At 35.5% G+C, this 133,821-nt stretch overlaps 1 protein-coding gene and 1 pseudogene across 1 annotated transcript; one reads left to right on the top strand and one right to left on the bottom strand.

The window, feature by feature from the left end:
* Positions 1–15,481: 15,481 nt before the first annotated feature.
* On the bottom strand, positions 15,482–32,917 carry LOC100790850 (isoprenylcysteine alpha-carbonyl methylesterase ICME). Its single transcript, XM_003548690.5, has 11 exons — positions 32,052–32,917; positions 30,485–30,561; positions 30,292–30,361; positions 30,111–30,191; positions 21,953–22,027; positions 19,753–19,854; positions 19,492–19,632; positions 17,316–17,381; positions 17,084–17,227; positions 16,565–16,655; positions 15,482–15,890 (listed from the first exon to the last, which is right to left on the bottom strand). Exons 1-11 carry the CDS (start codon positions 32,474–32,476, stop codon positions 15,729–15,731), a joined length of 1,434 nt encoding a protein of 477 aa, XP_003548738.1. The 5' UTR covers positions 32,477–32,917; the 3' UTR covers positions 15,482–15,728.
* Positions 32,918–45,251: 12,334 nt separating this feature from the next.
* LOC100791904 (7-deoxyloganetin glucosyltransferase-like) lies at positions 45,252–59,485 on the top strand (annotated as a pseudogene).
* Positions 59,486–133,821: the final 74,336 nt, after the last annotated feature.

The following is a 133,821-nucleotide window of genomic DNA, read 5'->3' as shown; positions in this document are numbered from 1 at the left end:
ACTAAATTGCCTGAATATGAAAGTTTTGAAAGCTTAAAAACATATTTTTATCCTAATTAACTAAAAGTCATCAAATTTTATAACAATTGTATATAATAATTATATATAAATATGTTCAATAATAATTAGATTTATAGATAGATAAATGAGACTTATAATAATACACACAATTCAGTGGCAACAAATATTATTAAAAAGATTAGTATATAATCATTGATAGCATATATTATTGATTTAATAATAAGTATATTTTTATATTATAAGTAGTATATATTTTATTAATTATCATTCCTCTCAAAAAAATCTTATTAATTATCATATATTTATTAAAGCAAGGGGGGGGGGGGGGAGTGTTGAAGCCCCTGTTAGCCCCCTATATATCCTACGTGACAACTACTGAGTTGGATTATATTATATTGTTTTGTTATTTAATAATTTTAATAAAAAATTTAAACAATTGGAGAACCGTTTGAAATCAATAAAAAAAATGGCTTGTGAAGTTTGAGCACCGTTTCATCTCGTTCCCTCTCCCCTATATTTGCCTCCACTTCCTCTTCTCTATATTTGGTGTTGATTTCATTGTTTCACTTGTAGCATTATTAACAATTGGAGAATTCAATTTGCAAGTTTGATTTCTCTTACTTTTCTCTTTTTCTACTGTGTTGTTACTAAGTTTGTTGTTGGTTGGTTCCGCTCTCCTGGATTGAGATTGTTTCTTTTCATTGAGGGTAATTGTAATAGATAGACTATACTTTCCCCTATTTGAAATTCCAACCCTAAACCGTGAACCCTCACTTTCTTTTTTCTTTTCCCTTTAGTGTTCCTTCGACACAATATGTGAATCTGCAATGTTTAAGATGATCTATATATACTGACAAAAACAAAGTGAAGTAAAAACCCACTACTTCAAGTCTACCTTACAAACCGACCAACCATGATTTTAACATTAGCTTTGGCATAGTCAAGTGACCGCACATACATAGCAACAATGTACCAACACCAAACTGATTAAACAAGAGTTTTCATGTAGTTTTTGTAAAGACCTATCATACCTCTTCTACTTGTGGAGATTTTGACCTTTATCTTGAAGAAAGCTCCCAGCCCAGACTCAAAAGGAGAAGAAAGATCACTTTGGATAAAGTTTATTCCACTTATCTCAATTTTCTGAGGTTTTTCTTTTTTTTTCAATTATTTTTGCAGAAATCAACTAAATCTAAGAATAAATGGTTTGGGAAGCAAAAATTGCTGACTTCATTCTCATACTCTGAAGCTAATAAAAATTGCAAAAATAGAAGAAAAAATGCAATCAAAATGCTGTTGAGAGGTCCTTTTTGGTTTTTAATTTTATAAGTGAATTATTTTTATAATATTTGTGAGTCCACCTTTTTTGAACACTAAAACACCTTTATTTTTTATTTTTAAATAAGTGTAAGGATGTATTTTGTCGTTACGTCCCCATTATTGAATTAAATTAAGAGATATTCATTTTTTGAGTTGTGGCTAAATTTTGTAGTTGAATTAAGAGATATTCATTTGGAGCATCCGGGCAAGACTTTGCTTTGGTATTTGGGGATATGTGGTTGCAGTTTTAAAGAATATCTAACCTTGAGTGTGAGTAAAGATGGCAATGTAGCGGAAAATGTATAATGTTTGGTTAAAATGGGCATTGATGCAACTAATTTTTCAACCTTCGATTTGGATCCTATAGCTTTCTAAAATTTAAATAGTTGGCTTGGTATTTGAGTTGTTTGAAATTCTCCTAGTTTTGCATATTTATGGTACAACTGTGTTTAATGTCTTCATGCATAATCATTTAAACAAATAGTTCACTTCATAGAATGCAAACACAGGTTTGTTTTTGTTGGAGGATGATGACATAGTGTTAATTTGTGTTTTTTAAGTCTACATTTTGAAATTTGAAAAGCACTTTTGGTAGAATTTGATTTATTTCCCTAATTTAGATTACATTGGAGGCCAAGGCCACTCACCATGTGCCATTGCCAACCATGTTTTTGGAGACTGGTGAGTATTTTTTCTAGAGCTTATGATCGTTTATGTTCAAAAATTTAAAATCAAGGTATGTGTCTGCAAACCAATTTTTTTACTATAATGTAATTATGCTACGTCTGCATTGTTATCTTTGCAGAACTGACACCCTAATTACATAACAATGTTCATGGATAAGCTTCTATCTTGGGAAGAAATCAACTCAAGGCTTTTGAAAGCTAAAGCTCTAATTGAGGATAGGGAGAGGGAGAGGCCGAGAGGAAATGGAGGAAGAAGAGAAATTGACAAGCAATGAAGTTACTTGCGAGATTTTTCCTGATAGTGATATTGACTTGAATACGAAATGAGTAAAAAAAAAAACATAATGTAGATGAAATCTAAGATTATGTATGTTTTGTACTAGCTTGGTGTGGTATACAGGCTCAATCACTTCAAGCTAAAATTTTTGTTATATGATAAATTTTGTAATTTAGTGCTTCATAGTTAATGCATACATTGATCACATAAAGTCGGATTTTATGGATTGTTTAGCAAAAGCTAGTTAGACTGTGATGTTATCAGAGAAAAAGACCAGTAACTAGGTTGACCTTTTATTTGTGTTGCACTAACTAGTTAGTGTTATGAACCTTGAAAAATAAAATAAAAGTATTTTAACACTTTACTAACATCAATGAAGCCAATTTTCTTGTAATAGAATAATAATTATCTTTAACTGAATGACAAACTCGGTTATCCTTGTATTCATATGGTAGTAACCAGTTGTCACAACCTACCTTACAATGGGAGTGCGGGCAAAAAACCAAGGAGTGTCTTCCAAAAAGGAAAACGTGCGAGAGTCGCCACTAACATTTATTCGAGGAAAACGTTAGAAAAACCTAAAAAGAGGCCTGCGAATTTTGAAAATAAGGATTCTGGAGTTGTTTATGCATGGGGAAAGTATTAGCACCCCACACGTCTGTCACAAGGGACGACAGCCTTTGATCGAGTGTGCACAACATGACTTCAAAATTATTTATTTTCCCTTTTATATATTTTTTTTTACTTTTTGGGGTCGACAAGGGTATTGCCCTTGCTCCTACGTATCCTCAGGTGCAATGAAGAAATCAAACTTGCGTAGTTCTTTAAGTCTGAATGTTTGTGTGTTAAATTGATTTTTTATGTTTTTGAAATATTCATTTTAATTGCAAACAAAAAGTCGTTTAAGGCGCTGGACCTTGAAACGATGTTTTAAATTTTGATAAAAATAAGTTAGTTATGAGTTGGTTTTATCTTGGTTTTGTTTATTAACTTTCAATCTCTTTAAAGACAACTTTATAACACTAGTGATAGGTTAAGATTGAACTTTACAAAAAAAACGAGATCGTCGATGATAGATGGAGAAGATGAATGTGCACATAATAACAAGGGGGACCCCTAAGGGTACATAGATCACATTCAAATCCAAAAAAATAAAACTAACCCACGGTCGCACGAAGAACACCAAACAAGAAAACGACGTAGGGAATGATCACGATCGCGATTCGGTAGCATCTCGGCTTTGATTCCTCTTCTTTCTTATTCTTCTTTCTCTCTTCTCTCAATTCTCTCCACTTCTGACCCTAGGAACCCTATAAACCCCCTCCCCCTGTGACATCCTGGAAATTTCTACCCGGAATTTTTGTAAACGGTGCATTTTGGATGGTTATATATATATGAGTATTATTCAGTGTATGTATATATGTATATACTCCTGGTAGAAGTAAGTATATAGGGGGAAAGATACGCGGATTAGGCTAATTAACGAAGAGAAATCCATAACTGGATGGTAATAGGTTAATTCTCCATTAATTAGTCTAAAAATCATCGTTTTGCGTGCAACTTAAAATTTAACAAAACCAACCTCTGAACCACGCTCGGGGTTTCATTCTGAGCGTTTTGATATATATATTGCCTACTTTCGAAAACTGGCCCCGACGAGCGCAGAGAAACGCGAGGGACTGGAACCAGAGAAACGGCACACAAACCGAGGCAGGATTTTGGCATTTCAAAAGGTCAGATTTTTCTCTTCATGTGGCTGAGCATGAGTCACATCAAGAAAAAAAAGTGGGCCCTTTTGCTCCACTTAAATGGAGACATGTGGCATAGCTTAAAATAAAATAATAGAAAAGAGAAAAGCCTCCTTAAACCAAAAAGTTGTTTTCTCTCTCTCCTCACTCAATAGAAAATTTCATAAGCTTTCTCCCTCTCCCTCACGTTGCTTTTTCTTTCTTCTTCCTCTCCATTGAAGCCTCCATTAAAGCTCCAACCTTTGGTCACCATTTCTGCTCCAAATCGCGAAAGGAAGGCATTTTCGGAGTTGTGAAGCGCATCTCTACGCGTGGGACCTCGAAATCTCAGGTTTGGGTAGACTTCTTCTCACCTAAATTTTCGTCGGTATGGGGCTTTGGGAGATATGATGGGTAATTTTACTTGGTTTATGCTTTGTGATAGTTATTTGGGAAGAGATGTGTTGAAAGTGTGTTGAACTGGCCATGTTTGCTGTGAGTCAAGCTTACCCATTGAGTTTTAGGGTTTTTATGATGATGCTTGTGATGTTTATGTGCTGAAATTGTTGATGGAAAATTGCAAGGGATGAAGGGTAGAGTTAACCTAGGGTTAGAAAGTGAGAATATAGTGTTATGAGCGGAAAAAGAGTAAGGCTTTGAGAGTTGGAAGGCCAAATCTGGGTTTAGTGGTATTTGGAGGTTAAAGGGGGTTAATCCTAGTTTGAAATGTCATTTAGGACTTATGGGAAAGCTTGGGCTGTGCAAGAGAGAAAAACAAATGACCAAAGTGAAGGCAAGAGCCATTTCTAGGGTAAAATTGGGTGTTGAGGAGTCAAATTTTGATTCGGTAGAATTTTCGTCGTAAAAACCAGTTTGAGCAAGTTTAGATTGATGATATAGACTTGTGTGAGGTGAGAGTTTGCTCCAAATTTACCCCATTCTCATTTTCACTTCTCAAACCTTGAAAATCCACTAAATTGAGGGGTTTTAGATACCTAGATTTTGAATTGCTTTGGTCTGAAGCTTGTCCTTGGTTTAGACATGATTGATACATGATTTGGGGCTTGTAGGATTCAATTTGGGCAAAATTGGATGAGGGAAAGTGTGATTTCGAAAATCTGCACTTTATGCAGAATTTTGCTGTCAAATAGGTGCAGCAGAATTTTGGCTTTATGCAGAAAGTGTTGTGTATTTGCTGGTTGTGGAAAGAGTTGTGAAGATTTGGTTCTGGACGTTTTCTAGCAGATACCAACGGTCATAATGTATATTTATGTGCTAGAGACTTCCAGTAAAATTTTCGAGTCGATCCAACGGTTAACGATTTGGAACGAAGAGAATATTACTGTGGTATTTGAGTGTGAAAAGCTGTGATGTTGGTTTGTGTTTTGGGCAGAGTTTTCTGCCTCTGCCCTGTTTTCTTGACTGTGTTAGTTCATGATGCTTGGATGTTGAATTACTTGGATGTTGTGGAAGCTTGGGAGGATTGATGGGGAACCGGCGTTGAGAGGAACGAGGTTAAGGGCTACGTGGGAGTACGTGAGCTCAGTTGAGGTGGGCAACAGGGGATGGTGGGTTATACGTGATTTGTGGATGTGGAGAATTGTTTTGCACCATCGCCCGACCGCCACCTAGTACCACATGTGATGGATACCCCATAATTCTACAAGCTTGAAATAAGGAAGTGTGGAAGGGTGAGACTTCCTACTTTTATTCGTTGACCACATAGTGGTGCCTGGAGATATGTCGCGGGGGTCAGGAGACCTTGGGGACGTCAGGTGGGGTGCTATTGCCCAAAACCAAGCTTGACCAATCCCGACCCAACCCGGGCATAGTCAGTCAGTGAGAACATGTGATGTACCTAAACAGGCGAGCTCCTGGCAATCAACCGATAAAAGAACAAAGACCACAAAGCAGGGAGGCTTGTGTGGTGGCTGGCCAGCAATGAGTCTTGAGTGAGATTTGGGATATGGCCTCTGGTAATCGATTACCAAGGGTAGGTAATCGATTGCAAGGCTTAAAAGTGAAGACAGGAAGCTAAGATGGCCTCTGGTAATCGATTACCAAGGGAGTGTAATCGATTACCAGGCTTGAAAATGAGATCATGAAGCTAGGAGGGCTTCTGGTAATCGATTACCGAGGGGTGTAATCGATTATCAGGCTTAGAAATGGGACTGGAATGTTGAAGGGGCCTCTGGTAATCGATTACCAGTCATGTGTAATCGATTACACAGAGGAATAAGCCACTGGTAATCGATTACCAGTCATGTGTAATCGATTACACAGTGCATTTTTGCAGGTTTTCACGTCCTGAAGCTATGTAATTCGAGTTTGGCCTCTGGTAATCGATTACCAATGAGGTGTAATCGATTACCAGAGATGAAAAGCCTTGAGATATCCCTTTTACTTGCATGTAGTGGTTATGGGACGCATTGTGTTGCTACCGCAGTTAGATCTCTTGTGAAAGAGTCTACCGCTTTCCTTTTCTTCTTGTAGATCGCGATGGCGGCGCAACTAATCCATGATCGAGTGGAGATGGAGTGCCTAGAGGGAGCTTGGGAGACCCTCGAAAGCAATGCGAGGTGCCGATTTCGGGGCACGATTCGATTCACGGCTACTTCATTGGTGCATCCAGATGAACCCGTGTGCACGCTTCAGTGCACTGTGGAATGGATACTACCCACACCTACACCATACCGTCTAGTGGAGCCAGTCCAAGTGATCGAGGTGATGTCATCCGAGGAAGACCCTGAGGAGCTACCTCCTGAGCCTGTTGTGGATGCTCTTGACTTTTTAGAGGGTGATGAGGACCCACTCCCTGAGGTGGATTCTCCCGAGGACGTCATGTCGGCATCTGAGGCAGACTCTACGGAGGATAGTGGCCCTGGAGAAATGGCGATTAGTGGAGGCTCTTCATCATAGTAGACAGCTCATTGGACCAGTTTTATATACTTTTTGAGGGTGGGTGTATCTAGGACTGACTGTTAGGTTTACTCTTTTGTTTCTGTATGGGTAGACCTATTGTATAGGAATTTGATGATTGTATACATGTGGCTGAAGCCACCACAGTGGACACCTTTGCTCTGGATGACACTATGTATTTTGCAAAACTCCCATATTTTGGACAACTTTAAATGATGAATGCATTTATGTTTAATCTTGTTATTTGAAAAGAAAGCATTAGCAAACTTTATTTACAAAGGAGTTTACCGACCGTATTTTATTTTATTGTTTTCATGTGACGACCTAAAGTAATGGCATACCTTTCCTTTGAAAAAGCAAAATATTTTAGATGTTATGCGTGATCAGAAAGAAATGACTCTGAATAGAGTTGTGAACTGGCCATTCAGGATTTCATGGCGATGATTTTCCTTCTGAACTTAATTACTGTGAAATAGAGAAAGAAACGAAAAAAAAAATTTCCCATGGTTTTTTGTTATTTAGATCATTACTAATAAACCAGTCATTATTTTGGGGATGTCACACCCCCCCCCCCCCTCATGCCTATTTATAGAAAAAAAAAGGCATTTGGGACAAAGACAGCTCGCCCAGACGAACTAAGGCTTAGTCCTGAAGTAATTAGCTCGCCTAGGCGAGTTGGTTACTTCATCCTGAAGTCTTTTGGTGGCTCAGGCGAGCCAGAGGATAGCCTGGGCGAGGTAGGGTCTAGGAAACTCAATGAAAAGACCCTTTTGCCCCTCCTTTTTGGTATCTTTCGCATTCTTGATCAAAACATTGAACAATCATTCTTCTTGTGTGATAACTGGTGTTGACACAACGCAGTTCAGCTAGCGAGAATGAAAATATCAGTGAATGATAGTCCTTGAACGAAATTAGGGTCTAACACCATTTATTGTTAAATGTATGTTTGGGTCAATACCCAGTAGTAACTAATGGTTCACATGTGTTTAATCGCATACTTAAGACATTACTTTTCACTTTGACATGCATAGGACACACAGTAACAGTGGTGGTATGTCATTGTAAGAATAATGTCATATAGAACAAATTTTACCAAAAAGTTAAAAAAGGTAACCATATAATAATCCAGAGTAACCATCTATTTTGTATTTCCTGTTAAACTTAGAAACTTATAGCTAACTTAATTGTTTAACTCAATAACAATATAGAATTAACCGTCTATTTTGTATTTGCTATTAAACTAAGAAACGTATAGCTAACTTAATTGTTTAACTGAATAACAATTGTTTTCAACTTGGAAAATATGAAGCCATTTTTTACTCTTTTTTAATAGCAATGAAGCCAATTTTTCTTTTAATGCAATAATACTTGTCTTTAACTATATTGAATATGGAGTTAACCTTTTATCTCTCTGGCACAAACCAATTAATGTTAAGAACCTTGGAAAAAAAATCAAGCCATTTTGTAGTCCTTTTTAATATTCACGAAGTCTATTCCATGTAATACAATAAAATAATTGCCTATAACTAAATGGAAAACTCGGTTAACCTTGTATGCGTCCATCACTACTTATAGTTGAACAAATGTTTGGGTCAGGTTACACTGGTAACTATTGAATCACATGCCTTCAGTAACATAATTGAGACACTACTTATCACTTTTACAAGCCTATGACAAGTAATATTAGTGGTAGTATGTCCTTATAGGAATAATATCAAAAAATAAATTTAACAAAAAGGAATTAAGAGATAACCATATAACAATACATAGTTAATCATCTACTTTGTATCTAATATTGAACTAAGTAACTTATAACTAACTTAATTTTAACTAAATAACAAGTGTTATCAATCTTGGAAAACAATCAAGGCATTTTAAACTTCTTTTTAATAGCAATGAAACCGATTTTTCATGTAATACAATAATATTGTCTTTAACAAATTTGAAAACTATGTTAACCTTGTATCTTTTTGGCACTAAACAATTAATACTAAGAACCTTGGAAAAAAAAATCAAATCATTTTGTAGTCCTTTTAAATAGCCATGAAGTCTATTTTCCATGTAATACAATAAAATAATTGCCTATAACTAAATGGAAAACTCAATTAACCTTGTATGCATCCAACACTAACCACTTATAGTTGAAAAAAGGTTTGGGTCAAGCTACAGTAGTAACTATTGAATCACATGTCTTAAGTAACATAATTGAGACACTACTTATCACTTTTACAAGCCTATGACACGTAATATTAGTGGTAGTTTGTCATTGTAGGAATAATGTCAAAAAATAAATTTAACAAAAAAGAATTAAGAGATAACCATATAACAATACATTGTTAATCATCTACTTTGTATCTGATATTGAACTAAGTAACTTATAACTAACTTAATTTTAACTAAAAAACAAGTGTTATCAACCTGGGGAAAAAGTCAAGACATTTTTAACTTCTTTTTAATAGCAATATAATGAAGCCAATTTTTCATGTAATAGAATAATATTGTCTTTAACAAATTTGAAAACTAAGTTAACCTTGTATCTTTCTGGCACTAACCAGTTAATACTAAGAACCTTGAATAAAAATCAAATCATTTGTAGTCCTTTTGAATAGCCATGAAGTCTATTTTCCATGTAATACAATAAAATAATTGCCTATAACAAAATGAAAAACTCAGTTAACCTTGTATGCGTCCAACACTAACCACAAATAGTTGAAAGAAATGTCTGGGTCATGTTACAGTGGTAACTATTGAATCACATGTCTTCAGTAACATAATTGAGACATTACTTATCACTTTTACAAGCCTATGACACGTAATATTAGTGGTAGTTTGTCATTGTAGGAACAATGCCAATAAATTTAACAAAAAGAAATTAAGAGATAACCATATAACAATACATAGTTAATCATCTACTTTGTATCTGATATTGAACTAAGTAACTTATAACTAACTTAATTTTAACTAAATAACAAGTGTTTTCAACGTTGGAAAAAATGAAGACGTTTTTAACTTCTTTTTTATAACAACAAAGCCAATTTTTCATGTAATACAATAATATTATCTTTAACAAATTTGAAAATTAAGTTAACCTTGTATCTTTTTGGCATTAACCAGTTAATGCTAAGAACCTTGGAAAAAAAATCAAATCATTTTGTAATATTTTTTAATAGCCATGAAGTCTATTTTTCATGAAATAATAATAATAATAATTGTATTTAACTAAATGAAAAACTTAGTTAATGTTATATGTGTCTAATACTAACCCCTTATAGTTGAAGAAATATCTAAATCAGGTTATAGTAGTAACTATTGAATAACTTGTCTTCTGTAACATAATTTAGGCACCACTTACCAGTTTTATAGGCCTAGGACACGCAGTAGTAGTAGTGATAGTCTATCATTATAGGAATAATGTCAAAAAATAAACTTAACAAAAAGGGATTAAGAGATAATTATATAACAAAACATAGTTAATCATATATTTTGTATTTGATGTTGAATTGAGTAACTTATAACTAACTTAATTTTAAGTGAATAACAAGTGTTATCAACCTTAAAAAAATTAAGCCAGTTTTAACTTCCTTTTAATAGTCACAAAGCTATTTTTTCATGCAATACAATAATAATTCTCTTTAACAAAATTGAAAACTAAATTAACCTTGTATCTGTCAGATGCTACAATATTTAGAATATTTATTGTCGGATTACATGTGTTCGTTAAATTACTTGATAGACTTAAGACTAGTAACAATTCTAGTCTATCATTGTATAAAATCAAAAGAAAAAATATTACCAACAACGATTAAGAGTTAACCATATAATAACACAAAGTAAACCATGTATGTATTTTATATCTAAGATTAAAGTTGTAGAATTGTTACCTACCTTAATTTAAATTGAACAATAAGTATGATCAACCTTTTAAAAAGAAATGAAAATCTTTTTTAGTCCTTGTTAACAATAAAGAGGTAAATGCACTACACAAAAATAATTATGTTTAACTAAATGACCAACCGAATTAAGTTTTTATTTGCATGTTATTAACCAGTTAATGCCAATGACCTTTGTGTCAGGAGTCACCTAATAACTTTTGGATCACATATTTAGTAACATACTACACCCATTATTGCTCTGTTTTGCATGCTGAATACTATTGTTGGCTTGCCAATGACAGAATATAGTTTTGAAGAGGTTCACTTTCTATGCTTCAAAATGAACCACTAATTCAAAAACATATTTAAAAGCATAATTCTAATAAAATTAATCTTGTCTAAATCTATCGGCACAACAAAACACGTCCAAAAATGCTCATATTGTCCTGCATATTCAACGGCTCCACAAAACAGCCTTCAATTGACCACCACCACGGATTATAATGAGACTATAATATTGAGCACCCGAAAGATCCTCAGGTTTGCCTCACTGCTGTTGTTAGCTCACAACACCGTCTTAGTACAGAGGTAATTGCTTTACATACCCATGTCTTTCTCTATCTCCTACACCCAGTGCAATCTTCTATACTGACGATTGCTAGTGGTCTATGTAATTTAACATATATCAAAATACTGAATTTACAAAAGAGACAAAGTTAAACTCCATAAGGACATCAACCAAAATAAAATGTGAAAAATCATTTTTTATTTATCAAAATGGTATTTTTTTGTAATTTTTTTCATATTGGATTAAGGTTGAAAACCCATTTTCGATTTGTCCACGCCACGATAGCAGCCATTCAAGAAAAGATCATATATTTTAGTTAAATATTTTGTTTTAGTTTTATCGTTAGAATTCACAACCACCAAATTCCCTAAAATCAAGTATGGAAGTGTCTCACCGTGTACTTATAGAATAAAACAATAAAATGATGGATGTAAAATGAACCAAACTTTCACAAATTTAAAATTAACATAAGGCACCTAAACTAACAAAGTTTTCTCATTAAACTTCTCCATATACAACTATAATAAACTTAATAGATCTTGGCCTTAGTATTCATACCTTAGAAAAGTATGGGTGTTGCTAGGTAGACCCAGTATTATTGTTGGTGCACCCATCATTTTTTTAAAATACCAAAATTGCCCTTGCATCTTTTTCACATTTGTGATAGGTATGCGTGAAGGTGGTCTATAAATCATACGGATCAAGTTGATCCATAAGCCTTTTATGGATCAAGTTGATCCATGTTGTTCCGTAAAAGGCTTACGAATCAAGTTGATTCGTAAAATGCTTACGAAACAACACGAATCAACTTGATCCGTAGAAGTCTTACGGATCAAGTTGATCCGTAAGTCTTTTAAGGATCAACTCAAAAGGCTTACGGATTAAGGATATTTTTGTCATTTCATCTTAAGTGTTGGGTGCACCAGCAATAATGTCGGATGCACCTAGCAACACCCGAAAAGTATTGACAGTAGGGTCTTAAAATCCAAAGGGAGTTGCTAGGTGCACCCAGCAATATTGCTGGTGCACCCAGCAATTTATTGAAAGGTCAATTTTGCCCTTCATTTAAAAACATAAAAAACTTTATCCCTCTTTCGGAAGCATTATGTCTTCTCTCTTCCGCGAAAAAGCTTTTCTCCTCTCTTCTCTCTTCCGCGAAAAAGCATTCTGTCTTCTTCTCTTCTTCTCTGCGAGGCTTCTCCAGCTTCATCTTCTCCGCGAGGCTTGTCTTCCATTTGCATTCGAGGTAGGTGGCCTTCTTCTTAGCTTTCCTTTTGTTTTGCACTGTATGTGTAGCATTTACGGTAGGTTAGTTGAACCTTAGGGTAGATGAACCTTAGGGTAGAGGACGCCGGAAAAAATGGCGGAAGCTTGGTGACGGTGAGCCTTCCGGAAGACTCGTTATGGGTTCTTCCGGAACTTCCGGAAGAAGATCTTCCGGAAGATTTCCGGAAGAAGGGTCTTCCGGAAGTTACCCATTCCGGAAGAAGTGCTTCCGAAAGTGTTTTCCGGAAGAACTTCTTCCGGAATAGGCCTTAGTGCCTAAAATTTCTTCCGGATACACTTTTTTTTACTGTTTTTCTTCTCTAAAAACTAGCCAAAAAAGAAAAAAAATACCCATAAAAGCGTACCTCCGACAAAATAGGAAGAACAACCACTAACAAAACTTCAAATACCGAACACGGGACCACCAAATCTCTAAATACTTCACGGGACCACCAATGGAAACTGCAAAAGGGACCACCGAAAGAACACCAAGCAACCGGAAGAAACAAAGCAGAAGAAAGCGAAAGGCAGTAAAAAGAAGCGAAGAAAGCGAAAGCGCAGTAGAAAGAAGCGTGTACGCGTTAATTTAAAGAAAATTACACAAGGGCAAAATCGTCATTACATACGCATTAAATATTATTTTATTTTTACTTATTATTATAAAATGAAAATTCTTATTTCGTTACATACGTTCACTAATTATTTAATTATTTATGTATAATAATATTAATTATTTTATAATTTAGTTTATCCATTAAAAGTAAATTATATTATCAAATAATTTTTTTTAAAAAAAAGTTAACTTCCGGAAGAAGATTCTTCCGGAAACTTCTGGAAGAAGGTTCTTCCGGAAACTTCCGGATGATGTTCTTCCGGAAGTAGTTTGTGGGTACTTCCGGAATTCATAAATTCTTCTTCCGGAAGATGTTTTTTTCCGGAAACTTTCCGGAAAAGCTTTTTCCGAAAAGTTTCCGAAAATACTTCTTCCGGAAGAAGAATTAATGAAGGGCAATTTTGCCACTTCACTGTTTGCTGGGTGCCCCAACAATAATGCTGGGTGCACGTAACAACTCCCAAATCCAAAATGCTCTCACAGGCTAGAAACTAACCCAAATTAGGCCTAAATCAGTACAATGGGAGCATCATACAAACATATTGCAACTAAGTTTTACCAATTGCTTAGCTACCATAGCCTAGAGGATCGGTTTTTTTATACCCTGCAGCTCAAAAGTTCACCAAACACCATATTATTAATAAAGTGAAGGTTTAAGGTCTACAAATCTAACCTTGGGGTGGACCTTAGAATGGTTTTGGAAACTCAGCTTCTAGAATGGTAATTTTACACACAAACATATTAAAGGAAAACCATTGTCATTTACCTTATATATAAGTCAGCTGGTTTAAAATTAGTAAATTATCTTTTGATTAGCTTTACATTATTTTACAATTATTAACCAAATGGTTGGAACAAAAAACTCCCAACCAATGCTTTCCAATTTAGTTCTTTATTTAAAAACTACACAACCCTTGTTACAGTAACAAGATTTGGACTGAATTTCAAAACAAATCCATTGCATCCATCTTATATAAAAAAAAAAGAACAAAAATTACAACCCACTAATATGGTATTCCTTACATTCAACCAATAACAAGGAAATTTGATCCCAACCACAAAAGGAAATTCTGCTCAGATGGATTTAGGGTTCTATTGTTCAAATGGAGAAAATGTAGTCTATGACATGTTACAAAAATACCCTCAAACAGTACCTACACCTCTATTAAAGGGTTAAAAACAAAGGAAAGAAAAGGAGCAACTAGTAAGAAACTCAACAACAACAATGAAAGCAGGAAAAAAGAGGAAAATATAGTGTAAATAGAAAAGAAACAAAAGCCACACTTTCTATTGTGTATGTTCAATCGTTGGCAATAGTCAAAGTTGAAGGGAAATCAACATCAGAAGTTGCCAACGGAAGCAAAACTACGAAGACAAAACAACAGAGAGCAAATGGTGTTCTTAACCTAAAGGAACCAACTTTTCTATTTTGATTTCAAATTATTCTTTTATTTTTTTCTTTTTAGTAATTAAAAAAAATAATATAAAAAAATGCCACATAGGTGACTATCTAAAGGTTGTAGCTACTGAGTGATTGTCAAAATATCGAGACTCAAAGATAATCGATTAATTTGTTCTTGTTATCACTTGGTTTCCTAAAGAATACATAGTCGATCATAAGCACAACATAATTAATTAAATGTACAATATTCTTCTTCAGGACGAAATAATTGATTATGTACTTAAGATAATCAATTATTTGCAAGCCTTTGCCATTTCTAAGAAACAGGGGTTCAAGAACTAAAAACTTTTAACATTTTTAAAACATCTTTTGAACTGATTCATTCCTCAAATAAACTCAGCCATGGATCTTTACTATGATATCAATATGAGAACTGAAATGCATATACTAGCATAAGATGCATGATTCACAAACATTTTAGCATATAAAGCTATAACATACAACCTAATATAGACTAGTGTTCATACTAATAGGGAGCTTATTACACATTCCATAATAACTAATCATCAAATGATAAAACCATAACATGTAAGGTCTTCATGTTATACAAATTTGATGTTGGACCACCCTCAACTGCTCAAAATATTTACCTAATCCACAACTTTTCCAATGCAATCTGTAGAAAAAACAAATTAGTCCTATAATCTCCATGCTTCAGGTCTCCAATGCTGGACATGAAGCAGCAGGTATTGAAATCTTAGATTGACTATAGATATGACCAAATTATAGTTTATAAAGGTTTGAGTAATCTTCACCGTGAACTAGCTTTTACGGTTGAGTTATGTTTAATCCAAATTCAACAATTACAAATCGCAGACCCAAGTTTTAATGACAGCCAAAGATTTGATTCTACCTATGTAAAATGTTAAATCTAATAATGGAATGGGATCTGCCAAACCTATCATATTGAAAATTAATTTAGGAAGATATAATAATGGTTATGTACAGAGTGAAATAATAAAATCAACTATGCATGTTAGTTCATTCTGCTTGCAGGTTAGAATGGACTGACACTATGAGCCAATTTTAACATGAATTCAGGTACAAGGCGTCTCCTTGGGGGAGCCGTTGCATCTCTGGCACGGGCATCAGCATCACCAGAGTGGATATATGCTACTAAATCTTCAAACATATCATCTTTGCCACCTCTCATAGGATCCTGAAAGGAGTAAGCATTTGACATGAATGGCTACATAAAAAGGAGTGGGCATTTGACATGAATGGCTACTTAAAAAAGATTTCACATCCACAACAATTTTTTTCACAGAAGAATTAGGAAGCATCACACCTTGAGAGAAAATTTATCAAAAAGCTGAATTACCTAAGAAAATGGGGAAATAAGATAGAGAGAAATAAAATTAGTTTATTTAATGCACTTTGTCTTCATATTTTTTTTATTTTTTTTTTTATTGACTTAGCCAATTATGCCTTCGGCTTTAAGCTAATTAATAATAATATTAGGTTAACGGGTGGTTTGGTTGAGTTCAGATAGGAAGGAAAGGAGGGGAAATTTTAAAAAATTTGTGTGGGTCCCGCACCTCTACCACCTTAATTTAAATATTTCTTCTCATATTCCTTCATTTCCATTCCATTCCACTCAACCAAACCCACCCTAAGTGACTTCACCTGGGAAAGACGATGTCATAAACCCAAGATTGAAATAATTCCTTATATTTTATTTATATCATAGATTATTGATAAAAAAAAATGGTATTAAACTGATTGAAATTGAAAACAAAATTTAGCAGTTTAGGCAGAAAATGGTATACAGTTGTCTCGGCAGTTAAAAAGAACAGATTTATCAAAGTCAATGAGATGCAGAGTGGTCAATACCTGTAGAAACACATCTGTATGTGTCTTCCCTTCGTACAAAATTGATTCAGCTGTGACTCCAACTCTTTTAAGAGCTTCAGCAAATGTTTTACTGTATAAAATAATATGTTAATCAAAAGTCTGACAGCTGAAAAATTAGAAAATTTTCATGATGGTTGTGACTTAAACTAGAGCATTTAACTTTACTTATTTATCTTTCTATATTGATTGTTTGCTGAAATCTCATTTCAGGGGGACAAGGAATTGTCATAGCCTCATAGGTCGTTTATGTTGTTTCTTTGCATGATTATCAATAACTTGGAGTTAAATTAAGTTGTTATTGCTAACTAAAATTATTCAGCAGTTCAACCATTACACAAAACTTGGCAATTTAGTATTCCATAAAACAATTATCACTCGCTACGCTCCCAAAATATCTCGGCACAACTAAACCATAACAAATTAATGGGCCAATCAATATAAATTCCTGTTTTATATTGTTACCAAAAATTTTAAAATCCTTTTAAAATGGGCACAAACCTGGCATCTGATGGTATGGAATAATCCCCAGTTCCATGAAAAAGAACTACAGGAGGTAATAGAGAATTCGCATTTCCAATGTTTGGATCTTGAATCATTACTTCTGGAGAAAACCGTTGCAGGGATTCCTCCCCTTCCATTATGCTGTAAGATAAAAGTAGTCATTTAAAAGTCTAATACAATGAAAAGCAGAGTTAAAATTAACTACTTGAAGATTGAATGAAGTGACTACCTTAAAAAGATGGACCGATAAAGACCTCTACTATGAAAGTGATCTATTAGGGTAAACAAATTATACCTGCATTGATATAAGGAAAGACAGGACATAAATTGTGTTGATCATTGGTGGGAAATGCAGGAAATATAATAACCAATCTCAATCAAATAACATCCCATTTATCATAAGAAGCAAAATAAAACCACAATTGGAAGAATTAGGTCTTGCATATCTTCTGGGTACATTTGTTTATGTCATTAAAACAATCAACTTGAGCTATATTTTCTTCAGTAACATGTAAAGCAGTGTAACAATCCTAATATTTGTAAAACTAAAACAAAACGCTTTTGTAACATATCAAAATCCAAATTTGCATTTCTAATATTAGTAAAACAAAACACTTTTGCAACATAGCACAATCAAAATTTGCATTGCTAACATGAGATCTATCACGAACCAAACAAAAAACAATAGCTTAAATTGTTAGGTGAAAGCACCCGGATGACTTTTATTACATTTCAAAGTTCTAACACACTCCCTACTTTAAGAGTCCTTTGAGCTTAAAGCATGGATAATGCACTCACCTGCCTTATACTTAAATTCAACTTCTTTTTGATTTAGAAGAATTGAGTGACAAGGATCAAACTCTATATTGGCAATTTGTTCCTGTTTGTCAGGAACAAACAGAATCTTCCTATTTTGTTTTCATATGTGCAGATATTAGTTCCATGCTTTTAGGTATCTCTTGTATCTCATAACTGTAATTGTCTCTCCTATTACCTATGCCTATATTAGTGTACAGTTGTTACCCTAATTCCCTATTTATTCTACCATCTTGTAATCAATCAGATCAAGGGAAATACAATATTTTCTGCATGGTAGCAGAGCACAATATGAAGAGTCGTCTTTGATTTCAAAGTCCCCGCCATAACCAGCCTGATTGGAAGGACCTATTCTTCCTATCATTTGGCTACAAACTGAAGTGATAAAACTTCATCCAAAGTTTAAACCTTTTTTCCAAGGAAAAGGGGAATATATAATCAGGGATGCAAAACAAGTGGAGAAAGATGATCCAACACTAAAAATGGAAACTTTAAAACAGTCTGCCGATGTCGTTGTTGTTGAACACTACTTCTCCACATTAGCCATGTTGACCAAATTAATCTTTATAAGACAGACAATTCTCACCCCTTAATTTTGGGTTGAGTTAGGTCCAGTCACAGATGTCCAGTCCTGTGTGTGTTAAGACTGGTTGAGTTAGGCCTTATTCATTTCTGATAAACATAACCAATGAGATTGAAGAGAACATCGCGAACTACAGCACCCTGAAAGTGATATGGGACGCAGCAAAGAAGACTAATTCAAATTTGGATAAACATCATAGTTACCAATCTCGGATAAAGGCACAAATCAATAACAACAAAAACCAAATTAAATGAGTGTAGATGATGATACGGTTACTTCAAGGGTGACCAATTAAGTTTTTTTTTTTATTTAGAAAAAAGAAAAACCTATCAGAACAAAAAACAAAGATGGAACAAAGGGGTGGACTGTAAAACAGAATAAGGACTTAGGACACACAACGGCTAGCAGAGGAAGTCCACCACCTTCGTGAGAACAGAAAAGAATAGAGAATGTATTACCAATTGACAGAACAAAGTACTTGCAAAATAGAAAAGTGGGTATGCCCCGGCAAAAGATGGGCTTGGCCGGAAACAACGCCAGCAAGCACCTGGTGTTGGTGGTTTGAGTCAAAACAGGTCGTAGAGCATGGAGATCCCCATCAATGGACTTAACAAAGAAGTACACTTGTGGGCTTGAAATCACATTTTTAACCACAACCCTATGGTTTGAGTTTTTTCCACTTATGAGTTTTCTCAACCGGTCATTGCATCATTATCAAAACTCAAATATAAGAAAAGAAAACAAACTAATTTTACACTAATTAAAAAAATTAATTAACACCATTTAATTTTATTAATCTCAATTAAAAATAATATTATTTTTAAAATAACTATCATTAGAACTTAATATCGTAAATAAAAAAGAATCATTAAAAATAAAATTACAATTAAATAGAATAAAATTAGTTAGATTCATAAAACAACTTTTTTCTTATTTTTTAGTCTAGAGAAAGTACAGTATTTTTTTAACATACAAAGATTGAAAGGGACTTTCTGCAAGTACTTACCCTCCAGACAAACCAAAATAAGTCTTAATTTGGGAAAGACTCCAAGAAGTACTTTCTCCTTCACCTGCCTCTTTGATTGCCTGCTCCACAATTGCACATGCAGCAATATGTGCCCCAGCTGACTGCCCCATTAGGTAAATTCTATGAAAAAAAATGGAAAAGGCATCATTATTGATCACGAGAAGCCATTACCCTTAAAGCAAGTGAAAAAGTTGGATGTCGTAATGAGAAAACTTTGGAGTTAAGGGAATGATTATTTACCTGTTAGGGTCACCTCCATATTCTGCAATATTGTTGCACACAAATGAGATGCCTTGAGAAGCATCAACTATCATATCACTGATGGTTCCCTGGGGAAAATTTCTGCAAGAAAAGAGATGTTATATGACACAGCAATAGAAGACATGAGCAAGTAACACACTCAATTCAGAAGACTATTTATTATTAGGTGAATCTCATGCAGCCTGAGAGAGCCAATTTGAATTACATGTGCTTTTAGTGGTTTGTGATGAGGTACATAAAAGCCACTGATTTCCTCGGGTTGGTTTTCTTCATTACTGTTTTCGCTACCAGTTTTCATTTTGACTTGGATTTATATATTTCAACAATCCCCCTATTTACTATTTGCTCTAAATAGGATAGAATTTAGTGGATCTTTAGGACTCCGACCATGTTTTGCACCCTATACTGTAGAAAACAGTACATTCTCTGTTGGTTCTGTTGGTCTTGGCGGCCATCACTAACACTCAAAACTATGTTACAAAAAAGACAAAGGTATTACTAATTTTTTTAATTTATTGAGTTAAAATAAATGAATAAACAATTTGAAAGTGGAGGCATTAAGAGGGTTAGAACAGAAGAACGCAGAAGTGAAACGACAGTGTAGAAGTAGACTGGGCATAACTCACTCCTAAAAACTAGCTAAAGGAAGGAGGGTTGCTCAAGTCTTGTAAGGAGTAGTTTAAAGTGCGGCATCTTAAGAACACATTCCCCATGAAAATGACTGAACATTTGGAGCATGAAACTTGCAAAACTTGACATCTATGAGTGGCCTAAAGTCAAGACTAGATAAGCTGTCATAGAAACGAACTGAGAGCCTAACTCACTTTCCAAAATTAGCTCATGAGAAAAGTTATTGCTCGAGTCCTATAAGGAGTATTCGGGTCATATTCCTAGCCAATATTAGACATCTTAACATATAGAAATGAAGAAGTAGACAAAAATATGATTAAAATTATCTAAAACATTGTTTATATATTTAAATTAATTTATTTAGCAATTCTAACAATGGATATGGGAAAGTTTTCTTCCAATAAATGATGTTATTCAGGCATTGTTGGGGCAACAATTTAATCATAATGCTGATTTTTGAATCTCAAATTCTCAAAGGTTTTGCAACCAGAAAAATGAAATGAAATTCAGATAATAGTGATAGTGAACTTTGAATGATCAACTCTAACAACAGTATGAAAATTCGCTAATAAAGGAGTTCCACTATCCATATGCTAGGAACGATACAAGATGAAACCAATAGCTGACACACTGGTCATACGGGTGGTATGACTAATAATATGTTCAACTTTTAGGAGTAGATGACAAAGCAAGAATGACATAGAGAAGCAACCCAAAAAACTATGTTCACTAATTCAATTTGGATAATTGTGATACAAAATGATGACCTTATACTTCTCTTTATATCAATAAGACCAAAAGAAAATTATACACTCTACTTCAGGTATGCTAAAGATATAGATAGATAGATATTAATGACCCTTCATCTGACAAGCTTAAGCTTTTAAGATAATTGGTCATTGACATGATATCAGGCTTCTATGACCAAGTGCAAGCACTAGATTCTTGCCATATCCATTCTTCTATATGAAAGTTGAATTTCAGCACAAGATGGGCCAGAGCATTGTCTATGCTTTAAAACTCAAAGAAGTCTTGCATAAAGAGGCACATTAGAGATATTAGAGCCATTTATGAGTCTCCATAAAACTCTAGGGAAAGTTGGCTATTTGAAGGGTTCACTACAAATAATGGTTTGCTTAAACATAAGACTTTCCTAATTATATAACAATATTTTATATTTCTCAAAAGAATTTTCAAAACAAAAAGTGGAGATGGAAAGCCATCAATATTTTATATTTTGAACAGACTCTTATTCGTTGACATTTATTAGAAATCACACAAGTTAATGGTCCGACATTTTATTTAATGACTCATGATTCTGCAGTTTCAATAAAACTTAAGTTTTTAAATGATATAGAGAGTGTTAAAGAATGTGTTGCTAGCACTCCTCATCAAAGAGTTTTTATTTTATCAACTAAGAATTGATTATACAGTTGAAATAGAAACTAGGAATAAAGAGTTTTCTTCCCATATCAAATTTAATGCTGCCAGATAGCATATATTACCTAGAGCAAAATACTGATGTGAGAATTGGGGAAGAAAATATCACCTGTAATCTATGCATGCCACAATGATATCTCTGTCTGATAACTGTTGACCTAAAAGAGAACCCCATGCTTTGTAACTGCACAAATACAATACAAATACTTCAAAACTAGTAAGATCAGAATTTTTATGTAGTGAATGTGTGTTTGCGTATACTAGACACACACAAACACACCAATCACTTCAATAATGAAACTAATAGCATCCGATTGCATGGGGTATCATAAATATCAAAAAAGAAAAACATGGTATAAAATCCTCAGGTTGAAACTATCCACATTATAAGACATTATACAGCTCTATTAAATATTTATATAGCTCATGCAGCACGTGTAAATAGTTTTAGCACATTAATATCTGTATGGCTTTATTACAATTCGCATTAAGTCAACACTCAACAAGTTTTGTAATGTACTTCACTACTTATTTTGGTCAACAGGTATCATGTACATGAAAATAGTTTGATTGAATTTCTGTTACCATTCAGTGAAATCTGTGAAAGTATTATTATAAGGAAGATGAGAGAAAGAGAGAAACAGGGTGAGGGAGAGAGAAACAGGGTGAGGGAGAGACTCAGGGTGAGAGAGAAAAACAGGGTAAGAGATAGAGAGAAAAGGGTGAGTGATCGAGTGGGAGAAACAGAGGGCAACGGAAGGCGAGGCCGAGAGAGGGAGCCGGCGTCAGCGCACAGAAGGAGAGAAAGCCACCATCGGAGTCCTTCTCCATGGTGCTCTTCTGTTAGAAGATGGAGCAGTGAGGATGTAGGCTACAATCATCATAACGGAGTCGAAGTGAGATGGAGTATGGACACGCAAGAGGAACACGATCCTATCAACAATCATGGAGCTTGGCACGAGGTATCACACAGACGGAAAAGGAGATTGGCTGGAAACAGGGACAGGATGGAGAGGAACAGCCCAAAGCGGCAGGAGGAAAAGGTGACTTGGAGAAACAAGAGAGATATCACGACATTCTATTTCTCCAGATTTCCGGAAGGTGTCAAGGAGCGTGATCTATGGCAGATTTTTCAGAAATGGGGAAAGGTTTGGGAAGTCTTTATCCCTAAGACTAAGAACAAGGGAGGTCACAGATATGGGTTCGTAAGGTTTAAAGAGGTTCAGGACGAACGGAGTTTGGAGACACAACTAGACACCAGCATCTATATCCGTGGGATGAAGCTTTTTGTGAACAGGCCAAGATATGAGAGGGGGAGGGTGCTTCGGATAAAACAACATGGTATATCCACGCAGAGGGTGGCGCACACTCACAAAGTGCATATGGAGTATCAGGAGGAAGTGAAACTAAAAGGCCCTGAGGCCAGACCGCGTTCGTATGTGGAGGTGGTAAGACAGGACATGCAAGGAGACGTACAATCTTGTCGGAAGAAGGAACCCCCCCAACGCATTCCAATGCCCATGCAGAGACCAGTGGTCTTGAGCTCAAATATGGAGTCCAATGATTGGCTCTAGAATGCATGGGTTGGGAAACTGAAGAATAGAGGAATGTTTGAGAAGGTGGAGGAAGAGCTCAAGTGGGTAGTAGATGGGGATGTCATTCCATGTTACTGGATTGATGACTGGGTCTTCCTCCCTTATCTGGAAGAATCCAGGGCGGCACGATTGGTAGAAGAGGAGAAACAAACGGGGTCTACCCCTATCACGGAGCTTCAGAAGTGGTCCCCCACACTCCGTCCAGACCACAGACTAACATGGGTCCTGCTATGGGGCCTCCCACAGACTGTGTGGGCGCCGGAATGCATGGAGAAGCTGGTGGAGGGCCTTGGTGAGTTTATAGAAGTGGACGGGTACGTCGAGGACCGCAAGAGGATGGATGTAGCTCGGGTCCTTATTCGGACAAACAAGAGACCGACGATACAGGTGAAGCTGACGACCATTATCGACGAGGTGGAGCACGACATAGACGTCGTCGAAGACTCGCCTGGAACGCGTGTGCCGGCGGGTTACCACCGGCCTGATACTTGGTTTCCTCCGTCCCCTTTTTCGACCCAGCCAAACACACCGTTTTCTGCCGGTGTCGGCTCCCCCGCGACCCAAGTTGGTAGCGACGCCTTAGACGGCGGCTCCGACAACCATGGCGACGACCGCTCCAACCATAGGGGTAGCTACAGTTTGAATCCATCTAGCTATGTCCACTGGGTACAACCCAATGGATGCTTCGGTGTTGATTGGTCCGCCATGGCCCCTGCCGACGTGGACCAATCAAAAATGCTTGACCATCAGCACACCTTGGACGCTGGCCCTATAGGGATCGCTGTACCCAGCAACGGCCATATTCCCCAAAATGGCAACGTTGTAATTGATGCTGATAAAGGACGACTGAAGGCTTGCATGCAAAAGGAGAAGGGCTCTGCGAAAGTCTTTCAACGAGGAGGAAGTCAGCATAGAGACCTTTTGGTTGACACCCTTGGGATTAATAATTCTTGCACAGAAGGGGAAATGGAGGAGGACAACTTGCCGGTAACTATACCACCTCAATCTAATGTTACGCTTGTAAAGGAGAATCCCAAACTCAGCACCCCCAGTGGTCAAAAATCAAAGGAGACTGAGGGTGTAATGGGCCCAAGGATAATGGGCCCAACAGATGTAGCTACGAAGGTTTATGTTAGGAGGAAGGAGGTGCTGGATAGTAGGGGAAAGGCCCAATGCTCTAAATCTGTGGTCAACCCATTACCGGCCTTAACAACAGACTCCACCTCAACTTCGAATGGTGCGTTAGTGGACAGGCAGTATGATCTTGTGAAGGAAATGGGTCTGACACATGGACATGATGCTTTGAAGATTAAGGAGCTTATGATGGTCATGGACACCAACGATAATAAGGTGGCAGCAGAGATGGGTTCTAAATACCAGCAATCATGATCATTCTCTCTTATAATTCAAGAGGCTTGGGGAGGGGAGTTAAATGGGCTGCCATTAGAAGGAATATTTTAAAACATAAGGTGGACATAGTGTGCATTCAAGAAACTTAAAAAGAGAGTTTTAGTAAAGGAGTTTGTCAATCCATATGGGGGGATTCCTCAGCATCTTGGGATTTTGTTCCCTCTATTCAGGCTGCCGGGGGTTTGTTATGCCTATGGAATAATGCAAAATTCCTGGTGGATAGAAAGGTGAAAGGAGTTAATTTCTTAATGCTAGAAGGAAGGTGTGCTAATAGTAACCAGAAAATGTTTGTGGTCAATATTTACGCCCCCTGTGACCTAGCTGGGAAGAGATTACTGTGGGATGTATTGAGACAACTGCGGGTATCTAATCCCCCTGGCCTTTGGTGTTTCATGGGGGATTTTAACAGTATTAGAAGCCAAGATGAAAGACTCAGCCTATCCCAAAGATCTGCTGACACTCTGGGTATCTCTGCATTTAATCAATGGATTTTAGACATGGAATTGCAGGAAATTAAATGTGCTGGCAGTAGTTTCACCTGGATTCGTCCTAACGGAAGTGTGAAGAGCAGGCTTGATCGTTTTCTGGTCTCGGATCAGTGGCTGCTTTCCTGGCCAGATAGCTGCCAATATAATCTCCCAAGGGATTTTTCCGATCACTACCCAATCATTATGCAAACTAAAAAGATAGATTGGGGCCCTAAGCCTTTTCGGGTAGTTGATTGGTGGATTCATCAAAAAGGGTATCATAGCATGGTGAGAGAGGCTTGGAATAGTGACCAGCAAGGAGGTTGGGGTGGTATTGTGCTTAAGAACAAGCTGAGGAACTTGAAGATGGCAATAAAGCAATGGAGTCAGGAGTATGGGAACATAAATGTTAAGGAGATCCAGAAAATTCAACAGAAGCTAAACAAAGTGGAAGACTTAGCATCTACCAGAATTCTGTCTGAAGATGAAATTAAGGTTAGGAAATCCTTGCAACAACAGCTATGGGATGCTTCCACTGCCTATGAATCTTTATTGAGGCAGAAATCTAGAACAAAGTGGTTACAAGAAGGTGACAGCAACTCGGCTTTCTTCCATAAGGTAATTAATTACAGGAGAAACTATAATGCTCTCCAAGGTATTCTTATAGATGGACTGTGGGTCCAGCAACCAGAGGAGGTGAAGAAAGGAGCTGTGAACTTTTTTCTCAACAGATTTTCTGAGCAGAATCCCTCTAGGCCTACCCTTGATGGAGTTCATTTCCCCTCTCTTGATCAAAGGCAGAGGGAGGAGTTGATTTTAGCTTTCTCAGACCAAGAACTCAAGGAAGCTGTGTGGAGTTGTGGTGGAGATAAGTCCCCTGGGCCAGACGGCTTTAATTTCAATTTTATTAAGGAATTCTGGGGTGTGCTGAAACCAGAGTTCAGAAGATTTGTGGATGAGTTCCATGTCAATGGTAGTTTCCCTAGAGGCAGCAATGCCTCTTTCTTGGCTTTAATCCCTAAAGTTAACCACCCTCAGTCCCTAAATGATTATAGACCAATATCTTTGATAGGCTGCATGTATAAAATAATAGCTAAGCTTTTAGCAAACAGGTTGAGACATGTCATACCTGTCTTAATTGATGAAAGACAAACAGCTTTCATTAAAGACAGACATATTCTTCATGGCACTTTGATTCTTAATGAGGTGGTTGAGGAAGCTTGTAGGAGGAAGAAACCAGCCATGATTTTCAAGGTGGATTTTGAGAAGGCTTATGACACAGTCTCATGGTCTTTTCTGGACTACATGCTGCATAGATTGGGCTTTTGTCATAAATGGAGAAAGTGGATTTCAGCTTGTCTTCACTCAGCAACAATTTCGATCCTTATTAATGGCAGCCCTACAAAGGAGTTTACCCCTTCTAGAGGCTTGAGACAAGGGGACCCCCTAGCTCCCTTACTCTTTAACATAGTTGGGGAAGGCATCACAGGCCTTATGAGGGAAGCAGTCCGGAAGAATCTCTATAGCAGCTACAAGGTTGGTATGAAAAATGAGCCCACAAACATTCTGCAGTATGCAGATGATACTGTTTTTGTGGGTGAGGCTTCATGGGACAATGTCTTGGTGTTGAAGGCTATGCTAAGAGGCTATGAGCTGGTCTCGGGCTTGAAGATTAACTATGCTAAGAGTCAATTTGGTGTTATAGGGGGTGCTGTTACTTGGACCAATGAAGCAGCCCAAACCCTGAATTGTAGACAATTGGAAACCCCATTCACCTACTTGGGTATTCCAATTGGGGCTAAACCTTCCAGCAATGTTGTGTGGGAGCCTTTGATTAAAAAATGTGAGTCTAAATTATCTAAGTGGGCCCAGAAAAACATATCAATGGGAGGAAAGATAACTTTAATCAATTCTGTCCTCAATGCTGCACCAATATATTTACTATCCTTCTTCAAGATCCCACAAAGGGTAGTAAGTAAACTGATAGCCTTGCAAAGGAATTTTCTATGGGGGGGGGGACCAAGACCATAGGAAAATTTCTTGGGTGAAATGGGAGACCGTTTGCCTGTCCAAGTCTGAAGGGGGTCTAGGGATTAAAGACATCTCTAAATTAAATATAGCCTTGCTGGGGAAATGGATTTGGGCCCTAGCTTCTGATTTGCAACAACCTTGGGTCAGGATTATCAACTCCAAGTATGGAGGATGGACCGATTTTCAGTCAGCTCGTGTTCAAGGAGGGCATTCATGCTGGTGGAGGGACCTCAGAAAGCTATATCACCAAGCTGATCAAAACATGTTTCAACAATGCTTGAGTTGGAAGGTTGGGAGTGGAGATAAAATCAGCTTCTGGAAAGATAAGTGGTTAGGGGAAGGTCCTACTCTACAACAGAAATACTCTCAGCTGTTTATAATTAATAGACAGCAATCTGACCTTATTTCAAGGATGGGAAATTTCTCTCAACATACTTGGAGGTGGGACCTGAAATGGAGGAGGAACCTGTTTGACCATGAAAGTGATCTAGCTGTCAACTTTATGGAAGAAATCAGCTCTATTCATATCCAGAGGCATGTTAAGGACAGCATGATTTGGAAAGCTGATCCTAGTGGTGTCTATTCCACAAGGTCAGCATACAAATTCTTGATAACCCCCTCTATTCCAGCCTCGGATCCGAGATCCTCAACATTATTATGGAAACTGAAGATTCCCCCAAAAGCGGCAGTTTTCACTTGGAGGCTTCTTAAAGACAGGCTACCTACTAGAGCTAATCTCATAAGAAGAAATGTGATCATCCAGGACATTGTTTGTCCCCTCTGTGGTCTAGATCAGGAGGAGGTGGGCCATTTATTTTTTAATTGTAAGAGGATAATAGGCCTGTGGTGGGAGTCGATGACATGGGTTCAGGTTCAGGGACCTCTTCCAGTTTCTCCAGTGGATCACTTTCTGCAATTCTGTGATGGATTTGGAGCTCTCATAAACCACAGTTCATGGTGTGTTTGGTGGGTTGCTCTGACCAGTACCATATGGCAGCTAGGAATCTCCTCATTTTCCATGAAAAACCTTTCGAACCATCTAAAGTTATGGAAGATGCTTTGTTCCTAGCTTGGTCCTGGTTAAAAGCTAGAAAGAAAGGTTTTAACACTAGTTTTAACCAATGGTATTCTAATATTCCAGTTTCCTTTGGTTAATTCGAGTGGGTTAGCCTTTTAGATGGGTTACCTTGGGTTTTTGGAGGGCAGCACCAGAGGTGCTTTGTATCATCAATTTCCAGTACCACTTGTACTGTTTTTGACTATATTAATACATATATATTATTTGCCTTCCAAAAAAAAACAATTAGCATTAATAAGGATATCATTGCACAGTTACTACTGTCAATATAAATATACGTGTGTGGCCAACATTAGACGCAAACACACGTTACCAAGACTAATATGGTATTAGTAGTTTAGGGTTTGATCCAGTCGGCCTTAACCTCTTTTACACAATTTTAGTGCCTTAGTACTTGCATTTATCTCGTGGTTTACATTGACAACAGTGTCATCACTGGAAATGACCATGGGCATTCTTAGTCTCCAACAACATCTGACCATTCAGTTTCAAACCAAGGATTTGAGTCCTCTCAAATACTTCTTGGATATTGAAGTATCCCAATGTGCTTCTAGCATAATCCTTAGTCAACGCAAATATGCATTTGACATTCTTGAGGAAACAAGCACGATTGATTGCAAACTGTGATATCCTTATAGATCCCAATGACAGCTACTCCCAGGTCAGGACGAATAGAAAGAACCCAGGCAGATATTGGCACCTAATTTAACTACCTCACAATAACTAGACTTGATATTGCCTTCGCTGAAAATGTGGTAAGTGAATTCTTGAATGCTCCTTGTCGTGCTTATTAGGATGCCATGTTTGCATCCTCCAATAAATTAAAAATGCATCCGGCAAAGGTTTGTTTTGTGAGGACAAAGGTGATACTAAGATTGTGAGCTACTATGATGTTGATTGGGCAAGATTTCCATATGATACAAGATCCACGTTAGGCTACTGTGGGAAACTTAATCTCATGGAGAAGCAAGAAACAAAACATAATTTTGATTTCCAATACGAATGCTAAATACCATGCTATGGCAGGTATAGCATGTAAAATAACGTGGCTTTGACCACTAATTCAGAAAGTAAAGTTAGGAGATGTCCAGGAAATGAAGTTGATTTGAGATATCCAAGTCACTCTCCACATTGCTTCTACTCTAGTGTTTCATGAGAGAATCAAACACATAGAAATTGATTGTCACTTCATTCGAAAAAAAGGCTTTTGCATGCAAAATTACAACTGACTTTGTCAATTACAGTGATCAATTTTGTTGGCATGTTCAACAAATCCCACAAAGGGTCCCAGGTTGAATAGCTTGGTGCACATGATCTATATGCTCCAGCTTGAATGGGAGTATTAAATATAGCACATGCAGCACATGTCAACATTTGACACACAATTACCAAACCTAATTAGCTCAACCAATTTCCTGATGCATCTCAATAAATGAAAACCTTCTTACCACAATCATGATGTAGTAGAACATCGACAATTCATCATCTTTAACAAAGTTTAATGCTGAGTATAAATATAAATGAACTTCTCTTTCTAATAGGAGATAAAAAGAAGAATTGAAGCTCATATACCAACAGATAATAACTCCATGGCTAAGGAATATCCTCTCAATCAAAAAACAACATCAAAGCCTTCTAACACAATTCCATTAAATCACAAATTTGAAATTGACAGACATCACTTACCCAATAATCCAGGCCCCGCCAGTAACAAAAGCAACAACTGGTTTGGGACCATTGCTATTTTTAGGTAAATACAAGTCAAGCCTGCAAAAGAAAATAAGCTATTAATAAAAATTACAACAATTGTAGGAATTTATAACTGTAGAGAAACAAATGACAAATTGACAATATAGATAAAGCATACCTATTTCGTGGTTTATCTCCATAAACTATGCTTCTGCGTATCTGCTTGGAGAAGAAATAATAATATCCAACTATAAAACAGAAGGGCAATGGATATGTGATATTGATGGGTGATACTAATGCATTTCAAATCAGAATCTGGACATGCATAATTATTCGAATGAGAATAATGTTATAGACCACTGAATTCAGACCTTGAATAAAGCCTGGGAAAAGGAGTACTGCATAACAACCAAGGGCAAGAAACTTTGTAATCCATTTATAGCCTACCCTGAACAGAAATAAATTATCAGAAAGCATCCATAACTGGTACATGCAAAGATATTCATGTAAAACAAACAAACAAGATGTTAAATTTCATCTTAAAACCATTTGACATTGAGTAAAGTTGTCTATAAGAGTGTAAACAAGTCAAACTGAGCCAAGCACTACTAATCTAGGCATGGCTTGTGAAAAAAAAAATTGTGGTTCAAGCTTGGGCATTTATGAATCGAGCCTACAACAACAACAACAACAACAACAACGCCTTATCCCACTAGGTGGGGTCGGCTACATGGATCAACTTCCGCCATAATGTTCTATCAAGTACCATACTTCTATTTATGAATCGAGCCTAACTAACTAAAAGTTTGGACTTGACTTGTTTAAAAAAACTAAAGCTTGAATTTGACTTTAGCTCATTTATAATGTGAAATATTTGCCTAAATTATTTTTTTAAGTTATCAATTTAGTATTTAGCAAAACATTTTAATACAAGATAATAATCTACAAAAAGAATTATGTGTTAAACATATGGTATGATATTGTGGAATTTGTAATTAATTTAATTCATTTTTATTATATACATATATATATATATATATATAAACTATCTTTTTAGTCTCTAAACATTTTAAAACTTCTGCTTTTAGCCCCTGAACTTTTCAAAGAATTTTTTAGTCTCTTCTTTTTTTCATCCTTACTTTTATTTTTTTAACTTTTTTTCTTTTTAAGTGACTAAAAATAAGGTCAGAAAAAAAGTTAAGGAAGTAAAAGTCAAGATGAAAAAAAATTAAAGAACTAAAAACTGGTGAAAAAAGTTCAATGACTAAAACAGAAATTTTATAAAGTTAAGTACTAAAAAAATAGTAAACCCTATATATACACACACAAATGAGCTATTATTACTCTCGTGTATAAAATTTGGGCTTTACTCATTTAAATAATTGAGGCTAATCTCAAGCTTGAGTTTGTTTAAACAAGCTTGATCAAGCATTTAGCAAGTCTAACTTGAATAGTTCACAAATAACTTACTCATTTACACCCCTAGTTGCCTAACAAATATGAAAGCTAAGGACAAATGACTTTCCTACAAGAGAGATAGCAAGATTTCATATTAATTGCATTACCATTCAGATCAGTTGGATCAAGTGGCTAAACCTCAAAACCAAAAGAAAATCATAAAATTTTGAGTTTAGGCATAACTTAACCCAAAAAACTAATAGTGTGTTTAGATTAGACTCATGGTGGGAAATAATTAAATTTTCATGGTGAAACAAAGCAACTAAAAGTTGCTTTTACTTTTTTATGGTGTCACCATGATTTTGGGAAGTAAAATTGATTCTTGTGTATTATCCAAATACATTATAACTCAAAAATACGCTATAACTCAAAAGATGAAGATTATCTCTCACTTGTATACTTTACTTTCCTCAGATTACTGGTCCATATAGGATCTCCAACAAAATAATAAAAATAATAAGAGAAGGACATAATTAATACCCGAGATACCGGAGCATCTTGAAGCCGAGGCGAGTCAAGAGAAAGGTCTCGGAGGCAACATCACGGCCGAAGGAAGACCTGGTGGTTGTGGTGGTGGTGGTGGTGGAGGCAGTGTCAACGGAGACGGAGGGAAGGGAATCTTGGCTGGCGGCACGCCTGCGCCGTTTCTGATAGAAACAATGGCGAGTGTGGGAGCCTTTGCTGCGCGTTGTGGTAGCGGTGGTGGTGGTGAAGCTGGAGGCCCTGGGCAGGGGAGGCTTGTTGAGGGACATTTCTTGGAAGGAAGGGGGAGAGTGCTGCAAGAGACTCGCGGAAGGGTCATCGTCCATATCGTCTACTTTGGCTCTGAGCAACATCGATGGAGGACTCGAAACCGCCGAATCTAAGGCACGGTAGTTGGGTGTCGGAAGGATCTGAGATGGCATTTTTTTGTGAATTTGAATTGGGATGGGACAATCTCCGCGCCACTGTGTCTGTCAGCAAATCTTGTTTGTTTTGTTTAGGCTCAGGGGGATTTTGATTTTTGCCGAGGTATGGGAAAGATTCAAGAATGGTGGCGATGAATATGTACTGCGTGACAGAGAAGAGAGAGGGGAAAGTGGCAATTGGCAGAAACGTGACAAGGTGGATGGGTTCGAAATTGAAAATCGGAGAAGGAACGAAAGGTCTTGATTGGCTTAGGCTAGCACAATGTGGGGCCCAGGTGGGTATTTTGAGTTTGTCAAATGAGGTGTCTACGAATGCAACAGATAAGTCCAGTTCAAATGCTTCACAATAAAGTTGTCGCCATTCCCTACAATGCATTTTTGTCGTTTTTTTCTTTCAATTTACTCACATAAAAGACCATGATATTTCGACATTCAAAATTTATAAACATACTAACAATACTATTTCTCGTTTTTTTTTTATCTATCTTCTTATATCATATCATCACATGAATCTTAAGTATCTCTAATGCCTCGTGAAAGTAATTAATTACTAGGAAAGCCATACTCCGTAATATCAGAAAAAATCTCATATTGGAATATGTCTAGTTGTCCGGCAGGGAAAATTATGTGTTACCTTAAGTTCAACGGCAATAAAATAATATAAATTTATTATATATATTCTCTTACGTTCAGTTCATTGTTTTATTTACTCATATACCATCATTGTATTTAAAGGTATGACTCCCTCTAAAATTAAGTGACCGTCTTTATCTTTTAAATGTTTTTTTTAAGAAAATCATCATTGTTGTGCGGTTAAGGTTTTCTTTATCTCTTTGTTAATTATTCTTTTTTATCTTTCTATTAGTTTTGATTGTCTTTTAAATATGTTTTCTTTTTTGCTTAAGAAAATGTGTTATGTCGCTAATGTGATACACTTTTCTCAGGATTACACTTCATTTTTTAACCAAGTTCACCTCTATTGCATAGGAAACTGATTGGGTTAAGTTTTAAGGGTAAAATTAATGCAAGTTGTTTACATGTGTATATGATGTTGTTGTTAGTTCCTTTCTATTTGAAAACTCTACCCCCTCGATCTATGAAAATAACTTAGAGGGTGTTTGGTTTGGTTGTTTTCTGTTTTCATTTTCACTGAAAATAGAAAACGGTGATGGAAATGTGTTTGGTTGGATTTCTGAAAATATTTTCAGTGAAAATGAAAACAGGAAACAACCAAAAAATGAAAACAATAAAATCTCGTTTTTAGTGTTTTCAGTTGAGAACAGAAACCTCATTTCGGGTAAAATGAAATTGTGGTGGCAATGAATGTAATTTTAAGCAAATCTAAAAATACAAAAAGACAAGCAGTCAATATATCATAAATTTTCAGTATTTTTATTTCATGAAAACAGAAAACAAGAAGTCAAACCAAACCTGCTTTTAGAATTTTAATCTTTTGAAAATAAAAATAGTTTTCAGAAAATGAAAACAGGAAATGAAGACAGAAAATGAAAATGCAAACCAAACACACCCTTATGTTTTCTTCAATATGAGTAACGTTTAATTTATTTTTTACATTTACAAATGTCCCTCTTATAACATGCCAAGAAGCTTGGTTAGTTAGCTTTTATTTTGCTTTTTACACACCATATATTTACTATTTTTTAGCAATTAAGAGAGATAGAGGAATTCAGTATATGTAAAGTAACAATTTTCATATCACTTAGTAGTTTTTGTATTTGGGTTTACCAAAAATGCACCGAGTATAAAGTATTTAGCTTATTTTCTTCATTCATATAAGGCGTGTTATAATTTGCAAAAGTTGGTCCAAATTCCATCTATTTTATTGTATCAAGGCAAACAAACATATCAGTTCATTATTAAATTAACTTTGTCTTTGTTTGTTTATAAGTCCTTAGGGTAACCCCACTGTTATGCATTGTACTTTTCTCGTCTTGTGCTTTTGTATAAAAGGAATACTTGTTTATATCGTATCCTTACCAAGTTATAACATTTCTTTTAGACCCATCTACTAGCTTTCTTAACGTTTCAGAAGTATTATCATCAGTAAAGATTGTATCTTTAAACCAATTTAGGAAAGTCTTGTTATGCTTTTTCAAGACCCAGTTCTTTGACATTTTTGGATTACTTTCTTTCACTAAACCTTCATGCCAAAGTATGTATGGCAAAACTTCATTACTATTATTCAACACATACAAGTGAGCTTGTTGCAAATCTTCTATAGTTGGAGTGATAACATGCAGTTCTCTTGAACCCTTACCACTCACCCTTTCATCATGCCAACACTCGGGAAGCCCAACATGTTTAGCTTTTTCAATGTACTTTGAACAAAATTCAATAGCTTCTTCTGCAATGTACCTTTCAACAATAGATGCTTTCAGACGATGTAGATTCTTGTTATACCCTTTTAAGATCTTCATGTATCGCTCAACCGGGTACATCCACCGCAAATAAACATGACCACAACATTTGATTTCTTTGACCAAATGAACAATTAAGTGAACCATGATGTCAAAGAAAGCAAGAGGAAAATACATCTCCAACTGACACAATATAATAGCAGCCACATTTTCCAACTCATCTAACTTCACAGGATCAAGGACTTTGCTACATATGGCATTAAAGAAAAAGCACAGCCGAGTTATGGCTAACCTGACTTTGTTAGGCAAAATGTCTCGTATGCCCACAACTAACAATTGTTGCATCAAGACGTGACAATCGTGAGACTTTAACCCTACCAACTTAAAATCCTTCAATTGCACAAGGCTCTTAATATTTGAAGAGTATCCTTGTGGGACTTTGACCCGACGTAGACACTAACAAAAACTCATCTTCTCCTTTCTGGACAAAGTATGACAAGTTGGAGGCAAGTATATTTTCTTACCATCAGACCTTGGATGCAATTGCGATCTTATACCCATCTCAACTAGATCTTGACGAGTATTCAAACCATCTTTCGTCTTGCCTTGAATGTTAAGGAGCGTCCCAATGACACTATCACAAACATTTTTCTCCACATGCATAACATCAATACAATGTCTAACATGTAGATTAGACCAGTACGGAAGATCAAAGAAAATCGACTTCTTCTTCCATATGCAAGTTTTACTTTTTTTCTTCTTTTGGGTCTTTCCAAATATAGTATTCAAATGTTGAACCCGCTGGAAGACTTGGTCACCAGTTAATGGTATCGGTGTAGTTTCATGCTCTTGACTTCCATTAAATGCTTTTTTCAATCGCCTGTAAGGGTGATGAGGTTTTAGAAAACGTCGATGCCTAGTTAGTGTACATTGTTTTTCTACCATGTTTCAATTGTATATAGCTTGTGTCTTCTTCACAAATGGGCCATGCACGATGGCCCTTAACACTATAACCGCTCAAATTCTCATATGTTGGAAAGTTGTTAATGATACAAAAAAAGCATTGCACGCAAATGAAATGTCTCATTCCGAAACCCATCAAACACTAAAACCCCTTCGTCCCACAACTTTGTCAAGTCTTCAATCAACAGACTTAGATAAACATCGATGTCATTTCCTGGCTGTCCTGGGCCCGATATCATCATAGACAACATCATGTACTTTCGCTTGATGCACAACCAAGGAGGCAAATTGTAAATTACTAGCAAAACTGGCCATGAACTGTGTTGAGTGCTTAAATTGTCATATGGATTCATTCCATCACTGGCTAGTCCAAGCCTAAGATTTCTTGCCTCTTTGCCGAAATTCGGATATAAACGACCAATCTTCTTCCAGTAGGAGCAATAAGCCGGATGACAGACCATTCCATCATAGTTTCTCCCATTTGCATGCCATGTAAGGTCTTTTGCGTCATATCCATTAGCAAAAAGACGCTTAAACCTTGGAATGATGGGAAGATACCACAACACCTTCACTGGGGGCCCTTCTTTGAGTTTTCATCACTACTACAGTCGTCATCATCCTTCACTTTGTACCGTGATACCCCACATCTAGTGCATTTCTTGAAATTCATGTATGTACAGTATGCAATCATTCGGGCAAGCATGAATCTTCTGATACTCCATAGCCATCGGACATAGTATCTTCTTGGCCTGTGTCATACCCTGATTTCGTCCGGGGACCATTTGTTTGGTGGGATGCAACCTTCGCTTGACCGCTTTGAGGTACTTAACACCCATCGTTAGGCAATCCGTAAAGTTCCGCGACATGTCGGGAGTCAAAAGGAAGCATTGTTGCGCAATCCGTAAAGTTCCGTAACATTCCAGAAGTCAAAAAGGGGATGGTTGCGTAGTTCGTAAAGTTTCACGACATTACGGAAAGAAAACAAGTATCGTTACGTAATCCATAAAGTTCCGTAACGTTACGAAAAAAGAATCAGCAAAAAAAGGCAAAGGGGTGTATTTAGTAAAAAAGGGTGTGCAAATAGCAACTAGGCCCACTTGGACCTTCCAGGGTGTTCCAACAGAAGGTAGTGCCTTCTGGTGGAAGCAACCTAGCTCGGTTGGGCGAGCTGGGCGGTAACCACCTCCCTCTTTTCCCCTATAAATAGGGGAAAAAGGGCAGAGCAAATTCGTTTAACCCTCCTGGTATCTAGGATTCACTTGAAATTAGTGAGAAAAATTGTTTCCGTGAAGAAAATCCAAGCCGAGGCGCGTCCGTAACGCTTCCGAGACGTTTCCGTGAGCGATTTCATGAAGGTTTTCCACCGTTCTTCGTTCGTTCTTCGTCGTTCTTCGGTCTTTAATTGGTAAGTTCCCAAAATCGAACATTTCAATTCATTCTATGTGCCCTTAGTGGTCCTCACTTGTTTCGCGTGCTTTAATTTTTATTTTGTTTGCTTTCCGTACCCCCTTTTGACGTGTTTTAACCATTTATTTAAGTCGTTTTCTCGCCTAAATCAAAAATAAAATAAATTTCCACCGATCATTTGAGTTGTAATATCTTTTAATCTCTGTTAGAATAAAATCCGACCGATCTTTCACGCCGTAACCACGTTTAAAACCAAAAAGAGACAAAATAATAATAAAATAATAAAAAATATCTTTAAATAAAATAATAATAAAAAATCAATCGGACATTTTTCTTTGAGATTTTTCTTAATTGAATTGACTAATAATCAAAGTGAAACTAAGGCTAAACTCAAATCAAGCTTTTGTCATTAAAAATCACCTAAAAACCATTTTACGGTCCAACGCCTTGAAATGGTCCTCTTTGCTTTTATTGGTTAAACGTGGACTTTTGAAAGCCTAAAATCAACACATAATTTTGTCACCTCTTTCAAAAAACCAAGAGATCATTAAAGGTCCAATGCCTTAATGTTTTTCTCTCCTTTCAAAAGAATCAAAAGATCGTTTAATGGTCCAACGCCTTAAATGACCCTTTTATTCAGTCGAAATATATCTTGCAAAAAAGATAAAAACAACTTAACCAAACGTTTAGTTCTCAAAGAACTACGTAGGTCTGATTTCCTTATCACAATTGAGGAATACGTAGGAGCAAAGGAAACACCCTTGTCGACCACAAAAAGATAAAAAATATAAAAGGCATAAAAAGACATAAAAAGCGTAAAACAAATTGAAGTCATATTCGCACACTCGATTAAAGGCTGTCGTCCCTTGTGACGGATGTGTGGGGTGCTAATACCTTCCCCGTGCGTAAATACAACTCCCGAACCTTTCACACTTAAAGTTCATAGACCACGCCTTTCTGGTTTTTCCGACGTTTTCCTCGAATAAACATTGGTGGCGACTCCGCGCATTTTCTTTTCTTGGAAGACGCACCCGTGAGTCTCGCGTCACCCTCCCGCCGAAGGGTAGGTTGCGACAGTTGGCGACTCCACTAGGGACCATTTTTAGAGAGTTAGGCCAATCAATCAGTGTGCTTTCCTTACTATGACTTCCCTTTTGTTCTTTTTTTCTTTTTTTTTCTTATGTTCTTGTATATATAAACTCTTTTATGCTTTTAGTGTGTTTTTAAAATGTATGCATGAGATAAATATTTATTCATTTGATGCACACAAACACCAACACTATTTGCACACACGGTGAGTTGAAAAGGGGCCCTATACCCGGGTCTATGGGAACATAAGGAGTGGAGGTGAATCTGTGGTCATACTAGGTCTTCGTATTGCTTGATAACAGTGAACCCTCATCTAGAATTTTTTTCTTTGATAACATATTGTTGTTGTAGAAGCAAAGCTTCATGATGAATCAAAGGTGATTCAAAGGTGTTTTGATGATAACAAAAGATGATGACAAAGGTGATGACAAAAAGCTCAAAGATCAATCAAAGAACAACTCAAGTGAATCCAGAACAATTCAAGGTTTAAGATCTCAAGAATCAAGATTCAAGGTTCAAGATCTCAAGAATCAAGATCAAGATTCAAGACTCAAGATTCAAGAATCAAGAGAAGGCTCAATCAAGATAAGTATGAAAAGTTTTTCTCAAAAATTGAATAGCACATGATTTTTCTCAAAACATGTTTACCAAAGAGTTTTTACTCTCTGGTAATCGATTACCAGATTGTTGTAATCAATTACCAGTAGTAAAGTTGTTTTGAAAAAATTTTCAAATTGAATTTACAACATTCCAATTAATTTCAAAAATCTGTAATTGATTACAATGTTTTGGTAATCGATTACCAGTGCCTTTGAACGTTGAAATTCAAATTCAAAAGTGAAGAGTCACATCCTTTCACATAAAAGCTTTGTGTAATCGATTACACTGATTTGGTAATCGATTACCAGTGGTTATTTCTGAATAAATCAAAAGATGTAACTCTTCAAATGGTTTTTTACTTTTTCAAATTGGTTTTAAGGTTTTCTAAAAGTTATAACTCTTGAAAATGGTTCTCTTGACCAGACATGAAGAGTCTATAAAAGCAAGGCTTTGTTTTGTATTTTAAATCAATCTTTCTAAGCCATCTTTCTATCAATTCATCTCAATCATTTCTTTCAATCATCTTTCAATATTTTCTTTCATCTCTTTCAACAGTTGTTCTGTTTCATCTTCTCTTCATCTTTCTAAAAGTTTTTGTTCAAAACATTCTCTTCCAAGAAAAGTTCTTTGTTCAAAAACTTGTGCTATTCATCTTTTTCATTCCCTTATCCCTTTGCCGAAAAGAATTTGCCAAGGACTAACCGCCTAAATTCTTTTTGTGTCTCTCTTCACCCTTTTCCAAAAGAACAAAGGACTAACTGCCTGAATTCTTTTGTGTCTCCCTTCTCGCTTGTCAAAGAATTCAAAACGACACAGTTTGAGAATTCTTTTGATTCTTCCCTTTCCCTTATACAAAAGTATTCAAAGGACTAACCGCCTGAGAATTCTTTTGTATCCCCATTCACAAAGTATCAAAGGTTTAACAGCCTGGGATCTTTGTCTTAACACATTGGAGGGTACATCCTTTGTGGTACAAGTAGAGGGTACATCTACTTGGGTTTGACTGAGAACAAGAGAGGGTACATCTCTTGTGGATCAGTTCTAGTGAAGGGTACATCCACTAGGTTCAAAGAGAACAAGGGAGGGTACATCCCTTGTGGATCTTTGCTTGTAAATGGATTTTTACAAGGTTGAAAGAAATCTCAAGGACCGTAGGTCGCTTGGGGACTGGATGTAGGCACGGGTTGTTGCCGAACCAGTATAAAAACTCTTGTGTGTTTGTTTCCTTCTTCCCTACTCTTTTACTTTCCGCTGTGCATTTAATTTCCGCTTTTACTTTCTGATTAAGATTCTCTTCTACTCCTCATTCTCTTAACAATTTAGTAAAAGCCTTAAAAGAGAAATTTTTTAATTGGTAAAGGTTTAGGAATAATTAATTCAACCCCCCTTCTTAATTATTCTGAGGCCACTCGATCCAACAGTTGCTGGTAGTCCCTACTGCCGCAATATGTTCTTCGAAGGGGATGATACCTCTAGAAACCCTCAAGAGAGATATGACCACCTTGGAAATTATCACTAAAAAGCCTTTTAGTTCCTCCCGTGTAGGTCCCTAAAATAGGGGCACAGAGCAAACACGCTGCGTGCCATTTTAAACACTGCCATGCATGTAGTCCTAAATGTCATGTACGCCTTTGCTTATAATTATTTGTGGATATTGTCGTACTATGTGCATCCCCGTTTCGTGCCTTTCACATCTGCATCATGCACGGATTGCGTCTTGATCCCCTCGCTTTGTCAAACTGATGGAGGGTCTATGTCGGCTTCTTAAATGCATACGTCGGGCGCCATGCTGCCCGAATGTTGTATCTAAGAAGGGGACAATTTCCCGGGCTCTTGTATTCATAAAATGTATTTCTGTCATATTCATTTCTTCATGCATTCATCCATTCCACCCATGATAGATGCCGGAGTTTTGATTCACACTAGGTTTTGTTTCACTTTAGTAAAACATGGGATCGAGTCAGGCACCTTCGCTTAAAAAAAGGTTTTATCAAGTCAAGGTCAAGAGCCTAGGAATCACCAGTCTAAAAGAGTTAGGGCAGTTGATGGGTCAGCTCCAGCGACAAGCCTTTCGCAAAGCTTACGCTAAAATCTGGGACCTAGCCATGGCAGAGGTCTCCACAGAGGTCGTTGCCTCCCTCGCCCAGTATTATGACCGACAATTGAGGTGCTTCACCTTTGGGGACTTCCAGTTATCACCCATGGTGGAAGAGTTTGAAGAGATCCTGGGATGCCCTCTAGGGGGAAGGAAACCATACCTCTTCTCAGGATTCTATCCCTCTTTAGCTAGAATTTCTAAGATAGTCCAAATCTCGGCACAGGAATTAGACCATAGAAAGCAAGTCAAAAATGGGGTGGTTGGAGTACCGAGAAAATGTTTGGAGGCAAAAGCAAAAATCTTGGTAGGTAGAGGTGAATGGGCTCTGTTCATAGACATCCTTGTGCTTTTGATCTTCAGAGGAGTCCTCTTTCCAAATGTGGATGGGTTGGTGGGCCTAGCGGCGATCGACGCTTTTCTCGCCTTTCATGACTGCAAGGAAAGCCCGGTTGTCGCTATCCTAGCCGATCTATATGACACCTTCGATCGAAGATGTGAAAAGAGAAGTACAAGGATTGTTTGCTGTACTCTGGCCCTCTATGTATGGTTGGTTTCACACCTTTTCCGCCAAGAGGTGAGACATGCATGCCCGCTAGAAAGCCACCGTTCATGCGCAGAGAAGAAAGAGGCAAGTTGGGACCGACTCTTAGCAAGCAAAGAAGGAGTGTCTGTCAATTGGTTCCCTCGATGGAAAGAAGGAAGAACCGGGGTTCTGATTTCGTGCGGAGGATTTCCAAATGTTCCCTTGATGGGGACAAGGGGTTGCATCAGTTACAATCTCGTTCTTGCTATAAGACAACTTGGCTACCCTATGAGAGGGGCACCATTAGAGGAAGAGCTCGCACCTATTATTACACGAGGTTTCAATAACACCAACGCGGAGGCACTTCAGAAGGTCCACAAGGCATGGGAGATGGTGCAAAAGAAGGACAAGGAACTCAGAGGCAGTAACAACGGGCCCATCGGCGGCTACCGTAGGTGGTTGAAAGCCCACATGCAAGGTCTGGATTGGCTCCCGAGTTAGAGAACCACTAAAGGGGTGGAAGTTGGAGTGCCGGAGGAGGACGAAGAGGTGCAGGCCCTCAGGGCAGAACTCGAGAAAGCCCTAACAATAAAAGAAAAGTTCAAATCAGCAACTCTTAAGATTCGAAAGGAGAATGCCGAACTGAGAGATGTAAATATAGCCACCACCAAGGCCTTGGAACAAGAGGCCAAAAGGGCACGTAGGGAAGAACATGGCCGGAACAAATTCCGAGGGGCTCTGTGGGGTAGTAACAGCGAGCTTAAGCTTCGGAGGGAGGAAAGGGACCAATCACGAGTAGACAGTTTGATCTTGAAGGATGAGTTGAGGATTTGCCTAAGGTCCAAGAGAAGCTTGTCTCAGCAGTTGTGCGAGACCGAGACCAACATGTTAGCCATCATCAGCAAGTAACAAGAAGAATTAAATCTAGCCACGGCCCACGAACACAAAGTGGCGGACGAGTATGCCGAGTGTACGTGGAAAAGGAGGCTAGAGGAAGGGTAATTGACTCGTTACATCAAGAGCCAATAATGTGGATGGACCGATTTGCTCTTACTTTGAACTGGAGTCAAGAACTTCCCCGATTGTTGGCCAAGGCCAAAGCAATGGCGGACACCTACTCCACCCCCGAGGAGATCCACAGACTTCTCAGCTATTGTCAGCATATGATAGACTTAATGACCCATATAATTAGGAACTGCTAGGAAGTTTGTATTGTCACTCAGATCTTGACTAGTTATAACTTTCTGAATAAAATGAGTTTATCCCGCGTTTTTACTCCAAAAAAATCAGTGTGAATCAAATCACTCCCACATTTTATCTCTAGCATGCATTCATTATTTTTTATGTACTCCTCACGTTTGGTTTTTTAGGAAAAACGTCATAACTAAATGTGCCCCAAGGCATCCCTATCGCACCAGATCCAAATCTAGGACGATGAGTGACCAAGAGGAAATACAGGAACAGATGAAAGCCGACATGTCGGCTTTGAAAGAGCAAATGGCTTCCATGATGGATGCCAGGCTAGGAATGAGGCAAGTAATGGAGAATAACACAGCCACCGCTGCCGCTGTTAGTTCGGCTGCCGAAGCAGACAAAACTCTCCCAGCTACCGCGCATCATCCTATCCCAAACGTGGCAGGATGAGAAAGAAGCACATTGGGGCACATCAGCAACCCCCATCTGGGATACAACCGAGCGGCTTACCCTTATGGATTACCACCTAATTACACGCCACCAGTCATGCGTGATGACGCGGGTCAAGTCCCTTCCCCCATCCTTGAAGGGGAGCCTCCTCGATAGTCGGACGAGGTTCACGAGGATCGTAGAGAGCATGCCCAAGGAGACATCGATTCCTACTCTCCGGTCCCCGTCGAGGGGCCAGTACCCAACACACTACCTCAGCCCAACCTCACGGGAGAACCTCGAAACCTCCCAGCATAACCAATATTCTTGTCCGCAGAAGGGCCACCCCTGGCAGCGGAAGAAAAAAGGAATCTCGATCCCATCGAAGAGAGATTGAGAGTTGTTGAAGGCTTTGGCGACTATCCATTCACGGACATGGCTGATCTTTGCTTAGTACTAGACGTTGTCATCCCCCCAAAATTCAAGGTACCTGATTTCGATAGGTACAAAGGGACGACTTGTCCTAAGAACCATCTCAAAATGTATTGTCGCAAGATGGGGACACATTCTAGGGATGAAAAGTTGTTGATGCACTTCTTCCAAGATAGCTTGGTTGGGGCTGCGGTTGTCTGGTACACTAATCTAGAAGCTTCCCGCATCCGCACTTGGAAGGATATGATTACTGCCTTCCTTAGGCAATATCAGTACAACTCTGATATGGCTCCCGACCGGACTCAGCTGCAAAACATGGTTAAAAAGGAAATCGAGTCCTTTAAAGAGTACGCTCAGCGTTGGAGGGACCTAGCAGCGCAAGTAGCCCCTCCCATGGTCGAAAGGGAAATGATTACCATGATGATAGACACCTTGCCGGTGTTTTACTATGAGAAATTAGTGGGCTTCATGCCCTCCAGCTTCGCAAACTTGGTATTCATCGGGTAAAGAATCGAAGTGGGCTTGAAGAGAGGGAAGTTCGATTACGTCTCCTCCACAGGTACCAACGCTAGGAGGATCGGAGCAACTGGGGTAAAGAGGAAGGAAGGAGATACCCATGCCGTCACTTCAACGCCCGCATGGATCAAGCCACCGCAGATCTCCCACGGTACCCATCAGTATGCACAACATCACCCGAGCTTCTCAGCTCGCGCCGGGGACTCCTTCAACTCAGCACCCGTACAAACTAGGGCGCCCGCGCCCATCCAGAGGGAGCCCCCCTAGGCTCCGGCTCCAACCCTGACTCGCCCAGCCAGCAATGCCCACTTTGGCGCCAGTTCCAACGCGATAAGGAACTTTCCCCCGAGGCCAACTTCAAAATTCACCCCGTTCCCAATGACGTACGAGACCTCTTGCCATCCTTCGTCGCCAACCAGATAGCTGTGATATCTCCCGGAAGGATCTACCAACCTCCTTTCCCAAAGTGGTATAACCCTAACGCAACCTGCGCATACCATGGGAAAACCCCGGGCCACTCAACCGAACAGTGCCTGGCCTTTAAGCACAAGGTCCAAAGTTTGATAGAAGCCAGATGGATGACGTTTTAAGAGGACCGGCCCAACATAAAAACAAACCCGCTTGCCAATCATGGAGGGGGAGCGGTTAATGCCGTGGAGTCGGGTAGGCCGCGCAGGTCCAAACCTTTGAAGGACGTGACGACCCCTAGAATGTTTATCTACGAGGCCCTATAAAAGGGGGGGCGTAATTCCCTGCGGTGGGTGTGAGGAAGATTCTTGTTTGATGCATCCCAGCGTGCTACATAGCATGGAAGCATGTTTAGCAGTAGAGGACTTGTTGCAACAGATGATAGACCAAGGCCGGTTGGAAGTCGGCGATGAGGGGGGTGAAGAGCAGCACATATGCATGCAGTCCGTAGATGAGGAAGGTCTTAGAAAGCCTAAGCCTTTGGTGATATATTTCACCAGAGACGTAGCTCCCCAAACGACCCGATACCCCTCGGTAGTTAGACGTATTCTGTTTCCATACCAAAATAGCCACACAGTTCCGTGGAGGTATGCGCGTCCAAGCGAAAGGAAGGAAGAAGCCACCGACATCAGCTCGCTGTCGGCCAAGGTAACCAATATCACGGGGTTGAGCGGCATGACCCGCAACGGTCACGTGTTCGCACCCCCTGACCTGCCAACACAGCCCGCAAACGCTAAAGGGAAGGCGAAGATAGCGGAAGGACAAAATGACAAAGTGATCCCCGCTCCGAACGAGGATGTTCCAATGAAAGGTCTTTCTGACAAAAAGGATGGTTGTGGCAAGAAAGAAGTATCGCTAGAGGAGGCAGGCGAGTTCCTCCGCATTATTCAACAAAGCGAGTTCAAGGTCATTGAGCAGCTCAACAAAACCCCGGCCAGAGTCTCTCTTTTGGAACTGCTCATGAGCTTTGAGCCTCATCGGGCTTTGCTAGTAAAGGTCTTGAACGAAGCTCATGTAGCCCAAGACATCTCCGTAGAAGGCTTTGGGGGACTCGTCAATAACATCACCGTCAACAACTACCTCGCCTTCGCTGAAGAGGAAATCCCTGCCGAGGGGAGAGGGCATAATAGGGCTTTGCATGTGTCAGTCAAATGCATGGACCACGTCGTGGCCAAGGTACTCATCGATAACGGCTCCAGTTTGAACGTAATGCCCAAAAGCACGTTGGAGAAATTGCCGTTTAACGCTTCCCATCTAAGGCCAAGTTCCATGGTGGTTCGTGCCTTCGATGGCAGCCGCCGAGAGGTGAAGGGAGAGATCAACCTCCCTGTACAGATAGGGCCTTATACCTGCCAGGTTACGTTCCAAGTGATGGATATTAACCCGGCTTACAACTGTCTTTTGGGCCACCCGTGGATCCACTCAGTGGGAGTCGTTCCCTCTACACTCCACCAAAAGCTGAAGTTCGTAGTGGAGGGGCATTTGGTCATTGTATCGGGGGAGGAAGACGTCTTGGTAAGTTGCCCGTCCTCTATGCCATATGTGGAAGCCACAGAGGAGTCATTGGAAACGGCCTTCCAATCTTTTGAGGTAGTAAGCATTACCTCCGTAGATTCCCTCTCTGGGCAGCCTTGCCTATCCGATACGGCAATGATGGTGGCCCGGGTGATGTTGGGGTACGGCTACGAGCCCGGAATGGGTTTGGGCCAGAACAACGGCGGCAAAACCAGCCTGGTATGCACCAGAGGAAATCACGGGAAGTTTGGGTTAGGCTATAAACCCACGCAAGTTGACATAAGGAAAAGTATCGCGGAAAGGAATAATAGAGGCCAAGGCTCGCGGTTGGACAATAAGCCGAAGGGGCCCCACCCTGCCACATCAGTAGAACCTTTATAAGTGCGAGTCTAAGACACAAAGGCCAAGTCGCCGCAATATGCGAGGATGACCCCCGAGGGGATCGGATTTGGTACGGCCATGTCCTCCTGGTTTTCGACTAGGAAATTGGCGGGTGGAGGAGCGCCCAGATGTTTACGCGACAAGCATAATGTAACCCTTTGTAGCTTTTAAACTCTACGGTTGGGCCTAGGCTTTGGAGTTTCCTTTTGTTAAGGCATTATGTCTTTTGTTCCTGATTTTATAATATAAAGATCTTTCTTCATCTGTTCCTGCGCCTCTACCCATTCTCATTCATTTGCATGTTTATTTCTTTACGCTTAAAAATGCTAGATCCGACGACGAGTCCCTCGAAGGTACTAATACCTGGGACCCGACTGTCGATTTTGAGCAAGAAGCGGGTCGGACGGAGAGTGAAGAGGATGAGGATGTGGGACTTCCCCCAGAGCTGGAGAGGATAATCGCTCAAAAGGACCAAGAGATGGGGCCTCATCAAGAAGAGACAGAACTAGTAGACTTAGGAACCGACAGTGGGAAAAAGGAAGTAAAGATAGGTACGGGTATGAATGCATCCATCCATGAAGAATTGATGGCCCTGCTAAAAAACTACCAAGACATCTTTGCCTGGTCATACTAAGATATGCTCGGTTTGAGTTCTGACATCGTACAACACAAATTACCTCTAAATCCTGAGTGTTCCCCGGTAAAACAAAAGCTGAGGAGGATGAAGCCCGAGACATCCTTGAAAATAAAAGAAGAGGTAAAGAAACAATTTGACGCTGGCTTTTTGGCTGTCGCTCGGTACCCGAAATGGGTTGCCAACATTGTACCAGCCCCTAAGAAGGATGGGAAAGTACGAATGTGCATGGATTATTGGGACCTGAATCGAGCCAGTCCCAAGGACAATTTCCCTCTACCGCACATCGATATCCTCGTGGATAATACGGCTAATTTCGCTCTGTTTTCCTTCATGGACGGGTTCTCCGGCTACAATCAGATAAAAATGGCGCTAGAGGATATGGAAAAGACTACTTTCGTCACCCTGTGAGGGACGTTTTGTTATAAGGTGATGTCCTTTGGGCTCAAGAACGCCGGGGCAACCTATCAACGGGCTATGGTGGCTTTGTTCCACGATATGATGCACCGAGAAATTGAGGTCTATGTGGACGACATGATCGCCAAGTCTAAAACCGAGGAGGAACACCTTGTCAACTTGTAGAAGTTGTTTGAAAGGCTTAGGAAGTATCGATTGAGGTTAAACCCCGCTAAGTGCACCTTCGGGGTCAAGTCAGGGAAATTACTGGGTTTCATCGTAAGCCAAAAAGGGATAGAGGTGGACCCCGAAAAGGTAAAAGCCATACTTGAAATGCCAGAACTGCGTACCGAGAAGCAGGTCCGAGGTTTCCTGGGGCGTTTGAACTACATTGCCAGATTCATATCACAGCTCACCGCTATTTGTGAGCCGTTGTTCAAGCTCTTACGCAAGAACCAATCCATCCGCTGGAATGAGGACTGTCAAGAGGCGTTTGGAAGGATCAAATAGTGCCTCATGAACCCTCCCGTGCTTATGCCGCCGGTGCCTGGAAGACCTCCTATCTTGTATATGACGATTTTGGATGAGTCAATGGGGTGTATGCTGGGGCAACATGACGAGTCTGGGAAAAGAGAGCGCGCCGTCTACTACTTGAGTAAGAAGTTCACGGCCTGTGAGATGAACTACTCCCTGCTGGAAAGAACGTGTTGTGCTTTAGTCTGGGCGTCCCACCGTCTATGACAATACATGCTGAGCCATACCATCTAGTTGATATCCAAAATGGACCCATTCAAGTACATCTTTGAGAAGCCTGCTCTGACAGGGTGGATCGCTCGGTGGCAGGTGTTGCTATCTGAGTTCAATATAGTCTATGTCACCCAAAAGGCGATAAAGGGAAGCGCCTTTGCAGATTATTTGGCTCAGCAGCCTCTCAACGACTATCAAACCATGCATCCCAAGTTCCCGGATGAGGACATCATGGCCTTGTTTGAGGAAAAACCTGACGAGGACCGGGACAAGTGGATCGTGTGGTTTGATGGAGCATCAAACATTCTAGGCCATGGCGTTGGGGAAGCATTGGTCTCTCCGGACAATTAATGTATACCTTTCACAGCCAGGTTGGGGTTCGACTGCACCAACAATATGGCTGAGTATGAAGCATGCGCCCTGGCCGTCCAGGCGGCAATTGATTTCAACATCAAGCTGCTCAAGGTATACGGAGACTCGGTGCTGGTGATTCACCAGCTAAGAGGGGAATGGGAAACTAGAGACCACAAGCTGATACCCTACCAGGCTATATCAAGGAATTGGCTGGTTTCTTTGATGAGATCTCCTTCCATCATGTTCCCCGAGAGGAAAATCAAATGGCGGATGCACTTGCCACTTTAGCATCCATGTTCCAGCTGACACTACACGGAGACCTACCATACATTGAGTTCAGGTGTCGTGGCAGACCTGCACATTGTTGTCTAGTGTAAGAAGAGCGGGATGGTAAGCCTTGGTATTTTGATATCAAGTGATACGTTGAAAGCAAAGAGTACCCACCGGAGACTTCCGACAACGACAAGAGGACGTTGAGGAGATTGACGGTTGACTTCTTCGTGAGCGGAAGCATACTATACAAGAGAAACCATGACATGGTTCTGCTATGCTGCGTGAATGCTAAGGAAGCTGAGAACATGCCGTGGGAGGTCCATGAGGGCTCTTTTGGTATGCACGCTAATAGGCATGCCATGGCTAGGAAGATCTTAAGGGCGGGTTACTATTGGCTCACCATGGAGAGCGATTGTTGTCTCCATGTGAGGAAGTGTCACAAATGCCAGATGTTTGCAGACAATGTCAATGCTCTGCCCTTGCCTCTGAATGTCTTGGCCGCACCATGGCCGTTTTCCATGTGGGGAATAGATGTGATTGGGGCCATAGAGCCCAAAGCTGTGAACGGACACCGTTTCATCCTAGTGGCGATCGATTACTTCACTAAGTGGGTCGAAGCTGCATCGTACGCTAGCGTCACCAAGAGTGTGGTGGTCAGGTTCATTAAGAGGGAGATTATCTGTCGGTATGGTTTGCCGAGGAAGATTATCATGGACAATGGCACCAACTTGAATAACAAGATGATGGGGGAAATGTGCGAGGAGTTTAAGATCCAACATCACAATTCCACACCCTACAGACCAAAGATGAACGAAGCCGTGGAGGTAGCCAATAAGAATATCAAGAAGATTATCCAGAAGATGACCGTGTCATACAAGGATTGGCACGAGATGCTCCTATTCGCGTTACATGGTTACCGAACCTCAGTGCACACGTCAACCGGGGCAACACCGTTCTCATTGGTATATGGAATGGAGGCTGTGCTACCATTTGAGGTGGAAGTCCCGTCATTAAGAATCTTGGCGGAATCCGGATTAAAGGAATCGGAGTGGGCCCAAGCACGTTTTGATCAGCTTAATCTCATAGAAGGCAAGCGTTTGGCCGCCATGAGTCATGGGCGTTTATATCAGAAACGAGTGAAGAACGCTTTTGACAAGAAGGTACACATGCGCAGGTTCAGTGAAGGGGACTTGGTGCTGAAGAAAGTCTTCCAAGCTCTGAAAGACAACGGAGGAAAGTGGGCCCCGAACTACAAAGGGCCTTTCGTTGTAAAAAAAGGCTTTCTCCGGAGGGGCCCTGGTGCTTGCCAACATGGATGACAAGGAGCTACCTTCACCCGTGAACTCTGAAGTTGTCAAGTGATACTACGCTTAAGATCTAGGGCAATTGAGGAAGTCACTGCATGTTTTTATTTTTGTGTGTTCTTCTTGGTTTCCCCTAGGGATTCCTGTCCTTTGTATTTTCTCTCATCGCAGTATTTTAAAATAAAGAACGTAGGATTGAGGTTTTGATCCTCGCTTTGTGCTTCAAAAGATGTGCAGTATTTGATAACCTAAGCCTTTTCGCTCAGTCCATGGGATGCCCCAAGCGCTTAATTAAAACTGAACCCGACAAGCTTTCACTAAAAGGATTATTGCATTTGAAAATACTCATGCATACGCATACACATGCATATTTTTTATCTTATGACAAGAACCGAATCGTTTTAGGTAATAGTCAAATACCGAGACAAATCCAGAGACAGAGACAGATCGAGGTAAGCGGTAACGCGGCCACGATTTGCTGCGTAATGTCATTTCCTGCTTTCAGGTACTTAGGGATGGACATGAGTAGAGGCTACGCCCATGATCGACGGATCGTCGTCCCATGTCCAGCTCTGGACAAGCGAGAAGCTCTATTGGGAGGTAGCCTAGTATCCTTTAAATTCCTAGTTATTATTACTGTTGTGTCTTTAAGGTGATGGTCAGATGCCTAATTTACCCTAGGGGGTTCGAGTAAGCGAACAACGACCCATAGAGAGCGTGTGCCTTTGTTTTTTTTTTTTTTAAAAAAAATGCAGGATTAGCTCACCTGAGCGAGCACCCCCTGCACGAAATGGTTTAAAAAGAGAAGGGGAGTGCAGTTTTCACCCAAGAAACTTCTCCCCCTCACTTAAGAACGCTGCACTCACGGGATTGCTGGTTTTTTCTGACCCTAGGCCACCATTGTGTGCTTTTTTGCTTCCATTTTAGTGTCCTTGCCACTCCATACAAGTAAGTGCACTATCCTTTGGTTTCTAGCTTTCCATTGATGCCTTTTATGCTTTAAATTGTACATGATTTGACCAATTTCGTGAGACAATTTGGGGCAAATTTATGCTTTGATTCATTGAATTGGGGGGTTGTAGGGGATGGCCTTTGGCCTAGGTTGTGTTCTGAAATGATGGGGCAAGCCACATTGCCTCCATTCCCTTGTTGTTGGTACCGAAAAGTGTGCCCACCAAGTGCTCGGTGATATGTCTCAATGGTGTGTTTGCGCATAAGTTTGTGAATGTTGCTTATAGATTGGGTTTATGCATGTATGATTGGCATTTTTTTAGATGTGGGGACAACTTGTGGAAGTTAGGATAAATGCCAAAATATGATTTAGGCCTAGGGACCCAAGCCTTTGATTTTTGAAATGCAAGAAGGCATGAAATGGTGTGAAAATGTTGGTAAGGTTTCCCCTTTAGGCCGACACTTGGTTTGGGTTGCACCATGATGATTTCTTTATACCTAAATGGTGTGAAAATGTCGTTAACCATGTATGTGTGTATGTTGAATAGGTAGCCGAATGCTTTGCAAATGTGTGTATATGTTAAATATGGCCTGAAAATGCTTCTCAAAATAGGAACATTTGGCATGAAATTGCCTCTCAAAATGTGAATGAGTAGTACAAAAATTGCTTTTCCAATGAAGGTGCAACATGAAATTGTTTACAAATGAATGTAAATATGTGCGAATATATATGTAGCATGAAGTTTCCTCTCAAATGTATGAACATGTATGTGAATGAAATGTGAACATATAGAAAAAAAAATGGAGTAGGTAGGTAGCAAAATGCCTTGGAAAATATGTATGGATAGTTTGACGTGTAGCGTAAGGAATTTCTTTGCAAAAACGAAAGTGGGTGCATCTTATAGGATGTCGTTCATCGAGGGAAAGATAGGTATAAATGTATGAATACCCTAGGAGAACCCGCGCATTAACGCGTAAGCATTCCTTTCAAAATTCGTGTGGATATTCATGCTTTGTTGGAAAAAGGGTACGCTATTTGGCTTGATCTGGCTTTCATTTTGATTGAGTTTTCTTGAACTAACTTTCCAAACATTTTTGCAGGAAATGGCTCCGAAGAAACTCTCCACGAAGAGGTCTAGAAGAGACGCCACAGGAGAAGGGTCCAGTGCCACCCCAAAGTTTGATAGTCATTGTTTCCGGAGTGTCGAGCACCAGCAGCGCTTTGAGGCCATCAGGGGATGGTCGTTCCACAGGGAGAGGCGTGTCCAGCTTAAGGAGGATGAGTATATGGGCTTTCAGGAAGAGATAGCTCGCAGACGTTGGACACCGCTGGTGACTCTCATGGCTAAGTTTGACCCTGAGATAGTCCTAGAATTCTATGCTAATTCTTGGCCCACGGAGGAGGGAGTTCGGGACATGCGTTCGTGGGTGAAGGGTTAGTGGATTCCCTTTGACGCAGATTAGCCAATTCCTGGGTGACCCCCTAGTTTTGGAGGAATGCCAGTAGTGTGAGTTTAGCCAAAGGAGGAACAGAGCCGATGGGTTCGATGAGGAAGCCATTGCCCAGCTGTTGTGCACACCGGGGCAGGATTTCGCCCAGACCGCTGCAGGGAGGCGGGTGCGGATCATGCGCACTAGCATGACCACCTTGACCCAAACATGGATGACACTACTACTCAGCAATGTCTTGCCTAGCGATCACAACTCCGATCTTCCTCTGCCTAAGTGTCAGTTGGTGTATGCCATCCTGACACGGATGAGCGTCCATGTGGCCCAGGTGATTGCTGACGTCATTTATTTGTTTGTAGGTATGACGCCTACTAGGCACCCTTTGGACCCAGATAAGTCCAACAGGGCCCTGGGGTTTCCGGCGTTGATCACAGGCCTCTGCCAGTCCTACGGAGTTCCCGTCACCCCCAATAAAGTAATCCGACCGCCGATCACTCGAGCCTTCATCGAGAAGTACTGCATGCCTAGGCAGGCGCAGGGTGATGCACATCAGGCCGCAGGGGCATCGCCACCACCTCGGCAGGCCGATCCAACTGGGTCACTGGGCGTGGAGTGCTATCTGAACAATACAGAGTTGTCACCAAGTAAACAAGAACAGAAAGGAAACCACGACCTAAAGTGGTCCTCTCCCTTTGATTGCCAACCAAAATCTTGTGCGTCGGTGACTTGTTCACCTCACACTAAACAAAAACAGCAAAGGAAAAGGCCAAGAACACTCAAAGCCAAATTTCCCAGAAAAAAAAAACCATTCCCAAGAAAAAGTCTTATTGATCCATGATCACGCATGTAATCTTTGATTTGATAGGAAATGATTTGCAAAATCAAGTCATAGCATATCCATTGTTCGGAATTAGGATGAAACACTTACCTGTGTGAGATTAATACACTTTGAGTGATTTTCTTCTATTTTTGTTGGACCCAGTGTTTCCTCTAAATGGTCATTTAGAAACGAAATGCTAACATCCAAGATTTCATTTATGGTTATGAGAAAATTTCATCAGCATACTCTTCTTCCCCAATAAACGCATTGTTTTTCATCAAAAAATCATATGTTGCTCTGATCAGTTGGAGGTTTTGTTTCTTTACTAAAGCATGTTCGCATTTTAGTGAAAAAACACTAAGACTATTTTAGTCTCACAGTTATCAAGAACTACGTAAGTCTGAGTTCCTCATCACAAATTGAGGATACGTAGGAGCAAAAGCCCTGCTTTTGTCGACCACCCCACCTTTGTTACCGAGACCCAAGAGTCCGGTGGCATGCGGAGACACCCGATGGTAACCCGCAAACTTTCTTTTGCTATCTCTAAGACTCAACGCATGATAGCATGCAGAGACTAACATTGTCTTCTGCACCCTTTGTCAATCGCGGCCAACAAGCCCGTTGACACGCGGAGATTTACGTCGTCTTCTGCGCAGACAACCTCTGTCAGTACTAACTCGTGAAGTTAGGGGGTAGATGGAAATACCCAAGTGGTTATCCGTATAAACATTCTTTTGCTATCTCTAAGACTCAACGCATGATAGCATGCAGAGACTAACGTCGTCTTCGGAACCCTTTGTCAATCGCGGCCAACAAGCCCGTTGACACACGGAGATTTACATCGTCTTCCGTGCAGACAACCTCTGTCAATACTAACTCGTGAAGTTAAGGGGCAGGTGGAAATACCCAAGTGGTTATCTGTATAAACATTCTTTTGCTATCTCTAAGACTCAACGCATGATAGCATGCAGAGACTAACGTCGTCTTCTGCACCCTTTGTCAATCGCGGCCAACAAGCCCGTTGACACGCGAAGATTTACGTCGTCTTCTGCGTAAACAACCTCTGTCAGTACTAACTCGTGAAGTTAGGGGGCAGGCGGAAATACCCAAGTGGTTATCCGTATAAACATTCTTTTACTATCCATCAGACCCAGAGCACGATAGCATGCAGAGGCTATCATCGTCTCCTGCATCTTCTGTCGTCCTAACCCGTGAAGTTAGGTGACACGCGAGATTACCTTATGGTTACCCGCACCTTTCGTCAACTAGGGGCAAACGAGCCCGTTGACGTGAAGAGACTGATATCGTCTTCTGCACCTTTTGTCATCCAGGGACAGCGAGTCAGGTGGTAGGCGGAGATACCTTATGGTTATCCACGCCTTTCGTCAACCGAGGGAAACGAATTTGATGGTATCAGGATGATGTTGGTCGTTCGATGCTGATCATTTTCAAAATTTTTGCAGGTTTTTACTCTCGTCGTTCTGAAACATTCAAGCCCAATGACGCACGAGATTCTTCTCTGCTGGGCAGGGACGATCGAGTGCAATGGCGAAGGGAAGTGTCTTGGTTGTCCAACTTTTTCGTTTTCAAGATACTGAAGTTTGTTGATGCTTCTGATGCCTTTTCTTTTCTTTCTGAATGACAGGTTCTGCTGGCGAGGATATTGACCGGCCAAATGATGTTCCGCTCGAACGAAATTAGTGTCTTATCTTTACTTCGCTTTTATCTCCAATAAAAGACAAGTAAAGAGGGGCAACTGTCATACCCTAATTTCGTCTGGGGACCATTTGTTTGGTGGGATGCAACCTTCGCTTGACCGCTTCGAGGTACTTAACACTCATCGTTAGGCAATCCGTAAAGTTCCACGACATGTCAGGAGTCGAAAGGAAGCATTATTGCGCAATCCGTAAAGTTCCGTAACATTCCATAAGTCAAAGAGGGGATGGTTGCATAATCCGTAAAGTTTCGCGAAATTACAGAAAGAAAACAAGTATCGTTACGTAATTCGTAAGGTTCGTAACGTTACGGAAAAAGAATCAGCAAAAAAGGCAAAGGAGGGTGTATTTAGTAAAAGGGGTGTGCAAATAGCAACCAGGCCCACTTGGACCTTCCAGGGTGTTCCAACAGAAGGCGGTGCCTTCTGGTGGAAGCAACCCAGCTCGCTTGGGCGAGGTGGGCGGCAACCACCTCCCTCTTTTCCCCTATAAATAGGGGAAAGAGGGCAGAGCAAATTCGTTTAACCCTCCTGGTACTTAGGATTCACTTGAAATTAGTGAGAAAAATTGTTTCCGTGAAGAAAATCCAAGCCGAGGCGCTTCCGTAACGCTTCCGAGACATTTCCGTGAGCGATTTCGTGAAGGTTTTTCACCGTTCTTCATCGTTCTTCGTTCGTTCTTCGTTGTTCTTCGGTCTTCAACTGGTAAGTTCCCGAAATCGAACCTTTCAATTCATTCTATGTGCCCTTAGTGGTCCCCACTTGTTTCGTGTGCTTTTATTTTTATTTTGTTTGCTTTCCGTACCCCCTTTTGACGTGCTTTAACCACTTATTTATGTTGTTTTCTCGCCTAAATAAAAAATAAAATAAATTTCCAACAATCATTTGAGTTGTAATATCTTTTAATCTCTGTTAGAATAAAATCCGACCGATCTTTCAGGCCGTAACCACGTTTAAAACTAAAAAGAGGCAAAATAATAATAAAATAATAAAAAATATCTTTAAATAAAATAATAAAAAGAAAATCAATCGGACGTTTTTCTTTGGGTTTTTTCTTAATTGAATTGACTAATAACCAAAGTGAAACTAAGGCTAAAATCAAATCAAGCTTTTTTCATTAAAAATCACCTAAAAATCATTTTAAGGTCCAACGCTTTGAAATGGTCCTCTTTGCTTTTATTGGTTAAACGTGGACTTTTGAAAGCCTAAAATCAACACATAACTTTGTCACCTCTTTCAAAAAACCAAGAGATCATTAATGGTCCAATGCCTTAATGTTTTTCTCTCCTTTCAAAAGAATCAAAAGATCGTTTAATGGTCCAATGCCTTAAATGACCCATTTATTCAGTTGAAATATATCTTGCAAAAAAGATAAAAACAACTTAACCAAACGTTTAGTTCTCAAAGAACTACGAAGGTTTGATTTCCTTATCACAATTGAGGAATACGTAGGAGCAAGGGAAACACCCTTGTTGACCACTAAAAGATAAAAAATATAAAAGGCATAAAAAGACATAAAAAGTGTAAAAGAGAAAATAAAACAAATTGAAGTCATATTCGCACACTCGATTAAAGGCTGTCGTCCCTTGTGACGGACGTGTGGGGTGCTAATACCTTCCCCGTACGTAAATACAACTCCCGAACCTTTCATACTTAAAGTTCATAGACCACGCCTTTCCCGTTTTTCTGACGTTTTCCTCGAATAAACGTTGGTGGCGACTCCGCGCATTTTCCTTTCTTGGAAGACGCACCCGTGAGTCTTGCGTCCCCCTTCCGCCGAAGGGTAGGTTGCGACAGCCTGATAGTAACTTTTAGGCAACGTGTTTTCCTCTGGAAGCATATCGTGTACTATTTGAAGTAGTGAACTAAAACTTTTTTCACTCCACCCATATCTGGCCTTCACATTAACCAGACTTAACACCGTCGACAACAACATCAAGGAATTCTTACACCCCGGATACAAAGACTTCTTTGAATCAGTTTGCAATGTATCATACATAGGAGCATATGCTTGCTGAAAAGACTCTTGTCCAAGATCATGAATCATATCCTCTAAGCGATCTCCCATTTCTACATCAAACGGTTCAGATTGAGACCCCCTCTGCATGTCTGTCAATTCACTATGCCATATCCACGTGGTGTAATTCTTCTTAATCCCATCACACAATAGATGCTCTCATATGTCGTCTAGTATTTGTCGTCTCCCATTCAAACAATTGATGCAAGGACAAAAATATTTTTCGTCCTTATCCGGTCGACTTCTTTTGGAAGAAAATTGCTAAAATTGATCAACACCTTCCTCATATGTAGGGCTCATGCGAGTTTCATTCATCCAACTTCGATCCATCTAAATAATAACTCCGTGATACTCACAAAGTTATTCCATGCATCAAAATCTCACTTTTTCGTTATAGGTGTGGCCCTATCCCATTCAGGAAGACATTTTTTTATGGTAGCTTCATACGTCAAGGTTAAGTCTCTTTTGTTAAATTTGACAAAATTTCAGCAGCATTTCGCATTGGTCTCCAAGTACACAACATGAAATCGGTGAGATTATTTCCCCGATAATCAAGTATGCACTTAGAGAACAACTAGAAATGCATTGTACCAAAATTTCATCAAATTGAACAAAAACGCACGAATCTACCATAAAAGTATGAGTCTCCCCAAACAGTCCAAATGGACAATTCAAGATTGAATACAACGATTAATGCAAACTATCCGCAAGAATCATTGTATCCAATCTCAAACGGGAATTTAAGGTTCACAAAGGGCTAACATTAACTATATGCACAACAATAGTCATTAATCACATAAAAAAGACATGGTTTGCATTTGTACTTGTAATAATGGTCAGTAACAGTCTCCAACAATGAATATCGTGACTGACGATGCTTCAAACCAAATGATAAATGTCTCGGAGCTTATGCTGCAGCAAACAAGGGTTCAGTCTATTGTTGCTAAGTTGTCATTAATACTCTACCTACCATGTAACATAATTGTGGGAAAGCAAACTATGTCTTACAATAGCAGTGTAAACTTCTCAAACAAATTGTCACCATAAAAAGTAAGCAAAAATTAAAATCATAAGCAGCTTCATGGAAATCACAGTGCAAGTGCTTATCCAATTAACACTCAATAACACCTGTACAATGTTTCTTATTCCTAAATATCTCCTTAATTGGATTCATATTTATATGCCTCGGCATATGATAATAGCCAATGGAAGTTTTTCATCTGCATCAACACTCCTCAACGTTCTAATTAGAGAGGGAGTGGTAGTATTTAATTCAATAAGCAATATCATTTTCTTCTTTTAGTTCTTTAACTAATGACCAAGTATACTAATTAGCAAGTCCCTTATGATTATAATATCTATGTATTAATAATATTTTACTATTATGATCTTGTTTTCCAGATGAAAACTATTTAACAAATGGGCATTTAGACTCTACCATAAACTGGATTCCTGGCTTAAAGAACATCACTCTAAGGGACCTTGTTGGCATCTATCGTACCACAGATCCAAATGATATACTTTTGGACTTTGCGGTGGAATAAATTGAAGCAACTTCAAAGGCTTTGGCTATTATTCTGCCCATATTTGATGCCTTGGAGCGTGATGTGCTGAATGCACTCTCCATAATGTTTCCTAAACTTTAAAACAAGAACACAATGTACTGTGAAGGCCCACTGGAGTTGCTCTTTGTTTAAACTTCAGAGAGTACATTTGACTCTATTAAGTGTTATTTGTGGAAGGAAGAGTGTGAGTGTCTCAAATGGTTGGATTCACAAGAACTCAATTTGGTTCTCTATGTGAATTTTGGCAATGTTATAGTCATGAGACACCAACAACTAGTTGAATTGGCCTGGGGCCTAGCAAATAGCAAGAAAAAGTTCATGTGGGTGATTAGGCCTGATTTAGTTGAGGGTGAGGCCTCAATTTTGCCACCAGAAATTGTAGAAGAAACCAAAGACAAAGGCCTATTGGTGGGTTGGTGTCCTTAAGAGCAAGTTTTGAAGCACCCAATAGTGGCAGGGTTTTTGACTCACTGTGGTTGGAATTCCATGCTTGAAAGCATAACCAATAGGGTGCCTTTGATTTGTTGTCCCTTTTTCAATCACCAAACTCTCAATTGCAGGTATATCTCTCGTGAATGGGCTTTTGGCATGGAGATGGATAGTCATAATGTTACAAGGGCTGAAGTGGAAAAGCTTGTGAAGGAGTTATTAGAGGGTGAGAAGGGTAAAGAGATGAAGAAAAAAGCAATTAAGGGGAAGAAATTGGCATAAGAAGCTACCCACACCAATGGTTCGTCCGTTTTGAATTTGGAAAAACAGGTGAATGAATTGTTGTTTGTCAAGACTTAGGCTACAAGAAAAGGCTACAAGAAAATAAGTTGACATTGGCTAGCTTCCATATTACTAAGTTGATATTCAGATATTGTTTGTAATGCTATCATCTAAATGTGATTTGAACGAGTTTCCCTATGGTGTTAATGTGGGATTCAATATTACTATTATTTCTTTCTTGTTGATGCTATTGAATGCTTGAATGCTCTACTCGTTTTCAATTGGAAAATTATTTTTCAAAATTGCTTAATTAAAATGTATGCTAAATACAGTAGCAAAATTTCCCATATCGAAGACTAGAATTTGAAACTCCTAATATGCACCATTGACCAAAAGCCTCAAGCAGTTGACCAGAGGAACAAAAGCAGCAAAGTAGCTAGCCTTAGGGGAGTTGCTATCCTAGCAATTACATCAAAACATTCAAACAATGCAGCAACACCAGTAATCAATGCATTGCAATTCACACACCTAAACTAGTATGAAAGATTCAAAAATTGAAGAAATGGGATACCTGAAAATTGGCCAAGAAACCAAAAAAAGCAAGGCAGACAATATATGGACCAGCTTTTTGCTCAGACCCTACCCAATCAATTTTCACTAACCCAATAAGTCACATCATAGCTAAGCACCAACACACAAATCAAAAGTGTACTAGTTAATTTTAGTTCACGAACTAAAATCAATTCATTTTATCTTATAAATATTTACAAAGAAATTTATCTAAACTTTGTACACAAATTCAGTTTTGGAAACTGTGTATGTGCATGCAAGTATGAAATAAACTAATGGCATGTTTGCTTTCTTCTATACTACCACATACCAATTGAAATCAGCAACAACAAAATCGATTAATGTAGGTTCAATCAGCACTACTCCAATAGGGGAACACAACAAACCTAGTGTATATACAAGAATTCCACATATTACTACAAGGTAGCACTAAGGGTACTTGACAAGCAGTAAATAGAAACCATTAGCATTGAATGATCACTTGAATCCTTGAAGAACTATCTGAACCGGATTCAAGAAGTGCTACTAGTTTTCTCAAGTACCACAAATATTATTTTATGACGAAGACATCAACAGTTTTCATACGTCTACGATTGTGAGTCAATTGGCATAAGTCTCTTCATATAAGTTATCCTCTTACCACCTAAACTAGTACTCAGTAACCATTTCGCAATGGTTTCACAACCTTCGAGTCAACAACAACTTTAGTTACCTATAAGTTAGCTATGTGGCCTACTAGTTAACTAAACAAAAAGGTTGAAGGAGCCAAGACTTACAGAATGCCAAATGGAACAACGAGGGAAGATAGGAAATGCAGGTAGCCATGATTTGAAGGAAAGAAGGAATGGGTTAGGGCTAGAGGTTTTGAGCATCAGCAAATACCTAGATTTATCTTTTAATTTATGTAATTTCTATTTGCGTAAGGTGCTAGTTTTTTGTGTTTTTACCCATAAAAATCAGTTCTTGTCAAAGGTTATTGACAAAAAACATCATTAAAATGAACATCTATATCAAAGAGTTAGGGTCATTTTGTGGACTTAAGCACCATTGTCCTGCTATATCACTCTTCATCCTTAAAGTTGAAGCAGGGGAACATGAAATGAGACACCCATCAAAAACAAATCACATGAATAATTTTTTGTTGGAACTTTGGAGTATAATTTGTAACATAGAAGATTTCCATCATCATCACACAAACAAAAACTACTAAACACATTTGGTCCATCACAAAAGCTACCAAAATTGTATAAGGCATTACTTAAAAATATCAACCAAACCACAATGAATCGTAAATAAACTATGTGCTTATTGGTTTTAAAGTTTGGCATCTATAGGGGGTTAGCAAAAACAGGATAAATCTGTAAACTCATAAATAGTAGTAAAATAGGTGCCACAGAAACTAGTTTTCTTAGGTCTGGATGTAACAAGGATGATGTTGGAAACTGTTCTCAAACTAGTTCTGTTTATGGCTCTCAATTTAGTTCATGGGTTGAGAATAGTGGGATTGTGAAATGTGAGCATAGATGCAAGAGTATTTCCTTGCTTATTATTGCATTCCTAATTTTTTGGTAATTTAAATATCTTGTTCTATCACTGAGTTGCTTTTTTTTTTCTTTGATCTCTTTTTATGACTTGACAATGTAGCATAGATGCACTTTTGGAACAAACCAATGAACCAAGATCCTTCAAGGAGAAAACACTATTGACGTTGCAAACTAAGCTCTGCAACAAAGTAGGATTATTATCGGTGATGATTATGTCATCAACATATAATAACATGTAGACAGTTGTGGAACCTTTGAAATAGACAAATAATGAGGGATCACATTTGCTAGAGATGAAACCAAACTTGCAACCAATAGGGACCCTATTAGGGGGAAAAGGATCAAGAGTCCAAGTATTATTGTTGATAAAGGCATGATATTCTACCTTCATACCCGTCAACCATGCAGGGTCAGCAAGAGCTTGCTTAGTGGACTTAGGTTCCAAGTGAGCAAAATAAGAGTAGGATTTATCCTCCTCTGAACAATGCCAGATTTGGATCTGGTTTACATAGGGTGATTATTTTGAGGTACACTTTGAACATTTTATGGTAAAGAATGAGAGGAAGAACTAGTGGAAGAAGGATTAGGTGAAGAAATGTGGGACTGATCTAAAGAGACAACAATTTGTGAGGGTTATGGGGTGGAGACAATAGTAGGGGATTGTTGAGAAACAACAGCAAAATTCTGAAACACTATTGGTGACTTATTAGGAGAAGGTGGGTGAGTTGGGGGAATGGGAACAATAAGAATAAAGGCTAATGGTAATGATGATGAGGATAAATTTGTGGGCTTCAATGTAGTAGAAAACAAATCAGGATAGGGATATCTGATTTCATTAAAAATAACATCCTTAGAGACATAAATTTTGGCATCAGAAGATACACATTTGTGCCCTTTATGCCTAAAGTGCCAAGTGTTGGTTGAGACAGTATTTACAAAAGCTGAATTAACAGGAAAATGAGTTTTTACAATGGAAGACAACAAATCAGACTTCAAGGCAGTCTTAGAAAATGAGCTTGAAGAGGTAGAATTTGACAGCGGCTTGGTTAATGTGTACAAGCCATTGGATCCAACATGAACTTTGAGAAGAATCTCATTGGATCCCTGAGATGTAACAAGGCACACATTAGGGTGAAATTCAAGGGAAACTGAATTATCCCTTGTAAATTGACTAACACTTGGAAGATTTTTAGAAATGGTTGGAACAATATTCTATTGAGAACTAAATCAATAGAATGATTATAAGGAAGATGAACCAATAGATTTGATGGCCAGACCTTGACTATTGCCCACAATCACTTGATCAAGACCCTCAAATCAAGAACACTACTGAATGTTCTCAACATTGGCAGTAACATGATGAAAGGCACCAAAGTTGGGATACCAAATGTTGGATGGGTCAGAAGTTGAACCAACAATCATAGCTTGAGGACTGTGATTCCGTTTGGTAGTGAAATTTGTCATTTGTTGAAAGGTTTAGGAAAAGAGTGAAGGTTACATTTAAGTTTAACAGCTTTGATGGCCAGTAACATGATGAAAGGCACCCAAGTTGGGATACTAGATGTTGGATGGGTTAGAAGTTGAACCAATAGTCATAGCTTAAGGATTGTGATTCTGTCTGGTAGTGAAATTTGTCATTTGTTGAAAGGTTTAGGAAAAGAGTAAAGGTTACATTTAAGTTTAACAGCTTTATGAAGATGACATGTGCCTTTGCATATTGGGTAAGGTATCATATGTCTCTAGGTGCAATGGACTTTCAACACGGACACGGTGATATTATTATGCCATATATCATATGGCTACGACTTTAATTTGCACTCAGCAATAACTTACGTGGCTCTATCCAGTGATACCTTTTGGCCCTATCACATTTAAATGCTTCACACTTAGATCAATGTCTTTATATATATATATATATATATATGTGTGTGTGTGTGTGTGTGTGTGTGTGTGTGTGTGTGTGTGTGTGTGTGTGTGTGTGTGTGTGGCTCTCTCTCTCATATGTAATAACAAAACCGATTAATTGCCATGCTAGAATCATAGAGTATCTCACTAAAAGGCTAGCTAGTACAACGTTGTGTGCATGTGTGCCCCCTTCACTGCGGCAGTGTGGCATCATTCATTGAGAAATGGTTCCAAGATTGAATACCTGTAGATTTCTTAGGAACTCAAAACTCTTAGGAATGGTTCCATTCAATTGGATCAGAGCCAGGTTTAAAGTTCTCAAGGATGACAAGTTTGCAAATGGTGAGGGAATTGGACAAGTAAAGGTATTATTACTGAGATTTAGAAAGATCAAGGACTTGGAGATGTGTGAAGTTGGTTTTTCCTTTTGGTGGTCCTAAGTTATCAATTTGATAGCTCTCCAAGTGTAGTTTTGAAAGAGATGGAAGTGCACTCACTACTTGAAGCTAGTTACCTTGTTTATGAAGGTCTGAACCACTCAAATCAAGGTACTCTAAGGAAGATAGCCTTGATATCCAATTAAGGTTATCTATCTGAAGAGCATAATTATATCCAAGATTAAAGTGTTGCAAGTTTGAGAGGTTTCCTAGTTCATGAGGGATTAATCCCATCAACCCACTTAAGCTAAGGTCCAAGTTTCTCATACTCTCCATTGAGCCTAGGAAGCTTGGCGGGTGGTTACCTAGCTAATAGCCATATATTTGGTTCTCTAATACTTATTCTATATATGGTATTAGCTAACCATAGGTCTGCTCTCATTGATGCTAGGCTATTTGTAAATCAGTACCACTTCTACTACTTTCATTAATATATATAATATATCTACTTATGAATAATTTAGCATGAATAAATAACAATGTGGGTACTATTCTGATTTCTATTAACTTGTTTTAAAAAATGGTGTGAGACAGTGACTCCTCAAAGCTCAGAACACACAACAATAAAAGAAAAACTAGAACATTGTTACATTTGCCATGGTGTTATACGCATTACAACACACACCTAGCTACCTAGCCATTAAGCATTCAAAGGACACCTAGCAATCTGAATTACCTCACTCAAAATGAGACCCTGCGAGCACGAGTGACCACCCCAAATAGACTGCAAAGTGAGCACCCCAAACAGACCTAGCAGTGACCACGACTTCCATAAACCAAATCCTTGCAACGAGCACGAGTTCCACAAACCAAATCCTTGCAGTGAGCACGAGTTCCACAAATCAACTCCTTGCAACACAAACAAACAAAGATCCTTGCAGTGAGCACGAGTTCCCAAAACGCACATATGGTATTCAATACAACATGTTAAAGACAAGAAATAGTCGTGAAACGTGTACCTAGGTAAGGTGGCGAGGTGTCACGGTCACGAAGAAGAAGAAGCTTAGATGGACAAGAGCAGAGTGCGAGCAAAGTAGGCTAGGGCTCGCGTTCTGATATTTTAAAATATAAGTCCAACATCGGTTTTCAATACAAAACCGATGTTAACCAAATGATGTTAATGTTAACATCGGTTTTATAAAAAACTGATGTTAATTAAAAGACGTTAACATCGTTTTTGCAAAACCGATGTTAATGTCAGTTCATTAACATCGGTTTTTCAGAAAACCGATATTAGCGAATACACATTATTTATAATTACGCCACTGCATTTATCTTAATATTGGTTTTGTTAAAAATCGATGTTAATCTGGTGATGTTAAATCTGCTTTTCGTAGTAGTGCATAATGCTTGGCTTATTTCTCTATACCTAATTGTTTGATTTTAATTAAAGTTATGGTTACCAAATTCAACTTTTTATGACTTAATTTGTTAAAAGGATTTTTTTATTTTATCTTCTCATAATATAGTGATTCGAAAGTGATGTATTTCGTTGTTACGCCCATATATTCAAGAATTACTTTTAAAAAATTGAAAATTTAAGGCTAAAAGTATTTACAAAATTAATTTTCGAGTCAAAATTCATCTTTAAGCTCCTTTAAGCAATATGTGCTTAAAATTATTAATAAATGCAGGGAATAAAACTAAAAAACCTATATTTACAATATTGTAATAAAACTTTAAAATAGTTAATGTTAAATTCAAAAATTTTAAATTATTATGTACTAATGAATAATATGACAGTGACAAACATTAGAAAAACAATACATCAAGACAAACATTAAACGAAACCATAAAAAAACTGGAAATTATATATCCATTCATTTCTTTAAAATATTGTGCGTGCTTTAAATAACGACATTCTACATATTTTTATTATTAACCATTTTATGATTAAAAATACAAATAAAACAATATTTAATAACCTTAATTTGGTAACAAATACAGGAAAAAAAAATCCCAATGCATTCAAAATATTTTTAAATTATTTTGTTTGTTTTTTTTTAATTCTATAATAACAAGATTTTGGTGAGATTTGGAAATTTCCTATAAAAAGAAAAGATTTTCAAATACCTAAGGCATAAATATATAGCTAAGTTTTTTTCACAAAAAAAAAATTAATTGTGAATTTTTTTTACAGCACAAAAAATACACAAAACTTCTATAACATCAAATTTAAAGGATCAATATCGTCTTCGTTTTTGCATCTGTGTCTTTAACAATTCATTTAACAATATGCAAAATTCAAAGCAACAATTAACATAACAACAATGAGAAAGATGGAGACAAAACTATAGAAATAGAAGGAACAAAATGAGCATGCAGCAAAGACAACATGAATTATCTAGGAGGCAAACAAATTACCAGCAAAGGAGAGATAAAAGAAAACAAGTGGACCCATCATGTAGTAGTGAGATGTCACATACCATACCAATTTTATCATTTCAATATTCCACATACGGTTTCAAGATGAAGGAGGACCAAGTAATGCACATTTGCCAAATACTGAGTTTGGCATCATTACGACAATAAGCTCGGTCAACAAATTATCAACAATTCAATACAGGTAAGAAAAAAATTGTTTGTTACTTTTATGTGTTTTCTATGATTATAAATGTTATCTGCTAGAAAATTCATGAAATATGTATTTAACTTTTATATTCAATAAACACTTTATTTTTTAGTTTATTGATTATTTTTTCCTATTTATTAATATTTATTATTATCTCTACACAAAACACACTTTATTATTTTGTTTGTTTAATTAATAATGCATATCGTAATTTGACTTCAAAAAGGTTTCAAGGAACGAATGACAATGAAGCATGATCAAGTAATAGGCATATTAATGACCGTGTTCATGATTTGTACAATTTTTTTTATGACAATCTATCATAAAATAATAATTACATAATATCCTTAGTCATATTATAATTATGAATCATTTTTTTTTACTAATTAAGTCAAAGTCGGTAAATAAATATATTAGTACATATTACTACAAAAGTGAGTGAATTTTTTTTTAGCCATTTGTAAAATAATACCAAACTGAATTAAGTGTAGGCACAACTATATGATTTCTAACATTTTTTTATTAACACATAATTTCCACATCAATTCTCACGAACACATGATAGTGCTCGCAATTTTCAGTTGCCTTCTCCAATTACATGTAGACATTGTCATGCACGTAGACATTGTCATGCACGTTTGTTTTATCATGAATCAAATGTATGTGTTGCATTGGTGGGAAGGTTTTATTACTACAAATTAATTCTCCTCAAGAGTTATTTGATATATTTTCGGACTCCACGTCTGAAGGAAGACATTTTAGGCATGTATTAGAAGTTACAACCATGTACTTTCACTTGCTAGTGGTATATATAGTTTTGCTTGCCAAGGTTTAATATATCACAACATAGGAGGATTCTATCCAATTGAGGGTTCCAGACCACGTTACTTGCAACTATACATCTATAACACAAAGCACGAGTTACAAAATAGGATGCTTGAAAATCTTGAACTTCATGAAACCATAGTTTGCAAGTTGCAACAAATACTTCATTGATGCAATCCTTTTGTTGACATGTTTAGACAACTCTATGTTCAGATGTTCATGCATATAACCTATTTATTAAAGAACATCCCTCCAATCAGCCATAACATCATCTCCCAACTACTTCACAAGTTACAGGAATTATTGTTGGTGAAGATGGAAAATCAATGGCATGTGGACGGGATATCAACATAGTCAAACATGATGTAAATTTGATGAGGATTCTAGAAACAATAAGATATTATGATCCCTTACAATATCTTTTATTTTTACCTTTTGGGACGTATGGTTGGTACCTCAACACCAAGAATCATAATGGACAAACCATCTCATGTTACATGCTTCAGGTACATGACTTCCTTTTGTAGAATATTGTAACAATATAATTGTCAAAATAAAATATAAAATATACTAAGTAATAATTTGATTGATTATAGATTTGTCCCAATATTGATCCACATTGTTAAAAGTTGGTCGACTTTTACAACAATATGTTGTGGATAACTATGTGAAGATTGAAACAGGATGGTTAATGTGGATAACAAGTCACCAGAATAACATTCGCGCTAAAGTGTATCAAGGGTTGGAGGATGCTTTGCATGTAGGACATGTTGGAATTTTAGGGAATTAGTCCTTATAAAATACCAATAATTACTAGAAACATATTATGTTAGATTATCAAGAAGAGTTATAGGAATATTTGGATCCATAATGATTGATAAACACAAATGCAGTGGAATCTGGAGAATAGTCACGAATAATTGGTTTAACGATCTGTATCAACCAAATCACTTTATTCCTTATGGGACTGCCATTTTCTCTTTAGATGGGGAGAAGATGATATGTTTCTTAATTTGGTGTGTTGGGGACCATAATCATGTCTCAGGTTTTAAACCTATTAGGGTTTCCAATATTCTCTTATGGGCCAAACTGGTTTCTACTCATTAAGTACATATCAATTTTCTCTTGATAGTCTAATAAACTCACCAAATTAGATCACTTATATTGAGCTCATAAAAAATGTAAATAAGTAATATAAATATTATAATATTAATATGTAGCCCACATTAATTAATTAATTAGGAATTATAAAATTGTTGAAGAAAACACATGGGAGACTCTAAACATTGCACCTTATGTCATATCTGCCATAATATTTCCCACGGTCAGATTTGACAACCTTAATTTTTTTCCTAGTTGAAGTTAAACTTCAGCTTTGAAAAACTAAATGTCTAGAGGCCAAAACTTCTTATAATTTAAATAAAGAAGAATCATCTATGAACATAATAAAATATATTTGTTCATCCATGAATCCATGAGGAATAGAACACACACACACACACACACATATACATGTATTAGTTCTAAGCCATCCTTAGTTCTTTCAGCACATGAATTTTATTTTGTTTGTTTATTTTCCCTTTATATATACTCATTGTAGACTATAAGGTCCAACCAATATAAAGGATCTAGAATTTCCTATAAGACAAGCATCCAAGTTCTCTATTAAGATATATGACTTAAGCGCTTATGTTATAAAGTGACGAAATTCTCATTTAATTTTTAGTTTTGTATCACCAAAAATTGTTTGCACTAGGAACACTCAATATCCATAAAAAAAAACTCATAACTTGCAACATTTGAATCACAAGAGAAACTAACTTTATTATTTCTAATTGAACAAGAATAACTGAATTTGTCTAAATTAGAATTAAAATTTGGTTTAATAAACAATTCAATATATGTCTCAACCAATTTCAAATGAAATTGAGTCTTTTAAAGCTACATAAACTTCCTATAACTTCAACTTCAACTTTATGTCGCTGCCTATATAAATGAATCTTTCATTATCACTTGGCGGATGACTCCATAGGTAGCATCGTATAGACATGCTTATGTGAGTAGTAGAACGAAAGTCCACCCACTAGTGTCCTTTGGCACAAAAACTAAATTAACTTTAAAACAAACAAAAATGAGAAGTTTATCATTCTTCACACTAAATAGTGTAATTGGGATTTTTTTATGCATCATCCTAAAAAATCAACAAGAAAATTCCTTATCTTGTTCTCTTGTTTCTTCTCTGGAAAAAAAGTTAAATAAATAAACAAATAATTATGCAATATCCTCAACTTTTAACTGACTCTTTTCAAACTCTAAATTTTATGCATGCAGCTTTGGAATTCAAATAATAAGAGTAATTTAAATCGTAGTAGTAACAACAACAACAATTAAAGAAGAGAACAATAAATATACAATGAACAAAAAATATTTATGGTAAATTTCAAGACCTAAACAAGATACCTAGAGCACCATTAATTCTCAATCTTTGGATTAAAAAAGACTAACTGCAAGTGGTACTCTCAACGCATTGATCAAACATTGGTGATAAGTCCTATCAAACAGAGATTGTCTTTGGATGCTCTATTGCTCACATGGAAAACTTATATGATGATTACTTCGGTCAAATAATGATTGTCTTTGGAAATTTCATTATTCATATGGAAGATCACACTATTTATAATCCTCACATGTTTATCATCGCAAACATGTAATTATTCTGCCAAATTGTGTCTTCCTTTGGGCCAAGCACAATTCACATGAATAATTCCATACGACATTTATGTAAATTCAATCAAATCAACTTCCACAACAGAGCCTATTTTGGTAACATGTTGTTTCAATCAATTTAACAAAAAATACAAGATAATTTAATATAATAAATGGGAGGTCTTAAAATTACACAACTTTCACATATAATCAAGTAAGTTATATAAAAAATATCTATAATAGAATGTGTAAACATTTTACAGAGCATACTTGTCACAATATACCTAGCACAACATTAATTCCTAGTCTTTGGATAGAGAAATTAATTTGTAATTGGTACTCTCAACGCAATAATCAAATATAGATAATAAATTCTATCAAATAATATCATTTCTTTGGACCGACTATTCTTCACATGAAAACACCTTATAATTGTTACACATGTATCATCACAGGTACAATATTATGTTGGATCGAGTGGCCTCAGAATAATTAAGAAGGGGGGTTGAATTAATTATCCTAAACCTTTACTAATTAAAAAATTTACTCTTCTAAGGCTTTTACTATGTTGTTAAGTGAATAAAGAGTAGAAGAGAAACTTAACCAAAAGTAAAAGCGGAAATTAAAATGCACAACGGAAATTAAAAGAGTAGGGAAGAAGGAGACAAACACACAAGAGTTTTTATACTGGTTTGGTAACAACCCGTGCCTACATCCCGTCCCCAAGCGACCTGCGGTCCTTGAGATTTCTTTTCAACCTTGTAAAAATCCTTTTACAAGCAAATATCCACAAGGGATGTACCCTCCCTTGTTCTCTTTGAACAACCTAATGGATGTACCCTCCACTAGAACTGATCCACAAGAGATGTACCCTCTCTTGTTCTCAGTCAAACCCAAGTAGATGTACCCTCTACTTGTACCACAAAGGATGTACCTTCCAATGTGTTAAGACAAATATCTCAGGCAGTTAAACCTTTGAAACTTTGTGAATGGGGATACAAAGGCGGTTAGTCCTTTGAAATATTTTGTATATGGGAAAGGGAAGAATCAAAAGAATTCTCAGACTGTGTCATTTTGAATTCTTTGACAAGGGAGAAGGGAGACACAAAAGAATTCAGGCGGTTAGTCCTTCGTTCTTTTGGAAAAGGGAGAAGAGAGACACAAAATGAATTCAGGTGGTTAGTCCTTGGCGAATTCTTTTTGGCAAAGGGAGAAGGGATGAAAAGAATGAATAACACAAGTTTTCAAGGTTTAGAAAACCAGAAAACTTTGGAAAGTTTTTGGAAAAAGGAAGAAGAAGAAGAAGTTCAAAAAGACTCATAAATCAATGTGGAAAACTTGCTTGTGTAAAGAATGAAAATGGAAAAAATTGAATTTCAAATGCAAAACAAAGCCTTGTTTTTATAGACTCTTCATGTCTGGTCAAGAGAACCATTAGAAGAGTTATGACCTTTAGAAAAACAGAAAACCAATTTGAAAAAGTCAAAAACTATTTGAAGAGTTACATCTTTTGATTTGTTCAGAAATTATCACTGGTAATCGATTACCAAATCAGTGTAATCAATTACACAAAGCTTTTTTGTGAAAGAATGTGACTCTTCACATTTGAATTTGAATTTCAACGTTCAAGCACACTGGTAATCGATTACCAAAACATTGTAATCGATTACAACTTTTTGAAATCAATTGGAACGTTGTAAATTCAGTTGAAAACTTTTTCAAAAACATTTTGCTACTGGTAATCGATTATATCAATCTGGTAATCGATTACCAGAGAGTAAAAACTCTTTGGTAAACAAGTTTTGAGAAAAATCCATGTGCTACTCAGTTTTTGAAAAAACTTTTTCATACTTATCTTGATTAATTCTTCTCTTGATTCTTGAATCTTGAGTCTTGAATCTTGATCTTGATTCTTGGAAGCTTGAACCTTGAATCTTGATTCTTGAAATCAAATTTCCTCTTGACCTTGAAATGTTCTTGATTCAATCTTGAACATCTTGAACTCATTCTTTGATTCTTGAGATCATCATCTTTGTTATCATGAAGTGTTCTTGACCTTTGAGTTTTTTGTCATCACTTTTGTTATCATCAAAACTTCTTTGAATCAAGCTTGATTCATCATGAAGCTTGCTTCTACATATTATTTGGCCAAACTTCGTCTTCGTTTGGGCCGAACTCAATTTGCTAAATAATTTCATACAAAAATCTATGTAATTTTAATCAAATCAATTTTTGCATTAGAAATTTCTTTGACAATATATCATGTCAATTAATTTAATTGAAAAATTACTAGATATGCAAATAAATGGGAAGGCTCTGTTATCGCTGGAATTATACCCAAGTATGATTGCAAAAAATGTAAAATATTAATTACGACAAGTAAATACCATATTCTTAAATTATATTTAACTGTATCATTGATTTATACTTAAAATATAACAAGTAAATATTACATCCATAAATAACGCTATCACAAATTCATGAAAGGAATTAAAAAAAATTAAATCATGTATTAATTCCTAAAAGAAATCTTTAAAAGATTTTGTATAAATAAAAAATAATAAGATTATTCATAAAAAAATAAAAATTTCCTTAGTATTGATTCATGTATATCATGTCAATTAATAAAGCCAAAAATGGCCATCCCCTTTCATGAGTAAAGAATCAGATCTATGCATGTTGCCTAACCTTTTCTTTTCTAACATACTAATTAGACACCAAAATTTGTTGAGCCACTTTTTGTATGAACTATTGTTTTAATTATCTTCCTCAACCAAATCACCTTATTCCTTATGGGACTGTCGTTTTCTCTTCAGACGGGGATAGAAGAAACTATTTCTTGATTTGGTGTATTAGGGACCATAACCATGCCTTAGGTTTTAAACCTATTAGGGTTTCCATTATCCCCTAATAGACCATACTGATTTCCGCTTATTAAGCCTATATCAATTTTCTGTTGATAGTCTAACTGGCTTACAAAATTGGATCACTTATATTGAGCCCATAAAAAATATAAATAACTAATATAAATGTTATAATATAATATGTAGCGCACATTAATTAATTAATTAGGAATTATAAAATTCCTAACAGGACAAACTACCACAAGTAACAACTCTAACATATATAAGAATGTCATTATAGACTAAATACATAGAGCAACACCTTTATTTTGTTATTTTAGAAAATGTCAGACAAAAAACATTATTACCATCATCGCTTATTGGTAGTCATCGAGACTTGACACAATGTTATGAAGATGGTATGGCTATTGTGCTTAATGACGGTAAACCTGATATTTTCCTTACAATGACAATGTAATCCATCTTGGAGCAATATATCAACCCAACTTGCCACTCATCAAACACCACAAGATCATCCTAACTTGCTGACAAGAATCTTTTGAGCGAAATTTGAGTAGTTGAAAGATGGCATCACTAATAAAGGGGTCCTAGGAAAGGTTAAGAGTTACATGTATGTGACTAAATTTAAAAAATAAGGACTACCTTGTGTACACATGCTATTGATCTTAGAAATTAATGACAAATTATGAGATCGCGAAGAGTATGATAGTTTGGTGAGGACAAAAATACCAAAAATTGAAGAAAAGCACAATTACATGTGGTTGTACTAAAGCATATGATACATGGGCCTTGTAGAACACATAATCCAAAATCCCCGTGTATGAAGAATAGTTAGTGCAAAAAAAAAATATCCTAGAAAATTCTTAAAAGAGACATGCCAAGGTAATGACTCATATTTATAGTATAGAAGACGGTTTGACCAACCAATACCTGTAAATATAAATATGATTGTTGATAACAGATGGGTGATTCCTTATAACCCTTGTTTGTTGTTAAAGTATGATTGTCACCTAAATGTTGAAGTATGTGTTAGGTCTGGACGACCACTCTTCTAATTTGTATTGGATTTTGATGAATAATAATAAGTATAAATTATTGATGTTCTAATTAGTTTTTGACAAGTGGACAGGATCAACATGTTAAAGGATTTTAACTATAATTTGCATGTATCATTCACACTCCAAGAGAAAATGCTATGCTAATTATTTAAACTAGTGTCTAATGCGCTAAAACTAAAGTGATGCAATCCTATCTCGCAAGGGCATTGGGTAGAAGAATCCAAGTAGATTGGGCTAGAGATCCAAGGGAAGGCCCCAGGGTTCTCATGAGCCTTAGGGTAGATTTCGAGCCCATGGGCTAAGTATGAGCCCGCTTATCTTTGTAAATATTAGAATAGGTTTTTCCTTCGTTTGGGCCTTGTATTTTGGCCATTCTAGTAGTATAGGGTTTTAGCCTTGTATTTCGGGGCATTTTGAGTAGTCTTTGTAGTAAGGACCTTTTTTTGTATTTTCATGTTTTTTGTCATGGGGGTGAGCTTAGCTATTATAAGGGATGTGTAGCTAAGTTCTAGCTTCTCATCTCAAGGAGGTGAGCTTAGCTATTAGAGAGGTATGTGTAGCTAAGCTCTAGCTTCTTTAGGAATCTTCTTAAGGAAGCTTCTCAAGGAGGTGAGCTTAGTTATGAGAGGGGTGTGTGTAGCTAAGCTCTAGCTTCTCAAGGAAGTTTTCTCAAAGAAGTTTCTCAAGGAAGTTTTCTCAAGAAAGCTTCTCAAGGAAGCTACCTAGTCTATAAATATAAGCATGTGTAACACTTGTTGTAACTTTGATGAATGAGAGTCTCGTGAGACACAACTCAAAGTTCAACTTCTCTCCCTTTTTCTTCCTTCAATTTCGTGCTCCCCCCTCTCTCTTTCTCTCCCTCTTTCTTTTCCTCCATTGAAGCATCCTCTCCAAGCTTCTTATCCAAGGCTCATCTTGGTGGTGAAGCTCCTTCTTCCAAGGCTTATTCCCTAGTGGATGGCGCCTCCTCTCACCTATTCTCCTTTGTCTTCCGCTGCATCTCCATGGTGGAAAATCACCATTAAAGGACCTCATTGAAGCTCAAAGATCCAGCCTCCATAGAAGCCCCACAAGCAAGCTTCCATCAAGTGGTAATCAGAGCACAAGAGCTTCAAGTAGGTGCTCCTTAAACCTCCATTAATTTTTTGCTTTACCTTCTCTGCCATTGTTTTTTCTTCATTTTTTCTCCATGTATCTCCTCAAATGTCTTGTGCTAAATGTTGTTAACATGATTCTTTAGAGTTTTCACCGATTAAACTTGCTATAGAAGCTAGATTTTATTTTCTATGGTTCAAATTTCTTGTTCTTGTTCTTGAACCATGAATTGTGTTGAGTTTAGGTTCCTGTGAGTTTTGTCTTGTTATTTTTTGTGGCTGAAACCTAAACCATAAAATTATTACAAAAATATTAAAGTAGAAGAAAACCTCAAAAATCTAGAGTGACTTGTTCACCTATTGTAGTTTTGTCATAGAAGTCATGTCTAGTCATGAAACTTGTCACATAAGATTTCTTATGTTGTGCTGAATTTTATTTTCTTGTTTCTTTGTCTAACTCATTTGCTCATGAGTGCATGAAATTCTTTTAGCCTATTATTTGATTTGAGTCAAATCTTTCATGTTAATTAGTCCTTAACATGTTCATGCAAAATTCTTAGAGAGTCTTTGATTGTGAACCTTTTCTTGAACTTTTATGTTTTCTTATGATTGTGTCTATTGTGAATTTGAGTTTTGGTGATTGAATTTCTGGCTGAAATGTTGATCCTAAGTGAATATTGAACTCCTAAAACTGTGGTAAACAATCCTAGTGAGTTCAACATACATAGGAAGGTTGAAAGTAAGCCCAAGGCAATCAATATACCATGCTTAAAAAACAAAATCGCTAGTGCTGGCAGCTTGGACATACAAACTTGTAAAAATTACTGAGAATTGGTTACTTCAAATTTTGAGCTGAAATTTTAAATGAATTTTCTAGACATCTGGAAAAAAGTTAGAAAAAAAGAAACAAGTGATTTGGATAAAAGGGAAAAATACGAAAAATCACACAAGTTGGCAGGAAAATCAGTATCCAGGAAAAAAAATGAAAGGGAAGTGTGCTTGTTGTTTTGGCTCAAAATTTATTCTATAATTGGTGCCTATGTTATACCAATCTTAGTTCCGAAATTTCAATTGAAAATTACTATGAAAACAAGTGCCAAAGATAGAGGTTTGTTGAGTCTTTTTTTTATAGTTTTTTTACTCTACTCTAGAGCCATTCTAAGTTTCTCTTTGAGTCTTAGCTTGCTTCTATGTCCTTTTCATTGCTTTAATTGTTGAGTAATCCTTGAAAAATTGTCCTGTTAAAATTCCATTGGTTTAGCTTTCATTTCATTTTTTTGGTCTTTGGTTATTGCTTGTCTCTTTGTTTCCTTGTTTGTGGGTTGCCATATAGGGAATTGGAAGGAGGATTGGTGCCATCCCTTGAAGAATTTGAGTCAAGAAGAAAGGGGCCAACCACCTTAAGAGCTATTAGACTAAGAAGCACTCCAAATTGAGTGAATCACCAAAGAGGGAAAACCACCAAAATTGAGGACCGTTTTGTAATTTTGTAATTTGCAATTTACTTACCTTCATTGCTTTCAAGTTTTGAAACAAAAAGGTCTTTCATTGGAAGTGTGTTTGCAGCCTCCAATAGGTTACCAAACTTCCATTTGTGTGTAATAATTTTAGGCAATTTTTCCTTAGGATAGTGAGTGTTTTGTTGGGAACCTTGAATGTGGTCATCCAACTACTCTTAGGATTCGCCTAGTTTACATTTCTTGCTTACTTTCATAGCTTATTTCCTTTACCTTCCATTGTCAAACCGCCTAGATAGCTTTCCTTTTACCAATTAGATTTTTACCTTATCTTTCACACCTCTTTTAGTGTTTATTTGGCTAGTTTCAACCATAGTTTCTTTTACCTTTTGTTTTCAAACCTCCAACAAGAAAGAACCACAACTTAGGAACCAACATGAGTTATCATTCATCTAGTGTTAATGGCAAGGGTACTAGTCATAAAGACCCTTTATCTAGAATCTTAGATGAGTTGAGTTCCCTCAAGTTATGGAAAGAAAAACAAGAGAGAAAAGAAAAAGGAAAAAAAAGAGTGGAAGAAATAAGTCAAGATGAAAGAAAGAAAATAAGAGAGGAAGAAAGAAGAAAAATAATGAAAGAAATGAAAAGAGAAAAACATGCCTCCTATAGTAGTCATAACTCTTGCAAAAGCCTAAGTGAAGAACTTCGTGACTATTACGAAGGAAGGCATAGGTCACATCTTAGACCTCACTCCCACAGAAGAGAAAAGAAAAGAAAGCCTCAAGAGGCTAACATTAAACTCACATACTTCCATGGGAAGGACAATGTAGAGGCTAACTTAGATTGGGAAATAAGGGTAGAGCAACAACTTAAAAAGAAGTCTACTTCAAAATCTTATGGCTCTCACTCTTATCCAAAGAAAGACCAAGGTCAAGGCATCTTAGGGGTGACACCTTCTAAGCCCAAAGATGATAAGGGGAAGACAATAGAAAAGCAATCCCCTAAGGCTAGCATGCAAGAGAAAACTAGCTCTATAAAGTGCTTTAAATGTCTTGGAAGAGGACACATTACTTCTCAATGCCCCACCACAAAAACCATGATTATGAGGGGCCAAGACATTTATAGTAGCCAAGATGAGGCTACTACTTCACCTTCCTCTAGTGAAAGTGAAAAAGTAAAAGGGGAAGAATCTAGTGAAGAAATCTACCCCCAAGAAGAAGGACAACCATTAGTGGTTAAAGAGAAGTGTAAGGAGGTAAGTGTCTCCTCCAAGAGTTTAGCTAAGAAGGAAACTCATTTTACAATAAAGACAAACATTAAAGAAACTTTCCCTCTTAGACAACCTCCACATTTTCTCTTTTGTTAAAAGGCACTTGCTAGCATTGCCACACCTCTTGGGCTTGAATTTATTCCTCAAGTAAAGAAGTTGTTGGATGAGGGTTTGGTTCGCAAGAGCTTAAATCCTTGTGCTTTTTTGGTGCCCAAAATAGGTATTATTAGGCACCAAGTCCCTAAAATAGGTGGTATGATGAATGTTTTGAGTGGTGCAACCCTCTTTTGTAAAATCACTCGTACACCTAACATCTTCATGGTGTGTGTACATAGGGACCCATTAGGTAGGTTTGTTCTTATTTTTAGTTTCAATACAAACTTAGGTACTCATATGGGACACCTTAGGTTTGTCATACTTTTTGGTAGGAATAATCAATATGAAAATACAAAAAAAGGTATGTTTTATTGCGTTACTTTTCTTAATTTTTCAAATAGTGATCAAGGGGTTCCCATGAACCCTAAGAGAATAAAGGTCATTCCTGAGTGGCCCACTCCACCAAGTATAAGAAAAATTTGGGGCTTCCATGACTTAACAAACTTTTACAAAAGGTTTGTCCCATATTTTTCTATACTTGTAGCACCATTCATTGAGTTGGTGAGAAACCATGTTCCTTCATGGGAAGATGCCCAGGAAATGGGTTTTCAGACCTTACTTTACTTCAACATACCAAACACCACTAATACATATGTTTTTGTTCCTTTTACAGGTGTTGAGGGAAGGAGCCCAGAGTATGAAAAACCTTGGGATTTGAGGTCAAATCCTTTCCAAGGTGGAGGGAATGATGCAATCCTATCTCGCAAGGGCATTGGGTAGAAGAATCCAAGTAGATTGGGCTAGAGATCCAAGGGAAGGCCCCAGGGTTCTCATGAGCCTTAGGGTAGATTTCGAGCCCATGGGCTAAGTATGAGCCCGCTTATCTTTGTAAATATTAGAATAGGTTTTTCCTTCGTTTGGGCCTTGTATTTTGGCCATTCTAGTAGTATAGGGTTTTAGCCTTGTATTTCGGGGCATTTTGAGTAGTCTTTGTAGTAAGGACCTTTTTTTGTATTTTCATGTTTTTTGTCATGGGGGTGAGCTTAGCTATTATAGGGGATGTGTAGCTAAGTTCTAGCTTCTCATCTCAAGGAGGTGAGCTTAGCTATTAGAGAGGTATGTGTAGCTAAGCTCTAGCTTCTTTAGGAATCTTCTTAAGGAAGCTTCTCAAGGAGGTGAGCTTAGTTATGAGAGGGATGTGTGTAGCTAAGCTCTAGCTTCTCAAGGAAGTTTTCTCAAAGAAGTTTCTCAAGGAAGTTTTCTCAAGAAAGCTTCTCAAGGAAGCTACCTAGTCTATAAATAGAAGCATGTGTAACACTTGTTGTAACTTTGATGAATGAGAGTCTCGTGAGACACAACTCAAAGTTCAACTTCTCTCCCTTTTTCTTCCTTCAATTTCGTGCTCCCCCCTCTCTCTTTCTCTCCCTCTTTCTTTTCCTCCATTGAAGCATCCTCTCCAAGCTTCTTATCCAAGGCTCATCTTGGTGGTGAAGCTCCTTCTTCCAAGGCTTATTCCCTAGTGGATGGCGCCTCCTCTTACCTATTCTCCTTTGTCTTTCGCTGCATCTCCATGGTGGAAAATCACCATTAAAGGACCTCATTGAAGCTCAAAGATCCAGTCTCCATAGAAGCCCCACAAGCAAGCTTCCATCACAAAGAGTGTTCACTCATTGTGGTAATTAGTGTTATATAGTGTATTGTTTTAACTCTCGCTTCTAGCCAGTACGAGACTAACATAGTCTTTTGAAATGATCAGGATTGATCAATAAGTCTATGATAGTCGAAAAAGGGAAGTACACATGCTCTATCTTTTACAAATTTATTTTGCCTCTCTTTATTTTGAATTGGTAACATTTGAGTTTAAGGAAATGATAAAATAGAAGAGAATAGAAGGTATTCTATTAGGAACCTAGCCTAAGTAAATTAGTTACTGTAAGGGTATTGAAGAAATTACAATTATATATGGAATGGTTTGTTATAGCAATTCTATTATAAAAATAGTAGTGTTGTATGCCAACAAATTAGCAATTTTGTTATAGCTAGTGTTGTCTGTAGTAGCATAGGTTTGTTAATTGCTGCCACTTGATTCTTATCTTTAGGACCTAGGAATACTATAAATAGGTTTGTTAATTGATGCTACTTGATTCTTATCTTTAGGACCTAGGAATACTATATATAGGTATGTAATTGTAGCTTGTGAGGATATGAAAAAGAATTATCGGTTTTCTCCTTCTTCCTTCCAATTTTGGAGGCCTTTAGTCCTTGAAACTATGGATTATTTCTCAGTTTGGGGATTGATTCTTTACAAAGCATGTTCATAATTTTTGAAGCGTTTTTATTTTATACTTATGCTATTGTTATTTGTAATTTTTCTTTACTTTGCTTGAGGACAAACGAAATTCTAGGTAGGGGAGTTGGTAAGTGCCATATTTCAGTTATTTTTGGGATTAAAATTAGCATTTATCTTTCAATTGTAATATTTTTTTTATAAACAACCCTTAAATCTAGTTGTTTTATATATATTGTACATTTACTAATGTTTTTGTTTAAATATGAAAGATTCATCCATGATTCTATAGGTTTTGATGGTTATTTGTTAGATCCAGAGATAAAGTCAAAAGGAAGGGCAAAATGGTCATTTTCCAGATTTCAGACATCCGCTCACCCAGGCTAGCATCCAACTTGCCTAGGTAATAAGATTTCTTCATCCATAAGCAGCCAACTTGCCTGGGCGAATTTCTCAACACCTCTTGGCTCTTTTCTATAAATAGTCGTGTTTAGGATGTTAAAAGGATCCAGTAGAAGCAAAATACAGAGAAAAACGTAGATAAAGCCAGGAAGAAGAAGGAGAAGAGGAAAAGTGGAGTCAAGGCACTACAGAGTTGTGACCGTGGATCACTTACTTCTGTTGGATCAAGTGGCCTCAGAATAATTAAGAAATGGGGGGGGGGGGGGTTGAATTAATTATTAATGAACCTTTACTAATTAAAAATCTATCATTCTTAATGTTACTAAATTCAATTAGGCTTTTACTATAATGTTAAGAAAGTAAAGAATAGAAATAGAAACTTAACCAAAAGTAAAAGCGATAATTAAAGTGCACAGTGGAAATTAAAGAGTGTAGGGAAGAAGAAGACAAACACAAGAATTTTATACTGGTTCGGCAACAACCCGTGCCTACATCCAGTCCCCAAGCGACCTGCGGTCCTTGGGATTTCTTTTCAACCTTGTAAAAGCCTTTACAAGCAAAGATCCACAAGAGATGTACCCTCCCTTGTTCTCTTTGAACAACCAAGTGGATGTACCCTCCACTTGAACTGATCCACAAGAGATGTACCCTCTCTTGTTCTCAGTTACAACAACCCAAGTAGATGTACCCTCTACTTGTACCACAAAGTATGTACCCTCCAATGTGTTAAGACAAAGTTCTCAGGTGGTTAGTCCTTTGAAACTTTGTGAAGGGGAAACAAAAGATATCTCAGGCGGTTAGTCCTTTGAATCTTTTGTTTAAGGAAAAGGGAAGAATCAAAAGAATTCTCAGACTGTGTCATTTTTAATTCTTTGAAAAGGGAGAAGGGAGACACAAAAGAATTCAGGCGGTTAGTCCTTTGTTCTTTTGGAAAAGGGAGAAGAGAGACACAAAAAGAATTCAGGAGGTTAGTCCTTGTCGAATTCTTTTTGGCAAAGGGAGAAGAGAATAAAAAGATGAATAGCACACTTTTGTTTTTTGTGAAAGAACAAGATTTGAAAACCCAAAAACTTAGAAAGCTTTTTGGCAAAGGAAGAAGAAGAAGAAGAAGTTCAAAGAGATGTTCAAAAAGATTGTAAGGGTTATATCAAGTACATTAAAATGCAAGTCAAGGTCTTGCTTTTATAGACTCTTCATGTCTGGTCAAGAAAACTATTGGAAGAGTTATAATCTTGAGAAAACCATTGGAAGAGTTACATCTCTTGATTTTTATTCAAAACTTGTCACTAGTAATCGATTACCAAAACCATGTAATCGATTACACAAAGCATTTTATGAAAAGATGTGACTCTTCACAATTGAATTTGAATTTCAACGTTTAGATACATTGGTAATCAATTACCAATATATTGTAATCGATTACACCATTTAAAAAACAATTGGAACGTTGCAAATTCAGTTAAAAGCTTTTGAAATCAAGCTTTGCCACTGGTAATCGATTACCAGAGAGTAAAAACTTTGGTAACTTAGAAAATTTTGAGAAAAACTCTTTTGAAAAACAAAATTGTGCTATGTTTGTTTTTTGAAAAATCTTTTCAATACTTCCCTTGTGAAGTCTTCTTGATTTCTTCTCTTGAATCTTGAATTCATCTTCTCTTGAATCTTGAAATCAAACTTCTCTTGATTCTTGAATCTTCTTGATTTCTTCTCATGAAACTTGAAATTAATCTTGATCTTGAACTTGTTGACTCAATCTTGAAATCATTCTTTGGGCTTTTTGTCATCATCTTTGTCATCATAAAAACTACTTGAATCAACTTGATTCATCATCATGAAGCTTGCTTCTACAACTTCATCATTTCTCTTGTTAGTCTTGTCCTCTGTGCAATGATCAGTTAGTTTTTCTTAAGGATTGAATGTAATCTTGGTACCCTTATGTATCCCTTTTGATATTATATATATGAATCTTTTCTACTCATTATTGGTAATTTCATTCTACTCATAATGTTTAATTCTATTTTATCACTAGTATCATGAAATTGGATTTTAAGTGAGACTGGAAAGTAATCCTAGAATTTGAAGTGAATGATTTTACTCTTTACGTTACGTTGCTAGGAATAGAGCATAACATTTTGAATGCAAAAAGCAGGAGAGTATAATTGTAATGTTGGGGTATTTACTGCATATGCGAGAAATCGATATTTAGTAAATATTCTTAGGTTCCAAGTGCGAGGAATCGACTTGGGATAACTTAATGTGTGCATCAGTAATGTTGAAAAATGATTCATAGATGTTAATCTTATTAAGATACTAAGGGTATGAATTATGAAATCCAATCCTATGTTTTCTTGAATTAATTTAAGTCATTATTATTATTTATGTAATTTACGTATTTTCAACGTGATGAATTCCGTTATTTCTATATTTTTGTTATTCCTGTAATTCCATTATTTTTACTATTCTTTTACATTTAGTTATCTTTAGTTAGTTAAACCAAAACCAATGGCATTTCGATTAAATTTGTACATAACTATTGAACTAATAATCTTTATCCGAATGAAGTAAGTAAACTCAAGTCCCTATGGAGACGAACTCTTTTATAAATGTGAAACCTATAACGACAATTGGTATGCTTGCCAAAAGTCTGATAGTGAACTAGCCCAGATTTGGAAAGGGGGTTTCATTATTAGAGCAATATTCTTAGATAGAATCATGCAGGCATATGAAAGAAATCCTAATCTGGCAAACCTTCTTGTGGATTCAGAGTTTGCAAAGGAAATAATTGATCACCAATCTGCCTGGAGGAGAGTTTTTTTGCCTTGTTATCAATTTTGGTATTAGCACTCTAGGTATGTCTGCTAGTCTTACTTATTTTGACATCATCTTACTTGCATCAAACTATGATGATGCAATTTGCTATGTTGAGACCATGAATCTTGATGAAGAAACCGGTAAGGTTTCATATGAAGCTGAATCACCAGATGAGGCGGCTTTTGTGATTGCAGCCAGGGAACTTGGATTTGAATTTTATGAACGGACACATACAACTATTTCACTGCATGAATTAGACACCATATCAGGCTAGAAAATCAACAGGTGTTACAAACTTTTGAATATATTAGAGTTTACTAGTGCAAGAAAGTGGATGTATGTAATTGTGAAAGATGTGGAGGGGAAACTATTACTACTTAGGAAACGGGCCGACAATGTAATGTTTGAACGAATTGCAAAGAATGGAAGGGATTTTGAAGAGAAGACAAAGTAGCACATTAGTGAATATGTTGATTCTTGTTTAAGGACCTTGATACTTGCATATTGTGAACTTAATGATGAAGAGTACAATAAATTTAATAAAGAGTTTATAGAGGCCAAGAACTTAGTAAGTGAAGACCAAGAGCAGATTGTTGAGGGGATAATACAAAATATTGAGAAGGATTTAATTCTTCTTGGTGCTTCTTTGTCAGATTGACCATAACTACACCTTGAGGACAAGGTGTTTGGGAAGAAGGATGGAATTGTTAGGAACCTAGCCTAAGTAAATGAGTTACTATAAGGGTATTAAAAGGATTACAACTAGATATGGAATAGTTTGTTATAACAATTTTGTTATAACAATAGTAGTGTTGTTTGCCAACAAATTGGCAATTCTGTTATAGCTAGTGTTGTTTGTAGTGGCATAGGTTCGTTAATTGCTGCTGCTTGATTCTTATCTTTAGGACCTAGGAATACTATATATAAGTATGTAATTGCAGCTTGTGAGGATATGAAAAAGAATTATCAGTTTGCTCCTTCTTCCTTCCAATTATGGAGGCCCTTAGTCCTCGAAACTAAGGATTATTTCTCAATTCGTAACATATTCACATAATATTCTTCTGAGGTCGCTTTCATCAAGGACAAGGAGCACATGACACTATCCATACTATCACTCATTTCCTTGCAAATCAGAGCATGACACATAGCCTTATCTTCTAGAGTGAGACAATGGTCTTTTCAAGGAATCCACACTGATCCTGTGATGGATCTTTCTCTAAAGTCTATAAAAGGTAGTCTTTACTCAAAAAGAAAAAAAAATCATAAGGAGAAAACAAGAATACCTCTAAAGCAATACTCTGTTGAAACCATTAGACGACAGATTTAAAACTTTCATTTATTTATCATTTGCTAAGCAAAGTTATCTTATATTTGAGCTTTATTGTTTACTCACTCATTAAGTGTTATTGAATACTTGTATTCATTTAAACTACTATTTATGAAAGCCGAGAGTGGCTTAGTGTTAACCAATACTTGGGTTTCTTAGATTCATGGGGAGTCTAAGATAGTGCCAGAAGTGGTATTAAGAATACTTGTATAGCAAGGAGTGATAGGTTAGAATACTTGTTTTATAATCAAGTTGTGATTAGTGGAACCCTTTACTATTGAGTAAAGGAGAACTAGACGTAGTTCTGGTTGAGTGAACCAGTATAAACCAAATGTTTCTACTTCTCTCCTTAATGGTTTATTAAGTATTCTATTAGCACTCTCTATCACTTCTTTAATATCAAGTATTTATTTGAAAAACTATTTTAAAAACTCTCTCTTATTAAGTCACTAGATGATCAAACCTATATTTATTAAAACCTTTTTTCTCTTTAGTGGATGACTTACCATACATATACTTCTCTGTCTATATTTGTTCTAAAAGTTACGAAAAGTTATTATCTTTGATATACATACTATTCAACCCCATTTTCTAGTGTGATCGTTGTTATTTCAGTATGCAGTAGCATAAAGAGCATTAAATGCTTGTATAAATATGTCTACAAAGGCCCAGATTGAGTAGCAACGAAGGTTCATAGAGGATCAAATGTATATGAGGTTCAACAATATATTGATGCAAGATGGATTTGTGCTCCAGAAGCTTTGTGGAAAACATTTAGATTCACCATTTACTGATTATATCCATCTGTTGAAAGATTACATATTCACTTGCAAAATTGTCATCAAGTGTGATTCTATAGACATCAAAGAATCACTAATGTATTGGATGATGACTATAACTCCAAAACTATGTTGACACAATTCTTTGCTCTAAATCACAAAGATCCACATGCTAGAAGTTATCTGTATAGAGAGATACTAGAGCATTATTGTTGGCATAAGAGGTATAAGAAATGGTTCCAAAGAAGATCAAATAGGAAATTTGTTGGTAGGATCTATACAATATCTCCTTTGAAAGGAGAAAAATTTTACTTGTGTGTTTTGTTATCTCATTTAAGAGGTCCAACCAGTTGGGAATACGTACTTTCATTGAACGACACATGTTTGCCCACATTCAAGAAAGCGGTTGAGCATTGTGGTCTTCTAGAATCTCAGAATAGTATTCCCGAATGCTTAGTTGAAGCTTCAAGTCTACAAATGCCTTATGCTTTAAGGAGGTTGTTTGTCGCTATATTAATTTTTTGCGAACCATCTGATGTTAGAAACCTTTGGGATAAGTTTTACATTCACATGGCAGAAGATTATCCTTCAATAAGCACTACTATGGAATCAAGCTTGACTAATATGTTATTGAGGTATTTGAATGATCTTCTGCTTCAACATGGGAAAAAATCACAAATTATGATTTTCCAGCATTAACACTAGAGGAAAATGAAAATACTTCACTTCCAAGGGTTATACAAGAGGAGTTATTGGTCTAAGTACCCAATGAAGATGTGGAATCTGTACTGAAGTTAGATAATGAACAATTAGTTGCTTACAATATCATTATAGATGTAATCCACCATAAGCAAAGTCAAGTATTTTTTGTGGATGGCTCGGGAGGAACAGGTAAAACACTTCTTTATCACACTTTAATCACAAATTTGTAAAGGGTCAAATTGTCTTAGCAATTACCTCATCTAGTATAATTATTACACTATTTTCTGGTGGCTAGACTGCACATTCTAGATATAAGATACCTATCAATGTAGAAATAGTTTCCTTTTGCTTAATAAGTAAACAATATGATTTTGCGAAGCTAATTAGAGAAACAACAACAATCATATGGGATGAAGCACCCATGACAAATAGATATTCTTTCGAAGCATTAGATCATTTGTTAAATGATATTTTTGATTGTCATGCTCCATTTGGGGGGAAATATTGTGATATTGGGAGGGGATTTTTGCCAAGTTTTCCCTGTTGTTCCAAAAGGTACTAAGGCACAAATGATATATGCATGCATTGTTAAGTCTCATATATGGTCTATCACAAAGGTGTTACACTTGCACCAAAGCATGCGATCATTACAAGATCATAATTTTGTAGAATATCTCATGCACATTGGAATGGTATTGAACCTACCAAATGTGATTACATGGTCAAAATGCCTTCCCAAATGACGATAACATGGGAAGGAGAAAGTTCAATACAAAAGCTGATTTAGGAAACATTTCCTGAATTAGAATCTCATATCTGGGATGCATCTTATATGGTAGAAAGAGGATGTTCAAAATATTAATGACAAAGTTCTCAATCATTTCCCAAGAGAAGAGCATGTTTTATTATCATTTGATGAGGTGAAAGGGGACACACACAACTTATACCAACAAGAATACTTGAACTCTATTGCACCAAGGGGTTTGCCACTAAGGTGCACCACTAATGTTGTTGCGAAAGATAGACCCTAAATATGACCTATGTAATGGCACAAGGTTATTATGTCATGGATTTTTCATGAATCTATTGGATGTTGAAATCCTGATAGGCCACCTGGAAGAAGAACTTTCTTACCTAGAATTAAACATAAGGTGACAGAGTGCAGGAATTCCCTTTATGCTTATTAGGAAACAATTTCCTATGAAACTGAGTTTTGCAATTACCATAAATAAGTCATAGGGACAAGCCATACCCAAATGTTGCAATTTATCTTCCATGACATGTTTTTAGTCATGACCAATTATATGTTGCTTTGCCAAGAGGTGCTTCTCAAGCTTCCACAAAAATCCTTATTAAAGAAGGACAACTTGAAGGGGAAGATTCAAACTTCACAAAAAATGTTGTTTACAAAGAACTTTTGTTATCCCATAATTAGGTATTGTTAAATTTCATTTTTTCATGTATATTTATTATTTTATTAATTATTATTATTGGAATAAATTAGGAAGCCTTTGACAAGGAAAAAACTAAATTGTACTTTTTTCTTGTTTTAAAGGCAACTTAAGATTTAAATGGATCTTTCAGTTATATGAAGATTTGAAAAGAGCATTTGGACATGCACTTTGACAAACAGGTAAGTGATAAAATATATACTCATACTTATACTTATTTGTTTTTTTTTTCAAATTCTCAACAAAATTACTTATCGTCTTTAGGAGGGTGAATTTGAAGAACTATGGAATATTTGGAAGGATGGGTATTCACTCCGAATAATACGACCAATTAACAGCAAGGTTAGATCCAATTTGCTATTAACTATCTTCATATTATGTCATTTTCAATCAATCAACTCAATTTCTAATTTTTCTTTAACACAGGTTCATTGTCTTAAAATTTATTGTATTGGATGTAGTTCTCCGGTCACAGTAGATATAACTCATCTGTGAAACAAGGTAAAAAGAGAATTATTGTCTCAAAGGATAGAAAGATAATATAGTAGATATAACTCATCTGTGAAACAAGGTAAAAAGAGAATTATTGTCTCAAAGGATAGAAAGATAATATATTGAGGCTATTTTAAAATTTATGGATTCTAATTTAATACATGCATACATTTAATTTCAAATTTCCTCAATTTTAATTAATTCTAACTCAATTTTTTCTCTATATTAGGAGATTTGGAAATGCAATACAAAATGATGTATGCCATATTAGTAACTTTCATGCAAAACTAAATGTATCGATTCTTGATGTTGTAATTAGTTCTTTAATTAACTATTTTTAAATTACATGAAAAATCCCTAACATATACATGACATTGTGACCTGTTTTGTAGTTTTTCAAAAGGCAACAAACTATGGATGGCATGTTCTATAAAGAATTAAGAAAAATCCTTCAAAGGTGAAAAATTATTCAAAATTAATAGTTATATTATTTCATTGATGATATGTTTTCTTATAATTAAATAAAAATAATGATAAAATTGACATTTTTTTTCTTCATAAATTATAGGGAAGCTAAAGATCATCTTGAAATGCATGCATTGTTTGATTTGTCAATTAAGAAAGATCTATGATTACCAATTATTACAGTATTGTACATAAATACTATATTTCCTTTGACTTTTATTTATGTAATATTTGTAAATTTTTGCCTTTGTATATAATTCAATTTATTTATACCACTGCAATACACATCAATGCACATTATGATAAAATGAAATAAAAATAATAATTTTAACTGAAAAAATTGATAGCAGAATAAAAATGTGGATATACATGTGTGACGACGTCTGTGTTTCCGCTAGTACTTACAAGGTGTATACACCCTGATGATGTCCAAGAATATTTTTCTTATAAAATGACTTGGTTAGATTTTTTATATTCAATGTTAATTAACCTAATTTTAATGATATAGCAAATATTTATATAATATAATAATAATATCTTTCAGAGTTTGTTACATATCAATAAATTGATGAAATGGGTGTTATAAAGATTTCTTAATGTAATTTAAAGTAGAAAAATTATAATTTAGAAGATTAAATAGACATCAAAAGATAAAACAACTAAAAATATATTTCAATCCTCTAATGTGTATAAATTTAAAACTATATAACCTAAAGTTTTGAATGAAATATATTTTTATCCATTAACTTTATTTTTTTTTGGTCTTTTAAATTTAAAATTTTTTATTTTGATATTTCAAAGTGTTTCTATTAGATTAAATTAGTGTTTCATCAGTTTACCACACAAACTTAATTAATTGAATAGCACTTGATAAATTATAAGAAATGGCTTAGTTAATTTTTTTAATCAGTGTTAGTTAATTTAATAACACATGATTAAATACTTTTTTATGGAAAACACATGATAAATTGTAAGAAATATTACATCGGATAAGTATTTAACACAATAGCCAAAATTAACATTTTTAGTGCGAAAATTGTTGGAATAGTTAATTTGGACTAACATATTCACTTTAAATTTAATGAATTAAACTAAAAAATGATAGACCAAAACATAATCTAACCTTTTTTAACAATAAAAAATTTAATTAAAATAAAATAATATTATAAATGTTTTCGTTACACTATCGTGCAATATATAAGTCTAGTTCAAATGCTTCAGAATAAAGATTTTTACTTTATTTTTTATTATTGAATTAAATTGAATATAGTTTACATATCAAACTTATAGCATGCATCTATTTTAATTATTTATTATTAATATAATTTATTTATTAAAAAAGTAATAAGAATATACTTAGTATAACCTTTTTTTACATTCTCATTCAATTGCAAATTATCATGTATAATTTAACTATTAATTTTTATGATAATTCATTTAAAATTTTTATTTCATTTAATTTTAATTAATTAACCACATATAAAATTTTATATTAATAGTTGTTGAAAATTAAAATATAACAAAATTGGGTTGAAAATTAATAACGAATCCTTAATATTATTGAAGTGTTTTTTGTTACAAGCATTAAAATATTTTGTTATATACTTATGCTTATAGTTATAACTATTTAAATACAAAAATAAATTTAAAATTATTCTTATTTTAATATTTTTAATTTTTAATATCAATAATTGTTTGACAAAATAGCCAACATTTATCAACAACAGTATCCAAGTGTTAGAATATATGATAATCTAGAAGGGAGGTTTGAATATATATATTTTTTCAAAATATTTACCAAATAATTATTTAAATCCAATTAAAACTTACCCCTCAAGGTAATCAAGGTTTTCTCAAAAACTTGTTATAAAAGATTTTCAATCAAAGAAAACAATGAATACACAAATCAATGAAAAATAGAGTTTTATGGCCCTTTCATATAAATTCTATTCCCAAGATTAATTAACAAAGCAAAGGTTTAGAGAAAGAGAGAATCACACTAAGAATTTATACTAGTATAGTCCTAAAGAGGACCATTCAGTTGTTCTAAGATTCCTAAAAACTTTCACTAATAAAGAACCAAGTACAAATACTATGCATATGCAATTCCCTAAAATTCTACTTTTTCCTTGAACCCTAGAAGAGAAGGATTAGGAGTTGAAATCCTATTAACTCACACAAACCCTTGATAACCCTAATCAAGGTCAGAACCTAGAAAGAATTCAAAATAGAATTGAATATACCTGAATGTGCAGATCCCAATATCTTCAAGCTCTTCCTTTCTTTCTCAAACCATGATGAAGAATGAATCTTGATCGTCATCAAACTCTTGTCGAAATGTAGAGTGGTTCCCTTAGATGACTCTTAGAAAGTGTCTTTCAAAAGATAAGATCGAATCAAGAGTTACTAATGAGAAAAAACATGTGAGGGTATTTATTGATGCAATCCTACCCCCAAGGGAATTGGATAGAAGACTCCAAAAAGATTAGGCCAGAGATGGAAGAGAAGGTCCAAGAAGGTCTAAATATGAGCCAACTTATCTTTGTACATATTAGATTAAGGTTTCATTATTTTGGGGCCTTGTATTTAGGGCTCCATAATATAGGTAGAGTACCATAGAAATATAGGATTTTTCAGCCCATGTATTTTAAGGCACCTAGACTAGTTTTTGTATCAGGGGTAGTTTTGTAATTTCACATGCATTAAGTGAATATTTGATGTGTGTGTTGGAAAATAAATTTAATTGAATTGGAAGAAGCCCAATCCAATTAAATTTTAGAGGGGAAGGTGAGCATTTGCTTGCTATACCTCATTGCTACATCATATAGTCACACTTTGCACATGTCCTTCATGCTTTACATGCCTCATGACACCTAAGCATACTTAGTGGAGAATCTTGGACTTGATCTTGGATTAGTGGGCTGAACCATAGATAAAATTCACTAATCATAATTAGTGAAAATTTGGCTCCAAAATTTGGCTCCACAAATTCAATTTCAAATTTAAGTGAAATTTGAATAGAAATTCATTTTTCCCTCCAATTTTGTGTGACACTTAGGCTATAAATAGAGGTCATGTGTGCATTTTTTTCAACTTTGATCATTTGAGAATTACACTTCAAAGTTTAGACCTCATATGAGACACAAAATTTCGTGCTCCTTCTCTCCCTCCCCCCCCCCCCCCCCATTCACCTTCTCCTTCCTTCAAGCTCTTATCCATGGCTTTCTATGGTGGTGAGATTCTTCTTGACTCATCTTCTCCTTGAAGTGGCGTCTCCAATCATTTTTCTTCCTTCTCCATTCCGCTGTCATTCATCTTCAAGAAGCAAAAGACTCCATTGATGAAGAAGATCCAAGGCCTACAAGCTCCACATGGAGCTACATCATTTATAGTTTTAACAAATAAAACATATATTAATTGATTAACTCGTTCAAATCCCTCTTTGTTCTGGATTTCCAGAAATAGGGTAATCGATTACAAACTTGGGTAATCAATTATCTCATTTTATAGAGTTTCTCAAGCTTCTATGGTTCTAGAATAATCCATTATCAAATGTGGTAATCAATTATTTCATTACACAAAGAGCTTCTAAAGTTTTCAAATGCAATCTAATTGATTATGAAATGTGATGATCGATTATCTCAAGCCTCAGAGACTTCCTTTTGTTGAAACTGGCTTAGGTAATCGATTACAAAACATGGTAATTGATTAATTCAATAAAACTTGTCAATATTTCAAGAAAAGTGAGTTTTGATGCTTGTTCTAATTTTTTGTAATTGATTACTAAACTTGGTAATCGATTACACAGTATTGAAATAATTGCTTATAAGAAACTTTGAGATCAATACATTTATGTTCTCATGTTTGATTACCGCTAAGCGTGGATAATAAAACTAAGTCTAAAACACTCAACATGCCTAGTCCAAAAACATACAATATAAATGTCACATCTTTACAAACATGTTTGGCATTGTAAGATAATTAAAATTGAAAGTTCCTATGACTAGTCTTCATGACTTCAATCTCTTTGATTCAATACCTTGGAGCCACTTTTCGAACTGTCCATGTTTTTTTATTGGTTTTATCATCATTGTTTTGTTACGTTTGTTTAATTTATTTATTTATGAAAAATATGTCCTTTTCATTATGTTTTTGTCAAATATAGTTAAAGTTCTTATATTTTTATATTAATAAATTTAGTCTCTTTTTCTTTTAGAATTCAGCGTCTTTTAGTTGGAAGGAAGGATGTAACGATCCCAGATGTCATTTCATGAAACACTAAGACCTTAATACGGAAATATCCATTTTTAGTCATTTTAAAACTCTTGAATTAGTTTAATTAATGAATATACATATATATATTTTTCATGAATATAAGCATGTCATATAAACATCAACCCTAAAAGGTCCTCATTCATAAAACATAAAGATACTTGTGCCCTAAGACTGTGCATCATCAAAAACATCATAAACAAATCTCTAGAGACCCATCAAGAGAATAAATACAACATAGATCCATGAATATATATAAATCCTAAGCTAGTCCCTAATAAGACAAAACATAAATAAAAGACCAAGGGTCAGAACTCATCCCTAAGTCCACCACCAAGTTAATATCAACCACAAGTGACATGCTCCTCAGAAGCTACATCATAATCTACTCTTGTGTCAAATGACATGATCATTACATTCAACAACAAATGCAAGGGTAAGCTTATTTTAAAAGAAAACGACTTATAAGAGAAATATAAGATCACCATGTTAAAAGAGACATAAAAATCCTTCATTTTTCCAACAAGCATGTACTAATACAACTCTTCAAGTAATACATCATTCTTAAGTCACAATTATCAATGCACATGTTTAACTATCATGTTATGTCATGCTGATTCTTTACTCTTGGAAGATTTCACCTTTTGAGTGATTAACCCAAGTAAATTCCTTAACATAATCACACTCTATGATCTACCCATTTAGGGAGACTCGAATTAACCTTGTGAAGGAAATGTGGTTTTATAAAAAAATGGATGAGCGTGAGTAGTGACCTACCTTGATAAGGCTTGCAAAGACTTAGCCTGTCTAGGGATTTGTCCACCCATTCATTCTATAGGTCCATTCGACATTAGCCACCACGACAACTTCCAACACTAGGTTGAGGGCTTCCTTAGCACCCAACTTACATGTTTACTCACATACGATGTCATTCATCAATGCATTCATGTTATGATCATTCAAATCAATATCATGCGTCTTCATAAATTCATTCATCAATCTCAACACCATAAGGGGTTATAATATAATAGAGGACTATCCAAGGAGGAAGAGTTTGGCTTAGGTGGACTCAACATGGATGCACCAATCATTAGAGCAAGGAGTAAGAGATTTACAGAAGAGTTTGGCGAGAGACTAAATTCTCTCATGGAGGAAATAAAAGAAGAAAAATTCATAAATTTTAGCCAACTTTTAGAATGAGATTTATTTTCATTGTAATTTTATTTCGGGTCTATTTTTGGACTTGCAATGGGCTGCCCCAACCTTTTATTGTTATTTTGAAGTCTTTTAATTATTATATTAGTTATTGGGCCTTGGGCCTAATTTAGGGTTATTAGTAGGGGTATAAATAGACTCCTTACATACTTTGTTGGCAATTTTTGATGAAATTTCATATTAGACACAATTAAAAGAATGTCTCTTTTGGTTCTTGTGTGAAACCTTATATTATAAAAAATTCTATTCTTTGTGGTGAATCATCCTCAACTTATCAATCTTTCAAGATTGTGACGTTGTTCTTTCCATCTCCTTTTCTAATTCCATTTTTTTCCTTTTTATCCTCCCTAATTTCAAAGAGTCCTAAATAGGTTCCCCAATTTGCTTATGCTAAAAATTGGATCCGAAAATTAGGATTCCATCAATTGGTATCCGAGCAAGACATTCCAATACTTTGAATTCTTGCAAACAACTCACTAAGAACTCATATGAATGTTAATCTCTTGATCTCAAAATAAAGTCAACTCTAATCATAAAACAACATCATCTCAATTACCTTTCATATCATCATCAATTCATTAAAATCTAAAAATAAATAATTTACACAAGAAAAATGAACATAAATCACATCCACATCAAAAACTGATTTTTTGAACTTAAAAATAATCATTGGATTCAAAATTGGGCATTGGACGATGGATGGTCATTGGACACAAATTTTGTAGAATTTTTGAAATTCTATAGAATTTCCTCTCATGGCTTCCAAATCATTCCAAAAAAAATCCAAACCATTTTCTATCAATTCCAATATATAAACAACATCAAAACTCTTTACGAATAGAGACTTTTCATCAATATCCATAAAAAAAAACAAAAACTCGAATTTCAAAACTCAAAAGCTCAAACTTTGACCCCATTTGGGGTCATTTTTTGTTTTTAGTTTTAAAATTTTGTAAATTAAAACTAATTTTAGCTTTGAGTTTTTAATGTCAACTTCTATTTTATAAACTTGTTGCAAAATAGTACCCAAAAGAGGTCAATTTCAAAATCATTTCTAATTTTCTCCCATGTTTCTTGATTATCAAAGTTCTGTAATTTGTTATGGTACTGAGTAAACAAACAATCAAACTTGAAAATTGAATCAATCCCAATTTTTTTTGAATTGGCCAAAAATTTTATTCAACACCAATCCTAAATGGCCACAAGGAGTGACCATCAAGAAAGAATTACATATACATAGCTAAAGATCCCACAAACCTAACTTGATAAATTATCTTTAACACCTATTAAAGCTCGTACATTCCCAAAAGAGAGCACCACTAACAAATTTGCTCCTTAAAAAAAATAAACAAATTCATCCAACCATCTATTAATATCCTTATCAATTATCTACATAAGACCCAATAACTCCAAAATGAAGCCAATACAATAACTAGAGATGTTGAGTTGCATTGAAACATATTCTCCACCAAAACAATTATAGGAACTTATACCAGCAACACTACACCATTGTTGTATATATCTCCTTGACACATCTGCATCTTCTATATTGAGGATCAATCCTAAACTGAACAATGAATCCTAAAATAAAACCAAATCAATAACAAAATCAACAATCAATCTCAACTGCAAATCCAAAATCAACAACAAAAAGAGGATTTAAGAGGAAAATTTCAGAGGCAAATTTAACAAAATAAAATAACAATTTTAGACCCATTACAACACCATTAAGAGGAATCAAAAAAGGAGAATTTCAAAACTAGAAAAAATGAACTCCACTGCATCCTCAAAATTGAACTCCACCCAATTGCAAAGAGACTCCCTGTGATGTGCATTGTAGCAACACAAACCACTTGTGCATGGCTCTTCAAATCCACAATGGTGTTTGGGCAAGTGGATATTGGCTCGTTGAAGTTGGGTGAGTGAATCTTTTGCGATGGTAGTTTGGGCGAGCGGGTCTGGTGAGGGGGAGGCTAATGGTGGTGATGTAAGCTCCATTGGAGCTTGTAGGCCTATGATCTTCTTCATCAATGGATTCCTTTGCTTCTTGGAAGATGAATGGCAGCGAAATGGAGAAGGAAGAGAGAGAGGAGATGCCACTTCAAGGAGAAGATGAGTCTAGAAGAAGCTCACCACCATAGGAGGTCATGGATAAGAGCTTGGAGGAAGAAGGAGATGAATGAAGGGAAAGGAAGAGAAGAGCACGAAATTTTATGCTCTAAAAGAGCTCTGAAATCTGAAGTTTAATTTTCAAATCATCAAATTTGAAAAAAATGCACACACATGACCTCTATTTATAGCCTAAGTGTCACACAAAATTGGAGGGAAATTTGAATTTCTATTCAAATTTCACTTCGATTTGAAATTGAATTTGTGGAGCCAAATTTTGGAGCCAAAATTTCACTAATTATGATTAGTGAAGTTTAGCTATGGTTCAACCCACTAATCCAAGATCAAGTCCAAGATTCTCCACTAAGTATGCTTAGGTGTCATGAGGCATGTAAAGCATGAAGGACATGCACAAAGTGTGACTATATGATGTGGCAATGAGGTGTAACTATATGATGTGGCAATGGGGTGTAACAAGCAAATACTCACCTCCCCCTCTAAAATTTAATTGGATTGGGCTTCTCCCAATTCAATTAAATTTATTTCTCAACACAAACATCAAATATTCACTTAATGAATATGAAATTACAAAACTACCCCTAATACAAAAAATAGTCTAGGTGCCCTAAAATATAAGGGCTGAAAAATCCTACATTTCTAGGGTACCCTACATACATTATGGAGCCCTAAATACAAGGCCCAAAAATAATGAAATCCTAATCTAATATGTACAAAGATAAGTGGGCTCATACTTAGCCCATGGGCCCAAAATCTACCCTAAGGCTTATTAGAACCTTAGGGCCTTCTCTTGCATCTCTAGCCCAATCTTCTTGGAGTCTTCTATCCAATGCCCTTAGGGGGTAGGATTGCATCATTACCTCCTTTTGAAAAGGATTTTACCTCAAATCCATAGGTTCTTGAAACTTAGTGATTCTTTCCTCAACACTTGTAAAAAGAATAAAAACATATGTATTAGTGATGTTGGGTATGTTAGAGTAGGGTAAGGACTAAAAACCCCTTTCCTGACCATTTTCCCATGAGAGAACATAGTTCCTCACCAACTCAATGAGTGGTGCTACAAGTATAGAAAAATATGGGATAAACCTTTTGTAAAAGTTTGTTTAGTCATTGAAGCCCCAAATTTCCCTTATACATGGTGGAGTAGGCCACTCAGGAATGACCTTTATTCTCTTAGGGTCCATGGGAAGCCCTTGATCACTATTTAAAAAGTTAAGGAAAGTAATGAATAAAACATACCTTTTTGTTTATTTTCATGTTGATTATTCCTACAAAAAATTACGACACATCTAAGGTGTCCCATATGAGCACCCAAGTTTGTATTGAAACAAAAAATAAGAAAAAACCTACCTAATGAGTCCCTATGTACACAAATCATGAAGATGTTGGGTGCATGAGTGATTTTACAAAAGAGGGTTGCACCACTCAACACATTCATCATACCACCTATCATAGAGATCTGGTGCCTCATAATACTTATTTTGGGCACCAACAAAGCACAAGGATTTAAGCTCTTACGAACCAAACCCTCATCCAACAACTCCTTTACTTGAGGAATAACCTCAAGCTCAAGAGGTATGGCGGTGCTAAGGGATGTTTCCCTTGATAGGAGAAGGTAGAAAGATTGTTTAAGAAGAAGTGCTCTTTTGATATCACATTTTGTTGCAAAATGATTTTCCTTCATAAAAATCTTCTTGGAGGAATCCTTTTCCTCTTTTTCCTTCCCCTTGGCCTTTGAAGACAAGGCCTTACTATCCTTCTTTTTCTTTTGGTTTTCTAGTTCTTCTTTCTCATCCCTCTTATCTTTCATAGTTAGTTGATCCTTGGCCACCTGTGAAGGTGTTTGAGGATGCAACACAAATTTAGTGCCAAGATGGGTGAGGGTAATCTCATTAGTTAGGCCATTGTAAATGATCTTGATGCAAGCTCCATTGGAGCTTGTAGGCCTAGGATCTTCTTCATCAATGGATTCCTTTGCTTCTTGGAAGATAAATGGCAGCGAAATGGAGAAGGAAGAGAGAGAGGAGACGCCACTTCAAGGAGAAGATGAGTCTAGAAGAAGCTCACCACCATAGGAGGCCATGGATAAGAGCTTGGAGGAAGAAGGAGATGAATGAAGGGAGAGGGAGAGAAGAGCACGAAATTTTGTGCTCAAAAAGAGCTTTGAAATCTGAAGTTAATATTCAAATGATCCAAGTTCAAAAAAATGCACACACATGACCTCTATTTATAGCCTAAGTGTCACACAAAATTGGAGGGAAATTCAAATTTCACTTTAATTTGAAATTGAATTTGTGGAGCCAAACTTTGGAGCCAAAATTTCACTAATTATGATTAGTGAATTTTAGTTATGGTTCAGCCCACTAATCCAAGATCAATTCCAAGATTCTCCACTAAGTGTGCTTAGGTGTCATGAGGCATGAAAAGCATGAAGGACATGCACAAAGTGTGACTATATGATGTGGCAATGGGGTGTAGTAAGCAAATGCTCACCTCCCCCTCTAAAATTTAATTGGATTGGGCTTCTACCAATTCAATTAAATTTATTTCCAACCACACACATCAAATATCCACTTAGTGCATGTGAAATTACAAAACTACCCCTAATACAAAAACTAGTCTAGGTGCCCAAAAATACAAGGGCTGAAAAATCCTATATTTCTAGGGTACCCTACCTACAATATGGAGCCCTAAATACAAGGACCAAATATAATGACATCCTAGTCTAATATGTACTAAGATAATTGGACCCAACCTTGGCCCATGGGCTCAGAAATCTACCCTAAGGTTCATGAGAACCCTAGGGCCTTCTTCAGCAGCTCTAGCCCAATCTTCTTTGAGCCTCTTGCTCATGGTTCTAGTGATTGGTCCCTTCCTAGGGAGGATTGCATCAGATCTTCCTATCAAATTGCCATGGCCTTCCTGAAAGAATATGCCCTGCCTCCATGGGAACTATATCACAATTAACTTCATCCTTATATGTCCCAATGGAGAAAGGTACCTTCACTTGTCGGTTAACTAACATTTCCCCTTGCTCATTGACCAATTGAAGTTTATAAGATTTTGGGTGGGGAATGATAGTGAGGTTCAACTTGGAAACTAATCTTGAGCTACAACAATTGCAACAAGATCCACTATCCACAATGAGATAACAAGTTTTATCTAAAATTTTGCATCTTGTATGAAAGATGTTCTCTCTTTGGGATTGAGATAGATCACAAGATTGACCTCCAAGGAGCCTTTTAACCATTAGGAGGTCACCTTCTTCATGGGGGTAGACTTCCTCACTAGACTCTTCACCCCTTAGATGTCAAAACTAGAGGAAGGGGAAGAAGTAGTCTCCTCTTGACTACTATAAATGTCTTGACCCCTCATAATCATGGTTTTCTTTGTGGGGCATTGAGAGGCAATGTGACCTCTTCCAAGACATTTAAAGCACTTCATGGAGCTAGTCTTCTCTTGCATACTAGCATTAAGGGGTTGCTTTTTCTATTGTCTTCCCCTTATCATCTTTGGGCTTAGAAGGTGTCACCCCTAAGATGCCTTGACCTTGGTATTTCTTTGGATATGAGTGAGAGCCATAAGGTTTTGAAGTAGATTTCCTTTTAAGTTGTTGCTCTACCCTTATTTCCCAATCTAAGTTAGCTTCTACATTGTCCTTCCCATGGAAGTATGGGAGGTTAATGTTAGCCTCTTGAGGCTTTCTTTCCTTTTCTCTCTTATGGGAGTGAGGTCTAAGATGTGACCTATGCCTTCCTTCATAATAGTCACGAAGTTCTTCACTTAGGCTCTTGCAAGAGTTATGACTACTATAGGAGGCATGTTTTTCTTTTCTTAACTCTTAGTATTTTCCTTCTTTCTTCTTCCCTTATTTTCTCTTTTTCATCTTGACTTATTTCTTCCACTCTTTTTTTCCTTTTTCTTTTCTCTCTTGTTTTTCTTTCCACAACTTAAGGGATTTCAACTCATCTAATATCTTATACAAGGGGTCCTTAGGAGTAGAACCCTCACCATTACACTAGATGAAGAATGAAGACTCATGTTGGTTCCTAAGTTGTGGTTCTTTCTTGTTGGGGGTTTGAAAAGAAAAGGTAAAAGAAATTATGGTTGAAACTAGCCAAAATAAACACTAAAAGGGGTGGGAAAGATAAGGTAAAAACTAATTAGTAAAAGGCAAGCTATCTAGGCGGTTTGACAATGGAAGGTAAAGGAAATAAGCTATGAAAGTAAGAAAGAAATGTAAACCAGGCGAATCCTAAGAGTGTTTGGATGACCACATTTACGGTTACCAACAAAACACTCACAATCCTAAGAAAAAATTGCCTAAAATTATTACACACAAATGGAAGTAGGGTGACCTATTGGAGGCTCCCAACTTACTTCCAATGAAAGGCCTTTTTGTTACAAAATTTGAAAGCAATGAAAGTAAGTAAATTGTCAATTACAAAATTACAAAAAGGTCCTCAATTTTGGTGGTTGTTCTCTATTTGGTGATTCACTCAATTTGGAGTGCTTCTTAGTCCAATAGCTCTTAAGGTGGTTTTCCCCTTGCTTCTTGACTCAAATTCTTCAAGGGATGACACCAATCCTCCTTTCCAATTCCCTATATGGCAACTCACAAACAAGGAAACAAAGAGACAAGCAATAACCAAAGAGAAAAAAAATGAAATAAAAGCTAAACCAATAGTGTTTTAACAAGACAAATTTTTAAGGATTATTCAACAATTAAAGCAATGAAAAGCACACAAAAGCAAGCTAGGACTCAAAGAGAAACCTAGAATGGCTCTAGAGTAGAGTAGAAAAACTAAAAAAAAAAAAGACTCAAGAAACCTCTAGTTTTGGCACTTTTTTTTCACACTAATTTTCAATTGAAATTTCAGAACTAGGATTGGTATAAAATATGCACCAATTATAGAACAAATTTTGAGCCAAAGCAACAAACACACTTTCCTTTCACTTTTTTTTTTTCTGGACACTGATTTTTCTGCCAACTTGTGTGATTTTTCTTATTTTTTCCTTTAATCCAAATCGCTTGGTTCTTTTTTTATAATTTTTTTTCCAGATGTCTAAAAATTCCAGTAAAAATTTCAGCTCAAAAAACGTAGTGACCAATTCCCAGTAATTTATACAAGTTCGTATGTTCAAGCTGCCAGCACCAACGATTTCAACCTAGAAATCAAGAGTAGTGTTTATGTTTCTTAAGGCTTGGATAATTACAATTTGTGTTTGCTTATCCTCAATTATCTTGAATAACACAATTCAAGAGAGCTTAAGACTTATTTTGATTCACAAATCCAGCCACAACTCAGCACCACAACTCAACTTCATCATTCAAAATCCAAAAGATAGGCTAAGAATGACAAGAATACATGAACAAATGTATCTAGAATTCAATCAACAAAATGAAAATTCAACACAAGCTTAGAACATAATGTGACAATTACTATGACTAAACATGACTCTAAGACAACATGGATTAAGTGATTTACACTTAGATTTTTGTGTTTTTTTTTCTAATCAATATTTTGGAAGAAAATTTAGATCTAAAGGTTCAACACAAGAATATATGACTAAAAAATGATAGAACCTAAAATCAACAAAAAACATGATTCAATAGTAGATCTATAAAATTTGAACCATAGAAATGCAAGAACAAGTGTAGATCTAAGATTTAATTGGTTTACTTTTTTGAATCTACTCTAAACAGCACCAAACCACAAGACAATGGAAGATATACATGGAGAATAAGATGAATAAAAAGGAATTAAAGTGAATTGACCGAACAAAAAGATAGAGGAAGCAAAAGAACATCACCTAGATGAAGATGCTCTGATACCATATGATGTAAGCTCCATTGGAGCTTGCAGGCCTAGGATCTTCTTCATCAATGGATTCCTTTACTTCTTGGAAGATGAATAGCAATGGAATGGAGAAGGAAGAGAGAGAGGAGACGCCACTTCAAGGAGAAGATGAGTCTAGAAGAAGCTCACCACCATAGGAGGCCATGGATAAGAGCTTGGAGGAAGAAGGAGATGAATGAAGGGAAAGGAAGAGAAGAGCACGAAATTTTATGCTCTAAAAGAGCTCTGAAATCTGAAGTTTAATTTTCAAATCATCAAAGTTGAAAAAATGCACACACATGACATCTATTTATAGCCTAAGTGTCACACAAAATTGGAGGGAAATTTGAATTTCTATTCAAATTTCACTTGAATTTGAAATTGAATTTGTGGAGCCAAAATTTGGAGCCAAAATTTCACTAATTATGATTAGTGAAGTTTAGCTATGGTTCAGCCCACTAATCCAAGATCAAGTCCAAGATTCTCCACTAAGTGTGCTTAGGTGTCATAAGGCATGTAAAGCATGAAGGACATGTATAAAGTGTGACTATATGATGTGGCAATGAGGTGTAGCAAGCAAATGCTCACCTCCCCCTCTAAAATTTAATTGGATTGGGCTTCTCCCAATTCAATTAAATTTATTTCTCAACACACACATCAAATATTCACTTAATGCATATGAAATTACAAAACTACCCCTAATACAAAAACTAGTCTAGGTGCCCTAAAATACAAGGGCTGAAAAATCTTACATTTCTAGAGTACCCTACCTACATTATGGAGCCCTAAATACAAGGCCCAAAAATAATGAAATCCTAATCTAATATGTACAAAGATAAGTAGGCTCATACTTAGCCCATGGGCCCAAAATCTACGCTAAGGCTTATGAGAACCTTAGGGCCTTCTCTTGCATCTCTAGCCCAATCTTCTTGGAGTCTTCTAACGAATGCCCTTAGGGGGTAGGATTGCATTAGGTGGTGTGGTGGTGGTAAGTGACAAGAATGTTGGAGAAGGGTCATTGATGTAGAGAGTGGGGTCTGAATGAGAGAGAGAGAGAGAGAGTACATGAGGGAGATAAGCATCAATGGAGATTGGTAGAGGTGGCGTTGAATGGCAGTTATTGAATGGTAGAGAGAGCGAAGCTCAATTTAGTAACAGGCTGAGTAAAGTGAAGGGAGTGTGTGAAGGTGAGGGTAAAAACTAAAACTAAAATCTATAAACTTATTTTTATTGTTTTTGAAATGAGGTAAAAAAAATATTTCAAAAACAAGTAAAAAACCAACTTAACTCAATTTTTGCTTAACACATTTTTGTTTTGAAATTGTATTTTAAAACAAAAAAATGGAAACCACCTTGAACAGGGCCTTCCATTTTTAAACAAGATTCATTTTCAAGCAACCTTGAAACCAATTCACAACAACCTAAGCATAGAAAAGGATAAAGCTTTTCTTACTCGTCAAACCCAAAGAACTTGCTTTGAGATGAAGAAAAGGAAGAAATGAGGGAAATTTGGGTCCAAGAAGGAAGCTTTCTTCAACTCCATTAGCAATTCACTCTACAAGAGCATTATCCATACCCAAAACCAAATCAAAGTCAGACTCAAACCCAAAAACTAAGCCTTTTCCATGGAACCCTCATTGGTGTCCTAGGTGTAGAAGCAAGCTTCATGATGATGAATCAAGTTGATTCAAGTAGTTTTGATGATGACAAAAAGCTCAAGAGAATGATTTCAAGATTGAGTCAACAAGTTCAAGATCAAGATTAAATCAAGAAGATTCAAGATTCAATAGAAGTTTGATTTCAAGATTCAAGAGAAGAAATCAAGAAGACTTCACAAGGGAAGTATTGAAAAGATTTTTCAAAAAACAAACATAGCACAGTTTTGTTTTTCAAAAGAGTTTTTCTCAAAATTTTCTAAGTTACCAGAGTTTTTACTCTCTGGTAATCGATTACCATTTTCCTGTAATCGATTACCAGTGGCAAAGTTTGATTTCAAAAGCTTTTAACTGAATTTGCAACATTTCAATTGATTTTTAAATGATGTAATCGATTACAATATATTGGTTGTTGGATCAAGTGGCCTCAGAATAATTAAGAAGGCGGGGTTGAATTAATTATTCCTAAACCTTTACTAATTAAAAATTTACTCTTCTAAGGCTTTTACTATGTTGTTAAGTTAATAAGGAGTAGAAGAAAAACTTAACCAAAAGTAAAAGCGGAAATTAAAATGCACAGCGGAAATTAAAATAGTAGGGAATAAGGAGACAAACACACAAGAGTTTTTATACTGGTTCGGCAACAACCCGTGCCTACATCCAGTCCCCAAGTGACCTACGGTCCATGAGATTTCTTTTGAACCTTGTAAAAATCCTTTTACAAGCAAAGATCCACAAGGGATGTACCCTCCCTTGTTCTCTTTGAACAACCTAGTGGATGTACCATCCACTAGAACTGATCCACAAGAGATGTACCCTCTCTTGTTCTCAGTCAAACCCAAGTAGATGTACCCTCTACTTGTACCACAAAGGATGTACCCTCCAATGTGTTAAGACAAAGATCTCAGGCGGTTAGTCCTTCGAAATATTTTATATATGGGAAAGGGAAGAATCAAAAGAATTCTCAGACTGTGTCATTTTGAATTCTTTGACAAGGTAGAAGGGAGACACAAAAGAATTCAGGCGGTTAGTCCTTGGCGAATTATTTTTGGCAAAGGGAGAAGAGAATGAAAAAGATGAATAGCACAAGTTTTCAAGGTTTAGAAAACCAGAAAACTTTTGGAAAGCTTTTGGCACAAGGAAGAACAAGAAGAAGTTCAAAGAGACTCAGAAATCAATGTGGAAAAATTGCTTGTGTAAAGAATGAATTGGAAAAGATAGATGTGTAGAATGATTGATTGAATGAATGATTGAATGTAAAACAAAGCCTTGCTTTTATAGACTCTTCATGTCTGGTCAAGAGAACCATTAGAAGAGTTATGACTTTTAGAAAAACTTAAAACCAATTTGAAAAAGTCAAAAACTATTTGAAGAGTTACACCTTTTGATTTGTTCAGAAACTATCATTGGTAATCGATTATCAATTCAGTGTAATCAATTACACAAAGCTTCTTTGTGAAAGAATGTGACTCTTCACATTTGAATTTGAATTTCAACGTTCAAGCACACTGGTAATCGATTACCAAAACATTGTAATCGATTACAGCTTTTTGAAATCAATTGGAATGTTGTAAATTCAGTTGAAAACTTTTTCAAAAACATTTTGCTACTGGTAATCGATTACATCAATCTGGTAATCAATTACCAGAGAGTAAAAACTCTTTGGTAAACAAGTTTTGAGAAAAATACATGTGCTACTCAGTTTTTGAAAAAACTTTTTCATACTTATCTTGATTAATTCTTCTCTTGATTCTTGAATCTTGATCTTGATTCTTGGAAGCTTGAACCTTGAATCTTGATTCTTGATTCTTGAAATCAAATTTCCTCTTGAACCTTGAAGTGTTCTTGATTCAATCTTGAACATCTTGAACTCATTCTTTGATTCTTGAGATCATCATCTTTGTTATCATGAAGTGTTCTTGACCTTTGAGCTTTTTGTTATCATCAAAACTTCTTTGAATCAATCTTGATTCATCATGAAGCTTGCTTCTACATTGGTAATCGATTACCAGTGTATCTACACATTGAAATTCAAATTCAATTGTAAAGAGTCACATCTTTTCATAAAATGCTTTGTGTAATCGATTACATGGTTTTGGTAATCAATTATCAGTGACAAGTTTTGAATAAAAAGTCAAGAGATGTAACTCTTCCAATGGTTTTCAGGTTTTTCTCAAGGTTATAACTCTTCCAATGATTTTCTTGACCAGACATGAAGAGTTTATAAAAGCAAGACCTTGACTTGCATTTTAAATAACTTTTGAACATCTCTTTGAACTTCTTCTTCTTCTTCGTCCTTTGCCAAAAGCTTTCTGGTTTCCAAACCTTGTTCTTTCACAGCAAACAAAAGTGTGCTATATCTTTTCATTCTCCTCTCCCTTTGCCAAAAAGAATTCGACAAGGACTAACTGCCTGAATTCTTTTGTGTCTCTCTTCTCCCTTTGCCAAAAAGAATTTGACAAGGTCTAACCGCCTGAATTCTTTTTGTGTCTATCTTCTCCCTTTTCCAAAAGAATGAAAGACTAACCATCTGAATTCCTTTGTGTCTCCCTTCTCCCTTTTCAAAGACTTCAAAATGGCACAGTTTGAGAATTCTTTTGATTCTTCCCTTTCCCTTAAACAAAAGATTTCAAAGGACTAACCGCCTGAGATATATTTTGTTTCCCCTTTACAAAGTTTCAAAGGACTAACTGCCTGAGAACTTTGTCTTAACACAGTGGAGGGTACATCCTTTGTGCTACAAGTAGAGGGTACATCTACTTGGGTTGTTGTAACTGAGAACAAGAGAGGGTACATCTCTTGTGGATCAGTTCAAGTGGAGGATACATCCTCTTGGTTGTTCAAAGAGAACAAGGGAGGGTACATCCCTTGTGGATCTTTGCTTGTAAAGGTTTTTACAAGGTTGAAAAGAAATCTCAAGGACCGCAGGTCGCTTGGGGATTGGATGTAGGCACGGGTTGTTGTCGAACCAGTATAAAAATCTTGTGTTTGTCTTCTTCTTCCCTACACTTTTAATTTCCACTGTGCATTTTAATTATCGCTTTTACTTTTGGTTAAGTTTCTATTTCTATTCTTTACTTTCTTAACATTATAGTAAAATCCTAATTGAATCTAGTAACATTAAGAAGGATAGATTTTTAATTAGTAAAGGTTCATTAATAATTAATTCAACCCCCCTTCTTAATTATTCCGAGGCCATTTGATCCAACACTAGGGAAAAACAAAAATGGAATATAAAAGAGGGAGGAAAGGTGGTTACCACACAAAGGGACACCCAATGAACACTAAAGAGAGGAGAAAAAGTTCTCCTTTGAGTAAGAAAACCAAGTTCTCAAATATTCATGGAATGAGTTTTCTTGGAGAGAAAGAAGAGAGTAGCAAGAGAGCTTTTATGTTTATGTTTATATTTTTGAGGGTTGGAGAAAAGTTTATGACTCTTGTAATTCCTCCTTTTCATGCCTAAGTCTTACTATACACACCCACCTCTCCAAACATGAACTAAAGTTTATTCTTTTAAGCCCAAACGCTAAAAAACTAACTAACCACACATACACACATAAAACCAAATCACCAAATTTATTAATTCATTCATTCAATTACTTAAATTAAATATATTTTCTCTTATAATTTAATTAAATCACTTAAACAATCAATTAATAAAACACAATGTTACAAAGGAAAATAAATTTATATTGATATATTTGACTTTTGCACTCAATGTCAGTAAACATAACATTATTCATTGATCAATGGTTTCAATAAACGTGCCAAATTGAAAAATAATGGTTAAAACTTAAATGGTCTATTTGGTTGGAGGGAAGAAAAATAAGGATGAAAGAAACTGTTGAAAATTGAATTCAATAGAAAGTGAAAAGAAGGAAAAATTATATTTACATTTCTAGATGTTAGATTTTCTCTTCCATTTTCTTTAACCAAATAGAATACATACTTCATTATTCCCTTTTTTATCTATCTATTTTCTTTACTCCTACTTTCTCTCCAATTAAACATATTAGAAGACACTCTTTCGTGTACTATGGAATTGGAGATGATTGCAGTTCCATGTAATCCCAACAAAAAGAAAAAAAGAGTTAAATGGTTATGTTGTTTTATACTATCTTCCAATTACAAATTAACATATATGCTAAGTTTAATAAGTTTTATAATAATTATATTAAAAATTATATAGCAATTATCTGTGATTCAATTTAGTATAAATTATTTTATACTATAAATACATATTATTTTTCTAAAAATAACTATTTGTCATGTATGTCAATTGATTTTGATTTGGTATTAATTATCAGATAACATAGAAAATGTATGGAACATCATTTTATAAAATAAAACAATTTTCTTATTTTAAAAACGATGTCATTGAGCATTTGTACTTTAGTATTTTTCTATTCTTCTTAGCTTATTTGAACTGTCTTTGACTCTTATTTTTCCACCTTAACTTAGTTTTGGTCTTAGGCAAATAATTGGGCTTAATTGATAATTGTTGCTTATTTTCGGATTTTGCGCTTACTTGACCTATCTATCTTGTGCATGGTCTATAGGACACAACAAAACTCCAAATGGAGCATCTGAGTATTCCTTGGAAATTTAAGAATTTTTTTTTCAATTTTCTTAGAAATAAGCTTGGACTAGTTCTGCCATTTCGAGGGTCAAATTGGGCTTGGAAGTCATAGTCTTTGCACTTGAATAATTGGACTACAAATTTGGACTTTGCCTTTGTAATTATTTTAATTAGGTAGATTAGAAGGACCTAATCAAGACCCATCCTTTCTTTCTGAGTAGCCACTATACATATTAGTGGAGTTAGTTAGTTACTTCATTTTGTACAAAAACATATTTAGAAACTTGTTTTGCAAGCTTTAGGATCAAACTCTTTTTCTCTTTTTTTCTCAATTGTTTTTCATTTTTCTTCCTCTTTTCACTTATGTTCTTTCTTTTTCTTGCACAAATTTCGTTGCTCTCTTTCACTGGTGATGATCATGGAAGCCTAAACACTCAATCAATCCAAGGATCCACTCCAAGCAAGAAAAAATTTGAGTTTTGGTTTAGTATTTCAATTCTATGTGAATGTTCATCTTTTTCTTCAATCCTATATTTGGTTTTCATGATTATGAATATGCTTAGGATTGAAAAACGAATTAGGTTATGGATTCATTTCCTAATTTCAAAATTTAATCACATATTTTTTGGATGATATTCCAACCTAATTTGAGATCTCAATGAGTTTAGGGATTAATTCAATTTAACTATCTCTAATGACATTGACTGAACTTTCATAATCTGAACATCATTCATAACATAGGTGATAATTCGATTTGTGTTGGTTTGGTGAATTGGATTGATGTTATTAAACTCAATTCATATTTTGTTATTTTGTCTCCAAAAACTTTGTTTTGTTTTTGCATTTCTATTTTTGTGTTTTTGCATTCCTTTACATTGCCTACAAACTATTTTTTGAAATTTCTCCTGCTATTTATAAGTGAATTGAAGTAGGAACCAAATTGAATTGTATATCTGAGTGGACCTAGGTTAATCCTGTACTGCAGAATTTCTTAGTTTTATTTGTTTTGGAACGATTCGACAGTTGTTATCACGATGACAAAATAAATAATTATTTTCTCAAAATAAATTAGTTCCTAATTTCAATTTAATGAAATAGTGATTTAAATACTTGGAGGGAGAGTTTTACCACCCATAGTAGTCCTACCCAGCTCGAACATGATTGCCTCCAATGAAGAATACATATGGTCTAAACCAAATAAATTTAATGCAACTCATACCAAGGTTTTGCAATTCTTGGTTTGCTTGTACATTGCATGATGTAAGCTTTTGCACATCTTTATATATACAATGAAAGATACATAGAAGAAAAACAATTTACATTCCACTCAATCCCATAGTTTGCATCACCATTAGTTGAATGGATTTAATCTTAATTAATATTGATAATTGCTAAGTTTGATCTTAAAATTCTGGTTGGTTGAAGCATTTTCATGATTTAGATGACTTCTTGCCATCCATCACATTTCTTAAAGCTTGGTTTTGTTTGTTTGTCTCTTTGTTTACATGAAATTGCACAATTCTAATTTGTAGTAGTTTATAATTAGAATGATGGAATTTTCGTGTATTTTATTGCATATATATCCTCTCCACACCTCACTAGGGGGTGTACACTAATCTAATGACTTGCAACCATTGATTAGATGATGTAAAATTTGGTCCATTCTCTTGGATATTGCATATAGGCTGCAACAAGCGAAGGATTGCTTCAATGGCTACTTCTCTTTTGTCATATGTTTTACATCCTTTGGTATTTAATGATGAGAACATGCATCAATAGACAATTAATGCACTTGGACCCCTGAAGGTGTGGGTTTGTGTTCTTTTCTACAAGTTTACAATTCCAACGTATTTTCTCTACTAATTTCTTTTACTATCTAGCACTAAATTTTTCAAAAAGGAGTTGAGGTATGGAACAAAAAATCCTCATACAATTTGTCTTGTGGCATTGTACTTAACAAGATTATGGCTCTTAAATCTTAGGATTATAGTTTTATTTGAAGAAACTCAAGCTATTGTCTCTCTATGGATAAGGTACCAAATGTATTTATGAGCAAATTATAGTAACACCTCCTAGATTTCGTGTAATTACATAAATACTCTATTTTTTTAACTATTACATTCACCTTCCTTGTGGAGGGTGTTAGGGTAATATTTAAGGGGTATCAGTAAAATGTTTTCAAACACATAAGAGGCTGCTAATGTAATGTTTTCAAACTTAAAGGAGAGTTAGTGTACGAAAATTAAAAGGGTGGGTTATGGGTAGTTTGATAAAAGTTTATGGTTAGTGTAAGTAAATCATTTGCATGTGATTTACTTGGCTACTTGTTGTTTTTTTTATATAATTATCATATTTTTTTCCTAGATCAATTACAAAATATGTTTATTTGCATTTTCCTATATCTTCAAGTGACTTATCTCTTTCGGTTGCATTTGATGAGGATTTTGAAATTGAACTAGATGACAACAATGATGCTAGATTGCAAGTTTCTATATTGGGCCAAGAGTCTTAATCTTGAGTAGACTAAAGTGAGAGGCTCTACACTTAAATGATTTGGCTAATTATATTTTACTCTACCCAACTTTGTTAGAGAATTATACATTTTATCATAACATGATATGTTGATTACCATTAATTTCAAGTAGTTTTTTTTTATCTGTGTGATGCATGAGATAAAAACATGATTTGAGTGTTTTTATTTAAATTTTAATTAATTTTTTAATTATAAAAATGAACATAGACATTTGCTAAAAATGACAACTTTTACTTGATTTCTTTTACTATGATTAAATGTTCAAATTTATATGTCTAGAAGAAAAATTTCATGATCACATCTAAAATTTTGCCAAATTTTTTAAAGTCTTTTTCTCATCCATGGATATAATATAATAATCTCTTGACTTCCAAAAACTTAGGATTATAAAAAAGAATGATCACCCAAATCGATTAGCTCTAATATGGTTAGCCATGTAATGCATGAATGTAAATATGGATTAACATGATATAAATAGAATATATAATTATTTAAAATATATAATTTTTATACTTTCAAATTTTAAAAAATAAAGAATGTTTTTATATAAAAAAATTAGACCTCATTAATATCAAAGTTGTATATATTAAAATTAAATATAAATATCTAAGAGTCTCTTTACATAAGAAAAACCAATGATTATAAAAAAAATCACAAAAATGGATTTATTCTAGTATGAATACTCGTGCAAAAAATGAATATAAATTGGTATTAACACAACATAAGTAGAATATATAATACTTTTAAAAATATAGTTTTATATTTTCAAATTAAAAAATGGAGGATGTTTTTATAAAAGAAATTTAAACATCATTAATATAAAACTTGTATTCATTAAATATAAATATCTAATAGTCTCTAAACACAAAAAAGTACAAAATTTTCAATACGTTTTTTGTCCTCACAAAATTGAAATGTATCATTTTTGGTTCGGATGTAGGTTTAGTAAATCCAACCTACTATGATGACTTTTTTACATCGGTTATACATATAATCAATGTAAATGTGACATTTTTTACATTGGTTAGGCATACAACCAATATTAAATGTGACATTTTTTAAATTAGTCATGCATATAACTGATGTAAAAAAGTCATGCATGTAGAATCTTTCTTTGAGAAAAAAACAACACATTTCAATTTGTGAGAATGAAAACATATTAAAAATTTTGCAAGAACAAATTCTGAATATTTTCATATTTATAAAGACGAAAATTATATTTTATCCTAAAAACATAATTGTCTCAATGGATTTACTAAAGTATACTTACTCGTGCAATAGATCAAATATGAATCATCGCAACATAAATAGATTATATAATAGTTTTAAAATATAATTTTTTATACTTTCAAATTAAAAAGAAAATAAAGGATATTTTGATATAAAAAATATAACCATTACTCATATAACAGTGAATACATTAAATTTAAATATAATTATCTAGTGCATGTTCCCGTGCAATTCTTAGGAGAGTAATATTTTTATTGTTTTTAAAAATTTTAAAACTTGAAAAGAATAAAAAAAAGTATATTTTTATAAAAATAATATGACATAAAGACATAAATCTATTTTAGTTTGTCATAGTCAAAAACATGTTCAAGAGCAAAAAGAAAGACGTATTAAAAATAGTTTATGTTAGACACCACTAGACCAAAAGCTATAGCTGTTAGTTAGTTGGTGTACAACTTTTTTCTACTTAAAAGTGTAACAGTTTAAGTACTAAGAGTCGATTGTGACATAACCCACCTGAACCGTCACGGGACAATTGATTGATAGCACAACCTGACAAACAATTTACACTAAAATTTCATAGGAATTCTAATATCAGATGGAGCCAATAATAGTCTTTAATAAATTTTTAATTTAACTTATTTTTTTAAAAAAAATTAACATTTTATGATATAAGATTATATATATATATATATATATATATATATATATATATATATATATATATATATATATATAGTTACAGTCAATTTTAACCATATCTAAATATTTTTAGTCAAAATTATAAATTTATAATCAACTTATTTGTATGAAAATCAGTAAATATAGTCATTGGAATTTTTTTATAACCATTTTTAAATGTAAATCAAAGCAAGTAATTGTAAAAATAAAGAATCGATATATATAATTTTAATGGCTATTTTTATTTTCTTATTAAATTACTTTACACTATTTTTACTATAAATATGGCACACCCATTAACAAAATATTTATATAATTTCATATCTTAAGAAGCTGAATTACATTTTACTTTGTCAATCATAATATTGACATTTCAAAATTTAAAAAGTATATTATATATAAACTTGATAAAATGTTTCTTTTTGTTTCATTATTTTACACTTTACTCTATCATTAATATATCTCATAATTTACTTAAATTTATTTTTCATATTTTTTTATCATTAATATGTAAATCACTTGTACAAAAATTAAAATTTAATTGCTTTAAATATATTGACAAGTTATAATTTTTTAATTTGTATAGAAAAAATATAAATGAATTTAATTCCTTTTTGTAAGTTTAGAACAATTTGAAAATTTATAAATGAATTGTTAAACTATTTTCTTTAATTGGATTTGTAAATAAAAAATAAAAGTAGTTCATTAAGGTTAGTTCATGTGTATCTGATGTTTATGGTAATATTGTAATTCAATATGTTTAATTTTGTACGTTACACGATGTCATATTGCAATAGTAGAAAAAAATTTAATTATAAAAATATGTTAAAAATATTATGCAAGTGTAAACATACATAAATTGACAAAAGCCAAAGAAAATATATTATTTATCTACAGTTATAATCATTTTGTAATCATAAAAATCACCCTTAAGTGCAAGACCAAACAATAATTATATTTTAGGATGAATATTAGCTTTCTTGCATTTTATGAAAATAAATGATGATTGTTAGTCGCTTTATACGACTAACTCTTGTATAGAAATTATTTTCCAAAGCTTGTATAGTTCCCCAATTTATGATTATTTTGGAGTAAATTTTGTAAATAAATCTTGTTTTATGGTTAACGCTGTCTCTAGAACATTTCCATTGGATTTAATGATGAAATCTGTGCATTTTCAGGTGAAAAAGAGGCTAAGTTTTGAATTGCAAAAAGTAACAGTTGGACTAAGCGCTTATCCACAGCTAAGCGCAGCTTCAGCATGCTTAGCACAAAGGAGAATCTGGCAGAGCATTAGCATCAAAGTCGCGCGTTAAGCGCGAGATCAGTGCGCTAAGCGCAGCAGGTGCCTTCAGCCAGGCTAAGCGCAAGACTAGCGCTAAGCCCAATTCCACTTACTCGCGCTAAGCGTGAGGGTGGCGCTAAGCGCAAGGTTGCGAATTCTGAGCCTATTTAAAGCCTATTTTGTGCATAATTAGGGTACACTTTTTGACACACTTCACAGACACATCTTTTGAGACTTGACACAGCAGCCACGATGCCTACTTTTTTGGGAAAAGAGCCCTAGAAGCAGCAAAGAGGAACAACTTGTGCATTGAAGCCTAGGTTTTGTCATTTAAGAGAGATTATTGAGTAGAGAGTGAGTATGAGATGCTAAGAAGAGGAGAAGGAATCCCCCTTCTTATGTAAGAAACTATCATTCTTTGCTTTTAATCTCATATATTGTTAGGGTTTCTTTGTAATGGCTGGCTAAACACCCTAGTTGGGGATTTCTAATGAACAGCTGATGTAAATACATAATATCTAATTGATTGTGTTTTTCTGTGTTCAATGCTTCATTCAATGCTTGATGTTTGTATGCTTTTGGTCTGATCACCCATTTGTGTGCACAGTTAGGTGACTTTAGCATTGGGAAATGTACTGTTGCCTTAGAACTTGATTGAAGCAGGATCGAAACTTAGTCTTAAATGAGGGATATGCGGATTAAGTTTTGGTTTTAATTATGTTGTTACAATAATGCTTTTTAGTTTAGGCCTAGTCTTAAATGAGGGATCTGGGATGAAGCTTAGGCTAAATTAGGCTAAACTTTCGTAAGCTACTTGAGCTGAGTCTAGTCTTAAATGAGGGATCTGTGGATGAAACTCAATTTAAGTTAGTCTAAACCTAAGAGGGTTGTCTAAATCGAGCCTAGTCCAACAAGAGGGATCTGAGGATGAAGCTTGGATTAATTCGGCTTGATGAGGGATCGAGGGTTTAGTAATTTAGGCTACAACATAGAACATAAGAGCATGATTGATTAAAGAAATATATTTCTATGAATCAACTTGTTTGTTAGAAAGACCCAACATTTCTACCTACTGCTGTAATTTTATTTACCTTGCATTTTATAGTTTTTTTAGCATAAAAGTTTAGTTTAAATTCTGTTTGAAATTATCACTCATACATGTTCTCTCAACAATGCTTCAATTATGAACTTAATTAAGGCTAACATTAGTTCCCGTGTTCGATACTTGGATTCATCCGTTTTAAATTTAAAATACTTGATGATCCGGTGCGCTTTTCGGTAAACCCCATTGAAATTTCCTTGAGACATAAATGAACAAAAAGTAACTGCATTGGGGAGTCAACATAAAGTATTAATGGCACTGTTGCTAGGGAACTAAACTGTTAGTAGAGTTTAGTTCAGTTTGTAGCATTGCTTTAATTTTACTTTTTCAATTTTTTTTATTCTTTTGACTAACATAGTAGTTTTAGTACATTCGTTGTTCTTTTGAACTGGATAACTGTTGTACTGTTCTTGTATGTAAAGAAGATCTTCTGTAGGTGATTTGATTCCCATTGATTTGGAGATTAACGCCACTTGTAGAAGGCGTAATCATGAGAGAATTAGAAATTTTTTGCATGACTTAGAGGCAGCAACAATTCCAGAGGAAGAACCTTAATCTTCTGAGGCATCTTCTAGTTTTCCTATTGCAGAACATTCTTATTTAGATCCTAGTGAAGACTACATCATGGCTGAAGAGCCAAGAAGAGTTACTCTGGAAGATTATTCAAGTTCTAATGTGCCACAATTTTTCACCAGCATTGCACAACCAGAAGTTCAAGCACAAACCATCACTTATCCACCATAATTGATTCAGTTGATTCAGAATAAAATGAAGACCCATATGCACACTTAGCCACTTACATAGAAATATGCAATACTATTAGGTTGGCTGGAGTGCCTGAAGATGCAATCCGACTGAGCTTGTTTTCATTTTCTTTATCAGGAGAAGCCAAGAGGTGGCTTCATTCATTCAATTTTAATAGTCTTAAGACATAAGATGAGGTTGTGGAGAAATTTCTGAAGAAATATTTCCCTAAGTCTAAGACTACAGAAGGCAAAGCTGCCATCTCTTCTTTTCACCAATTTCCCGATGAATCTTTGAGTGAGGCCTTGGAAAGATTGTTGGATCAAGGGGCCTCAAAATAATTAAGAAGGGGGTTGAATTAATTATTAGCGTGTCTTGACTAATTAAAAATATATCATTCTTAATGTTACTAGATTCAATTAGGCTTTTACTACTAAGTTAACAAAGTAAAGAACTGAAATAGAAACTTAACCAAAAGTAAAAGCGATAATTAAAAGTACACAATGGAAATTAAAGAGTGTAAGGAAGAAGAAGAAGACAAACACAAGATTTATAATGGTTCGGCCACAAACCGTGCCTACATCCAGTCCCCAAGCAACCTGCGGTTCTTGAGATTTCTTTCAACCTTGTAAAATCCTTTACAAGCCAAAGATCCACAAGGGATGTACCCTCCCTTGTTCTCCTTCAAAAACCAAGTAGATGTACCCTCCACTTGAACTGATCCACAAGATGTTGGACCTTGTGGCCTCAATAACTTATGAAGGGGTGAATTAATTTTCCACTAACAAACTTTTAACCCCCTTCTAAAAGATATAGGCTCAGAATGAAGAAGAAGCAACAATCAATTTAATAATGTTCTTTAAACATGCAAATACAGTTTTATATTGGTTCGGCAAATTTTGTGCCTACATCCAATACTCAAGCAACCCACTTGAGATTTTTCACTCCCTTTATAAAAATCCGTTTACAAAGTCTGAACCACACAGGGACAACCCTTCCCTTGTGTTCAGCATTCCTTACAACTTAAGAGACCCTCAGTCCCTTAATCAATCTCTTTGAATGAGAAGAAAGAAAGAAGAATTCTCTCTTGAAGAGAAGGATATTACAATTGATGTCCATGGATGAACTCTTAATGGATTTGCAGGTGTTTGCCCAAGAGTTTCTTTTGAGAGAGCATTTGACAATGAAGTTCTCTTGGAATCTCTCTCATTTTCTTTTAAGAGGATAAGACATTCTGGACCAGAAAAACTCTCTCATTAAAATTTGTGCCCAAGTCACCTATTTATAGGCCTTTGATGGCCATTCACAAATCCAATGAAAAGACATGACTGTTGGCAGATTTTTTGAAAACTCTCCACTGGTAATCGATTACAATGTTTGTGTAATCGATTACATAGTTATAATTTGAAGGGTCATGACTTTTGAATTTGAATTTTAGGAGTTTCGTTGCTGGTAATCGATTACAGACATATGGTAATCGATTACATGTTCAAAATTCAAATTCAAAACCCTTTTCAACATATTTTTTGCATTCTTCCATTCTGGTAATCGATTACACTTCCTAGTAATCAATTACTAGAGCCTTGCATGACTTTGAAACCCTTTGTTTTGAGTCAAGGCTTGATCTTTAGTGAATCTTGAAACAAGGCTTTGTTTGTTGAAGCGATCTTGAATTAATCTTGAAGCAAATGCTTATCCTTTGAAGCGGCCTTGTTTGATTCTTCTTTGGCATCATCAAAACTCATGTATTCATACATTCACACAAGAGATGTACCCTCTCTTGTTCTCAATATAACAATCCCCAAGTAGATGTACCCTCTACTTGTACCACAAAGGATGTATCCTCCAATGTGTTGGGATAAAGAATTCTCAGGCGGTTAGTCCTTTGAATCTTTGTAAAGGGGAAACAAAAGATATCTTAGGCGGTTAGTCCTTTGAAATCTTTTGCTTAAGGGGAAGGGAAACAATCAAAAGAATTCTTAGGCGGTTAGTCCTTTGAATCTTTTGTAAGGGAGAAGAGAGACACAAAAGAATTCAGGCGGTTAGTCCTTCTGTTCTTTTGGCAAAGGGAGAAGAGAATGAAAAAGATGAATAACATAAGTTTTTGATCTAAGAACTTTTCTTGGAAGAGAAAGTGTTGAACAAAAAATTTTAGAAAGGTGAAGAGAAATGAATCAGAAAATTTTGTAGAAAGAGTTGAAAGATATTGAATGATGTTGAGAGAAGATTGAAAGATAGATCATAGATTAAATACATGCCATGGTCACATATTTATAATCTCTTGATGACTCAAGTCAAAGCTTGTGACTCTTGGAAATTTCTTTAAAACTAGTCACTTAAAAAGTTGTGACTTTTGAAAAAATCTTCAGAAACAAGTCACTTGAAGAATTATGACTTTTGGAAATTTATTTTTCGAAGTCAGTCACTGGTAATCAATTACCATTAAGGTATAATCGATTACACATCAACAGATGTGACTCTTCATTTTAAATTTTGAAAATTAAAACATTTAGAAGCACTGGTAATCGATTACAAGTATTGTGTAATCGATTACACAAGTTTAAAATGATTTGAAAATGTTTAAACACAAGTTGTAACTCTTGAAATGTGAAATCTTAATGTTTTAAAACACTGGTAATCGATTACTACCTTCTGGTAATCGATCACCAGAGAGTAAAACTCTTTGGTAATGATTTTGTGAAAACTTCTTGTGCTACTCAATGTTTTGAAAAAAAATTTAGTACTTATCTTGATTGAGTCTTCTCTTGATTCTTGAATCTTGAGTCTTGAATCTTGATCTTGATTATTCTTGAATCTTGAATCTTGAAACTTGATTCTTGAATCTTGGCTTGAAACTTTGCTTAACTCTTGATTCTTTGGCATCATCAAAATAACCTTGGAAGACATTGCTTCCACAATCTCCCCCTTTTTGATGATGACAATCCTGAAATCAAGAGAATGCACAATTTTTGTTCTACCGTTCACTCATCCCTTTCTCCCCCTTTCTTTTTGAATTTATGCTTAATTTTAAGTCTTGAAAATATAACATCTTAATTTCTTAAAATACCCATTTTTCTCTCCCCCTTTGGCAACATCAAAAAGGCCAAAGTGCTTAAAACATACATAATTTAAAACATACACAAAACATATTTTGTAAAACAAACATAAAAAATTCTAAATCATTCATGAAGCAAGACATAAACCAAATTATAATGCAAACCACATAGTCATATATCACAATCCATAAATGTTCAGTCATACTAAGCAAATATTAAAAAATACTAAGTGTTCAAATGTCATAAGCATATAGCCAAATACAAGGCATTAGAAACAAAATATAATAATAATAATAAAGTCTAAACTGATGGTGGTGGAGGTAAATCAAGGCAGTCGCGAATGATGGTGACATCTTCTTTAACCTTTGTGATTCTTGAGTCCATTGCGTCGAATCGCATGTCCACTTGTTGTTCCAAAGCATCAAACCTTTCACCAACATAGGTTTGGAGTCCATCAAACTTGTCCAAAATACTCTGAAGGAGAGAAGAGTCCCCTTCAACTGGTAATTGTCCTTCATCATCATTTGGTTGAGCACCCTTTTTTACCCAAGAGCCATCACGCTCTTTGGGGTAACCAAAGGACACAACCACAACAGCACCGATCAAGAAAGATCTCTTGATTGGAACATAAGGTTCAAAATCAAGATGGATGTTAAAATGTTGAAGGAAAAGAGTGACTAAATGTGGATATGGTAAAGGAGTATTTAATCGCAATTCCTTATGCATGCGATACCGGACTAAATGTGCCCAATCATTTTGTCGGCCGGTATGAAAGGCCCACATGACTATAAGATCTTCTTCAGAAATCTGTGCAAGGTTTGAAGATCTTGGAAGTAAAATATGAACAATAAGATAGTGAAGGATGCAACTTTCAAGAGCCAATGAACCGGCAAGAAGCCTTTCGGTCATATCCGCTTGGTTGGTGCAAACCAACCGGCGGGCATCATGCACAAAAAAATCAAACTTCCAATCATCGTCCAGTGCACCTTCAAATGGTACACCGTCACTAGACAATTGGGTCAAATCATAGAAGAGGGATTGGTCAATGCCATCTTTATCCCATAAACTTCTGAAATCAAGGTACTTTCTTGAATTTCAAGATTAGAATAAAAAGCTTTTACTAATTCAGAATACACAGGCAATTTTAGAGATATAAAGGGAATGAGATTTGAGTTTTGAAATGCTTGAATGCATTCAAAACTCTCATCAGAAAAGAAATCCATATTTATGAACTTAGGGTCAATGATAGAACGAGAGGAGAAGCGGTTTGTGTACCGTATGTGTTGTTCTTCCGATGAGAACAATGAGGATGAGGAAATGGAGGAAGGAATTGGAGTATCCTGAGCCTCGGAGTGTCGTTGGCTTCTACTCGAAGAACCTTTGTGCTTCTTTGATGGTTCCTCCATTTGAGAGACTTTTTTGAAATTTCAATCGGTTGAGATGAAAAAGAATGAAAAAAATGAATTTTGGGCTTTGTGGGGAGTGATTTGGATAAGAAATGAGTGAGTTATGGCAGAAATATGAATTGGGAACGAGGGTTTCGCGAGAGAAATGAAGGTTTCTGATTTCTGATTTTGAAATCTGAATTTATAAGCACCAAGGACGCGTTGTAATTTATTACACTCTTCCTGACTGTCTGTAATCGATTACAGTATTTTAGTAATTGCTTACCAAAGAGCCTTTTTGGAAAACTAAGTACTAAATGAAGTTTTAGAGTGAAAGGATTTGAAAAAGGGATCAAAATATTTTATATCTGAAAAACTCTTATATGAAAATAAATATATATAACATAATAGATTTTTAAAAAAACTTTATGAATGACTTTTAAGCAAGTAATTCACATATCATACAAAAAAAATCATTCAAGAATCATATGTACTATCAACTATTTGTTTTAATAATAAACTTCATGCTTCAAGAAAGAATATAACTCAATCAAACATATAAGCACATAGCAATCAATAAAAAAAATTGTTAATCATCATATAAACAAGTTAATTGAAAGAAAAATTTCAATCAACTAAATCTAAAAGAGAATGGTTTTGATGTTACCTTTTTCATGATTCAAGTGCTTAGATCTTTAAATATGGAAGTCAACCTTTTGTTTTTCTTACTTACACTTCTTGAGAAATGTTTTCATCACTTTCATAGTCTTTTGATAGAAGGTTGATCTCCTTCTCCGAACCATCGGATGAGTCATGGTCATCCCAAGCAATATACGCCTTCTTGGATCTTCTTTCTTTATAGCTTTTCTTCTCATTCTTCTCGGGCCATGACTCATTTGTGGGGCAGTTTGGTTTTATGTGACCAAGTTTATTACACTTGTAGCATTTAAGTGTAGGAGACACTTCTTGAGATCTTTTCCCATTGTTGAAGTTATGGCTTCTCTCCATTCTTCTATTTTTGACGAATTTATGAAACTTCTTCACAAAGAGTGAGAAGTCCTCTTCATCATCAGATTCTTCTTCTTCTTCTTCTTTTTCTTGCATTGAGGAAGAGGCTTTGAGTGCTATGTTTCTTTTCCTTTTGTTGGTCTCTTCATTTTGGTTGAGACGTTGGAGTTCCATTTCATATTCCTGCAATTTACCAAACAAAGTGGCAAGAGACATAGAGTAAAGATCTTTACTTTCAGAAATGGCAGTTACCTTGGGCTGCCATTCCCTACTTAAACATCTTAAAACTTTATTAATTAAATATTCATTAGGGAATGTTTTCCTAAGGAGGCAAGATGATTGACTATGTGTGTGAATCTTTTCTGCATACTTTGGATATTCTCATTAGGGTTCATCCTAAATAATTCATATTCATGTGTAAGGGTGTTGACTCTAGATCTTTTCACATCAGTGGTGCCTTCATGTGTAAGTTGTAGTGTATCCCACATCTCATTGGCATTTGAACAGTTTGACACTCTAAAATATTCATCTATTCCTAGGGAAAAAGTGATAATGTTTTTGGCTTTAAGATTGTATTGAATTTTTCTCCTATCTTCCTCAGACCATTGATCTCTAGGTTTTTCTAAAATACTCACATTGGTTTCACTAGTACTTTCATTTACTATGGTAGGGATGAAAGGTCCTAACTCTATTGCTTCCTAAATGTTGTAGTCTATGGCTTGAATGAAAATTTGCATACGGGGTTTCCAATAGTGGTAACCCTCACCATTAAAGATAGGTGGCCTATGGATGGAGTTTCCTTTCGGAAATAGAAAATTTGAGGAGGCCATGAATCTTGAAGTTGTGAAACTTTTCTACAAGAAACCTGCTCTGATACCACTTGTAGGATCAAGTGGCTTCGAAATAATTAAGAAGGGGGGTTGAATTAATTATTAACGTGTCTTGACTAATTAAAAATTTATCCTTCTTAATGTTACTAGATTCAATTAGGCTTTTACTACTAAGTTAACAAAGTAAAGAACCGAAGTAGAAACTTAACCAAAAGTAAAAAAGATAATTAAAAGTACACAGCGGAAATTAAAGAGTGTAGGGAAGAAGAAGACAAACACAAGATTTATACTGGTTTAGCCACAAACCGTGCCTACATCCAGTCCCCAAGCAACCTGCGATTCTTGAGATTTCTTTCAACCTTATAAAATCCTTTACAAGCCAAAGATCCACAAGGGATGTACCCTCCCTTGTTCTCTTTGAATAACCAAGTAGATGTACCCTCCACTAGAACAGATCCACAAGAGATGTATGATCGAGGCCGTACCTGAATCAAATAAACATGAAAATGCAGTAACTAGGAAGTGATCCTAGGTCGTTTCCCAACGAGCAACGATAAACCAATTGTTCATAATATACTTGCAGTAACAGTAACTATTGGGGGGGGGGGGGTTGTTTGTTTTGTGATTTAAGGAGCAGAACAAGTAAACTGGAATACGAAACTAATAATATTAAAAATGGGTTGTTTCCTCTGATTCAGAAGCCATTCTCTTATCTTGGGTTATGGAGAATTCGTCCCTAACAGTTAACCACTTAATCCAACCCTATTTCAATTTACTAAGCGAAAATCAACCTAGGGTTGTCAATACGTGATTAGGCACCACATACACCAGTTAGCCCTTCGTCCATTAAGCATGAACGCAAGTTAGGCTCAGAGGCAATTAATCAAACACGAAGCGTGCACTGATTAATGTTCACGAATTTGGGTTAACTAGTGAAGGGAAAACTGCAGGGAACCACATTATAAACGAAACCTCAAAGAGTGATGGGCTTCTTCCTCAGAAGGAAACAACACCAGAATATTTAGCCTTCCATAGATTCAAACAGAAAACGTAAATGAAACATGAAGCAGAAACGTAAATAAACAGAAACGTAAATGAGACACAAACGAAAATGAAAACAGAAACGTAAATGAAAGTAGAAGAAGAAACAAGAACGAAATTGTAATTAGAAGCAGGAAATGGAAAATTGCATTAAGAACAAAACAGTAGCATTAGAACAGAAAAACTTCAAAACCATAAACCCTAAGCTCTGAATAATAGTCTAACAGAATGCCCTGCACGAATCCCAAGGCTGCTATTTAAAAAGAGTCACTCAAAGTCACTGGGCCCTATTACAATACTCTGGCCCAAAACGAAATAAACACTGAACCACATAAAATAAAATTGCAAAATTTCCTGATTAGAAATTAACTAAGGTAAGCGCTACTTTATTTGCCCTCTTCAAATCCACAACCAAAATCTGGATTAAGCCCAATGTTTCATTAATTCCTGAAATTAGATTAAAAACATCAAATTAGCTAAATGAGCCCAAATAATAAAACTGCCTAATTAATTGACAATTAAGACCAATCAGTAATTAAAATAGTGCAAAAAGGGTTTAGAAAATATAAGAAAATGATGGCACATCAATGTACCCTCTCTTGTTCTCAGTATAACAATCCCCAAGTAGATGTACCCTCTCCTTGTACCACAAAGCATGTACCCTCCAATGTGTTCGGATAAAGAATTCTCAGGCAATTAGTCCTTTGAATCTTTGTAAAGGGGAAACAAAAGATATCTCAGGCGGTTAGTCCTTTGAAATCTTTTGCTTAAGGGGAAGGGAACAATCAAAAGAATTCTCAGGCGGTTAGTCCTTTGAATCTTTTGTAAGGGAGAAGAGAGACACAAAAGAATTCAGACGGTTAGTCCTTCTGTTCTTTTTGAAAAGGGAGAAGAGAATGAAAAAGATGAATAACACAAGTTTTTGATCAAAGAACTTTTCTTGGAAGAGAAAGTGTTGAACAAAAACTTTTAGAAAGATGAAGAGAAATGAATCAGAAAATTTTGTAGAAAGAGTTGAAAGATACTGAATGATGTTGAGAGAAGATTGAAAGATAGATCATAGATTAAATACATGCCATGGTCACATATTTATAATCTCTTGATGACTCAAGTCAAAGCTTGTGACGCTTGGCAATTTCTTTAAAACTAGTCACTTAAAAAGTTGTGACTTTTAAAAAAATCTTCAAAAACAAGTCACTTGAAGAATTATGACTTTTGGAAATTTATTTTTCGAAGTCAGTCACTGGTAATTTATTTCTGAAGATTGAAAGATAGATCATAAATTAAATACATGCCATGGTCACATATTTATAATCTCTTGATGACTCAAGTCAAAGCTTGTGACGCTTGGCAATTTCTTTAAAACTAGTCACTTAAAAAGTTGTGACTTTTGAAAAAATCTTCAGAAACAAGTCACTTGAAGAATTGTGACTTTTGGAAATTTATTTTTCGAAGTCAATCACTGGTAATCGATTACCATTAAGGTGTAATCGATTACACATCAACAGATGCGACTCTTCATTTTAAATTTTGAAAATTAAAATGTTTAGAAGCTCTGGTAATCGATTACAAGTATTGTGTAATCGATTACACAAGTTTAAAATGATTTGAAAATGTTTAAACACAAGTTGTAACTCTTGAAATTTGAAATCTTAACGTTTGAAAACATTGGTAATCGATTACTACCTTCTGGTAATCGATCAACAGAGAGTAAAACTCTTTGGTAATGATTTTGTGAAAACTTCTTGTGCTACTCAATGTTTTGAAAAACTTTTTTTGTACTTATCTTGATTGAGTCTTCTCTTGATTCTTGAATCTTGAGTCTTGAATCTTGATCTTGATTATTCTTGAATCTTGAAACTTGAAACTTGATCCTTGAATCTTTGCTTAACTCTTGATTCTTTGGCATCATCAAAATAACCTTGGAAGACTTTTCTTCCACAAAGATTCCATGGTTTATTGAGAAAGACTCCCACTCATGGATTCTCAAAACCGATATAGCTCAATATCTCTATAGATGGGTTAAGACCATAGTCCAAACAGCTATTCGACGCTTCTGCAAGTGGGAAAATCAAATTGAAGACTCCTAAAGAAGCCATGGATCTCATTGAAAATATGGTTGCAGGAAACATTGCTATTTTGAGAGATAGAGCTCAAATTCCTACCAAAAAGAGTTTATTGGAGTTAACCTCCCAAGATGCATTGTTGGCACAAAACAAATTGCTAAGCGCAAGGTCGCGAATTCTGAGCATATTCAAAGCCTGTTTTGTGCAGAATTAGGGTACACTTTTTGACACACTTCACAGACACATCTTTTGAGACTTGGCACAACAGCCACGATGCCTATTTTTTGGGAAAAGAGCCCTAGAAGCAGCAAAGAGGAACAACTTGTGCATTGAAGCCTAGGTTTTGTCATTTAAGAGAGATTATTGAGTAGAGAGTGAGTATGAGATGCTAAGAAGAGGAGAAGGAATCCCCCTTCTTGTGTAAGAAACTATCATTCTCTGCTTTTAATCTCATATATTGTTAGGGTTTCTTTGTAATGGCTGGCTAAACACCCTAGTTGGGGATTTCTAATGAACAGCTGATGTAAATACATAATATCTAATTGATTGTGTTTTTTTTTTCAATGCTTCATTTAATGCTTGATGTTTGTATGCTTTTGGTCTGGTCACTCATTTGTGTGCACAGTTAGGTGATTTTAGCATTGGGAAATGTACTGTTGCCTTAGAACTTGATTGAAGCAGGATCGAAACTTAGTCTAAAATGAGGGATCTGCAGATTAAGTTTTTGTTTTAATTATGTTGTTACAATAATGTTTTTTAGTTTAGGCCTAGTCTTAAATGAGGGATCTGCGGATGAAGCTTAGGCTAAATTAGGCTAAACTTCTGTAAGCTACTTGAGCTGAGTCTAGTCTTAAATAAGGGATCTGCGGACGAAACTCAGTTTAAGTTAGTCTAAACCTAAAAGGGCTGACTAAATCGAGCCTAGTCCAACAAGAGGGATCTGAGGACGAAGCTTGGATTAATTCGGCCTGACGAGGGATCGAGGGTTTAGTAATTTAGGCTACAACATAGAGTATAAGAGCACGATTGATTAGAGAAATATATTTCTACGCATTAGCTTGTTTATTAGAAAGACTCAACATTTCTACCTACCGCTGTCATTTTATTTACCTTTCATTTTATAGTTTTTTTTAGCATAAAAGTTTTGTTTAAATTCTGTTTGAAATTATCACTCATACATGTTCTCTCAACAATGATTCGATTATGAACTTAATTCAGGCTAGCATTAGTTCCTTGTGTTCGATACTCAGATTCATCCGTTTTAAATTTTAAATACTTGACGATCCAGTGTGCTTTCCGGTAAACCCCCATTGAAATTTCCTTCAAACATAAATGAACAAAAAGTAACTACATTGGGGAGTCAACAATGATTTTGCTTGTAGATATTAATGAAAAAAAGTTAATTTCATATTTATTTGGAGAAGATTAAGGACATGTATTACTGACAAACTAAATTTATTGAAATTTATAAAAAAAAACATATAATCATGTTAACGAATCATTCAATTATAGATTATCAATTAATATTAATAGTTAAGTTAATGTAGCCTGTCAATTACTATTTCCATTTTCAATTTGTTAAAATAATTTAAAATTTACATTTTATAGAGGAATCCGTGTTATAAAAAAGGTATATCCTGTATCTAAAAAACTTTGTTTTCCTTCACTCTCCCTTTTCACCTTATATACTTACCTAGTTTCTCAAAGAAAATTAATTAAAATATATAAATCAAGTTTAATAATGTATGTATTTCATTATTCATTTCATAAAAAAATTCATTATTCATGATCTCAAGCTCACTATTAGCACTCTTTTTGATTTCTCTATATACTTAATAACTTTAAGAAAATTCAATTATCATTAAAATATATAAAAAAAATTCTCTCTTCTTACTTTACTTCAAGGAAATTTAATTATCATTAAAAAAAAGTCAATTATTCAACCAACCAACGAAAAATTAAAAAATAAAATAAAGAGAACTACATGAAAGATCTTTTAAATTTTAATTTACTACTAATTCAATTATATATTTGAGGGGTATCATTGTAATATTTTCAAACAAATAAGGGGTACTAATGTAATGTTTTCCAACTGAAAGGAGGGTTAGTGTAAGAAAATAAAAAGGGTGAATTATGGGTAATTTGTGAAAAGTTTAGGGTTAATGTAAGTAAATCATTTGCATGTGATTTACTTGGTTATTTGTTTGTTTTTCTATATAATTAGTTTTTGATTGGGATTAACAGTTTGTTTGTGTATATATAGAGTGATTTTAATGTTATTTGTTTTATATAAGCAAGAATCATTCCAAAAAAATATAGGTGTTTTTTGTATTGAATTATTTATGATGACATATAATAGATAAAACATCTCAAAATAAGTCAATATAATAAACTAAAGATAACATAAGAAAGCAATTGAGTTATTATGTATTGATGTTAGAAATAAGTCTGTCATCATTATTTAAGCCTATTTTATTTTTTTGTAAATGACTATAATTTGTTGAAACATATCGGTAATTCTTTAATTATTCGTTACATGTCCAAAATATATGATCAAAGAAAATGTAAATAAAATTAATTCATTATAGTGAAATTGATAATATGTTATTGATCAATAAAGTTAAATGAATTTATTTTTTATAGAAAACTTTCATGATTAATATTGGCAATATAACACAGTGTATAATTAATACATGATATTATATATATGCAAGAATATGTGATAAATTATATTTTAAAGTTTAACAAAATGAAAATCTTTGTTGTAGTATGTTTCTTATATGAAAGATGTCAAAATTTCAATCTTATGTTAAATTTTCTGTTAATTTTAAACAATAAATCAATATTGAAGAGTACATAAATAATGAAATAATATGTTGATAAATATAGTATAAAAATGCTAATAAATATTAAAAAAATACATAAGAAATACATGATAGAAAATAATAAATAATAACTATTTGATTTAAATTTGAAAAACTTCTTGATAAATAACATCTGAAGTCATATTTAAATTATGTTAATTGTTAACAAAAATAATTTTGTTAATAAGTTTTCATTAAAAAGATATGAAATATTTTATCATTTAATTAAAATTTATTTAAATTTCATTCATATATCTTTATTGCCAAAATAAAGTTTTTTGTCAATAATATTTTTTATTAATATAATAATATTATTTTATTATTATACTATACAAACACAATAGAATTTGTTTATTTAAATGCATATTGTATATTAATATCATGTCATTTATAATTATATTTAAGTATTTGTAACATTGTGATTTTTCTAATTGTATGATTAAGTTATTGATTAAAAAAAGTCAAGAGGAATTAAATTTAAATTGTTATTTGATATAATAAAATTAATGAAAAAATGTTATGATTTTGGTGTTTGATATGTTTTGGTGGGTTTAGATGAGTTCAAGTTAAGTTATTGAAGCTTTTTAAATGAGTTTGGTTATAAAAAGGGATGTGTATTTAGAGAAAACAAAGGTACAAATAGAAAAACTTTGTAATTCTCTCTAAGCTTTCCACATTAAATCCCCTTCTCCTTCTCTCAATTCTTTCATTTCTTCTTCCTCCTTAAGCTTCTCCTCCTCCTCAAAAGCTTAAGTTTATAAGAAATTCATTCCAAGATACTTGTCTTTCGAATTTATGAAGCTTATTTGTTGGTTACAATTTGGTTTCTACTAGTGGGAATGCCAGACTCTAATTCTGTTCGGGTTCCATGAAAAAAGAAAACAAAAGAACAATAATGAAATAAAAAAAATAAGAACAATAATAAAACAAAAAAAACAAAAAAAGAACAGTAATAAATGAAAAAAAAAACAAAAAGAGCCCAAAGGGACCTAATGGACTCTCTTTAAGAGCCAATTATCTTTGAAAGCCCATTAGATCAAGAGGGAAGGTCTGTGCATTAATTACACATTAAAGAGGCACGAATCCTGGAGGAGGCGAACGAACCAACCACGTTGCGACATTTGGCACCGTAGCCAGAGAAGGGGGATGGGTCTTGCAGGTAACCCCTCATTCCTTTCCTCTCCTCTCTTTTTTTCTCTTTCGCTCTTCCTTCCCTCTCTTCTTCTCTTTCCTTTTTCTTTGTTATTTCTTTTTGGTGAATTGATGGTGATGTGTTTCATCTAGCCGACGAGTACCTTGGCTGCCAGCAAGATCTGTAGAGGTTGTTGTTGTTGTTTGTTGCTTATCAGTTCATTGCATGGTCAATTTATCATCATCTTCCTCTTGGTATGTCTTTGTTTTTTAGATCTACTCACTGTGTCGCCACTATTGTTAGACTAGATCTTGCCATGACGGCCTTGCGCTTCGTGCCACCAAGCTCTATGCCTGGTGGCATCAAGGCCCACGCCACCCTCCGTCGTGGTGCCTCCGTTTTGTTTCACTGTCAAGGTGCTGCTGTTGCACCTAGGGTTTTCCAACCTTTCCCTTACTTGCGGGTTGGGCCAGATCACTCCAACCCAGCTCTAACCCTAGCCCATTAATAAAAAAAGAAAATGAAAAAAAGTTAAAATGGATAAAAATGGTTGGCTTGGTCTGAGACAAAATAAATAATACTATTTACTCCACCTTTTTTACATAGGAATTTTCTTCTCGCGCACTGCCAATATTTCTTCTACACCCAACAATGTTTTTAAAATTCCAACAATACCCCTATTAAATTCTTCTACGTTTGTTGGTTTCTTTTTCTTCATACACCATTTTCTTTTCTTTCTGGCTGAGCTCCTCCTTCTTCTTGTGGCTAGTTTGATCGAGGTCGTGGTGGTCGTTCGTAGTATGTGGTTATCATCATGGTGGGTGTTGCGGTGCAATGGAGAAGGAAATAAGATTCTTTTTGTCTTTGTGAGTTGGATATGTTTGGTAATAAACATACAGATTGACAATTCGTATGAATCTTACGGATTGACAATCCGTATAAAACTTATGGATTAACAATCTGTATAATTCATACGGATTGACTATCCGTAAGAACCATACAGATTACCAATTCGTAAGGTTCATACAAATTACCAATCTGTATCAACCTTTCGGATTGTCAATCCATATGAAACTTATAGATTGCCAATCCACAAATTCGTAAGTTTTATATGGATTGCCAATTCGTATAAATTATACATATTGACAATACATATAACCTAAAAAATAAAATAAAAAATCATTTTTAATGTTTTTTTTATAAATTTAGTTATATTTTTTATAATAGGTTTAATTACTCATTTGGTCCCTAAAGTTTCATAATTTGTATCTTTTAGTCCTTATGTTTGAAAGTGGTTTTTTTAGTCCTTATAATTTACATTTTATTTCTCTTTTAGTCCGTGTAGTTTGAAAGTAGTCTTTTTTAGTCCTTATAATTTATATTTTAATTCTTATAGTTTAAAAATGGTCTTTTTAGTCCTATACTCTATATTTTAATTCTCTTGTAGTCCCTACCATCAAAATATGAGTAATATCATCAATTACAATTAACTACAAAATATTAGCAAGTATTATGTAACTAATTTATTGTAAGATAATTTGTAATAAAAAATAGTTGATAATTTTATAACTAATTTGTAGCTAATTATTTTTTTTTTATATATTTTTAGTAGCAATGACTAAAAGGTAATTAAAATACAAATTATAGGGACTTAAAAAATCACTTTCAAACTTTAGGAACTAAAAGAGAATTAAAATGCAAATTATAAGGACTAAAAAGATCACTTTTAAACTATAGGGAATAAAAAAAATTAAAATGTAAATTATAGGGACAAAAAAGACTACTTTCAAACTATAGGGACTAAAAGGTACAAATCATGAAACTATAGGGACCAAATCAGTAATTAAACCTTTATAATATTTGTGTAAATATTATTACATTAACTAGTTTATGCAAGTAAAAAAAATAATAAAATTGTGTGATATATTAGTTGATGCGAGTATAAATTTTCATATATATGCTTATCAATTTCAATGTAATATATTAGTAAATGCAGAAAAAAAGTAATAAAATTGTGTGATAGTATTTGTTAAAAAAACATATTTATTGATATATCGATATATTTATGTAGTGTAGAAGACGTAAAAAAATTTTCAACATAGAAGTTTTTTTTAAAAATAAATAGATTTATTTTTAAATAATTATAATTATGTATGGTGTCGTTAGGGGTTATTAGTTTGTCAATGAATTTTTTGGAATGTTTTGTTAAGATGAACAAAGATCAATGAATATATGACACCATAATGTTTGAAGAAGTTAATATGAATGAAGACAATGGAGAGAGACCTAGTGTATTTGAAAATATTGATTGTTCTGATTCCTTCAATACTTCTCAGGTATTGATATGATTTTGTATTTTGTTAAAGTAAATGAATGTCCCTTGAAGACTAAACATGTATTATTCCTTTCGTATGTTGGATCAAGTGGCCTTGGAATAATTAAGAAGGGGGGGGGGGGGGGGCGTTGAATTAATTATTAATGAACATTTACTAATTAAAAATATATCCTTCTTAATGTTACTAAAATCAATTAGGCTTTTACTATAATGTTAAGAAAGTAAAGAACAGAAATATAAACTTAACCAAAAGTAAAAGCGATAATTAAAGTGCACAACAGAAAATAAAGAGTGTAGGGAAGAAGAAGACAAACACAAGAGTTTTATACTGGTTCGACAACAACCCGTGCCTACATACAGTCCCCAAGTGACCTGCGGTCCTTGAGATTTCTTTTCAACCTTGTAAAATCCTTTACAAGCAAAGATCCACAAGGGATGTACCCTCCCTTGTTCTCTTTGAACAACCGAGTGAATGTACCCTCCACTTGAACTGATCCACAAGAGATGTACCCTCTCTTGTTCTCAGTCACAACAACCCAAGTAGATGTACCCTCCAATGTGTTAAGACAAAGTTCTTAGGCGGTTAGTCCTTTGAAACTTTATGAAGGAAAAATAAAAGATATCTCAGGTAGTTAGTCCTTTGAAATATTTTGTTTATGGGAAAGGGAAGAATCAAAAGAATTCTCAGATTGTGTCATTTTGAATTCTTTGACAAGGGAGAAGGGAGACACAAAAAGAATTCAGACGGTTAGTCCTTGGCGAATTCTTTTTGGCAAAGGGAGAAGAGAATGAAAAAGATGAATAACACACTTTTGTTTTCTGTGAAAGAACAAAGTTTGTAAACCAGAAAACTCAGAAAGCTTTTGGCAAAGGAAGAAGAAGAAGAAGTTCAAGAAGATGTTCAAAGAGATTCAAAGGTTGTAAAATAATATATAGAAGTTATTGAAATGCAAGTCAAGGTCTTGCTTTTATAGACTCTTCATGTCTGGTTAAGAAAACCATTAGAAGAGTTATAACCTTTAGAAAAACCTGAAAACCATTGGAAGAGTTATATCTTTTGATTTATATTCAAAACTTGTCACTGGTAATCGATTACTAAAACCATGTAATCGATTACACAAAGCTTTTAATGAAAGGATATGACTCTTCACAATTGATTTTGAATTTCAACATTCAGATACACTGGTAATCGATTACCAATACCTTGTAATCGATTACACCATTTTGAAATCAATTAGAACGTTGCAAATTCAGTTGAAAGCTTTTGAAATCAAACTTTACCACTTGTAATCGATTACAGGAAACTGGTAATCGATTACCAGAGAGTAAAAACTCTGGTAACTTAGAAAATTTTGAGAAAAACTCTTTTGAAAAACAAAATTGTGCTATGTTTGTTTTTTGAAAAATCATTTCAATACTTCCCTTGTGAAGTCTTCTTGATTTCTTCTCTTGAAACTTGAATTCATCTTCTCTTGAATCTTGAAATCAAACTTCTCTTGATTCTTGAATCTTCTTGATTTCTTTTCTTGAAACTTGAAATTAAACTTGATCTTGAACTTGTTGACTCAATCTTGAAATCATTCTTTGGGATTTTTGTCATCATCTTTGTCATTATCAAAACTACTTGAATCAACTTGATTCATCACCATGAAGCTTGATTCTACATTGTAGGTGTTTGCTACCCATGATGACATTTTGCATTGGGCTCACTCTATTGCGTATGATATTGGTGGTTTTGTGGCGGTGAGAATGAGGTCAGACAAAGATATTGAAAATGGAAGAAGGGCTTCATATGTTTTAATTGGTTGTGAGAGGAGTGGAAAAGTATAGGGCATACATGAAAGATTTAGTTCGAGCAAGCCAAAGAATGAGATGGCTAAGTCATTAGTTGGAGATCCATATGTTGGTCGACTGACTAAGGATGAGAAGACTATTATTGGTGATATGAAAAAGTCAATGGTCAAGCCAAAGAATATTCTTCTGACATTGAAGGAGCACAATGCCACTAGTTGTACAACAATGAAGCAAGTATACAATGCAAGATACACATACTGTTTTTCTATAAGAGGCAATAATAGTAAAATGTAACAACTAATGCAACTTCTTGAACCTGATTAGTATATTCATTGGCATAGACTAAAGGATGAAGATGTTGTGCGTGATATATTTTGGAGTCATCCTGATGCAATGAAATTAACCAATGCCTGTAATTTGGTATTTGTCATAGATAGTACCTACAAAACAAACAGATACAGGTTGCCTTGACTTGACATTGTTGGTATGACACCAACAGGGATGACATTTTCAACTACATTTTCCT

Source organism: Glycine max, chromosome 16 (genome assembly GCF_000004515.6).
Source record: "Glycine max cultivar Williams 82 chromosome 16, Glycine_max_v4.0, whole genome shotgun sequence".
In the NCBI taxonomy this organism is placed as follows: Eukaryota; Viridiplantae; Streptophyta; class Magnoliopsida; order Fabales; family Fabaceae; genus Glycine; species Glycine max.
This window is presented reverse-complemented; position numbering and strand designations above follow the sequence as displayed.

Coding starts and splice junctions, on each gene's coding strand:
- LOC100790850 (XM_003548690.5), bottom strand. CDS start 32,476: ATGCCATCTCAGATCCTTCCGACACCCAACTACCGTGCCTTAGATTCG. Junction 30,562..32,051: donor AAGATGCTCCGGTATCTCGG/GTATTAATTATG, acceptor ATTTCTGTTCAG/GGTAGGCTATAAATGGATTA. Junction 30,362..30,484: donor TTTCCCAGGCTTTATTCAAG/GTCTGAATTCAG, acceptor TCTGTTTTATAG/TTGGATATTATTATTTCTTC.